Source organism: Oryzias latipes, chromosome 7 (genome assembly GCF_002234675.1).
Source record: "Oryzias latipes chromosome 7, ASM223467v1".
In the NCBI taxonomy this organism is placed as follows: domain Eukaryota; kingdom Metazoa; phylum Chordata; class Actinopteri; order Beloniformes; family Adrianichthyidae; genus Oryzias; species Oryzias latipes.
The window spans coordinates 28,802,007-28,923,902 of NC_019865.2; the positions used below are offsets into that span (position 1 = coordinate 28,802,007).

Here is a 121,896-nt window from a genome sequence, read left to right on the forward strand (position 1 = left end):
AGAGAGAGAAGATTGACCCGCCCGTGGCCTGCCTTCTAACGGGGGGTTCGGGAGTTTAAACGAAGCTTACACTGATGAACGAGATGACCGGCTTGGCCACAGTAGAAACAGGCCCCCTCCTCTCTTCGCCTCTGCCGCTCCTCAGGGGTAAGCTTAGAATGGCCGATCTGCATAGGCTCTTCAGCAGAGCGTCCAGCTGAATCGTGGGAGACGACATGAACGAGTTTAGCGGCTGGAGAGGAAGAGGGAGAATTAGAATTAGTCTCTTTGTTTTGGCGGGAGCGTTCCGCCTGGCGTTCCCGTAGGCGAACGTCGGAACGTAAGGCTGCTGTCACGAGTTCCTCAAATGAGTTGGCTTCTGGCTGAGAGCATAAATGATCCTTGATAGAGTCACTGAGGGATTGATAGAACACCCCTTTAAGGGCTACATCCGGCCAGCCCGCCTCAACCGCTAGAATCCGAAAGTCAATCAGATGGTCACTCACGGATCTGTGGCGTTGTTTTAGGTTTAGCAGTCGACGGGTAGCCTCCTCCTCCTTGCGGGGTTGGTCGAAAACCAGTCGAAATTCCCCTAGAAAGCGTTCGAAAGAGGTTTGATAAATGGGATTTGCAGTCAGATAAGCTTGCGCCCATTGAAGCGCCTTGCCTCGAAGAGCGTTCACAATAAGTGTGATCTTGCTGTGGTCTGCCTGGTAATGACGAGGAGCCTGTTGAAAAATCAAATGACATTGGAGGAGGAAACCTCCGCAAGCTCCTACGTCACCCAGGAAGCACTCGGGGAGGAGCCGGATGCTTTCGTTAGCATTGTTATCCGTAGCAGGGACCGGACTAGCGGCGGCGGCCGACGTGTTGCCGGCAGTGACTGTCGGGGGTCTGTGGCTGGTTAGCTCCATCAGAGTCTGAGCAATACTGTCCAAACGACGAGAAAGGTCCTGCTGGGCGACCGCCATCTGATTTAAGGATTCCGCTTGTCGCCCTAGAGCGACGCCTTGGTGGGTGACGGCCAGACGGAGTCCTTCCGGGTCAGCTGGGTCTGGGTATGGGCCAGTCCGTTCTGTCATGATCGAACCCTATGGAGACCCAGATGCTGGAACCCGGAAGAAACTCAGGAGACGAGGCAGAGTCAGAAGTTTTAATCTGAGAGGGGATGAGAGTCGTGGACGAAGAGGAGCGCCGAGGACGGCGTACACAGCCTGTGACAAGGTGTAGTGCAGAGGACGGCAAGCACAGTCTGGAGCGAGTGGTGGAGCCCAGGACGGAGTAGACAGCCTGTGACGAGGTGAAGCGCCGAGGACGGCGAGCACAGCTTGGAGTGAGAGGCGGAGCCGAGGACGGCTTAGAAAGCCTGTGATGAGGTGGATCGCCGAGGACGGCGAGCACAGCTTGGAGCGTGAGGTGGAGCCGAGGACGGTGAAACAGGAACAAGACGGGGAACCAGCGTGACCAGTGGTGAGAAGACCTGAAGGCATGAGACAAGGGTAAGTACAAGGCTTCGAATTTGCTAGAGCGAAGTTACTAGACCTGAGGCCAGACGTAAGCACCGGAGTGAGTATAACGGACTGGCGTAGTATGCTGGGATGGATCTCCTTAAGAAGGTCTGCCAGGTGATGAGATGATGCAGGTCAGCTGGTTCCAATGAAGGAGCAGGGAGGGGAGGGGTAGCAGCCGGAGGCACCGTGACATGTCATTTCCATTGAGTATTTAGAAAAACCCTGAAAAAATATAATTTGCATAAGAATTTGGAACTGAGTGCAGCTTGGCAGTTGAGACTGCAGGAATCTTCCAGCTAACAACTTTTTAACCTCTTCTTCCACTTTCGGCTTCTCCCATCAGGGGTCGCCACAGCGAACAAGTCGCATGGTAAATTTGGCAATGTTTTACGCCGGATGCCCTTCCTGACGCAACCTTCTCTAACCGGGCTTGGAACCGGCAGAGGTAGAGAAGGGAACAGGGAGCAGCCTGGAGTCGAACCCGGGTTTCACGGACGGAAGGCGCTGCAAACCAGCACGAGCTAAACTGGCTCCCCCTTAACAACTTTTTAACCTGCAGCTGATTATTCATAGATGGAAGAATAAGCTGAACCCACAGAATGTTTATGATAAGCTCACACTTGCCAGACTCTCAAATTCTTGAAATAAAGTGAAATAAAAACAAAACTACTTACGAAAATATTGATTTTCAAATCCAAGTTTCTTAAAAAAGCCATAGAATTATAATAATATTCAACATGATTAAATATGAATATTTTGAAATGCTGTTTCAAAATAATGAACAGATTTTTAGACCAAAATGAAATATATTTAATACTATAATGGCTCATTTAAAATCTGTGTGCAGGTTTTTTTTTCACAATTTCATGATCTTTTCATATCTCTGAGAGATTTATTGGTTGATTGTGTGATTGCACAAGGTCAGAATACCGTTTTTGACGTGTGGTTGTGGGGCGGGTTTATGAAAAAGGACTTTATGTGACTGAGTGAGCGCAGCTTAAATATCATTGGTCTTGAAGAGGGAAGTGGCAACGAGTGAGAAAGGTGGGACTAGTTGAAGGGGCAAACCGCAGAACAAAAATCTCTCCACCCAGATCCTGCAGAGATAGAGAGGAGAAAAAACAAAAGGAAACGCCACGGAGAACAAGGATACCAAAAAGAGACCATTTTATGAACTTTCTTGAGGGCAATTCAAATTACGTTATATCTAATATTGTATTTAGTCCTACAAATAAAATACTTTTTTCTTGAACTTATATATGGTTGTATACTTTTTGATATGATTCCCATTTTATTTCCACGTCACCCAGTGGTGGCCTGTCAGGGCCTTCAAGGCCTTTTCTGAAGGCCTAAAAAATGTCAGAATCATGGGTTAATTATATTTTGTCAATGCAATAAATCATTCCAAATTGTCTGTCCATTCCACTTTATAGTGTTTATGATGGTTATGCTGCTTCCAGACAGACGTATTTTCATATTGGAACATTTAACCAATCACATTTCAGCTGTCCTTTGTTGCCAGGCAGGTGAAAGGCATGAATTGTGAAGGTCCTGTGATGCGAAACCAATGTCGGTCATTCATTTCCTTCAACCAATCAGATTTTGAGGTGGTGTCAGCAGGGCCCTCTGGCAGGCCTGGGCAAAATCAGGTGGTAACATGCAGCCTTGTCCAGTTTGACACAGAGCACTTGTGGATCCGTCTCAGATTAAAACAAAGCTGACTGTAATGTACGCCATGGAGAATTGTGCAGGATCTCCTTGACTTCCTTCATCAGAAAAATCTGAGTGAATCATGAAGCACCTGTACAGATTTGTGTGTTTGGTGCTGACCATCCCCGTGTTCACTGCGTCTGTCCAGCAGACATTTTACTGTTTTGTTTATTCAGTTTATTTATTCCTTCATTTTCTATTCCGTTTAGTCCCTTTCGGGGTCACGGGGAGCCCATTTGTGGGCGAAGGCCGCGCCGAAGACAGTTTTCTCAAATGCTAAAGCACATTTCACAAACGTGTCCTCCTTGTTCCCCAATGTCTAAACACAACACCCTTTTCTAAAGCTACATAAACACAACCACACCTTCTCACTTCAAACTCAAACTTTCACAGCAAAAGAGCAGCTGGAAGCTTTCAAAAATGTAAACACTATACACATCATTACACACTATAGCAAAACAATTGAAAACACAATGTTCAATTTGTAAGAAGGTTCTTTGTTTCACAACTGCCAATGCATGTTTTTAGAAACTTTACAGGAATGGAGTTTCATATGAAGAGTATAAATCGATGGATTTATAAAGATGGAAAATAAAGACATTTAATAAAAATGTCTGCATTAGTTAATAAAGAATGACATTATTGGCGCCATAGAGGCTGCGCTGCGTGCGACGATTCACCTCGTTGCCTGAGCCCACTACCCCTCCTCTTTTTCCTTCACACACATATGCGGCTCCTTCCCAAAGATGGGAGCAGCTGAGGGGCGCCAATTCACAGTTTCAAGCTGGTAAAAACTCTGGGATATGACAGATAATAGAAAACCAATGGTGGCCCAAATTCTTTTTCCAAGCACTGAGCCACCACCGCCCCCAACCCCCCCTCGTTACATTTGCGCCACAAGCAATACGGGCAATTGCCTGTGCCTAAAACCGCTACTGCTGTCCTGGCATCGCATCGCCCTGAGAAAGGACTGATTTTACGGTATGGGTGTCTGTCATAAACCTTCCATCTCCACAATGAGAAGAACTCCTAGGGTTCAGGAAAGCAGTCAGACGTTTAAAAAGTGGTTACTGTTGGTGGTGAACCACTCTCTTATTTGGTTTGTTCTGTGGAAGCTTACTTTGTCCCAAATGATCACATAAATGTGATGTGGGGGCCCAGGATGGTGTTGTTGTTGGTCCAGGAGGATGTCTTTTGGCTCCTCTGGAAGGGTGAGGAGACGTTGGTTGGGTGTTGTAAGACCCAAGGACAGCATGCCGGTGGACAAGCCCCTAATGATGGTGCGAGGTTGTCTTGCTTTCCCTCCTGGACCTTATCCTCTTCCTCCTCTGAGTCCAACTCCTCTTCCCCTGACTCTGCCTTCAACCATTGTGTTTGTTTACAATCTTCATCAAACTGTGCACTCTGAACTTGCTTTTAACATGTGGTCACAGAATTAGCGACAAGTGTCTTCAATTTTGAGTCGTTGTGTGTAATGAATGAAGCCAGGTGTGTTCATTGTGTTCAAATATTGCTGACTGTGGCAAGCATTTTGCAACACACAAGCTTTCATTTGAGAATATGAGCAGAGTTCTTTTGCAACTTGTGTTTTAGCAAAGAAAAATGTGTTAAGACTAATGAGAACCCCAGCAAAGGTGAGATAGCACCTTTGCTGGGGTTCTCATTAGTCTTAACACAAATAGTTTGCGTGACTGAATGAAATGATTCACGTGTGTTAGTCTGAATGCACAAGTATGCATGTGTGAACATTACTTGTTTCATGTCCATGTTTAGCTGTTTGTATGTGAACATTATTGGAGCCAACAGGTATGTAACATTTGAGTGTGTGTGTGTGGACAGGCCACGCCTTTTAGACTACATTACATCTGAACCTGACCGTAATGATCATAAACATCCAGCAAGTTGTTGCTTTATGATGCTTTATGATTTTACCACCCCTTCTATAATCACCCCCCCCTCTAAAATCCCTCTCTCTTGTTCCCTCCTTTTCTTTTCCATCCAAAAAAAACGTTACAAATATAATTAATATAAATTTTTTTTAGTATAAATTCCAAAAAGGGTTTATTCAAATATATCTCTGGCTTGTCATAAGACTCATAACCCCTGTTGTAAAAGTAAAATATGTCTAATACAAGAGGCCTTCAGCTCTAATCTGTTTGCTCAGCCATTGGACAGGACAAGTAAAAAATAGGACAGTTGAACATTTTTCTGCTTTAATATGCAAAGATTCTCCAGCAAATGCTGCAAAAACCAATCAGATATGATGAACGTAGTCGGGCTGGTTCCTGGAAAAAAACAAGATCAAGTTATACAAAAAAAGGGAGTTACTAAAAGCCATGAAGAACGTTGTTCATCTTGACTCAAAAGACACTGGGGGTGTCAGTTAGGCCTAATGGCAGAACCAAGATATCAAATGTTGAAAGCCATCTTAATTCTCTTCTCTGATCCTCAGTAGGACATAAGCATTGATCCAGCTTTATGGTTGCAATGCTCATCTTTTCATGTATGAAAGTCCAAATATTTTGCAGAGCACCGTAGGGAATCAAACCCTAACCTGCTAAAGCAGGCATACCATTATCAGTCTCTTTTTTTTTTGACCAAACATGAAAGGAACCTAGGATAGCTTTGTGCTTGGACCACGTTTCAATTTACTGGACTGACTCCGGCCCCCTCCACTTCCTCTTCTGAGTTCAGACTGAAATGGTGAAAATTCAAACTGAACCGCATAGAAAGCTGCATAGCTCCTACTTTGTTTATTTCAGCTGTGAAAAGGACCCACTCTCCGAGCACCACTCACTCCTTAAAAGTTTAGGTGCCATTCTGAGGTTGCTGAAGTCAAACCTCTGTGTCTGGCTGCCCAAAGCAGTTCTGTCCATCAAAGTTACAAACAGAATCAAAGGTGAAGCTATGGAGCTCATCTTGCATGAGCCCAAAAGAAAACATGGTGGAAGTGACAGCCATTACAAACTAGTCAGTCCTCCAGTTCTGGCTCCAGGTTGAGGCCCAGGTAAATCAGGAATAATTGTATCCTGTAATCAAAGGATTTTTTTGGGTTGAATCGCTCTTAGTCTGGCCCGTCCCTCAGGAGCAGTTCACCATGAAACAGCCTAACAGGGCAAATGCTTTTAGCAACACAACTCCCGGGGTCATTCGGGCACGCAAACCCCTCCACCACGATAAGGTGGCGATTCAGGGAGGGGAATTCATCAGTCACTGGCCAATTACTAACAATTACTGTGGGGAAACCGAAGTGCTCGGAGAAAAACCACAGGACTGCCAGGATTTGTTTGACTTATTTCCCTATAAATTTGGTGACTGATCATTTATTTTATTGGATCAATTTGAATGATTTGATTTTTATGATTTATTTAGTCTTGTTATAAATGTAACTAAATATTTACTAATAAATTTGTAAAAGTGGGGGGTAACCGAAGCGCTCGGAGGAAACCCACGCAGACGCGGTTCTGCCAGCCAACGATGTTAACCAACAGACCAACGTGCTGCCCCTGTTTTTGAAGCTCATTTTGGGGATTTTTCCACAGAGTGTAGATAAACTTTTAGGGAGGAGGAGTTTCTTCTTGGGTTTGGAGGCCCAGACCTGGCAGTCAGTGGCCAAATTGGTAAAGAAACTTTGGATTATTAAATCCGTAGGCTTGCCCGTCACCTTTGTTTCTTATTTTGGGGAGTGGGGGTGAAGGAATGCAGCTGAAAACTGTCAGAGGCTTGTTTTAACTGCTGGGCTGCAATAAAACAAAGTCTTGGACCAAAGCTGAGCTGAAACCTTTTTCAGAAAATCATTTCTAACATGTCTCATTTTTAGTATTAATATTTCTAACATATTTTTAATGATAACATCTTTTTTTAATTAGATTAGTTTAGATTATTAGATTAGATGACTTTATTAATCCCATGATGGGGAAATTCATTTATCTGTGGCAGCAACGACATTCAGTAATAACATCAAAAAAGGACATCAAAAATGACATTCATATTAAATAAATAAATAAATATAAAATAAAATACACCATGTGATCCACTGCAAACATGTGATCAACTATAAAAACATGTAAAACTTTGTTTGTTTTACATGTTTAAATTTAAATTTGTTACATCATTCACAAATTTACTATAACTATTATTAAATAAATATAAATGAAGTAACTAAAAACATTTAAATTAGCTATAATAACAAAAACATATAAGTAGAAAAACTACATTAAAATAGGAAACAATCTTTAAACTACCTAAACTATTTTAATAACTAATTAAACGTAGAAGGTTTTTGTTTTGGCCTTTGCTCTTATCCAGAGTCCTTCTTTTAGGCACCTCTACTGGCTGGATTCTTGTTCTTTTTGGATTTTCTCAGACCCAGAAAATGTCTTGCCCTTTTCCAAAAAGATGGAGACTTTTTATTGGCTTCAGAAAGTTCTTTAGAGTCCTTTTTGATGACCTGCAGACCTCCATCCTCCAAGTGCTGGCTGGTCTCCTGGACTGGGTGGGCGTCCTGAGTGTCCTCTGGGGTCTGGATCACAGTGACCACAGGGACTGGACGCTGTTGCTGGACACTTTTTTCTTTCAGCAGTTGTTGGATTTGGCTGTCTTTGTCTTGAAGCTGAACTTTCAGACTCTGCAGCTCTGCCTGAAACTTCAGCTCTGTTTTGCAGGTCGCGACGGTCATGGTGGCGATCTGTTGGGCCGTGGTTTGGAATGAAATGTCCTGCTCCGCTTTGAGGCTGTTGATGATCTGCTGCTTCATCAAAAGTTCTTGTGAGAAAACAGATCTCTCATGTTCCAGCTCTTGATGCAGGACTTCCACTTCCTTTCTGGTAGTTGACATCTGGGCGTCATGGTCTTGGTGAGCTGCCTTCAGATGTTCAATCTCTTCCTTCAGGAGAGTCTCAGTTCTGGATTGTTGACTTTTGGAATCCAGCTGCTGTCTAAGACTTTCCAGTTCTTGCTGAAGGATCATATTTTTCTCACGTTCTGCCTCCAGGTCTTTGGAAAACTTTTTCTCATTTGTTAAGAAAGCCACTTTTAATTCCTCGTAATCTCTCTGGAGGTCCTTCTTCTTTCTCTGCTTGATGTCGCTTCTAACTTGGTTGGAGACTTTGGCGGCGCTCAAGACGTCTGGATGGGCGTATTTTTGAAGCCTCTCCAGTTCCCGCTTGATCTCTTTTCCATCATTAATGAATTTCTCTTTTAGTTGTTTTTGTTTGGCCAGTTGTAGCTTTGTTTCCTCCAGTTCTTGATGTAACTGGGCAATGAAATAATCTGCATGGAAATGAGATTCTGCATGTCTGGGCAGAACCTGGGTTCCATAATGACCCTGGTGGGGGTTGATGGGCATGGCACTTGGGTGGGGCTCCTGGTAGTTGTTTCTCCTGGAGAAATGTTGTTGTCCATAAAGAGCCATTGCTTGTTTGGAAAATATGTGTAAAATAATCCCAAAAGAAAATGAACAGTAGAATGAAACTACTCTCAGCGGTTGTTTAAACTGCGGTTAGGTGAAGGAATGCAGCTGAAAGCTATCAGGGGCTTGTTTTAACAGCTGAGCTTCAGTAAAACACAGTCTTGGACCAACGCTGAGCTGGAAGGTTCTTCAGAAAATCTACTCCTATTTAGGGATTTTTTTGGGGGGGTTATGATGATGTCATAGGACATCAAATGACATCATATGACATCAATGATATGTCATATGATATCATTTGACATCATCTGACAGCGATGATGTCATAAGCTCAAAAATGTCTTTGTGACATCAGAGTAGATTTTAGCATGCATGTCCTAACAAAGGGGTGTCAAACTCAAATTCACAGTGGGCCAAAATGAAGCAGTGAGATAAAGTCACGGGCCAAATTCAATATATATTGAAAAAACAACAACTTCAATTTATATGTAATGTTTAACCTTCTCATATGGAAAGAAACTTTACTTTTGCTTAAACACAGAATGTGGAACAACCAAAGCTTGATATTACAAACACATGAGAAATGAAATTTGAATAAAAAGACACATCCGTGGAATTCTTTTCATATTTAAATAAAAAAATAAAAAAATATGTCTCTCCCCAAATCCTTTCAAGTTCCTTTTTAGAGGACCGGTAAATCTTTTTTCAAAGACAACAACAAAAGAACCAAAAATAATGTCATTCAATAAAATCCAAAATTTCAACAATTCTGAGGTCACACTCTGAGCTGAGGAAAACCTCAGGACAGAGTGAAGGTGTTAATGTTGGGAACTGGTGGGGTTTTGAAGAATCCAAGCGCGGACACGAAAAATAGAGTGGCGATCTGTCCTGCAACGTCTGATTAGTCTGGCAGGCTGTGGCTTCTCCTGGAGGCCTCCTCCTTTCCTGAGGTCTCCTGTGAGAGCTGCAGCTGTATTCAATCCTCATTAGGTTCCTATTTAAGGCAGTGGTTCTCAAACTTTTTCTATTGTTCAGCCTTTTGGAGGAGGAGAAATGATCATTCCCCCCGCCCCCCATACCGTGAAAAACCGTGACAAAATAAGCCAAAAACATTTATGTTTAATAGCATATCAAAATCTTAAAGATTACTTCTGCTAGAAACTAGAAAAATTGAATAACGGATCATTCACTTTGCAAGAACAATAAGATTGAACCTATATGCAAAAAGAAACACAAACCTGTGTTGATGGCTTCAATGTGCCTGCTTTGTGTTACACACCTGTTCAAAAATAGGTTGCAGGTTTGTTACTGCAACTCTCAAATCCTGCCCAGTATTCAGCATAGCTCTGTTTTTTGTTTTCAAAGTGGGAACAGAAGAAAATCTTTGTATGTTCTTAAACTATGGGGTGCTCCTCCTTGGGGGGTATGTTCTCCCTTTTTTTAAACTTGTCCTGTCCAACAGTTGAGCAGACAGATGAGAGCTGAAGGCAAGGCCTCTTGTGTTGGACATATTTAACTGTTACAATAGAGGTTATGAATATCGAGATGGAAACGCCCCCCCCCCCCTTATTTTAATTGCACCTTAGACATGTAGGACCCTTGGACATCACTGCCAGCAAGCAGCAGATGTCCTCTTAACACCCCAACAGCCAATATTTACTGCATCCCCCTAGTACACACACCCTTTACCCCACAAAAATATACTCTCCAACACAAACACACACACGAACACACATGCTCAAAAACACATGCATTATACAAGGGAGGTGGGACCTTGGACAATCTGTCCCCTACCCCGTCCCTGGAGGGGGTACCAGGCCCTCGGCAATGGCGGCCTTGTCCCTTTGGTGCTGGCTTCCTGGGCCCGGCGGCCCTCTCTCCAGAGGGATCCCTGAGTCCTCTGGCAAGACCATGGGCCGGGGTTCACATCACATCCAAGCCACTGACGCTGACTCAGACCAACTCAGACCAATCACTGTCATCTGGCTCCAACTTCACTCCAAAAAAGGAAATTACCAGCCATTTAACCCAAAAAAATGTAACTCCTCAATTCAACAAGAAAATATGTTTGTAAATCATACGTAAATTAGTCATGTCAGATGTATATAAAATTCATGAACTTGTCTCTGGCAGCTGCTCCCATGTTCCTCCGTGTAGCCGATAGCTGCAGTTTAAACTGTGCTTCAGTGATGTTGTTGTGTTGTTCACACCCACACTTCCCTCCCCGTTTGCATGCCGTTCTCTTTAGGCGCACCGCCTCATAGGGCGCCCCCAACATTTTGGAGAAAATTTCATTTAAGTCCGCATTATGGCCATGAAAATACGGTAATGTGTATTACAATGGTGGTTATATCTAAATTAACAAACTTCTTATAAAGGGCAGGATATTCTAGTAACTTATTTATTTTATTTATTTTACACTAATCATAAGGCAAGTCCATGTCTTTAGCATTTGCCGTACACTGTTCCAACCACAAGTTCACAAGTTCTTGAGGGCTCTGTCGAATATTTGGTTTTGCATACATATACTGTTAGATCTTGGTTATTCTTTTAGAAAAGTATCATTTAAATGAACCAAAAGTAACAGCTTTCTTTCTTTTTTAGAAAACACCAGTCTGACATCCAACTCACTGATAAAGAGGGTCATTGGTCATCATCAAGTTAGTAAGTTAGTGTTTTAAGTTTGTGTATTCCTTTTACTTTTGTTTTTTTTCCTTTTTTTTATTTGCTCGGACCTTTTTGATTTTATATATATATTTTTAAGTTAAACTGGGATATGTGGAGCTGTAAGGTGTGCACTGTCTCTCTCCCCAGTAGATATGAGCTACTAAAACACTGTAGGCTTCAGCACAGAAATGTGCAACGTTATTCCTGCCCACACACAAGTTGCCCATGTAATTTTAAAACGTGGAATTCTTTGCACAATCATTTAAGTAGAGTCCATCCTAAGCAAAGTACCCAAGACCAGCAGCAACTTTTAACTTACAGTTGCAATTTGTGTCCTTGTAGTGATCTTCCTACAGAGAGGGATTATTTTTTACATATAGGTACTCATTTGAAGAGTAATGAAACTGTTACTTGTATGTTTGAGGGTTGCCATTTTAAAACAAATGTATATGGAACATTTCACTCTCACAAGAACAGGAAGCACAACCCACACACAGTCAAAGATTTCAAGCTAGGTGTAGTTACCACCTCTGCATCTTCCCTAGGATCATCAGAAGACTGTGAACCATCAGTCAGACAAAAAGTTGAATCAGGCAGTGCCTTTTCAAGTAGGGAAGAAGATGTAAGGAGGACCTTTCCTGAAGTGATTGAGAGAAACTTTGCTGCCGTGTTGCTCAAGCTGGAGCATTTTGCACATGTGCCAGGTGCAAAAATTGATGAGTTCTTAGAGGAACTTCACTACTTGTTAAGCTCAACAGCCTTGCCCCTTTCCCTTGAAATTTTTGAAGGGGTACTTCAGAAACATATCCCTTTGATTGATAGGTCAGTGTTAACAGAAGTAACTGCTGTTCTTTGCAAATCTAACCCATTGTTGAAAGCCATAAAGAAAGATGGCTCGCTAAGCTCAACATACCTTCGTAACCAGTATTATAAAGAGAGCTTTGGCACAGTGGAACCTGTTGAATACATTCTTTATGTCAAGGGACACAGAAGCTTTCAATATGTGCCAATACTGAAGACTTTACACCAGCTTTTTGCTAAGAAAGATCTTGTGGAAAGGGTAGTTGAAAGGGTAGTTGAAAACCACCAAGCACAACAAAGTAAAATATCCGCTGAACATTGTATTTACAGATCTTATCAGGATGGGTCACACTTCCAACAGAATAGTTTTTTGTCAGGGGATGAGATGAGGATTTTATTGCGGTTATACATAGACGAGTTTGAGATTTGCAATCCTCTAGGTACTTCGCGCAGAACACATAAGCTTTGTGGAATCTACTGGACTTTAAGTAACTTGCCTTCGGGCTCACATTCGTCACTGCCATCAATTTACCTGGCAGTGTTGTGCAAAGCTGTTGATGTTAGTAAGTGTGGTTATGACCATGTCTTGCGTCCCCTTCTTCATGATGTCAAAATTTTGGAAAAAGATGGAATTTTCATTCCATTACTAGGAAAGTCTCTAAAAGGTAAAATACAGGTTGTTGCCGCAGACAATTTAGGTGCTCACAGTACAGCTGGTTTTAATGAAACCTTTTCCAGTGGCTATATCTGACGTGTTTGTACTGCAACAAGAACAGAGATCCAAACGAAAGAGGTAAAATCTGGTTTGTTCACTGTCAGGACCACAGAACTTCATGACAGTCATGTGAAATTGGCAAAGAAAAATTGTAGCGGTCATTTTGGTATGAAAAGACAGTGCTTTAACACTGAAATGTTAGCCCACTTCAGTGTACACGCAGGCTATCCCCCAGATATTATGCATGATATTTTTGAGGGCATTGTGCCTGTGGAGCTTGCACGGTGCCTGGCAATTCTGATATCAAAGAGAAATTTCAATCTTGAAATCCTCAACAACTCTATCCTGCATTTTCCATACAAGTGGACAGATAAGACCAACAGGCCCCATGTGATACCATCTACATTTTCAACCGGAGGAACAATTGGGGGAAATGCTACTGAAAATTGGGCTCTCTGAAGATTACTCCCATTCATAATTGGGCATCTGGTGCCAGAAGGGGAGATTGCATGGGAAATACTGTTAGACTTAAAAGATACTGCTGAGCTTGTGGTTGCTTCAGAACACACAGATGAGTCCATTGCTTATCTTGAAAGCAAAATTACTGAACAAAAGTATCAGGAACTCTTCCCAGATGTTCAACTTCTCCCAAAACATCATTATTTAGAGCACTATCCTGAGCTAATAAGGAAGTTTGGTCCCCTTGTGGCCCTCTGGACAATGCGCTTTGAGGCCAAACACAGTTTTTTTAAGCACGTTGCACGTCACACCAATTGCTTCAAAAACATACCCCTCACACTTGCTGCTAAGCACCAACTTGTGATTTCATATCATTTAGGTTCATCCACTTATGAAAAACCTTCCCTTGAAGTCACCAACATCTCAACAGTTCCTGTGGATGTTTTGAAACATGAAATAGCTAGGTTTATTGAACAGACTTGCCCTTGTACAACTGAGATCCACTTTTCCAAATATGTGACAAGGAAAGGTCTTACCTTCAGAAAAGGGATGATAGTTGCTCATGGATCTATTAGCGAGCTGCCTGACTTTTCAGAGATTCTTCAGATTTGTATTGTTCAGGACAGATTGTTTTTTTTGGTAAAAGACTTTCTGGGTGGTACAGGGAACATTTCAGAGCCTTTGAATTGAGTGCAAGTCCAGCAAGGGAAAATGTTTTGGTTGAACTTGGTGACTTGACCGAGTAGGTCTGTTACGATTTTTGTCTCTTTCTTCATTCAGGCCATTGTGAAATGGCTACTCCAGAGATGCTACGAATCATTTTTGGAGAAATCGTAGAGATTGGTCCTTTCCAATGGGATGCCAGAATCTGTCAGTGAACTTGTGCAAGAAATTCAGAGACAATGTGCAGTAAATGGGGACTTCAGCCTTCAATTCATGGATCCTGAGTTTGAAAATGAATTTACCAATTTGGTATCAACATCAGACATCCAGCAAAAAAGTTCTATCAAAGTCATCTTTAATTCTGTTGCGACTGCCACGCCTAATGATTCCTCAGTTTGTCCATTCTTATCGACTGCCACCACCTCCTCACAAGATGAATCCTCATCCCTTTCATCACCTGGGAGCTCATGAGATACAGACATATTGTCTTCTCCTGGGTCCACCTCCTCAAGGTCCACTGCTTGGCCTGTTGTATTTTCCATCCCACGGTTTTCTTATGATGCTCAGCTCCAACTGGACAGGGCGAACATAGCTGTTAAAGAAACTGGTGCGTTACTAAATCCTAGTAGTGCACTCAAATCTGCTATTCTTGATGGGTTAACTGAAGCAATTGTCCAACACAAAGTGTACCTCTCAGACGGGGGGTTTGACGAAGTAGCCGAAGCTCTTTTAACTACACACCCATGTTTGAAGGAACCAGGTTCTACCACTGGCTATGGTGGATGGAAGACGAGCCTGAAATATAAACTTGCTAACTATCGAACCAAACGCAGACGAATTGGGTGTCCTGAAGTTACCATGAATTTTTTAAAGCATAAACCTGATGGGAAGTGCAGCCCTGCATATGGTGTAAAAAGACCTAAAAAAGCTGAAGTGAATTACTGTCCAACTTATCCAGTTGGGGAAACGGCAGAAACAGTAGAACAGATGCGAGTGGCGCTCCTGTCAGAAGTCAAGAAAAGAAACAATGAGCAAAAGGTAGCACAAATGATGGAGATGACCTTTGCACTTAGAAGGCAAGAGGTAGTTCAAGAAGCACCCATGATTCCGGAGTTCAAAACTAGGTGGCCAGCTGTCTTTCTTGTGCGAGAGGCAAGTACAAGAGTCTAAGAACATCCTCATTTTACAGAAGACTGACATATCTACACAACTGTAACATCAACTACAACTAACTTGACTTTTGTGTCACTGTTTTTGTAGGTGAGTGAAGAATTTAAGAGAATCACAACAGTTCCTTTGCTGCCAAAGTTCTTCTCTGCGCTGGATAATCACTTGGCAAACCTGATGAAGGCCTTTTCCAAGAAAGGTGGAGAACAAGGGAGAAAAATCAGGACCATCATAGCAGCTATAACCAAGGGATGATACCCAATGAAATAAATCTTAGGAGCTTGTCTTTTTAGGCTATATTATATACATTTATCTGAAAAAGTTGAATTGCAAACAAAATTTGTATTTAAGTAAGTCTTTCACACCTAAAATTTTATATTGTAATTTGCTGTGCAAAAACGTAGCTGTCTCACTTTGTGAAACTCATTGCTGTTTTGATATTTTTATAATGCTGAATTTTTTTGTGATCTGTGTACTTAGGCTGACAATATCCAGGTTAAAAGAGAGTGCATCCTCAAAGCTCTCTGCGTCTACCTGAATGAAGATCCAGAGAAGCTTGTCAAGGAATACTTGGTGTGTCAATTTTTTTAATATTCATTTTATTTATTTTTTTCTTAAATAAGAAATTTTAAACCTTAAATTTAATTTTTTTTTCAAACTGGACACTAGCTGTGGTTCCATGTGCAAAATATCTTTGATCGGATCAAAGATCGAATTAGAATTGAACAGTCTACATGGGCCCAGAAGAACTATCAATTTATATCAAACGTTTGCATAAGCCACGCTTTCGATTAGAATGTCATTTTGACATGAGCAGAATTTTCTAAAATACCAGAAATGACAGAAGAAGAAGAAATGATGAGTTCCATTGTAACAAACAAATCTGCGGCGTAGAGCGAGATTATTTTCTAAACGTGCTTTTATTATTGTGTTTATTATTAAGGACCTCTTTGCCCATAATTTTCTAAATCCAGCCGGCCAGTGTTTTTTTTTTATTGGCCGAACGGACCCGGAAGTAGGGTTGGGTTTGGGTTAATACTTGCCAACAACATTAAACTATTGATGAACTTAAAAAAAATAGTCCAGGCAATGCTGCAATGTGCATCTTGGCTACTTGTAGATATGTGGTAATAACATCCGCCTTTATTTTCTCTAGATAGGATTGGCAACACAAATTCATATGAATATTTACACGGTTTTTCAGGACTGTGTGGAGCTGCATTTATCCATTTAATAGCCCCCTCTGCCAGATCACACACCGTTCCAAAGCTTCTGCTTTTTCCTATCTGGATCGGAAAGAAATTTTGATCTAAATGTGCCTGATCAGGGCAGAGTACTGCGAACCGTGTGTTTACATGTAAGATTGGATCAAAATTTCTTTCCGATCAAGATAGGTGGGTTATGCCGATTGTTGATCGTGTATGTAAACACTTTGTTCTGATCGTGGGTCACTACTGCGGTGGCTTTGCGTCATTCGTAGACAGAGTGGTGCTCCAGGGAAGGCTTTGAGCGCAGAAAGGACCAGACGGATGCTCTGCGAGAGAGAACCGTGTCTCTGATCAGTGCAGACGGACTCGATTTTTGTTTGCGTGTCGGAGGGTTCTCTGTTACAGTTTGGCTCCACAGGAGGCTTAGGAACTAGGGATGGGTATCGTTAAGGTTTTAACGATACTACTACTCTTATCGATACTGCTTATCGATCCGGTACTCTTATCGGTACTCTTATCGATACTTTTTGAGGACGAAAAAAAATAAATAAATAACAAATTAAGAACATAAAGTGCTTTATTTCCTCACTATGCAACAACATTGTTTTTTTTAACAAAACATTTTACTTTATACATGAAAATGTTCCAGACAGGATATTTATTTAATTATTTAATCTAATTGTTTTTATTATTTATGAGTGTGATGTTTCATTTGATCTTTTGTCCATTTTCCACAACCTTGAATAGACTTTTCTGTCTGTCAAACACCAGAGTTAAGTTAAGTTAAATGATGGAAACAAATTCACTTTGATGCAGACTCCTTTCTATTTTGCCAACTCCATTTATTTTTCTTTAAATCCAGTAAACCCAATAAATGATATTAATTTTACGGATGACAACTATCATTATTTATTAATTATTATTAAGTATTAGGAAGCAGCTGATAGTTTGTCGCGGGTCTGGAATCATAAGCGGTGAGTCTAAGCCCCGCCTCTCTACCTGTTTGTTGTATGCTCCGCGTGCAACGCCCCACCCCCCCTCCCGCTGCCCCAGCCTGTTCTGCACAAACAGCGCAACATACGGTCATCGTAGTAACAAGGTGACAGCATGGTAGGCAAACGTAATAATTTTTACGCAGAAACGTTAGTTCTTAGTCTAGGGCGCTCACGTATCCCCTACAAGATCGCCACTGACTGTGTGTGCGCTGCCTTGTCTTGTGTGTATGCGCGCGCAGCGCGTGCTGTCTGAACAACAGCCCCGCCCCCCGTGCACACAAATAGACAGACAGAGCTCTCCGCTTCAACGAGAATACCGAAATTAATATAATCATTAATTAACGGAAAATTGACTGACTTGGTGAGTTAAATATGGCAAATAACGCTTATATTTTGTGGGACACAAAAAAAAAAAAAGGAAAAAGTAACTTCTCCAGTACCGATAGCAGAACCGTTCAGGTCAGATCTTAACGATACTGCGGTCTTGAAGAATGCGGCTGGTTCAATACCGGGGCACGGTACCCATCCCTATTAGGAACACAGTCCGTTGGGCTGCTCTGCGTGAATGAGCTGCCGGAGAACCGTGTCTCTAAGCAGAGCAGCAGCTTTTCAATTCAGAAATGTCGCTTCGGGCAGTCCAAACCTTGTAAACAATTATATGAATTTGTTTTATCAGTTGTGTCCAGCGAAAATTTTATCCACACATATTTATGTTCAACAAAGATGCACATTGCGGCACAGATCACACAGATTTTTTTATTAGAATGTTGTTGGCACGCATTAGCCTAACCCTAACCCCTCTTCCGGTTCCATTCGGCAAAGTATAAATCACTTGCCGCACGGATTTAGAAAATTATGAGCGAACAGGCACCTTATAATATTTGTAACAATAACAAAAGCACATTTAGATCATCTCGCCCTGTGCTGCAGCTTTGTTTACAACAAAAGTCACTGTTCTTGTTCTTTGGCTGTTTCCAGTATTTTAGAGACTTCTGCGCATGTCAAAATGATTTATTCAGACCAAAAGTTTGTCGTTTGTACACATTTTTGTATAATTGGATCAGGTTTTTCTGGGCCCATTTACACAGTTCAGATCCAATCCGATCCAAGACATTTTGCACACGGAAGCGGAGCTAGTGTTTGTAACATGTAATCTGGAAATCAGTTGAAATGAGGTTCTGTATTCTCCAGTTTGGGCAGAAGTTGGGTCTGGGTGGCGCTATTAAATTAAGGCTTGCCTTTTCTGAAAATGTGATTCAGCTTATGTGTGATTTATTTTTTCATATAGGGTCAGGCTGGGTAAAAAAACAACAATTGCTCTTTACATTTGCTCAAATTATTTTTGTCTGACATGACATTTTCTTGTGAGAAACTGGAACTAAAAGAGCACAACTACTTTATCATAGGACTAAACCTATCTTCTAATTAACTATGATGAACTCATAATTTCAACCGACCAGTTATAATATTTAAGTGAGTTTACAACATTTGCATTGTGTGGATACTGTTTTATGTTCATATTGCTCAATACAAAGGTGATTTTTTTTTTTTTAATAAAATGCCTTTTGTTTGTGAAAATTGTATTGTATGCACTTTAGTAAAATGTCATTATTTGTCTTGTAACAGGATACTGAAGACTTCCAAATGTCCTCTGCGGAGACTGTCATTGGAATCTTTGTTATTCTACACGAAGTTGCAGAGCCCGGTGACAATGTGGAGAATGTTAGCATCGTTTTGGAAGGGATTGAAGTGATGAATGAGTTGGACAATGTACCTTTTGCAGTGGCAATGCTACTTGGCCTTGTATATGCAATGAACCTCAACTACCCCCAGGAGCTGATGCTTCCCAGCCCAGCTGTGTGCAGACTACTGCTTCATCATCTATGTCCCAGAGGTCATCACAGACCGTTCCCCTGATGATCCCCAGATATCCAATCTGCCTTCACAACCACCTAGACCGTATGGGCGGATCCGGGCATCAACTGCAGAAGAAGCACATTTTATACATAATACAATCAGAAAAATCTAAGTGAATCATAAAGCACCTGTACAGATTTGTGTGTTTGGTGCTGACCATCCCCGTGTTCACTGCGTCTGTCCAGCAGACATTTTACTGTTTTGTTTATTCAGTTTATTTAGAGGCATAAAAATGCTTAATGAGGGGTTGAGTGATTCAGACGTAGTCCTACTGAAGACCCAGGTGTGTAATGGACAGTTCACCACTTTCAAAATCACCCAACACACCGAAACTCATCTATCTCCTTTTTAAATGGTAACCTCTATGGTAAAACCATCATGGCAAGTAAGTCACAGGTGTCCAAAATCTCAAAGAAGGCTCTTTGTATTTTGTTTGTTAGCACCTCCATGCTGTCTAAAAACATGCTTCATAGGTTAATTGGTCACTCCAAATTGTCAACAGGTGTGAGCGTGAGAGTGCATGGGTGTGTGATATGTGTGACCCTGTGACAGACTGGCTACCTGTCCAGGGTGTCCCCTGCCTTTGCCCATAAGTGGCTGGGATAGGCTCCGGCAGCCCCATGACCCCGAAAGGGATAAAACGGAAGAAGATGAATGAATGAATGATGAAATGAAAAAACCTCCATGTCTTTGGATTAGTAAGATTAAGAGGATTTTGTGACTAGTTTTTTTGCAATCAGCAATGTCTCATAGTACCTACCGTTTCCACTTTCCTTAAAAAACAACAAGAAACCAGAAAAGGAATGTACTTTGGGACCTTGATACAGGCACAGGGGGGGGGGCATACTTGGGCCCTCTTGTGGCTGTATAGTTAGGCAGTAGTGTGAAGGGTCTGACTTAAGGACTCACACGGAATGAAGTTTATTGCCCCGCGGTAAAACTAACCCTGGTTCCCCATGCTAGACTCCTACACCCAGCCAGTTTGTCCATCATGTCAACTGAAAGTTATCTGACATGAAGCGATACTGAACACCATCATTCAATTAGCAATGTGCCACAGTCCCTACTTTTTCCAGTTTCTCATTGTGTTTCGATGTCTAACATTTCATTTTGTATTTTGAAAATTACTTTAGTTTCACAAAATGTAAAGGAAGTAGAGACAGTAGATTCTCCTAAAAAATGCCTCACCCTCTCAGCTGGAGTAGGCTGAGTGGAACTAAGCTGCATAGGCTCTCGGTTGGAACCGGAGGACACAGGAGGAGACGGCGAGATGTGCGTGGCAATCACTGAGGCCGGTAACGAGGCTGCCAGGTCAGGAACAGGTCTCATTGCATGAGGAAACCGATGCATTGCCCGGGATCCCCATTAAACTTATCCTGGATCGCCATCCTCTGTACTGGTGCGAGAGCTTGAGATCGGCTAGGTACACCGTCTGATAGGTCATCTTGCAGGCCCGCCATGATGGCTTCGGTTACAGCAGTCAGATGTTGGAGCTTACGACCTTGCTCCAGTAACATGGAGACAAACCTGGAAAGGTTGACTGGGCTGGGTATTCCTGCTGCTGGGTCCATAAGTGGTGAAGTGTTCTGTTACAAACAGGCAGACGGCTGGTGCAGCAGGTTTGTGAAGAGAAGGAATAACAGGAGTCAAGCTCAGCTGAAGCTTAGGTAGGGCTGGCCAGGCGGAGGTCAAACCCGAGCATGGAAATAGCAGAGATAATATGTTGGATATCACCGGTCAGAATGACTCAGACTCAACATTGGACAGCAGAAGAATAGTTTTCACCACGAACCCTGCATTAAATGTGTTCAGCTCTGTGCGAATTACATGTGGCTGTTCTGAAAAAATCCAGTTTAGCAAGTGTTAAAGGTGTTGCTTTGTCACCTGAGCACACACCAACAACAGCGATTTTGGAGCTTGTGCTTTAAAAAAAAAGAAATCTTTGGGGGCTCGATGTATGGAGCTTGAGATGGACTTCGATAATGTCTTTGTATTGGGAAACAACATGCATTTGACATATTTTTCTTTTGTTTCAGATGAAGTAAAATGGTGTTGATATTTCCAGCCCATAACGCTACATTTGTCACCAGATTCACTTTTACTGCCACTTCTTCTTGTTTTGAGCCAGGTTGCTAAACAGCGTGGAGGTGGCTTGAGCATGCACCTGCCCACTTCACTCCTCAACCAATCATAATCTTGAAAGCGACAATTTGTGCCCTTGCATAACACGGAAATATCGGACCACAATTTATACTATGTAACTATAACAGCTTTGTATAGAGAAGATAAAAATAGTTGCTGCTATTTCTCTGTATTTCTATTTCTATTACTCTGTCTTCTCAACACCCGCTCCCTCAACAAAAAGGCTGTCATCTTAAATGAACTTATCATGGACAAAAAACTTGATTTTCTCTGTTTAACTGAAACCTGGCATAAACCTCTGGATTACTTCTGCCTCAACCAAGCCACTCCTTCAGGATACACCTACATTGAAAATGCCCAAACGGATGGCCGTGGTGGGGGTACCGCTGTCATTTATAAAAAGGACATTAAAATCACTGCCATCTCCTTGCCAACAACAGACTCCTTTGAACATACAGTCTTTTAACTACCTGGCCCCACCCCCCTTGTCACTGCTGTAATCTATCGACCTCCCAAACCAAACGCTACTTTCCTCTCTGATCTGACTTTTTTTCTGACCCAACTCTCTGCCGTATCACCATCCATCCTCCTTATTGGTGACTTCAATTTTCATATTGATGACTCACAATCTAAACCTGCTTCAGATTTCTCGGATTTACTGCAGTGTTTTAACATCATTCAACATGTCGATTTCCCCACTCACATTCATGGTCACATTTTGGATCTCATCTGCACAACTGGCATCTCGGTTTTCCATCTTTCCAGTCAAAATCTTCATATATCCGATCAGCTAGCCATAAGTCTGGACATTGAATTTTCTCTCCCTGCACCTATAATCCAAGCGTAAAATAACCTTTCGTAACCTCAAATCTGTCTCTCCTGATGCACTGTCAGCCTCCCTTGCTGCTAAATTGTCCATCTCTCCTCCTCCCCCGTCTAACAATCCTACCAAACATGTAAACTTCTACAATAGCCCCCTCTCCTCCTGTCTTGACCAGTTGGCTCCCACTAAAACAAAAAATGTTTCCTTCACCCACACAACACCCTGGTTAACCACTGAACTCTGCACCATGAAATCCCGCAAACGACAGCTTGAGAGACTTCATCACAAAACTGGAATAACTGTACATCTCCAGATGTACATGGATTTCACTCACCAGTACAAGAATGCCCTCAATACTGCCCAGTCATCCTATTTTTCCAACATCATTCATACCAACTCCAATAATCCAAAAACTTTGTTTTACACCATAAACAAAATCCTGAAGCCTAATGATAACTCCTCTTCATCTTTCACCGTGGCAAAGTGCAACTCCTTCCTGTCCCATTTTCAATCCAAAATCGACACAATCTACAGTTCCCTCACTCCTAAGACCCCCCTCCAGATACTTCGGCCCCTTCCTCCAGTCTGCAGCTCTCTGAATTCTCTCCAGTCTCCTTTGTGGAAATACGCAAGCAGCTGATAGCTATCAAAGCCTCCACCTGCACTCTGGACCCCATTCCCTCCACCCTTGTTAAAGGTTGCTGTCCTATCATCTCTCCACTCATCACAACAATAATCAACTCTTCACTGTCCTCTGGTACCATGCCCCAGTCTCTCAAGCTGGCAGCTATAACCCCCATCCTGAAAAAACCTGGTCTTGACCCCGACAATATTGCAAATTTCCGTCCCATCTCCAACCTGCCATTTCTGTCCAAAATACTTGAACGAGTGGTTGCCTCACAGCTCAAATCGCATCTAAACTCAAATAATCTGTTTGAACCCTTTCAATCTGGTTTTCGGCAATAACACAGCACTAAAACAGCTCTGCTCAAAGTCTCCAATGACATCCTTCTCTCCTCCGACTCTGGACAGCTCTCCATCCTCATTCTCCTGGACCTCACTGCAGCATTTGACACCATCAGTCACTCCATCCTGCTCTCCCGTCTCAAGAACTGTCTCAACATCACTGGCACTGCTCTATCCTGGCTTCAGTCTTACCTCACCAACCATCAACAGTTTATCAAGGGAAACAATTGCTCATCCACCCACAGCTCCTCTGCTGCAAGGTGTTCCCCAAGGTTCTGTGCTTGGCCCACTCCTGTTCATCCTTTCCCAAAAACATGGCTTGAGCACAATATTCTCAAACTCAACTGTGATAAGACAGACATAATCATAATTGGCCCCAAAACCATCACAAAATCCACACCAGATTTTCAGTTAAATTTCAATAACACCACGCTTTCTTCGTCACCAGTCATCCGTAACCTTGGGTTTCTCTTTGACACTAATCACTTGAACAACATGTTAACCAAATCACTCGGTCTGCCTGTTTCCACCTGAAATACATTGCCCGCCTCCGTTCATCCCTCTCCTTGCTGCTGCTGAAACCCTCCTTCATGCTTTTATTACCTCCCGGTTAGATTATTGCAACAGCATACTCCATGGCACACCCTCCAGAATAATAAATAAACTGCAATACATTCAGAACTCTGCTCCCGCTCCCGTGAACACATCACCCCCGTCCTTCAGAACCTTCACTGGCTACTGGTTACGACAACGAACTGGAGTGAGGTCGAGACCCACTCGAGGACGATGAGCATGCAGATGAGCTTCCCTGAGACGGTTTCTGACAGTTTGTGCAGAAATTCTGTGGTCATGCAAACCGATTGTTTCAGCAGCTGTGGTCTGTGGTTGTGAGGCCGGTTGAATGTGCTGCCAAATTCTCGGAAACGCCTTTGGAGACAGCTTATGATGGAGAAATGGACATTCAATTCCCTAGCAACAGCTCTGGTGGACATTCCTGCTATCAGCATGCCAACTGCTCCCAACGCTCCCTCAAAACTTGCGACATCTGTGGCATTGTGCTGTGTGATACAACTGAAGATTTCAGAGTGGCCTTTTCTTGTGGCCAGTCTAAGGCACACCTGTGCAATAATCATGCTGTCTAATCAGCATCTTGATATGGCCCACCTGTTAGGTGGGATGGATTGTCTTGGCAAAGGAGAAGTGCTCGCTATCACAGATTTAGACAGATTTTTGAACAACATTTCTGAGAACTGGTTACTTTGTGTCTGTGGAAAATGTTTCACATCTTTGAGTTCATATCATAAAAAATGGGAGCAATAACAAAAGTGTTGCGTTTATATTTTTGGTCAGTGCACAATAGTTATGTGTATTGTAAGTGTATTGGGAAGTATTAATATAGATAATGTAAGATACACGCATTTATGACGTAAGCGTGATAGTGTGGTTTGGTGCCCTTACGCCATACTCCAGTTGTTGATAAGTTGGGCATACTGGCTCCTAACTGATCACACAAAACTACTGCAAACATGGAGTGTACGGGTTATACATGAGTGCCCATTAGATGCAACAAAAACTATGCTCTGATTGTGGAATTCCCTCATTTCTGAAAGCCAGGCTGAACAAGGAGTGCACACTTATTAATTAAACAGTACAAACGGCACTGTAGGCAAACCATCGTGAAATAACATGAAATATCAAAGTCATAGACCACTCGGTGCCCGCAGTGCCAAAATTATTCAAGCTAATTTTTTTCTACGGGTATGACCAATGCACACAAACACTCGCACCACGACCACCACACTCCACCACACGTGCACCACACACACAAAAACACCCACATACACGACTCCGTGTTGAGTTAAGTCTGTGGGATTCCATTTATATTTCATTTCTATATATTCAAAACGACACAAACTACAAGAACTACACATTAAGAGTACACAAATCTTTATGAGGAGATACTTTTGTATTAACGGATGAGGCGTTTTATTACAAAAACAGAAAGCAGTGACTATCGTATTTCATGCTCTGCTGTAAACCGTGATATGGGTGCATGGCATTTCTACAGTCCTACTGGCTACGTGGGCAGTGCTCGAGAAGCGCGTGCTTCAGGAAAACACTGCTGCCTTAGTGGCCTCGGTTCCATTGGGCTGGTACTGCGGAGGGGGCAGCAGGCGCTGTGGCAGGACAGCTGAGTCAGAAGGGGAGACTCCAGATCGAGGAGGCAAGCATGGCGATCCTGGCCTATATAAACACTCCAGTGGGCTGGAGTGGTCTTCTGTTGGGGACTTGACGGGCTGCGGGTCAAGTAGCGACTTTCTGATAACAGACAGAATTTGCGCTCAGTGTATTTAAACACGCATGTGCAGTGACGTATGTATCAGAGGATGTTGGATTGGCCCTTCTGCATATCAATCAAGTTTATCTATTTAAGTTTATTTATTTATTAATCTTTGCTGGCCTTCGATCTAACCTCTTTCTTGTTACCTATGACTGCTCGATTCAGGCATTACTGAGAAAAGGGACGGGCTGAGACGTGCAATGCAAAACAGAAAGCCAACAACTCCACCCTGGAAAAAGACATGTAAAAAACTAAACTCCCAGAGAAGTACACATTACACATCACTACATTACTAATGCAGACAAAAGATCTTGTTGTAATTTTAGATTGATCATTTACAAAAAGTAAAAAAATAAAAATGAAGGAAAAAAAGTAGAATTCAAATTTGCCAGGAATAGAAAAGAGTGTAGTCCAGGCTGAGACTTACAAATGAGACAGACGTGGTTGGAGATGAGGGACTCATCAAAACAAACAGAAAGAAACAGAGAAACAAAAACACCACCTGGCTTCCTCGCCTGTTTGGAAAGGACAGGGTACCACACCTGAAGAACACGGCACACAAAGAAAAAGAGTGACACTTGAAATAGATTAGCTCCTGTAATGTGTACATTTTTGAACATTGTAAAACCTAAATTAATTCAGTAATTTAATTTTAATTCATAAAAAATAATATATATATTTAAAAAAGATCAGCTTCTGGTAGCATTTCCCAAAATTCTTTAATACTATCTAAGCCAATTCAGCAGCGGATAACTCCATGATGACATGTCATCGTAGAGTTATTATCGTGGAGTTATTATTATTATTGTCATTACAGACAATTAAAATCTCAACAAGGCATGATAAAATAAAAGCTACACGGCTTAGAGTCTTTCTCTTTGTTTGATCAATTTTATTTTTTACAGACTATGTTGGCAACTGGTAAAGAGGAGAACTGAGAACATTTTAGTCTGAGGATTTGCCTACTCCTGCTGCTAATGCAGCCAAATCAACAGTTATCAGCTTGTCTGTGTTAATAACGGTTAATGTCATGCCGGCTCAGACATCCCCCGGCCTGCAACAGGTGCAGGGCAACCAGAGCACCCTGATGGAAAGTGGGCTACAGGAACCAGATGGAAATTGACTACATGTGAGAATGAAGTTCTGTTGGGATGCTACTACTCAAGTAATCCTACTCAGAGAGGTTACATGCAGAAAATGAGGAGTGAATGGATTATTCGAAACCCACAATAAAGGCTAACTGCCAAGCAACTAGTAGCTCAATGTTCCAACATTCATAAACAGTGACTCCTATCACAAGTTGAAATTGAAGCGGTACAACACAGATGCAATACCCCGGGAGAGCCAGAACACCAGGTCAGAGAGGAGACTATAGCTCACTCTCGACCTAAGCTTGGGAACACGGCCCCAGTAACTTCAGATACGCTGAGAGAGGCAGGGCCCCCCCGGTGCGGCGGGGGGCTGCCCTCCTGGCTGGGCTGGGGCGGCACTCCCTTTCCCTCCGCGCCTCCCTGCTCTCTGGCTCTGGGGGCCTCGCGGCGGTCCTGTTGGCCCTGGCTTGGGTGGCGGGCTGGGTCGCCCGGGGGGCGGTTGTTCCCTGCCTGCTGCCGTGTGGCGTTGGGGGTTCTGGCTGCCGCTGCTGATGCGGCGGGGGTCTTGGTGCGGGGATGGCTGGGCACTCTCCTTCCTTCTTTTCACATTCCACCGTCCATTTTAGAAAAACAGAAACACTCACTTGAGCACAGGTGTTAGCTTACCTTTGCACTAACACTTTGCATGATGGAATGACTAAAATATTTCACACTAGTTGGTTTAAAGGCATAAGTATGCGTGTGTGAACACTATCTGTTTTGTGTACACGTTGACATGTGGACTTTTTTTTTTCAGCCAGCAGGTGTGTTGATAACATTTGAGTGTGTGTGTGGACAGGCCCCGCCCCTTTTTGTACTACATTTGAACCTTACCGTAATGATAAACAACCAGTAAACTTGTTGCTTTATGCTGCTTCATGGTCTTATCCCCCCCTCCTATTATCACCCTCTTACCCCCCCCCCCCTCTCTCTAACATCCCTCTCTCTTCTTCCTTTCTTTCCTTTTCTGTCCGGTCCAACAGTGAAGATTTTCAAACATGATTGAAATTAATAAAGTTTGGCCTTAATTACAAAAGGGGTTTATTCAGACATACCTTTGGTTTGTCTGAAGATTATTAACCCCTCTTGTTAAAGTAAAATATGTCCAACACAAGAGGTCGTCAGCTCTCATCTGCCTGCCCAGCTGTTGGACAGGACAAGTAAAAAAAAAAAAAAAAAAAAAGAGATGGCTAACGGAAGGGCGCACAATCCTGAGCCAGAAGGATCCCTCAAAGGGTGCAATACCATCTAACTACTGGGCAATAACCCATCTCTACAACATGGAAGCTCACGTCATGCATTGCTGCGACCAAGATAAAAAGGCACATGGATCAATACATGAGCTACACACAGAAGGGCATTGGTAGAGACTCCAGGAGAGCCAAACACCAACTCATGGTTGACACTCGCTTAAGACTGCAAGTCACGACACAACAACCTTGATTACAAGAAAGCTTATGCCTCAATGCCACAAGTGGATCACTGAATGCTTGGAGCTGTACAACATCAACAGGACTCTAAGAGCCTTCACAGGAAACTCAATGAAGCTGTGGAAAACCACCCTTGAAGCCAATGGGAAGCCACTTGCTCAAGTGTCCATCAAATGTGGGATATACCAACGTGATGCTCTGTCCCCACTGCTGTTCTGCATAGGTCTGAACCCCTCAGCCAAATAATCACCAAGACTGGCTATGGATACCAACTCAGAAATGGGGCCAACATCAGTCACCTCCTCTACATGGATGACATCAAGCTATATGCTAAGAGCGAGCGTGACATTGACTCCCTGATCCACACCACCAGGATCTACAGTTGGGGCTCGACAAATGAAGTCGGATTGTTACAAGGAGAGGCAAAGTAGTCCACACAGGAGGGGTCTCACTTTCAGGAAATAGGAAATAGCACAATTACTCAGAGTGCAGTCAGGGGAGACTGTATCATTCCTTTAGAAAAAGTGTTCTTGGTCAGACTGCTTTTTTGGTCAGAGCTGCTACTGGGTGGAACAGACTGAATTGTTTTATCGCTAATTTACTTTTAGGTTAACTGCTAATTTTACTGAATGTATTGTTTAATATATGTACGTAATGTTTTGTCAATATGTAATCTTATTTTGAGCTCTCAGGGTGATTTTAAGATCCACCAAGGGACTACAGATGAAAAATAGCCCTTTGGCTAACTCTGGGATATTGACAGGAGTGTTTGTTAATATGCGCCGTCCCTGTATCAAATACAAATAAAAAAATTAATATTTATTTAAGGTTTAAAACATTTAAAACACTTTTTTCTTATTTAATTTAATTTGTAACATACTTCCATCAAATTTATACGGAGCACGTGTCCTGTCTCAATGAATATAAGAAAAATATCATAAGATTTATGATACCTAGGTTTGCTGCTTTGCCATAAAATTAAATTCACCAGACATAGCTCCTTGCTCCGCCGCACAGCTCTTTTGCTTGTCATGCCGGCATTCAGGCAGCTGGCTGGCCGGTAGACAGACAGCCAGCTGATATTGTAGTTTAGGGTGGAATAGGAATAATAATATTCAGGGCTTGTCTTTTATTAACATATGCTTTAGCAGTCGCTTTACATTCGAAGGCTAGTTGGCTACATACTAACTAACTAGCCGATCATTTATCCTGTTATTCACGTAATAGATTTACTGATATCTTCCCATTTCTGTCTGTCTGTGTCTCATTACATTGCATTAAAGACAAAGAGGATGTTTAGAGATCAGATTTATTTAATTTAAAAAGCACAAAAGCATCGGTAATCATGTTCATTCACATCCTGGACGTAGGCTCTCCGTCCTTCTTGCTGCAAAAGCCACTTTCTGTCGCTACTTCCGTGTCTCTGTGAGCATTCAATAGGGGTTAAAATTGTATGATCGATCTATTATTGTCTCCATGAAAATCAGAACAATATTTAAAGATTAGGCTGGCTGCTTCGCCTACCGGACTTGGCTCCTAGCATTACAAACATGGCTGTGAGCAATATTACGTCATGCATGCTTGTTTTTCTTTTTCCTTTGTTGAACGAATGTGGGTCACAGAGACATGGAAGTTACCGCTGAGAGCGGCTTTTGCAGCCAGAAGGAGACCAAATCCGTGTTTATGAATGACTTTTGACGTCAATAATTATTGCGCTCCCACAAATTAATTATTACAAATTAATCATTTCGAGGGAACGAAATAGTATTTCGAGGGAACGCAATATTATCTTGTGGGAACGGAATAGTATGTCGTGCGAACAAGATATTAATTTGTGGGAACAAGACATACTTTAATTTTTTAATGTCAGGACACGGGCTCTGTACATTTACGATGTGTACTTACAAGTTTTAAACAGTTTTCAAACGTTCAATTCTTTCATTCATTAATCTTCTTAACGTGGTCAGGGAAAATTATTACCGTAATTTCCGGACTACAAGCCGCTACTTTTTTCCTGCGCTTACAGCCGTGCGGCTTATTCAGTGACGCGGCTAATTATTGGATTTTATTGGCGGCCGCCGTGTACGTAATTTTGGACACAGTGAATGGTTTGAATTTTCTAACATCAAACACAAGTCATTTATTTTTCAACACACCTCTAAGCAGCCAAACAGCATGGACCTCACTTCAGGTCTTAGACACTTCAGTCATGGTTCAACAAAACGAAACACGCATGCCCGGCCGCATCCCAGAATCCTTTGGTGACATTAGACCCAACGTGCACGTGATGGCCGCTACAATATGATGAAGCTTTCAAGTTAAAAGCAATAGTTAAAAGCAGCGTGAAAAAATCACCAACGGGTTTGGAAAAGCCGGTCAGCTGCGTGACGGAGAGAACAGCGCATGCTCAGGAGTGCATTTACCTCTGAGTCATAGTGACTCGGCTGGCTGCACGTAAATATGTGGCAATAATATCAGCCTTTATTTTGTCGGGACACGACTGGAAACACAAATTGACGTGGTCGTTTTAACGGTTTCTAAGGACTGAGCAGAGATTTGCATTGAAACGCTAACAGCCTCCGTGTGAGCTGGAGACTGCGTGTCGTGTGAGCTGTGGGGCCGATGGCAGTCTGAAGGCTCCCACACGTAACAACGCATCCGCCCCTCATATACAAAACGTACAGTATTAAGTCCGATTGCTCTGCACAGACACGATTTGCTCCGTCCACAGGCGCAATGGGGACGAAGCGCTCCTCCTTGAAGCCGCGCTGGCCAGAGCTGTCGGAGTAGATAGGAAGGGGAGACAAGGAGCGCGCGGGAGCGCGGAGGCGTCGAGACATTCTGCAGGCTGCAGCCAGGGCTTACTCGAGGCGTCCGCGGAGCAAGTGTTTGTTGTGGAAGGAAACTTCTGACCCACGCGCCGCGAGGAGGCGCGCGTATCGCGCTGAGGCGCGCGCTTTTCAGTCGCCGCTGCTGTATTTTACCGGTGTGTTTTTTAACCAGTCCTGTTACTCCCATAACGCTGCCGCGACACAAGCGGAAGGAGAGCTTTACCCGTTCACCCCTCCATGCACTGCTGATACTTGCTCATTCTTAAACACGTACAACAGAATGGCGAGCCGGGCGTTGGCCCCGCCTTTAGCCCCTAAGACTCATGGGAAATGGGGGATCGGGGATGTAAATTTCCTCATCATAACTGAGGGATGTAATGTTGATTATATGGTTACTGTTTGTAATTTTATGTGTGAAACCTAGATTGTCAATAAGTTAAAAAAAATAAAATAAAATAAAAACCATAACTGAGGAACTTGTGAACAGAATAGAGGTCCATACTGTTTGGCAGATGCAGATAGACTCAAAGACATGAGCCTGAGGCAAAACTGACTCCACCCACTGTGTGCTAATGAATCACACTTACACTCTGAGTCAGGAAGTGATCCGCTAATTCATGCGGCGCGGCTTGTGTATGTATAAAATTAGTCAAACACGTGAAACTGGGTGGGTGCGGCTAATAATCGGGTGCACTTTGTAGTCCGGAATTTACGGTAATTTTTTTATTTTCAAATTTACAATGTCTGTTTTTTAAATTTACTATTTGGTTTTTCATTCACTTTAAGCTGATCCATACTCTACTTTGGCTCACAGGGAAAACTTACACGAGGATGAAGGTGGCTGTCAGGTGATCTACCCTGACAGTCAAATCAGTCATTTGGGCATTTAAAGGCGCATTGAGGTTTTTTGTTTTTATTGAACGTGTCAGAATAAACATCTGCTGTCATAGATGCAAATGGTTTACATCCAATATTTGCATGTTTCAACTAAAAGCCTGAGATGTTAAATATCTGCAGTCACAACCTCAGGGAGCAGAATAGAGAACAAACAATGGAGAAAGTTCTTCTGTTGATCATCTCTGCATCAGGCAAGTGTTACTTTCATTCTTATCTTTGTTTTAAATCTGATTCCAATTTTTGTACAAGTTCAAACTTTGCTGTTTTAACCCATCAGCTAAGGGCATACCTGTTGTTGTTATATATTGGAATCTTAAATATCTCTCCATTTGTATTTTACATAGGGTAGTCTCAAAGGACCAATTAACTATGAGGTGCCTATCGTCAAAGTCACGCAAATAAACAATTATCTGACTTTTTATTTATTTAGGCATCTTTTCTTATTTTTAATGTGTCTTGTTACCTTAATAAACTAAACGTAAATGTTGAATCTAAATGATAATATAAATCTAAATTGATACATCCTAATGTTAAATATAAATGCTAAATCTCTAAATGTTAAAATTTAAATGTTGAAGATAAATGTTACACCTAAATCTAAATGCTAAATATAAAAGCAAAATTTATGTTCATTTATTCATTCATCTTCTTCCATTTATTCCCTTTCGGGGTCACGAGGCTGCCGGAGCCTATCCCCGCCACTTGTGGGCGAAGGCAAGGGGCACCCTGGATAGGTCGCCAGTCTGTCACAGGGTCGAAACTTATATGTAAATGTAGATCTTTCTATTAAATCAAAACATTTAACATCAATCCCCTTCAAGGTCATGGGGTTGCTGGAGCCAAATCTACTATTGAGCAGATGAGGGATACACCCTGGACAGGTTGCCAGTCCATCACAGGACACCCACACAAACTCACATTTACACCTATAATAATTAATGAACATTGGAAGCATGTTTTGGACTGTGGGAGAAAACTGGAGAGTCAGTTTTACAGACAGACGTCATCCCATTTTACAGATGGAATTTTTCTGGACTTTTGCCTTGACATTTCCTGATACAGCTGCTAAACCACAAAATTACCTGTTTATTCCTGGGGTTGTTAAAATCTCAACCATCACCCTAATACCTGAGGCTCTGACAGACAAACCTCTTTGGACCCAAACGGCTTAACGTGTTATGCGCTCACAAGCCTTCCAAAAGGATCGGTTCATTCAGATTTCCCCATGGACCTCGGTGGAGTCGCCTCCTGCTCAAGCTCGCCAGTGGTCAAACTTGTTAGCCTTAGACTGTTTGGGTCCATCAGACACTTGCACTCCATTATCCAGCCACGAATGCAGGCCTGACTCTGTTCATTAAGTCAAGTTGTTGAGGAACAACTAAACTCGTAGAAAATGCTGCAAGGTGAACTCGGTTTTCTTGATTTATTGTCTAACCAGCAGCTCTAGGACTTTCTGTATGCATGTGGCCTGTGTGGTAAAAAAGTGCCAAGGAAAAAGCAGAGCAGAGTACATTTATGCAGTGATTTTACATTCAGTCATCATTTCAGAATACCCAACCATAAGTCCAAACAAATATCTATCACTGTGTTTTCAAACATAATAACCAAAACATTACAAGGAAATAGATGACAGTACATGCAAAACCCAACTGGAATATGTACATTATATGCAAAACACTATTAAAATAGACAAAGGTGTATTATTATGAGAACTACGGGGCGGCACTGTGGTGCAACAGTAGAGCAGTGGACCTCTGATCGGAAAATTGCATTCAGTTTCTGCTCTGTACATAATGGGTTGCAGTTTCCTTGGGTGAGACACTGAACAACACGTTGCTCCTGGTGGTCATAGGTTGGCGCCAGTGTTAGGCAGTGGGCCGTCATCAGTGTGTGAATGTGTGTGTGCGTGGCTCAAGGAAGGTAAAAAAGCGCTATACAAGTATACGCCGTTTACACCATTTACAATTTCTATGCAGCAGAACAGTTCTTTTGCAAGGATAACTCATGAACACCTGGCCAGCAATTAAGTAATTTCCTACTACAAAATAAAATAAACAAATCAGATGAATCTTGCTTCTAATCCTGTCTTGGTTTTTGCCTTTAGCTCTGTGGGCTGCTGATCCACTCCCTAAAATTACATACCACCTAATTTATGACATGAAAACATGGAGTGAAGCTCAGAGCTTCTGCAGAGCAAACTTTACTGACCTGATGATGGTGGACAGCCTCGATGATGTCAAGATCCTGATGGACACGGCCGACACCAACAAACTACTGAACTTGACCAACAGCTCTGTAAGTTCATTTTGACCTTTTTCATCATTTATCAATGAGGTATAAACCAGTAGCAGAGTCAGATTATTTTATGTGGGGTGGTGGGATGGGGGCAGAAGTCTTTGGAAGGGTGGCAAATAAGAACAGCAGATTGGAAGACCATTACAAATGAAAGGATCAAAAACGTGTATTTCAAACTGTTTTATTATTGTTATTAATAAAAAAACATCAGTTCTTTTACCTGAGGTGCTATTTAAAACAGAATTACTAAACCACTACTATGAAATTAAAAAAAACATAATAAAACAAATAAACAAATAAATAAACACAAAGCTTAGTGTCATTGTTTGTTCATTGAAGAAAGTGCATTTTGCTTTAGTCCGGCTGTGAAATGCAGTTGCTGTTTTTGTGTGGGCACAAACAAGCTAAAAGTCTGCAGAACATGATGTTGTAATTTTTCTGCTGGTCCAGGAGGGGATTCTTCATCACTCTTACCACAGTCACGAGACATCTGTCCTCGCTTTGCTCTGCGCCATGGTCCATGCACTGCTTTCTATGGAATGAAGCCTTGTTTATTTTTAGTACAGATCTAAAGAAAAATAATAGACAGAAATCACATTAATTCCACCACAATATTTCTAAAATACATATAAATACTTTAGAATAGTTTCTGAAGAAAATACGTGTGAGTATCGAGGGCCATTAAAATGCAGCGGCATATTTATGGCAGAGCATTTTCTTTGTAGCATGCAGCAGCGCCAAACCCAAATTGTAAAATATTTTAAAAAAAATGTGAATCATCAGTACTTTACTGCTTCGTGGTAGTAAGACAAGTGATCAATAAGTATTTGCATATTTGTATCTTTGCAAAACTTACCATAGATTGGGACATTTTTCCCAGAAATTACAAAATTACCAAAATTGGCCAAAAATTACACTACTTCTTGTGGTTTAAATGGCGGGAGGCTCTAATGACAGGGTGCAATACCGCCACCTACTGTGCTAGATCCTTAGGATTAATCAATACAGACATCTCATGTCAGACCCTATTAGTTTAGAGCAGTGACGTGCGGTGAGGTCGGTGACTGGTGAGGCACTGAATCCTCTGGAGTCAGATTTACAATGAAAGAACTAAATATTTCACCATTCATCCAACAGCAGCTAAAAGCTTATAAAATACACACAAGAACATATTTGTCCTACAGAGAATATTTATTTTATAGATGGATAAAACACTCCTCTTGTGTAAATTATTCATAAATACTGTAAACCAATGAAAGTATACAGATGTGTTCAGCACATATCTGACCCTCAGTAATTATTTCTGGTAATTTTCCAACTTCAAATTCTAATCAGTTATCAAATGTTGTCTGAGAATGATCATAAAAAGAAAATAAATGATTTTTCTTAAATTTTTTCCACTTGCTCCCAAGTTATTTTAAAAAAACAAACATTGAAAAACATGTTTGGCCCTCCTTTTTGAGTCCATGTGTTGATCCTTCTCCACAAAAAGCTCTATGATCTGTTTCCAAGCATTCGTTATTTTCTTTTAGTTTATATGAGTTTCTCCCTCTCAATGGAGAAAGACGTTCCTAGTCTTTTTGTACGGCATCAGTGTAGCCACAAAGCAGCTGTCAGCTCATGTCTGGCCCCTAGTGAGGTATGCCTCACCTGAAGCCTATTATGCAGGCCTATAGCAGTTTTTTTCAGCGCACGTCTCTGTTAACATTGAGCCCTATTGTCAGAAGTGAGGCACAGCGCTCCCGAGCCTCACCCGGAGACTCAGCCTCGTCTGTGATCGCGCAACACTCAAATTCTGCGATTTTAACCTCAGAAACTGTGGAAAATGTGTTGAGTTGACTGAAAAAGTATATTTAACACAGATCAGTGGAAAATAATATTTACTAAATTTACCTTTTTCTATTTTATCATGATTGTGACAGGCTCTGCCTCACCTGACCGCACGTCACTGGTTCAGAGATAATGTCTGCTTCCTCCGCATATAATCTGTCAGTTTCAGACTATCCCTGGTCCCAGCTGATCAGTCACTTCATCTCGTAGGGGCGGGGTGGTGATGGGTTGAGCCTGGTCCTGGCTGGTCCGGTGGGCTGAGGCGGGTTGGGGGGTCTGGGGTCTGTCGGCCCTGGTGTTCTCCCGGTTCGGGAACTCTGGTTTCCTCGGGGGGTGGGGGGGCACTTGGATAGCATTGAGGCAAGGGTCCCTGGGTTGGCGCCTTCTGGGCGCGGAGCAGGCGGTGGCTGCCAGCCAGGAATGGCAGCCAGGGGTTGTGTTGGGTGGTTGGCTGCTGTGGCATGGGTTGTGGCTTGGGGGCTCATGGTCCTGAGGGCCGGCTGCCCTTGGCTTGAAATACCGTCGTTAAGTAATACTCCCAGTCCAACTGGTTTCACACTGTAGTGAGCCACACCAGAGTTCACTTTCAGTTCAAACAGAGCTCTGCCCTCCCAAAGGAACCAGGATTTGGATGATTGGTCTTATCTGAAATTCAGATCAACTTTATGCAGAAAAAAAAAACAATTCAGGGTTATTAAATCAGATGTGGATCAAAGAAAGTTTAAACATAAACATATTGCAAACATGATATTGTGGCGACTGCTCTGTCACGTAGATCAGGATGGAGCAGAACACAACTATTCTGACCAGTGAGGTGCTAGCGCCTGTCGCCAAATCCATGTCTCATACACCACATGACCCCAGGCAACTGGAGGTTAAGGAGGCACAATATGGTGGCAGAGTTCAATGTCCTCATTTAATGGGCCTTTCCAGAATTCAACAGAACAGAATAACATCGCAAATGTCTTCCCTGGAAATAACCAACTCACTCAGGGTTTAACAACACAATCAAAAATAATCCTAGCTCCCACAATGCATTCCTGCCATGGAGCAGAATCACTACACAGGAAGGACCACAACAATTTTAAGACTTTTTTTAGGGTTTTTATTTTTTCAAATTAATTATAAAAGTATCTAAGTTTTGCTAATATCTAGTATTTCCTGATTTACATTCCAAATAGGAAATACTCGCTGGCTCCAAAAAGCCAAAGTAAACTTCTTTGGAGCAATAAACAGCTATTTCTCAATGATTTTATCTAGCCAGTCTCATGACCTTAATCCAATAGTCTTTGGAGGAAGTCTGTGTTGCCCAGCAACAACCTCACAACATCACGGCTCTTGAGAAATTGAAAGATCAGGCACTAACTTGTATTAATTCAGTTTCAAGTTATTGTAAAGAAAAGGTTTTTCTTCCATTAAAAGCCAATTCGTCCACAAGTAAAAGTGCAGTAAATTTAAAAAAAAATGCTGGTATGCATGCTTCTCCTAACTGCTAAATTAAACAGAGGTTGGAACTGGTCACTGTGGAGCAGTAGGGATGATAGGTGTATGTCTCTGTTTCTGCCTCACAACATATTTGGTTTATAAATGTTTTTATGGTCTCGGGCCTTCATATTAATATGACATGATTTCAAAGTCTGAGCCCTCGCGGACCCTGAGGTCCTCTGATACCGGCCTTTTGGTTATTCCAAAAGTTAGAACAAAAAAATACGGCGAGGCCTCATTCAGTTTTTACGGACCTCTCCTGTGGAACAGCCTCCCAGAGAGCCTCAGGGCCGCAGAAACTGTTCATGTTTTGAAAGGAAGGCTCAAGACCTACCTTTTTAATTTAGCTTTTAGTTGAATTTTAGGAATTTATTTGATATTTAAATTATTTATTTTCTCTTTTTACTAGTATTATGTGTGTATGTACATTTATTTATTTGTATTTATTTTAAATTTTTTAGTCACACTTACCATTGCACATGTCTATTAAGGTTTATGTAATTATTCGATTCTTGTTCATGTTTTAAATATATTTTGATTTTATTTCTTTTACATTTTATTTATCAGTGTTTTCCTCTGAGGGATCCTCCACATCGGTGACTGACCTTCTCAGTGAACGGGGTCGCTGCAATGGGATCTCACGGGTCTGACTCTTTTGATCGGATCTTGGGGGTCCTGTGGTAGTGTTCTCCGCGAACTTGGGTGGGGGGGTCGGTCACTGATGTGGACATGTCCCCAAAATATCGTTTCCCCACTTCAGGAGGAAGCCAGGTATCTACATTCCATCATTCTATCACTTTTTTATCATGGTGTGTGTCTGTGTGTGTGTGTGTGTGTGGGTGGGTGGGGGGGGGGGGGGGGGGGGGTTGTCGGCACTGTTTGTCTTGTCATCTTGTTTTTAAATTTTATTGTATTTTATGCACAGCACTTTGAGTGACATGTGTTGTTGTAAAAGTGCTATGTAAATAAAGGTTGATTTGATTTGATATTAAACACTGGTTAAAAAGTAACTAATAAAATGAGGAGTAAACAACATTTTATGCGGTTAAAAAAGGATTGATGGTTTCAGGTTGCCTGGATTGGTATGTACAACGACTGGAGCAGCTGGAGTTGGTCGCTGCAGGACACAAATTTCTACCAACAAGGAGAAGCTGACTACAAAAACTGGTCTCCGGCAGAACCAAACTTTTATCTGGGCAAAGTGCAGTGTGTTGAAATGTACGATTCTGGACAGTGGAATGATGTACCTTGTGAGTGGACCCGCAAACCAATCTGCGCCAAAGTCACAGGTGAGGCAGATTTAACACGAACAAGGCAATTTTCAGATCCATATATCAGCTTCCCTGCATGCAGTAAACATTTTGATTGTTTTTGTACATGGAAAATTTGCGTCTTAGGTCTGGATGATTGCCAATTTTTTTTTTTGTGGCTTGGTTTGCATTCTCATAGCAGTTTTTCTAAGTGGACACAGTTTGTAAATAGAAGCAGGTGTGTGATGATCAAAGTGCTCATTGGTTATGAGGGCTGTGTAACAGGTTTAGAAAAATAACCATGAAGATTTTACAAATCTCAATAATATCAATAAAATAATTTGATTAAAATCTTTCCAATCACACCTGCAGCAGAGTAAATTTAAGCCTTTTGTTACAACTGCGCTCACCGGTGCAAACAATGGCTGTCTGTGTGTGAAAAATGAGTAAACCTGAGGCGCACAGGCGGCCCACACAAAATATCTAAGTCATTAACCGCTCAGTAAACCCGTAGAGCAAAAATGTCCATGCCACTTTTTTGGGCTTGCTGTGGATGTCAGGTCACATTGAACAATGAAGCAACACGCGAGGGTAGGTAAGGGTGAACTACTCCTACATTACCTACAACTAAAATGTGCATAAGGGCACTGCACAACAGCATCACCCACACATCATAAGTGCGTACCGGTAATTTAAATTAGCCTTAGAATACTTCACAATATATTTACCATAGGCACCATAGGCCATTTTATTATGTTTATGATGGTTATGATGCTTCTAGACAGATGTATTTTCACATTGGAGTATTTAATCAATCGCATCCTTTGTTGCCAGGCAGGTTCAGAGCTTAAGAGGCCTTCAATATTAGTCCGACATTCATTTCCTTCAACCAATCAGATTTTGAGTTGGTGTCAGCAGGGCCTTCCAGCAGGCTTTGGCAACGCCACAATTTTCCAACCTTGTGATTGGACAGAAGTTTCAGGAAGTCTCATGCAGCCCTGTCCAGTTTGACACAGAGCACTTTGTTGATCTGTTTCAGTTCAAAACAGAGCTGACTGCCATGTAGGCCATGGAGGATTTTGCAGGAAAATCTCCCACTGATATCTTTGATTTCCTTCATGAGAAAAATCTGAGTGAATCATGAAGCAGCTGTACAGATTTGTGTGTCCAATGCATCTGTCAAGCTGACATTTTTGGCTCTAAAGCAAATTAAACCTACGCAGAAACACAACTGGACAGACTCGGCAATTTCCAGAGCTCTAGTTCCAAAACAAGATTTGTTTTACTGTTTTGTTTATTCAGTTTATTTAGAGCATTTATTGTGGCTACAAGAATTTTCAATATGCAATGAAAAGCTCATTTCTGCATCGTAAAATGTTTAATGAGTGGTTGAGTGATTCAGACGTATAGCCCAGGTGTGTAATGCGCGCTCCGCCACTGACTCTCTACCACCCCCCATGGGCCCGGACAACCAAAATCCTTCACCACGTGGACAGGTCAACCCCTGTATGGGAGCATGTGACAAAAGCTTTTAGAAAGGGCATGAAACACTTTATATTTGACGATAAAATTCACCCAAACAATATGTTCAAATTTGGTTTAGAAGGCTCTGCATAACTGCAACTAGGCAATGATACATCAGATGAAATTTGTCAGACACAATAGGTTTTCTTTAATTACCGTATTGAAAAAAGCTTTGGTTTGCCATTCCAAATACCGGTCACTAAATTCAGGTCTTAGAATTGGCAGACTGCCTCTAAAAACAATGAGCAGCTCTCTGGAACTTGGTGAATTTCATGATTGGAATCCACCTTTGCAACAATACAAACAGCAATCCCAGCCTGCTTTGTTGGTTTTTATTTCTCCACTGCACAGAAAACAGAAATACAGAACTTATTTTGGTGCCAATTTCTGGGTAATTGTTCTACTATGTAAAATGTAATTGGGAATAAAATAAATGTTCATTTTTACAAATTTACTTTTGGCATTCAAACTAAGAAATATCCTGATTATGACTGATGCCAGGGGATATCTGCTGGCTATAAGATTAAGTATGCTTTTTTGCTTGTTTTAGTTTCAAATATACTTTTTTTATGTTTTTTTTGTTTAAACACAGCTAAAAGAAAATTGTACTTTGACAAGAGGTGTCAGTTTATTAAGTTAAAAAGAAAAATTTTACATTTGTAAAAATTTTGCTTCAAAGTTTTCCAAAATAGGTTTGCAACGAAAATACTGAACCAGCTATTTTAATGAGCAGTTTCAGAAACACTTTCTTTTCTTTTGTTTTCAGGAACAAGTGCAACATTTCACTACATTAACACTAACATGTCCTGGCCTGCCGCTCAGTCCTACTGCAGAAATCATTACACAGATCTAGCTAGTATCAGAAACGAGGCAGAGAACCTGCAGATAAGGGACATGAAAGCTTTAGCAGAAAACATCTGGATCGGCCTTTACAGAGGAGCTTGGAGATTGATAAATGGGAGCCTGCCCACATTAAGGTACTGGAAAGATGGACAACCCAGTAGCAACGATGAAGACTGTGCAGTGGCAAACTTTGAAGACCAAGGAAAATGGGAGGACTGGAACTGTACTGACAGAAGGGCATCCGTTTGCTTCCACAGTAAGAAAAGTTTTGCTCTAAGTCTGAGTTTTTAAAATGTTAGATTCTAACATTTTAACGTGATTTTCTGCAGGTGAGACCTTTGTAAAGAGAGCACGAAAAAGAAATTAATTGGACTGCTCTTGTGTTTTAAAAGGGCCTGTATCATGCTTTTCTTAAGATCTTTAGAGTAAACTATATCCAAATACATAATAACCAGCTTTGGCAAACTAAAGAACCTTTTATTAATTAAATGAGTTATTTTTGAAGCTCATTTCCTACCCAGAAGGCACCGCCTTTTTGCTCCTTGTGGGTGCCGCCCATTTCATGACGTCATCCTGGAGCCGGCCTCAGCAGTGTGTCTGCGTTTCACCCACAAAAACAAACATCTGAACTTTTACAATGATGGATGTGCACATTGTGGAGTCTTTATAAAAGCATTTAGACAATCAGCACAAAAAAAAAGCTGTTCGCTTTACTTAAACATGTTATGTATGTCAAGTGTTTCCACGTAAGTCTGTCAAGTAGGTTTTACTGCAATCGTTTACTTTCGATTTACTCATTTCAGTTAAGTACGTTGTAAAGCGCTTTCTTAAGTTGGTGCTACTTAGATGGATTTATTTGTGTTTATGTTCAACATTCACAATAAACTTATGTTACATGGTTAAGTTCAGCCAATATAATGAGTAATATAATGATATATTGTATTTAATATAATATAATATATTATATTTATATATTATATTATAATATAATATAATATAATGAGAAACTCCTGGTTTTGTCTGTAAACAGCAGCTTTATCCCTTGTGCTATCCTAGGCACTTTAACATTGGGAGTTGGGTCATCTAGACCCACTAGACAGAGCTCTGAACCTTTTTTCTTCAATGATTTGTGATCTTCACTGGTGTCCATGGATTACATGAAATCTTTCCACCTTTATCCACCTTTGTCATGATAGGAATAACACGTCAATGCAAGGGGGGGTCATCTAAGATAGCACAAGGGTTATTGTCATGCACGAGGCAAAAGAGCAGTGCATGAGCACTGGCAATCTTTGAGTTCATGAAGGATGGTAACACCTTCAACGTTGATCCCAATGTCTTCTGGTTACTGAGCAGCATCTCCACCTGGATGTTTGATCACATAGATTCCCATCATGCTGTTCCAGTTCTGCACTTGTTTCGTCAGGGTTCTCGCTCTAAAAAACATACAAACAGAGAAAAGGGTGCTTCAATTAAATGTTTTTAAAACAACAAATCGTATAAGGAAGTTTTTTATTCCATCGGATTCTGAATTTTTTCAATCTTTTAATATTCTTTCTGAATTTTTAAATCTTTGAATTTTCTTTCGGATTTTTTTTAAACCTTTTAATTCAAAAACAAAAAAATGTTACTCCCTGAAATTTTATTTTTCCTCTTTAATATTTTAGTGTTTTTAATTTTGAGACTCAAAATTTCGATGGGCCACAAATGTGATGAAAAAAAATCGGAGGTTAAAAATGTGCTTGACTGTAAGTTGCATGACTCATGATTTTCTTTGTTTTTTTCCTAAAGTTGTACGAAATACCCATCAAGTCGTCCAACTGAAACTGCAAAGAAACGCCTCTGTGAACCTGAATGACCCTGTGGTGCTGGAGCAGCTGGTGACTGAGGTAAAGTGAGTCTTCGTGAATCGGTTCAAGTAGCTTTATTCCTCAATTATGAGCACAAAGGTTTCAGCTGCTTACACTGAACGCCTAGCAGACGGACATCCAGTGTCCCTTGTTGTCAAATACATTTTCTTTAGCATAAAGAGCTCAACACAACAATCTGACACACAGAACAACAATCCCTCTAATTCCAAAAAAAAGCCTCCAAAAAGGCCTGCTTGGCTTGATGTTTTCTTCAATAATTCATTGTGGGTTTATTTTTTAACACTTTTTAAAGAGCCAGACCACACGCACACACACACGCATGCACATATCTATATACCGGTATCTATATAAAAGCTTTATTATGAATCCCATAATAGACGTGGTAAATTTAAACTTCCCACAGTGAGGTGATGTTATTTGAAGTACTTATTGCTACCCGATCAGTCCCAGCATGCACAAATTTTACATCACTTCCTTTCTATCGCCTACATTGTGACAGTTAAGTTATTCAAATTAGATTTGCTGCTGTAAATTTAACCTTTTTTTGTAGGTTTGTTGTTCCAAGAAACAGGAAACTAAAACATGTAATGCTTTAATAAATAATTAAAATTGAAGAAGAAAAAAATCTGCTCCCGGTAACAGTACCCCCACCCACACCCTCCTCGGACTGAAGTACAGCTCTGTAAAAAAAATAATGTCGCCTAAGAGCAACCCTCCAAATTAACCACCAAGGAGGGATCTGTGTTAACCGAGTTAATAAGTGGCGGTATCCTTGTACAATCACCATCAAAGAAAACAGGAGAAGAAGAAAACATTTGCACGTTTAGTATGTTAGACCCAGTCGTGCGGTTCAATTTTGCACATGCACAGTAAGTAATGCGCAGACCTGATCCTTTACATTTCCTTTTCTGTCATTTTGGTAAACATTAAAAGAAACTTTTCATTACTATAAGCATTTTAAGAGGTTATGATTGTTATTGATATCTGGAGACATACTCTGACCATAAAACGCTTTTTTCCTTTCACAAACTTCAGCACAAAGATACCAGGCTTATAATGTCCTGAATGCTGTAAATGTATTTGTGGAGTTTTCACAGCACCAGTCATCCAGGCACACAAAACAGACATATACTATATTACCAAAAAGTATAGGCTCACCTGGCTTGACTAACATATTAACTGAGATAGGTCAGGACTGTGTTCTGGAGAGGCAAGTGTATCCACACCAGACTCTGTCATCCATGTCTTTATGGACCTTGCTTTGTGCACAGTCATGTTGGAAGGGGTCCACAAACTGTCCAATTTTGGAATTGTCCAAAATGTTTTGCTATCCTGAAGCATTCAAAGTTCTTTTTACTAGGCACAATGCAATCTGAAACATACCGTTCTCCTGGCAACTATGAAAGTAAAAATGTGTCTAAATGGACAAGCTTGTAGATTTGATGTGAGAACTTGTAATATCGAATGTGAAAACTTGTGCATCAAAAATCTGCACCTGTCTGAATGACACCTTTTCAGCGTTGTGTGTAGAGCTGACGAACCATCCAATCACAGTGGAGTATATGACTCTTGGGGGCGTGGCATTGACCGGGCTTGAAAGCAGGAGAACATTTAAGACGGGACCACATTAAGGAGTTCTTTACTTTCCTTTTTAGAACGTGTTTATTCGCTTGTAATTTTCTAAATACATGCAGCCGGTGCTGAACTTTTCTCTGGGCCGCACAGACCCTGAGGAGGGTTAAGGTTATGGTTACAGTTAGGCGCGTGGCGGCGTATCAACCCCGACCAAACGGTTCTCGTCCGCGGCTGTTACTGCAGCACACCGCTCCCGCAGGAGATGAGTCGCTGCGGAGAATAAATGTCCCTCACCTACATGTGTGACAACTAACGGGCTTGAACTTTAAACACGTGCGAGCAAAAACTAGATTTAATCTAAGACACACTCAAAACATGTGAGAAAAATGCATCAATAGACGTGTTTGAGATGAACCAGCGCCGCGCCTGGATCGTTAGCGAGACCAGGCCGGGGGTGTGTGTGTGTTAAGGGGGGGGGGGGGGGGGGGGGTGTAGGCGAAGCTGCAGCCAGACTGAAGGAGAACAGGAAGTTGTCCTTAATATTCAGTTTAGTTTTAATATGCCTCTCCCCCTTAGTATGATCTGTGTTTATATATCTTTTATATTTATTTGATTTTTTTGTAACCTATGTAGCCCATTTTTAATCAATAGGTATTTTAATTTATTTGAATTGATCATTACCTACAAAAACCGTCAGGACCCATTTCCCATAATGCAATGTTTTGTTGTCATTTGGTGGCTTGCAGTCAGTGCAGTACTTAATTTCCAGCTGTGTTTGCTCAGGTAGGGGTCATTGCTCCGCCCCTTTCTGGTGATACTTTTTTGATGATTGACAGGTGAGCAAAAAAGTTGCAGCGTTTCGTCCACCTGGGTGATCTCAAACACGCTTATTGTGCATCTTGGCTGCACTTATTTGGTGTCGCCAACATGAATGTCCATCCTTTTTTGAACTTTTCTCTGATCTCAGGTATCAGTAATGATTGTTCTGATCTCCAATGAACAGCACCCATTTTTTTACAAACCCCGGTTTGAATCCAACTATGAAAATATAGGAGTTGATGACCGGCTGCTCTACAATAACTGGTGATTGGGGTTTAAATGTGCAAAAAGTCATAAGATAGAAAATCCAAATGGTTTCTGAATTTTGTTTCTCCTTTACTGATTTGTGGTTTAAAAAGTAAACTTAAAAAAATATATATGTATTCAACATTGACTCAAAATTTGGAGCACATCCTCTCTGACCTTTCCACCTTAAATTTCAATTAGTTCAAGTCCAGTCCAGATTTACTGTCAATCATCTTCATCCACACTGAGGGTCTCAGCTGTTTGGGAGGAAGTGCTGCCAAGTGTCCATCAGTGAGAAGTAGACAAGAGAAACCGTGTTCTGAAGAACCATTGGTAGAAGTTACAGAGTTTAAGTCTTCTTTAGTGTTTAATAGTTATAATTCAACAGTGTTAACTGAACTGTGTTAATAGGGGCGTTTAAATTGGAAAACAGTAGATATAGAAGACTGAACAAACATTAATGTATTATTGATTTATTTACTTATTGATTTCTTTATTTACGTATTTAATTTTATTTCAATGAGAGTTTTATAAGTAAACTTTGTACAGAAAACAGTTAATAATAGAGTATAGTTAATTGAATAGTATATGTTCCATACAAATTTATTGGCTCTCAGACACTCACAAGTTGCGTGTGTGTGTGTGCGTGTGTGTGTGTTGAAGTTGCGGCCCTCCCTCAGCTAGACCCTGCCTTCAGTGGCCCCCAGGTAAGCTGAGTTTGAGACCCCTGATTTAGAGTTACAACTTCAAATCTGTGATTACAACTGCTCAAATGTGCTTCTGCGTGTGCTCCAAAAGTGCACTACAACTGCGCTCTGAATTCTGACACATTCCTTGCGGGAAACTTGTGTCAAAACTGATCTGTGTCCGAAAATGGAACTAGGGGGGAGGGAGGGTTAGAGGAGGCGGAGTCAGCCAATCAGAGTGCAGGACTCGGAGAACTTGGTAAAGTTAGAAAGATCTTCACAGATTCGGACTTCCTGCTTCAATAACTCTTCTGATAATCGTTAAAATGTGACAAAGTATCTCAGTCATTTTGTTTTAACACAGAGAGTGAACTACAGATGCATTTCTATTTCTATTTGAAAAAATAGATTAGATCAACGCGTTCCCCGCGGACCCAGGCTCTGGGCGATGGCTAGGACTGCGCGAAAGCCGTGCTCTGCCGTCGGTCAATGGGATTCTCGCCTCTCCTTCTTCGAGCGACGGCGGAGCGCGGTGTCACTGGGTCCGCGGCAGCCGCGGGGAATGCATTGATCTAATCTAATACATTTCTTTTCAAATGTTAATACACATGATTTATAATAAAGATGCTCAATAGCCCTGGCCCTGGCCCAAGACACTTCTCCAGTGTGGCTCCACTGGTGTGTGAATGTGCATGAATGATCCCGGTGATGGTCAGAGGGGCCGTAGGCGCGAACTGGCAGCCACACCTCTGTCAGTCTGCCCCAGGAGAGCTGTGGCTACAACCATAGCTTACTATCACCAAGTATGAATGAGGAGTGAATGAATAATGGACAAAATGTAAGCACTTTGAGCGTCTGGAAAAGCACAGATAAATCCAATCCATTATTATTATTATCAATACAAAATGACTGAGATACTTTGTCACATTTGAACGTTTATCAGAAGAGTTATTGAAGCAGGAAGTCCGAATCTGTGAAGATCTTTCTAACTTTATCAAGTTCTCCGAGTCCTGCACTCTGATTGGCTGACTCCGCCTCCTCTAACCCTCCCTCCCCCCTAGTTCCATTTTCGGACACAGATCAGTTTTGACACAAATTTCTCGCAAGGAATGTGTCAGAATTCAGAGCGCAGTTGTAGCGCACTTGTGATTTGCGCCAACAGATTCGAGCACACGCAGAAGCACATTTGAGCAGTTGTGTTCACAGATTTGAAGTTGTAACTCTAAATGAACACATGCAAATGAGAATTTGTCAGTTCACAGCGGAAGATTTTTACACACAGATGCAGATTTTTGATGCACAAGTTTTCACATTCTATTTTAGAAGTTCTCACATCAAATCTACAAGTGCGTTCTTTTTGGAGCATTTTAACCTTCATAGGCAACCTCCAAACCCAAACTCGTCCATCAGATTACCAGATGGAAAGGCGTGATTCATCACTCCAGAGAGGGAATTTCCACTGTTCTAGAGCCCATTGGCGGTGTGCTCTAGACCACTGCATCCAACGCTTTGCATTGCACTTGGTGATGTGTGGCTTTGATGCAGCTGCTCGGCCATAGAAACCCATTCCATGAAGCTCTCTCTGTGTTGTTCTTGGGATAATCTGAAGGTCACTTGACCTCTTTGCACTATGAGCTTCAGCATCCTCTGAACCGTCCCCATTAGTTTACATGGCGTAACACTTTCTGGCTGAGTTGCTGTTGTTTACAAACTCTTCCATTTTGTCCTGATAGAGCTGACAGTTGACTGTGGAAGATTTAGGACAGAGGAAACTTCACCACTGGATTTGTTGCGCAGCTGGCATCCAAAGATAGTTCCACGCTAGAAGTCACTGAGCTCCTGAGAGCGGCAAATTCTTTCACAAATGTTTGTAAAAACAGTGTTTGCCTGAGTGATGACTTTACACCTGTGACCAGACCAAGTGATTAGAACACCTGATTGTGACCATTTGGATGAGTGAGCCAATACTTTTGGTAATATAGCTTAAATCTCTTTTATTTGAACAAAATCCCGATTGTAACCTCAATTTTTAGTTTTAATTTGAGTTTGTTTGAAACATATTTGCCTAACTGTTGTATTTTGTTCAGCTCACGGTGAGTAATATGAGGAACAAAAAAGCATCTGAACATTTTTTTACATGTCTACAGTAGTGCTTTTGGTGCAGATGCACTCGTTAAATACGTATAAAACAAATTTAATGACATCCATTATCTTCTCTACTTCTCTTTGCAGCTAATCTTTTTTTAGCTGGCTGTAAATGTTAGAAACCAATTATGTCTGAAAAATGAGCTACCTGCTGTCTGCAGTCTCAGCAGGATATGAGTTAGGTGGAGGTTTTTCTCTGAGAGATCTTAAGGACTCTTAATATTTTGTTGTGTTTCAGTTAAAACAGAAGCTGAGAGAAAACGGACAAAAAGGAGGAATCAATCTGAACTGGAGACGAAACTCAGACGGACTCATCTTCCACGAGATCAAGAAGGAAACTGGAGAAAAAGCAGGCTAAAAACACCAAATGTCAGCAAAAAACTGTTTTTCTGCCAAAAACAACTTTTTTCTGTAATTCTATTACCTTTTTTTTAATAGTTAACTTCTTGTTAAAGATATACATAGAACACTAGCAGCTAAACTAATATTAACCTAAGTGCAGGGTAAAGAAGAAGATGAAAGCCAAAAAGGAAGAGTTATATGTGGAAAAACAAACAAACAAAACCAACTTTGGCTAAATGTCATTCCACACTACGGACTTTTATTTCATGTTTAATTTGATAAACTTTCAGCCTTAAAATCTAATAGAGCTTGATTATATATATTTATTTATAAATTTTAAATACAGTAAGAAAGCTTAGTTTTATCCTAATTTACTTGTCTTTTTAGATTTTTAGCTGTAGCTTGATAGCATTCATAGATGAATGTTTCTTTTCTTTTTAAGTCTTCCACAGATATAAGTGCACACCGTTAACCTGTGTTCACACCGAACCCGAAGTCAGTTTCAATGTTAAGTTAATAGCACAGACGTGATTTGAGGTCCTGCGGTTTGATTTGAGTGCGACTTTTTGAGTGCGATTTGGGTGGCGCGGCACAGCCAGGGTTCAAAAACTTGAACTTTGGCAAGGTCGCGTCGTCACATCAACCAATCAGGGTCTCAGCTTTGGGGATGTGACATTTTCAGTGACTTGGTCAGCAAGTAGAATACACATCCAATACGTTGGCTTATAGTTCTCCTCCTAAACGTCCATCCATTTTCTTAACCTGCTGTATCCCTTTCGGGGCAACAGTGTTGCCAAAGCCCGTCCAGGCTACTGTTGGGTGACGCTTTTGCAGCGCCTATGAGGCTGAAGCTAGAACACTCACCATGCCGGATACCTGGGAGGCGAGTTGGCGGGCAGACAGGACAGCCACTGCAGCAAGGGGACAGTGCTGGGAGAGTATCTGAATGATCACAGACATGGAAAAGTGAATATTAATGACTTTGTGGAGCTTTTTCAATAAATAAAACTGATCTCTATACATCATCCATGTCTTTCATGCATAGTAAATAAGATATGTGGATAGACACCGGTCCATGTAGTGATCAGGCTACAAACATCTGGTTGTAGCTCCTCCCACAACACCCGGGTGTCAAGCTTATAAACATATTTTTGGACAGACATCCAGCAGCAAATTCACTGCCCAGTAAAGGAGGGGCGGCCGATTTGAATTTGCCATCCGAATCGCGTTCAGTGTGAATGGAGCTTTAGTGACCTTTTTTCCTTTCATGAAAATATTTGAAACTGCTGTTCTATGTAATTCTGGATAGCCTTTTTAATTATTTTTTTTTGATTTTCTGTGACTTATTAGAAAACTGGTTCGAGGAATTTTTTAAAAATGCATGCATATGTCTTTTGGTTTTATTTCCATACCAAACATTTTATTTTTTGGTCACATGGCAGTGACAAACAAGTCTATGAAATTTTTAGAAAAATCTGCAAAAACAAACTTAGATTGCCTTGGTAACTGAGGTCTTCTGTTAACCACGCCCACATTGCTAATATGTTGAATATCAAATGTCATATCGTTTTGTTCAGATCGAGCCAACAATTCATGTATCAAATTTTCACAATATTGTGGTAAAGAATATGCAAGCAACAGGTTAACAGCAGTTAACAACAGTTAACTAAAATCAACTTTCGTTTCCTGTAAAATTCCTTTGTATTTATCAATGTCTTTTTAACAGAATAAATCCTATTGCTCCCCCACTGTTGCCTTTACTTTTGTATGAGTTGTGTGGATTTTTTAATATCTTGATTTCAACATCAGTAGCTTTAATTTCTTGCTTTGAGATAACTGACTACATAACCTCCTCAAATGTGTGAGACACCACATAAACAATAGACAAATGTGAAATACATTATAATACATTATTAATACAGAACAGAATAAAAATCATTCATTCATTCATTCATCTTCTTAACCGTTTATTCCCTTTCGCGGTCACGGGGTTGCTGGAGCCTATCCCGGCCACTTGGGCATAGGCAAGGTATACCCTGGACTGGTTGCCAGTCTGTCGCAGGGTAAGAAGATGAATGAATGAATGAATGAATGAATGAATGAATGAATGAATGAATGAATGAATGAATGACTGAATGAATGAGTGAATAAAAATCATGTTTGTTTTTTCCCATGATGGAGAACATAGTTAAAAAAACAAGATTAAGCCAGCATTTCTGAGTATTATTTTAATCTAAATAGTTGTGAATCAGAAGCAGGTGGAAAAATATCGTTTTAAAAAGCCTGTACTTGTTATGTAGGACCTGCAATTTTGGAAATCAAAACAATATTCCGGTCACTAAAATACAATTTAAAAAAAAGATGAAACTAAATAAAAATTAAATGGTTCAGAAAACAAAAGTAATTTCCAGAAATCCGAATGAAATGTTAAAAAAATGCAACACAATAAGAAACTGGAAAAAGTAGATACTATTGGACATCACTGATTGAATGATGACGTGTATGTTTTTCAAACGTTTTGGATGTCTGCATACTAATACATGTCTTGTGTTTCTTACGCAGTATAGTTAGTTTTTCTTCATGGCAAAAAAAAACAACTTTTGGTTAAAATGATGGACAAATTTCATAATCCAATCAGCAATGTTCCATAAATACCTACCTTTTCTTTTGTTAAATTCTTTATAATTTGATTTTAGTTCAGTAAATAAGTTTTGTCCGAAATGTTTCATTTTTATTTCAATTATTTGTTAACTTATTTTTGGATTGTGTTTTAGTTTTAGAAAAAATTGTTTTGATTTCTGAAATGTAAATAATAAGAAATAATTAACTTATTGCTTGCTTCACTTTTTTAAATTTCTGTTGTGATCTTTATCATGTTTTTGTCTTGAGTGATCTGTAGTTTTGAATTGCACTTTACGGCCACCGTAGAAAAGTGCCATATCTATAAAGATTCATCTGATACTTAATTTGTTTTTAAACGTTTTTTCTGGATTTTTTTCTTTAATTTCTTTTTTCAACTTATCATTTTGTACATTCGCCCTAAATATGGCATCTACACAAAATAATAACACGAATCATTCTACATTAAGATAAAAAAAAAATCCATACATCTTTTGAGCCCTTTCGTGACGTCAGAGATTTTAGTCACGTGTTTTATAACAACCAATGAAATTAGTCGCGCAGACAAACGGCATCGCGGCGATGTGCGCATGCGCTGTTTGCATATGTAACTTCCTGATACCTTCACAGGCGCAGATACTCAATGATTATTGGGTTTTTTTTTGTTTTAATTTTTACATTTGCTAGGTTTAACTGCCCTCTGTCTCCATGCGGGCTCCGGTCTGCGCTGTGCTGTTAGTTTACTTATTGAACGATGCTGCGGCTCATCAGTTCACCGAGCAGGAGATGTCTACCGTCAGGTAAACAAACAGCTGTCAGTGTCACGTTCTCTCATTATTCAGATGATGCGGTATCGATGCTTGGTGCCCGATCGCTCTCTTGCATAACCAGTGCGGTGGTTATAAACAGCTTAGATTTATTGTTGTCATGTTAATCTTTATTTTAAGGTGGTTAGAGAAGACGACCACTTAGCTGCACCTTACTTGTTAGTAGTACTACTAGTAGTAGTACCAGGTTGGACCTCCTTTTGTCTTCAGAACTGTCTTATAGATTTAACAAGGTTCTGGAAATATTCCTCAGAGAGTTTGGTCCACATTGACATGACAGCATCACACAGTAGCTGCAGATTTGTTGGCTTTACATCCATGATGCTGATCTCCTGTTCCACTACATCCCAAAGGTTCTCTAATGGGTTGAGATCTGGTGACTGTGGAGACCATTTGAGTCCAGTGAACTCATTGTCATGTTCAAGAAACCAGTCTGAGATGATTCCAGCTTTATGAAATGGCGCCTTATCCTGCTGGAAGTAGACATCAGAAGATGGTCCACTGTGGTCATTAAGGGATGGACATGGTCAGCAACAATACTCTGTGTTGTTGGAACCATGCTCAGTTGGTACTAAGTGTGCCAAGAAAATATCCCCCACACCATGACACCACCACCACCAGTCTGAACTGTTGATAAAAGGCAGGATGAATCCATGAAGGTTGGACATGTGTGTTCAGAGATGCTCTTCTGCAGACCTTGGTTGGAACCAGTGGTTCCTTGACTTCCTGTAGTCTTTCTATCAGCTGGAACCATTCTGACCATTCTCCTCTGACCTCTGGCATCAACAAGGCATTTCTGCCCACAGAACTGCTACTCACTGGATATTTTCTCTTTTTCTGACCATTTTCTGTAAAATTTAGAGATGTTTGTGGGTGAAAATCCCAGCAGATCAGCAGTTTCTGAAATGCTCAGACCAGCCTGTCTGGCACCAACAACCACGTTCAGAGTTACTTCAATCACCTTTCTCCTCCATTCTGATGCTCAGTTTGAACTGCAGCAGATCGTCTTGACCATGTCTACACGCCTAAATGCATCGAGTTGCTGTCATGTGATTTGCTGATTAGAAGTTTACGTAAACGAGTAGTTGAAGAAGTTTTCCTACTAAAGTGACCAGTGAGTGTATTTGCATATGCAATATCTTGCTACTATCCCCCCCCCCCCCCCCCCCCCCCCGAAAAAAAGATAAGTAGCAACAAACAAAATAGCACATAAATAAGAAACTTTATCTTTCTTGTTGATTTTGCTTAGAATCCGTTTTTTTTGTCACTGCAGGTAAGCGTGTGACGTCAGTAACTCCATGACAAACCAGCTGGAGGGGTTTTTAACGCATCATTGTTTTTCAAAGGCCAGTGTTATTTGCATGACCAAGCAAAACAACTGATGGAAATTCACATGTAATCTGTGCGGCCACGGTGCACATTGCTCCATTGCCCGCATGTACTCTAAGCGTGTCCAAGGCTCGATGTTGTTGGTCGCACATATTAACATAACCCTTACCCTTCCTCCGGGTCCATGTGGTCTAATGTGGTATTTAGAAAATCACGTGCAAATTGTCACTTCCTTTTTCAAAACAGAGCTCTATGTTAGACATTTTCAGAGCCAAGTGTTTGTGTTTTTTGTTGGTTGGAGTCACAGCGGTTGGAGGTGCATGATTCAAATGTCAGAGCAGGTTTGTTTGGGGTTCACCTGTGAATGCTAACACACACCACCCTGACGTCTGTCTTCACCGGCCCTGTGTCTCAGGGAGCGCATCAAATCCATGTTCTACCACGCATACAACAGTTACCTAGACAACGCTTTCCCCTACGATGAGCTCCGCCCCCTCACCTGTGATGGACAAGACACCTGGGGCAGGTGAGGAGATTTGAGCGATTGTTGGTAAATGTTTAAAATGCCTTTTTAGATAAGATTTATTTAATCACAAAACAGTTCATGGACTTAGCTTGGTATAGTCACAAGATCATGTTTTGTTGTTTTGTCGTTCCATTAAGGTTATTTATGTTATTAGATTTTAAAAGATGATTTTGAACGTTTGTTTCTTCTGTTGATGTTTACCTTTTTAAATCTGTCAATAATCAATACGTCTTTTGGTTTTGTCCCCACAGCTTCTCGCTGACCTTGATCGACGCCCTCGACACGCTGCTGGTGAGATTTAGAGTAGACTCACTCAAACCACCAACCGTCCACACACTGAAGCTCTGCAGTTGTCTTCGATGGCAGCAGATTGTTGGCAGGAACCGTCCTCTGTGTGTTTCATCAACCCTTCAGCAGAAAACCCACATCCATGTTTTCTCCTCTGAAGGTTTTAGGAAATCACACCGAGTTTCAGCGAGTGGCTTCCATCCTCCAGGACACCGTGGACTTTGACATTGATGTCAATGCATCCGTTTTTGAAACCAACATCAGAGGTCTGTCTGAACCTTTCAAAAAGAAGAATCCAAACAGAACCCTGGACTATGTGTCTGCTCTGCTAAAGCAGTTTTGTTTCAACAAGTTAAAAAGGAAAAAAAGTCTGAATGTCCGTTAGCAGAGGGGACACCAGATAGTCCACTCTGGGGGAGTGATAATGCAGTCCCACAGTTCTTTGTGTACACAACACTGAAAGCAAAGAATACAAAGGGAATGTTGATTGAACACAATTAAAGCCGTGAATCATCATGAACTTTGGCATCCATACCTGATATACCTGATTAAAGCGTTCAGACTCTTATTTCTTCCATTCTTTTTTTAAAGCCATTTTGCAGAACTGAAGGAGCTGACAGCATGTTTTATATATGTCATCTCTGCACGTGTGTAGTTTATTTATTTGCAGTGACAACGTTTCTGTCTCTGCTATTTTGTTGTTTCCAGGTTGAAATTATTCTAGAAAAGCTCAGATCTCCTTTTTCTGTTTCCGTTTAAACCTCTCTGCTTTGAAAGGAGGAAGGGGCAATTCTTCAGTGTGAGTCACACTCAGGTAGTTTGATCCTGTGTGTGTGTGTGTGTTTGTGTGCAGTGGTGGGGGGTCTGCTGTCGGCTCACCTGCTGGCGGGGAGGGCAGGGATGGAGCTGGAGCCCGGATGGCCCTGTTCAGGACCCCTTCTGAGGATGGCGGCGGAAGCTGCCAGGAGACTGATACCTGGTGAGAAAATGCTCACAGAAGCTGCATTCCCTTTTACCTGCATTATCTCAAAGGAAATGATTCGATCAAGAATATAATTTCTCAGACACATGAGCACAACCTCCAGGATACTTACAGTATGAGGCTAGAAAGAAAAAAAAGCGGTGGTTTTAAGAAAACTGGATCCTAGCATATGGGGTCAAATCAAGATCAACCTAAAATTTAAAATATATATATTGTTCAAACTTACAAATTTATTTTCCAAAGTTTCATTGTTTCCCTCACCTTTACAATGTGTACTTTCAAGTTTAAAATTCTTATCAAATGATGACATCTATTTTACGATCTGGTTTTTGCTTCACTTTAAGCTGATCCTGATTTGATCTCATCCTACAACTGGTCTCAAAACCAGTGAAAGTAACTCCTAATTATTAAGCGAAACAGCTGCACCCAGTGGCGGTTCTACACTGACTTACTCCCTGGGCGAGTAACCCCACCAGCGCCCCCCCCCCCCCCCCCCGCACACATGCAAAATTTGACAACAACATCCTGTTGTGTTCCTTATATTCTATTTAGCCATTTTACAAAAAAAATGCATGACTTTTCTAGCCTCGTATTACAGCGGGGGTCAAACTCAGTCACACAGGGGGCCTAAGTTAAAAACACGCTTAAGGTTTTGGGCCGAAGAAGATAAACATTTACTGAACACACTAAAGCTAAACTTTTAAACCTTTTAAACTGAACTTTTTGAACATAAATATGAATAAAAACAGGAACACAAGTTAAACCTTAAATAACTTGTAATATTTTGCTCTCCATAGAAATATATTCTGTCAAAATTATACAAATATGAACATGCTTCTGAACAAAACAAAGAAAGCCTGGAAATATTAATAAGAAATTACAAATCAAATAATTCCGTTTTTTTGTTGCTCTTTTATCATTTTTTTGAGCATTATTTTTAGAGCTGGACTCCTGCTTCATTTTTAGCAATAATTTCTTAATGTGTGACGTCCTGTGTGTGTCTTTGTGAAACATATCAGAGGGATTAGATCTAAAAAAAAAAACTTATTGTGATTGATATGTTTAGGTCTTATAAAACATTAAAGACTAAATCATAGAACTCATCAGTGGGATTATTCAAAAAATATTTGGCATTTCCCTAATTTTGTGCAACACCAACAGTAGAAATCCTCCAAAAAACCTCAATCCATAAAAAATGGTCTGCGCTCATCCCCCCTCCCCCTCCCCTTCCCTCTGACACACGCGGCTCCGTCTCTATGACGGGAGCCGCAGCTGCGGCTCAGAGTTGATTGTCAGATAGAAAAAGACTCCCCTCACACCTGTTAGTGTGATTCAGCCAGCCACCGGTGAGTTGCGCCCCCCTCTCGAGTTTTTTGACTTATGTTCCAAAGACTGCCGCAAAGAGGTGTGGCCGCAAATGTCTTGCAGCAGAAGGCGGTGGTCACGTGCGTGTCGGGTCTGCCGTGTCAGAGCAAGGAATTGTGGGAAATAATCCCCATTGCCTGCTTTTGTCGAAATTTGGTTGAGCATGGGTGTTTGTTCTGCCCAATTCCTTTTCATGTGCCTGTTTTACGTTGTTTCACTCTGAGTTATTTCATCTTTTTTTTTTTTGTTTTTTTTTTTTTTTTTTGCACCATAAGTGTGAAGAGCAAATAGGATGAAGACATTCTTAACAGTCTGATGTATCAAAATAAAAGTGTTGAGTGCCGGCAGCTGAAGCAATTTCAAATTAAAAGCTGCAAGCTTCCTCTTTGAATATCGTTGACATCAATCGTAGCACAACACTATATGTGCGATCGTAGCACAACACTATATGTGCGTAACGCACGCATCGGGCACGGCAAATGCCGCCCCCCACGAAGTGCCGCCCTGGGCGACCGCCCACATCGCCCATATCAAAAACCGCCACTGGCTGCACCTTAGTACTAAATGTTGAAATATATATGGATCCATTTGATTTACATGCTGCAAATATGGAATGGAACTAGAAATAAATCAAGAGTGTGAACAGCGGCTGGTTTGAGATTTTGCAGCTTTTTGACTGAGTTGCTGCTTTTTGCGAAATTCCCTTTACTTGTTTTTTTTTTTTTCAAACCAAACCAACTGACTGTATTCGGAGTTCAGAAAAAACACATTGATTGCATCAGTTGAAATGAAACACGTTTGGTTTGTGTTTTAGTTTTAAAACCTTTAAATGGCTGATTTGGGTTTTAAAGAGGACATGGTTCAGGACTGTGTGGACGCTTTCTCCCTTCAGGCATGATTCTGCTGAGTAAGCGGTTTAGATCGTGACGGCTCAGAGGTGTTTTTATTTAAAATGAACATCATTTGGGGCAGGAGTTTGTTCTTAAAATAACAAAATGTTTAAATCAAGAAAAATGTCTCTGTAATTTACTAGACATTTTAGTTTTGAAACTAAAATAGGTACAACAAGGGGCAAATGCTTAAGAAACAATACATGTTTATAAGATTCACCTTGTTGGAAAGTCTTGAAAACCAGCAAAAGGTTGTAGAGAGGGGGGCTGACTCTTATAAAGGAGCACAGGTGTGTCTCGCAGTCCACCCAACGGCCGTGCAGCTAACTTGAGGGACGTCATGAAAATGGAACGTACCATTGTCGTGTTTAGCGACTTCAAAAACAAAAAAGTCGCTGAGAGGCTGATGCTGGCTGCGGTTATTGAATGGCGCTCAAGAAACCATGAAGCAAAACCAAGTTTGTATTTTTAACTTTTCAATAAGCGAAAGGGTCATTAAATCCACTTATTGTAAGGTGATCAAAAAAAGCAAAGAATCAAGAAAAAGGCACTAAAGCGAAAAAGCGGTAACCCAGCTCACCCCCCATTCCATCTTACACGGGGACAAACCACAGGTGAGCCAAAACCACCCAATGTCTCCGCCCACAAACATGTGACCCACCCGCTGATTACCGCCAATAATACTTATAATCAAAACACAAACAATATTCATTCACCCTAATAAAAACCACACTCAATTCATGGCACCTACATCATATGTGTGGTAAATGTATGGTAATGTATTTGTAAGAACAATATCAATTGCATGCACTGATGTCCTATGGGTGAATGCATCATGAGGTGCCCTTTACTCAGATCTCTAGTCGTCAGGAAGGTGCGTGTTCTGGCTGCTTTCTGGCCGCATGCTAAGGCTATAAGCACGAGGTGTGAGTGCTCGTTGGATGGCCACAACAACTACGCACTGATTGTTTCATTTCCTTATTTCTAAAAGTTAGACTGCAGTCAAGGAACTCTCGCATCTTACCTGAACAGCACTAACTGGCCTCTTGCGCCACGCACAGGGTTTGGGGCACAACGGGGGCATTAAAAGAATGAAACGTTCTTCCGTCATGGCTGCACCTCACATACCAGTCAGAGATCACTGTAGGGATCTTTCCAGCTTTTCAGACCCCCACTGGGATGCCGTACGGGACGGTGAACCTGCTGCATGGTGTCAGTCCCACTGAAACGCCAGTCACCTGCACCGCCGGCGTCGGAACCTTCATCCTGGAGTTCGCCACGTTGAGTCGCCTCACCGGAGACCCCACGTTCGAGGATGTGGCCCGGCGGGCTCTGACAGCTCTGTGGAAGACCAGATCTGACATCGGACTGGTATCTCTGCCTGTTTTCGGTTTCAGGGAGCATCATTCCTGTAAAAACACACAAAGGTTTGAACCCTTCTCCCCTCTCTGCATCTGCTCAGGTGGGAAACCACATCGATGTCCTGTCCAAGAAGTGGGTGGCTCAGGACGCCGGCATCGGAGCTGGAGTGGACTCCTACTTTGAGTATTTGGTGAAAGGAGCCATCCTGCTGCAGGACGAAGAGCTGCTGAACATGTTCCACGGTAAAACCCTGCAGCTACCCCCCTCCCTCCGCCGTGTCGATGACACATTTAATTGTGGCGTGATCTTCCTCAGCTTATGATGCCGCCATTCAGAACTACACCCGCTTTGATGACTGGTACCTTTGGGTGCAGATGCATAAAGGAACCGTCTCCATGCCCATTTTTCAGAGTCTGGAGGCCTTCTGGCCTGGCCTGCAGGTAAACAAAACGACAACCCCCCCTTCATCCAAGGAGCTTCTGTCGGCTCTCTGATTAACCTTTTGGGGGGCGGTTGTGTGTCCAGTCTCTGCTCGGGAACCTGGACAGCGCAGTAAGAACCTTTCAGAACTATTACTCGGTGTGGAGGCAATTTGGTGGTCTGCCGGAGTTTTACAGCATCCCACAGGGTTACACTGTGGATAAGAGGGAGGGATACCCCCTAAGACCAGGTGAGGTGGCGCTCTCAGGAACCAGTTATCTGGTCCAATGTTTCGCCACGTTTCCTTTGAAGCCGTCGGTGTCTTTCAGTGTGGGTGTCTTCAGCCGATACTAAAAATGAATGTAAACTTGTGTGTTTTAGAGCTGATTGAGAGCGCCATGTACCTGTTCAGAGCCACAGGTGACCACACCTACCTGCAGCTGGGCCTGGACGCTTTGGAGTCCATAGAGAAGGTCTCCAGAACCCCCTGTGGATACGCCAGCGTAAGTCTGCCCACCAGCCGAGCTTCTGCTCACCAGTGAGGTCACTGCCTTTGACAAACACAACTAAAGTCGTGTTTGATTAAGAAAAAGTGTTACTGGGAGAATCTCCTTTCTACTAAATACAATAAAAACCAAAAGCTGAAGGGAGAGACGGGTACAGAGATAGCCCCAGCTTCCTCCGGAGTGTGAGGCCGGTGTAGGCACCAAAAGTATTCAGCCTGCAATAAGTGTTTGTGGTCCTGCCACCAATGATAACGTCACACAACGGTAACACGGCTTGGACAAACTACTATAGCCACATAGCGTCGAGCTAGGGCTCTATATTTTCATTTCACGTTTCATTTTGTAACCTAAAGTTCTTTTCCCCTCATAACTAATAACGCCATTTTAAATTTTTAAGGAGTAATTGTTTGTTACACCAAATGTATAATAGGGAGACACATTGGCAATATAACGTATTTTTCCAACATGAGTAAATGAATGACTGTATGAGAAACAATATTTATTTAAGGTGTGCAGTCTGGTTTAATTGGCCCAAATGTCAGTTTCTAACAGTTATGATTGCATAGTTTATATTTATTTTTTAAAACATGTTGAAAGCATTCATGTACTAATTTCCAACAAAAAAAACAGCACACACACCTTTTTGTTGTGTGTTAATTTTGTGTCTATTATTCAAGTCATTGAAACAAACAACCAACCAAAAAACTAAAGAATTAGCACTAAACCAAATGCTGAATGTCTTGAAAGCAATTTTCTGCTCGTCTCCACAGCTGGCCACAGATGATATGCTGGAAGGGAAGTTAAAATAAATCCCTTGTGACATAAAGTGGGAAATTTCGAAGTACAAGTCATCCATGTTTCTCACGAAGAGCTGTATTCGCTCTCAAGAAGAACGGTGTTACCGTGTAAACTTACGGACCAATCACTAACATCATCAGACCAAAATATAGCCAATCAAATAATATGATGTCATCATTAGTCGCAGGACCCTGATGGACCCTGAACAGTTATTGCAGGCCGAATACTCTTGGTACCTACACCGCCTTGTACAGGTTCAGAGTTTTCCCTTGTGGTTTTGCTTCATCCAAACGTGTCCATGGACGGACATCTGTAATGCCAGGCTCTCTGTTGTTTTAGCTCCAAATTGTCAACCTGAATGATTAAACAGTCTCACAGCCGCCCCCCTCCCTCACAGGTTAAAGATCTTCGTGATCACCAGCTCGACAACAGGATGGAGTCGTTTTTCCTCGCTGAAACCATCAAGTACCTCTACCTGCTCTTTGACCCCACCCATTTCCTCCATGGTGGGGGTATGGAGGGAGACGGGTCCTGGGAGGAGGGCGGTGAGGGGGGGCAGTGTGTGTTGGGAGCAGGAGGGTTCATCTTCAACACGGAGGCTCATCCTCTGGACCCGGCGGCTCTCTACTGCTGCAGCCGGCACTCCAAGGAGAGGCAGGAGCTGCGGGACGCCCTGCTCAGCCTATCCCACCCCAAAAAGAAGGCAGGCAGCCAATCAAAACCAGCCGATGAACGGACAGAGGAGCCCCCCCAGAGCCAATCAGAGAGCATCGCTCTGAAGCCCGGAGAGAAGAAGACACTGCCGACGCTGTCCTGCCCCGTTCAGCCGTTCAGCGCTCGGCTCTCGGTTCTGGGTCAGGTCTTCTCTGACAACTCGTGATCCTGAAAGAACGAGGCCACAGGGTCACCCTCTCAAACAGGGCAGTCGCTGCATTGGACTGGATTTTTTCATTACCTCATGAAGAAAGTAATGTCCCACTGTTTTTCTAAAACATTGATTAATGAAAGGTGATGGAAAATCAACTTGGTTTTTGAGACCAAAGAGCCAGAACTCACAGCTTCTGTTTTCTGCTTTAACTGGAACTAAACTTGAAATATATTTTTTATTCATGAAACATTTTCTGACTATTTGTGCTTGCTCTGTTTCCTGTTTTTTTCAGCCATATTATTTTGTTAAAGAAACTTTGAAGGAAAGTAAGCATTACTTAAGGGGAGTCTGTTTCCAGGATAAATGCTGACGGGCCTCATAAACATCATGAGCTCTGCCTCTGCGTCTGCGGGACCATATCTTTTATTTTCATCCCTGGTTTTACCATCAATTTACATTTCAGTTTGACTAATTCTGACAAAAATAGTTGAACCTCAGATCCAGGAACGGTTTCCTTCCTGGTCGTGGAACAGTAGACCAGCTCTACACCCTATTTAGGGTGCTGGACGGTTCGTGGCAGTTCGCTCATCCAGACAAAATGTGTTTAAGTGATATGAAGTAAGGCGTTCAACTACGTCCCCCGTGGTGTCCTATGGAGGGTGCTCTGGGAGTATGGGGTCCAGTCTCACTGAGGGCTGTCCGATCTCTGTATGACCAGTGCATTTTGGACTCTGGCTGGGCTGCCCTCTACCACCGGTTCTGTTTTTATTTTTATGGACAGATTTTCTCCAACTAGGAACAGGAAGGGGTCTGGTTTGAAGACCACAGGATTTCCTCTCTGCTCTTTGCAGATGATGTCCTGTTGACTTCAACGAGCTGGGACCTCCATAATGCATTGGGGCGGTTTGCGGCCAAGTGTGAAGCGGCTGGGATGAGGATCAGAACCGCCAACTCTGAGGCCATGGTTCTTGACTGGAGAAAGGTTTTCCCTCTCTTGGTGGGTGGAGTCCTCCTGCTCCAACTGGAGGACTTTAGGCGTCTTTGGGTCTTGTTCACAAGTGACAGAAGATTGAGACTGACAGGCGGATCGGAGCGGCGTTTGAGTTATGCGGTCGCTGTTCCGGTCCGTTATGGTGAAGAGAGAGCTGAGCCAAAAAGCAAAGCTCTCAATTACTGGTCGATCTTTGTTACAATTCTCACTTATGGTGTTGAGCTCTGGGTCATGACCGAAAGAACTAGGTCCCAAAAACAAGCGGCTGCGATTTTCCTCTGTAGGGTGGCATTCCGCTCCCTTAGAGATAGGGTGAGAGGCCTCGGAGTAGAACCGCTGCTCCTCCTCATCAAGAGGAGCAGGTTGAGGTGGCTCGGGCATCTGGTCCATATGCCTCCTGGACGCCACCCTGGGGAGGTGTTCCAGGCATTTCCCACTGGAGAGAGGTCCCGGGGAAGACCCAGGACACACTGGAGAGACTACGTCTCTCAGCTGGCCTGGGAACGCCTGTTGGTCCCCCTGGAGGAGCTGGAGGAAGTGGGCGGGAGAGGGAAGTCTGGGCATCTTTACTTAAACTGCTGCCCCACGTCCCAGCCCTGGGTAACGGAACCAAATAGATGGATGAATAGTTGATGCATGAATCTTAAGAAAATTATTAATCAAGTACTGAATAATTAAAAATACATCTAGTTTTAAGATTAGTTGAGAACCAAAAACCCTCAGATCTCTCTATTTTGTTTTGTTTTTCTGCAGTTTTTACTCTTTTTTTGTGTGCTTTTCTTTTGTTAATGTAGAGAAAGAGGTTTTTCACACCAGTAGGTGGCAGTGCTGTGCTGAAAAGGTTTGCAGTCAACTTGTGAAGCAGCAGAATTTGGGTTTTTGAAGAAAAGGGAAATCTCAACAAAAAGTGTTGTGACTGAAACCAGCTCCATCTCTGGTTCTGCTCTAAAGAAATCCCCCTGTTGGTCATTTAGGCCGCGCCTCTCCCTCCTCTTTTCTGCTGTTTCCTCCTCATCCCCTCTTTGTGTTTGCATCACCCTTCTCCCTCCCCTCCCTGTAAGGGTGGGGTGCCTCACTTTGGCTGCCATGTCTCCTCCATCACTCCCTCCTTTGGTTGTTGTGTTTCTAGTTTTTCTCCTTTTCACATCCTGTTGGATTTTTCCTCCTGCTGTTTTTCCTCTTTGACGAATTTTTCTCTTCTTCTTCCCCAACTTTCTATTTATTCTTTTCAAATCCTTGTCTTTTCTGTGACAGTGGTTTCCTGTTTTCTCTGTCACTCTTCAATCACTACCCTCCCCATCCTCCCTTGACTCAGGGTGTGGTTCTGGATCTGTCGGTATACATGACTCATCAGCAACAACTTTCTTGAGTTTGGCCCAACACATGTCTCCTCCATTCGGGACATTTTTACTGTTTTGCTTTTTCCTAGATGTTAGATCAGAGTCATGTCACTCTGTCCATATTCTGTACAGACAGCATCAGACATGTTCAAACTAAGAATAATACTTCTTATTGTCTTTCTTGAATCAAGTGTGCAGACATTAGGAGGTTGCTGGCAGCAGAGGTCGCCTCTCTCAGCAGTGGGACCAGAATGGGTCGTCTGCCATTAGTTCTTGTCTCATAAAAAGTGGATTGTTATGCCAACAGCAACAGTTTGTTTCAGAAAATACCAAGTGGATTCCATTTTTATGAATATCAAAAATAAGTAAACCTCATCCATCATGCTGTTGGCGGTTCTTGTCTTTGCTCTTTGGTGCTGTTCCGCCTGAGCCAAACCCACTGACATCAAGAAGGGTTTTCTAGCAGCTGGGATCATGTTCTGGAATGTCCATGGAGAGTCACGCTGCCTCTGAAGTTCCTTCAATTACCCCAAAGACTCAGGCTGATATTCAGGAAAGATCATAAAACCTTTGACTCTCATGAATGGAGGATCCAAAAATGCATGGGCCTGGGCTTGTGGCAAGAACTCGGCTCTAATGAATGAACATTAACTTCACACAAACTCAAACATGACAAAACCAAACCATGAAGCAAGGTTGGAGGGGCCAAAGACATCATCTGTTAAAGATGAGCTGAAACCAGACTGGGGGATGTTTAGCAGACAGAAAACAGTTGTGCATGACGACTAAAGGTAAATAAAAATGTGCAAGGAAAATTCAATTGACTAGCACTGATCCACATGGAGTCACAAAGTACCTTAGAAAGCATCTCAAATGTTTAAAAATGTTCTGTTTGTGTCCTTAAGTTCCGGACACACTAAGTAAGTGCAGGAGAGAAACAAAATCTATGATTGTTTTCCTGTTTTATGTTTGCCAGCTTAAAATAAATTGACAGACTATTATCCTAATGATAGGTTCATGTAAAACAATGATATATACACAGACACATACACACCCACACACAGATTTGCTTTCTTTTGAACTTGAAAAGAAAGGAGGAGGTTGCTAATTGTGCAGGTAAATTGGAGATAAGATCTTATTTTCCCAAAGTAATAGTGACAAAACCAAAGTGTTGAGGAAGAGTATGAAGAGCTGAATACCCAAAATCCTGCAACAAATCTAAAAGCACAACCCTTCTTGGTTAAAAGCATAGACACATAATGAAATGACTAATGAAACTAACACAACTCTAGTGGTCATTTGAGGAACTGCAACATTTATCACAAGTTTCCTTCAAATCCAGGAAAAAAAAGTAAGGACTTAGCTTAAACCTGCTATTAATGTTATATTGTGAGAAAACATTGATTGATATATACTGACTTTTTTTGTATCGGTAAAATCCAATAAAGTGTTAAAAAAAAATAAGCTTGTGCTTCCAATAATTCTGAGAATCTAGCACAAGCTTCTGGCACCATTAGAGGTGTCGTATGTAGTTTGTTGTTCAGGCAATGTTTGATCACATTATTTAATCACAAATAACACAATCTGATATTATTTTATTCTTTTTCTTTTTAGAAATTCTCGACTTTTTTTTCTAAGTAAGTGGTGGGGGAACTAAGGTCCAGGGGCCATATGTGGCCCGTCAAACTGGAATAAATGATATTAATAATCCTTGACTATTATTTCTTTTCTCAGTGACTCTGGTGTCTCCCCATACATGCTGCTCTGTAACCCTTGTGCTATCCTAGGCACTTTAACGTTGGGAGTTGGGTCATCTAGACCCACTAGACAGTGCTCTGAACCTTTTTTCTTTAATGATTTGTGATCTTCACTGGTGTCCATGGATTACATTACCCAATGTAAGGGTGGGGTCATCTAAGATAGCACGAGGGATAAATAAATTGACCTCTGTGTAGGTGCAGAAAGTTAAGCTGCATTCATGTGGTATTGGAGGATTTGTTGTCTTTCTGACGTTCATGAGTGTTTTCTGAGTCGGACAGTCATTTTTCTGAGCATTCCAACATCACATAAGCGCTGCATTCCTCTAATTTGCGTTTTTCCCTTAGGGACATCAACTCATTGGTGCAGTTAGCACTAAAATGAGAACAAAAGCTGCAGTTTTGAAATAAACCCCCCAAAATGTTATGTTCTAATATACAAATATCAAGTTTAAATCAAAATTGAAGCATGTTTTTGTCTAGATTCCATGTTATTTCTTATGAGTTGAGCTACCAAAACACTCCACATATCTGGCCCTGGTCCGGCTCTCTTGTCAAATTTTAGAACCCTTTGTGGCCCACGAGACTAAAAGTTTGTTCACTCCTGAGCTAAGTACACCAAACTAATCTATGAAAGCTCTCAAAACCATGACTCCATGTTGTAAATCAGAGCATTTGGTTTCTGGGTGAGGTCTGGCGTTCAGACCAGTGAACTTCAGAGTTTGACATTGTATCTAAGGAGTGGTCAACCTCCTGTGACAACACTACTGTGCATGTGCAAAGCAGACAGCTCCATGAACAGATGATGGTGGCGATGATGGCATTCATGTAAAAGTTCACATATTGCATGCATGGGATTTGGCTCAGATTTCTCGAAGTAATCATAAGCATATGGAATATGCAGGCCCACACCCACCGCTAACACACACACACATCCACACCCACCCAAAGACACACCATGGTCTGTTAGCCATTAGCAGCCAGTCAGTGACGGAGGGTCACATGGGCTGGGTTCTGTACAAATACTATTCACATGGTGTATGGATCTGTGTCTGTCTGTCTGTGTGAGAACAGCCTACGATCCAGTTGTTGGAAATGAGAGATTTCTGTCTAGTTTTGTAGATCTTTTTAGATCAAGTGTTGTCACAATTATTGAAGATTCAAACTTTCAGAGAAAGAGTCAAGGATCTGTCATGGAAGACCTGAGGTAGACTTAGCAAAACAAACAAACAAACAAACAAACAAACAAACACTAATGTACTAAACAATTTGGTATACATATTACAAAATACTGAAAGGTAAAATTTAAATTTTACAAAAGAAAAAGGCAACAAGCCAGAAGTCTGACCTGGAACAGCTTAGTGGAGGTGGAGAAAGCACAAAAACTGCAGCAGCTGGGCCAAAGGGACTTTTTCTGGTCAACCCTTTCAACAATCTCAGTGAAATGTACACAGTTGAACTCTGGTCTTGGTTAATGTACAGACGAGCTTTTTTTTGTTTCAAAGAGTACATACCCAAAGGACCAAGAAATCTCAAAGTGTTTAAATCATGGAAAAATATTGTAAATTCCATATTTACATGTGGTGATTTTATTTTTATGAACAATATTGGAGCTTAAAAATGAAATGTAAAAACAGAGAAATCTGTCAGTGATGAGGATAATGAATCCGGTGGAATGCATATTAAGTTTCAAAACCTTAAAGAATTTGTGCCAGTTTTGACATAACTCTAACTTTTTGCCAGTGTCTTTAGCTGTGAAACACAAAACTATTGGCCTATCAGGTTTTTTATGTTTGGGAACACAATTTTTAGAAATAAAATATGTTTCTATGTTACTTCTATTTATTTTGGATTTAAAAAACTGCAGCAATTATCCCTCTGTTCTAATTAAAAGAATTTGGTGAAAAATATTTGTACCTAAAGTACATTTAGTTAGCTTTTTAACACCAGAGCTGTTGATGGTGACACCTCAATAATACACGCTCTTTGACATAGCGTCAATTTCCAACTGTTAACACAGTCAACGTGAATCCGGTAATTCTGACGCAGAGAAAAGCAACTTTTCATATCAGCTTTAGACCTTTATGCATATAGAATTTTCTTCTCCTGCGCAATATGGCTAAGATCAGAATTGTACTATCTAAAAGTGATGTCGAAAAACTCCTCCATGCGTTTGTTACGTCTAGGTTGGATTACTGTAACTCTTTGTTAGCAGCGTGTCTTAAAGGTTCCTTAAGAAGTCTCCAGCTTGTTCAGAACACAGCAGCTAGATTGTTAGCAGGAACTAACAGAAGAGATCACATCACTCCTGTGTTAGTTTCACTTCAATGGCTCCCAGTTGATTCTAGAATTACGTTAAAATCCTCCTTCCCAGAATTTCTAAAAGTACAGTTGGAAGTAGAGCCTTTAGTCATCAAGACCCACTTTTATGGAATAAGCTCCCAGCTCATGTAAGACAGGCCGACACAGTTTCTACATTCAAAGTTAGGCTTAAAACAGACAGACTTATTGCCAGACTAGCTACAAATCAGAGAATATTTAACCTACCGGTACTATTAACATCTTTGAATTAAACCTAATAACAATAACTATGACAATAATTTGCTAGTAGGCTGCTCCAGATCCTGTCTGCATCCCAACCCATGTATGACCCGACCCGAGCTGACCCTTGCACTACACACACTTCAAGGGATGATCATACAAATATTTTCAAGGGACCTCCAGATCCCGCCTGCACTACAATCCATCTATGGCCATACCCACAGACTACGACGGAGTTTTAGGGCCACCAAAAAAAAAAGAAGTAAAATTACGAGATTTTAAGTCGTAAATTTACGAGAAAAAATCTTGTAAATTTATGAGATTAAGGTGGAAGTGAGCATACAGAGCAGCAGCAAGTGAACGCCGCGCAGCAGCAGAGCAGACCGACCAAACTTAGTGCAACAGGTGAACTGAATGTTCATTGATAATGTTCCAAATGTTTGGACCCTCATTTTTTTGATTTACGATTTATTAATGTTTTATTCATTGATGGGTGGTTTGCAGAAATCTCTGCAGTGCCTTGATGAAGAAATCAGTCCCTGCAGCTGTCCACTTGAATCCTTTCTTCCTCCACCAGATCTTTACGTTTGTGTGACGCTTCCGTCTGAGTAGCAGCACTTTTTGGGATTATTAACGTTCTAATGCTAATATAACAGACTATTTTCATTCCTCTTTATTGTTTTATGTTGAAATGGGACATTTCATCTGCAGGAGGGGGCGTATGTAACACTGTTTAATTCCGCAATGGTGATCCGATGACAGGTTCATGTCGTAAGGTGACAAATGAACTTCAGGATGTGTGAATGAAAAGGAGAATAAAGGCCACACCCAAAACGTGTATCTGAACTCCTTATTTTACAAATGAAACTCAGCTTTACTGACACTGAACCCCAGAAAGGCGACTACACTGACAATAGTTTGATTTTGAATCGCAAAAAGGTTCAGAATCTCTTTGTTTTTTAAACCTATCCAGAAATAAAGCTTCACAAAAGGCTCCACATATTTCATCTTCAAACTAGGCTCAGATTAACTGAAAACTTTGCTGTTTTTTCCTCGTTAATCTATGACTTTTAGTGAAAGTCTTAGATTAAATTTATCGTAAATTATCGTAAATTTACGAGATTTTAAGTAAAATTTACGACTTAAAATCTCGTAATTTAACAGTAATGACTTTCTTTCTCGTAAAGTTACGACGTAAAAGTCGTACTCTTCCTACACTTGGCTGTGGATCGTCTCGGGACCCCAGCCGTCCCCCAACTTCATCTGGATGAAGCTCCTCTGCTGGACTTCAAACATGTAGTTGTAGTGTTTGATAGGGTAATTCTTCTCTAAGAGTTCTGGTACATTGCCTGTCTGTCCTGGGGGAGGATCCCTCCTTCATGTGGGCACCCCTGAGGTTTCTTCTTTTTTCCGGAATCATTTTTTTATAGGAGTTTTTCCTTACAGCGAAGGAGGGTCTGAGGCACATGTGTCAAAGTCAAGGCCCAGGGGCCAAATGTGGCCCGCCATGTCATTTTATGTGGCCCGCGAGAGCATAAAAGTTTTTAATTTCTTAAAATAAAAATTTTCTTTAGTTGATTACATTTTATTTATGTGTAGCTGTAATTATTCAATGTTTGCAGGTCTTATGTGTGTATACAGAGATATTGTTGTCATCAAACCACTAGTTGGATGCAATGCTGTGTCCAGCCTTTTTTGGTAAAATGTTACACGTTACACATGTTCTTTCTCGCTCAGTTTTATGTTATTTTTCTTTATCCACTTGGACAGTTTGAACCTTCATTAATGGCGTTATGCTAGAATAACAATCAAACATATGTTTTCTATGCAACTGCAGTTGTCACTTAAAAAAGTTATAATACATAAATAATGAGTTATTTAACATTAGGGAGTAGTTACATTTATTTTTTATTACATTTAGTTACACGTATAAGTTATATCTGGGCCTTTGAGGACAGCCACTTTGCTGAAGTGGCCTTGGTGAAAATGAGTTTGACACCCCTGGTCTAAGGGCAGAGATGCCCAGTTTAGTTTAGCCTGTTTAGTTAAAGTTTAGTATTCTTCTATTGAATTCTATGAATTTATGTTCTTTATGATTCATGTTTATTACACAACTACCAGTTTAAAGCCCATTGAGACGACTATTGATGTAATATCGGACTATATACACTGACCAAAAATATAAACGCAACACTTTTGTTATTGCTCCCATTTTTTATGGTATGAACTCGAAGATGTGAAACATTTTCCACATACACAAAATAACCATTTCTCTGAAATATTGTTCACAAATCTGTCTAAATCTGTGATGGTGAGCACTTCTCGTTTGCCAAGAAAATCCATCCCACCTCGCAGGTGTGCCATATCAAGATGCTGATTAGACAGCATGATTATTGCACAGGTGTGCCTTAGACTGGCCACAAGAAAAGGCCACTCTGAAATCTTCAGTTTTGTTTTATTGAGGGGGTCAGGGGACTCAGACAACCAGTCAGTATCTGGTGTGACCACCATTTGCCTCATGAAGTGCGACACATCTCCTTCGCATAGAGTTGATCAGGTTGGGTTGTCTATTGTGGCCTGTGGAATGTTGGTCCACTCTTATTCAATGGCTGTGCGAAGTTGCTGGAAATTGGCAGGAACTGGAAGACGCTGTCGTATACGCCGATCCAGAGCATCCCAAACATGCTCAATGGGTGACATGTCCCGTGAGTATGCTGGCCATGCAAGAACTGGGATGTTTTCAGCTTCCAAGAATTGTGTACAGATCCTTGCAACATGGGGCTGTGCATTATCATGCTGCAACATGAGGTGATGTTGTTGGATGTACCGCACAATAATTGGCCCCAGGATCTTGTCACGGTATCTCTGTGCATTCAAAATGCCATCAATGAAATGTACCTGTGTTCTTCGCCCATAACATATGCCTGCCCATACCATAACCATGGGCTACTCGATCAACAACATTGACATCAGAAAACCGCTCACCCACACGACGCCACACACGCTGTCTGCCATCTGCCCTGAACAGTGTAAACCGGAATTCATCCGTGAAGAGAACACCTCTCCAACGTGCCAAACGCCATCGCATGCGAGCATTTGCCCACTCAAGTCGGTTACGGCGACGAACTGGAGTGAGGTCGAGACCTCGATGAGGACGACGAGCATGCAGATGAGCTTCCCTGAGGCGGTTTCTGACAATTTGTGCAGAAATTCTGTGGTCTCAGATGATCTTGAAAGTGGACATGCTGGATGTGGAGGTCTTGGTCTGCGGTTGTGAGGCCAGTTGGATGTGCTGCCAAATTCTCGGAAACGCCTTTGGAGACGGCTTATGGTGGAGAAATGGACATTCAATTCCCTAGCAACAGCTCTGGTGGACATCAGCATGCCAATTGCACGCTCTCTCAAAACTTGCGACATCTGTGGCATTGTGCTGGGTGATACAACTGAAGATTTCAGAGGGGCCTTTTCTTGTGGCCAGTCTAAGGCACACCTGTGCAATAATCATGCTGTCTAATCAGCATCTTGATATGGCACACCTGCGAGGTGGGATGGATTGTCTTGGCAAAGAAGAAGTGCTCACTATCATAGATTTAGACAGATTTGTGAACAATATTTCAGAGAACTGGTTATTTTGTGTATGTGGAAAAGGTTTCACATCTTTGAGTTCATACCATAAAAAATGGGAGCAATAACAAAAGTGTTGCGTTTATATTTTTGGTCAGGTTAAATAAAATTGAATTGAATTGAAGGGAATTGAATTGAATTGGATATACGTATACAATTGCGTAAATGGTTGAAGAGTTATGATAGTTGAGTGAATGTTAACACCCGAGCTTAGCTTAAGCTAAAGGGTTAATAAATGCAACTGTTGTTCAGGGCTAAGAAACAACAAACAGCAGAGTGAACTGAAAACTGAAATCTGCTGTCAGACACAGCTGGAGACACAGCAGAAAGCCAAGCAACTAACCATAAATCTGAATGTAACTTTATTAGCAAAGAAAACACACATACACACAGCAAGCACACATACTTGAATACTTTATTAAAGTTATCCAGCTGTTTTCTTACATTACGTCATCAGGGTTTCTCCCCCAGATTGTGTAGCAAAATGTGTATAAGGTTCTCATTCATCAGCTGAAGTTGCCTGTAAGTTGGGTCATGGCATCTAGTTTTCTTTCTTGGAATGTTTCTTCACTCATCCAAGTGGTTCTGTTAGTCATATTTATGAAACTAACTCTAATTCTTCTTTGCCAGTAGCTGTGCTCTCACATGGGCAGTGACCAGCATGTTCAAAGGAGTCACTCTGTCCAAAAGCAGATGCAACGCATGGAGGCTTTACCACCAGTCCAGTTCAATGATGGGAGGGAAGGAATTCCAGAGAAACCCCTGCTGAATTATCTCACCTGCTTATATGTAATTCCTTTAAAATGTGTCTTCCACACTCCCACAAAGAAGAACTCCCCAACACTTTAGGTTCCAGCTGCAGACTGTGCTGTCTCGGAAACAGGAGAGGATTGATGGCAGGAAGACTCATACTGAATATACTCCAACCCCCATCAGGAACACGTGTTGTTTCTGTGTCCATAGCGTGTCAGTGAAAAGAACACGTATATAAGAACTCTGTTGCACTGTCGATAACAGATCATGAAACCCAATCTCTGTGGACATGCACCTGGCTGAAAATTGTGAAAATTGCTCACACCCCACATAGTGCACTAAGTGGAAAGCAGGGAAGTCCTGCATGTGGACGCACTTCAGAACCAGCAGTGTGATCCTACACCTTGTTAAAGTATTTTGTCTCCAAAGCAAATTCTCCTTTCTTTGATTTTGTCCAGTGACTTCTTACTATTATAGGGGAATGTAGCGGTTAAGATCCAAGCAGTGCAGTGCAGGGGTACTCATTACATTGGTCGCGATCGACCGGTCGATCTTCGAGGACATGACGGTAGATCACAGGCCAGCAAAGATAAATAACCAAAAAAATAAGAATGTGCATCTTAAAAATCCGTCGTACATACACAAACACACAATTAACCCTTGTGCTATCCTAGGCACTTTACCATTGGGAGTTGGGTCATCAAGACCCACTAGACAGTGCTCTGAACCTTTTTTCTTCAATGATTTGTGATCTTCACTGGTGTCCATGGATTACGTGAAATCTATCCACCTTTATCCACTTTTGTCATGGTAGGGAGAACACGTCAATGCAAGGGCGGGGTCATCTAAGATAGCACAAGGGTTAATGACCCTTACACCAACAAATAGGCAAGGCAGGCAAGGCAAGTTTATTTGTATAGCACAATTCGTACACAAAGTAATTCAAGGTGCTTCACAAAACAGAAAAATGCATTAAAATCACAATACATCATAGAAATAATCAACGTAAAATTTACTTTAAAAGAAAAGAAAAGAAAAAAATAATGATAATTGAAAATTGATTTAAAAATAAAGGAAGGAAAGGAAAGAAAAGTGCAGATAGGACCTTTCAGTCATATACACGGCTAAACAGAAATGTTTTAAGTCTAGATTTGAACATGAACACAGAAGAGGCCTGTCTTACGACTTCAGGGAGGCTGTTCCAGATTTTAGCTGCAGAATATTGAAATGCTGATTCCCCTTGTTTAGTTCTGACTCTGGGAATCAACAGGAGGCTGGCCCCTGTGGTCCTCAGAGTACGAGATGGTTCATATGGCACTAACATGTCAGAGATGTATTTTGGTGCTCGGCCATGGAGAGACTTGTACACAAGCAGAGCTGCTTTGAAGTCTATTCTTTGCAGAGACCTGAGCACAGGACTAATGTGATCATACTTCCTGGTTCTGGTCAGGACTCGAGCAGCAGCATTCTGGATGTACTGAAGCTGTTTTACAGCTCGTTTGGAGAGGCCGGTGAGCAGGCCGTTACAGTAGTCTAACCTACTGGAGACAAATGCATGAATAAGTATCTCCAGGTCTGGCTTTGACACTATGTTTTTGATTTTGGCAATGTTTTTCAGATGGTAAAATGCCGCTGATGTTACTGACTTGATATGGCTGTTAAAGTTCAGGTCAGAGTCCATGATTACCCCTAGATTTCTGACTTTATTTGAGGGTTTTAGAGACAGAGAATGAAGGTAGCTGCTGACACTTTCTCTTTGTTTCTGTGGGCCAAAAATAATAACTTCGGTCTTGTTTGAGTTTAGCTGGAGAAAGTTGTTCTGCATCCACGCACTGTTGGAGGCAGTGGCTGAGTGAATCCACCGGCCCATATTCACCTGTTGTCAGTGACACATAGATCTGAGTATCATCTGCATAGTTGTGATAAGATATGTTATTACTGCGTATTAACTGCCCTAGTGGCAGCATGTAGAGGTTGAACAGAAGGGGTCCCAGGATCGATCCCTGGGGCACACCACAAGTCAAGGCCATGTAGTCTGAGACACAACTCCCAATTTCAACAAAATATTTCCTGTCTTCCAGATAAGACTTGAGCCAACTTAGGGCAGATCCAGAGATGCCAACCCAGTCTTGGAGTCTGTGCAAAAGGATCCCATGATCAACAGTATCAAAGGCAGCACTCAGGTCTAGTAGGATTAAGACAGTGACTTTGCCATCATCAGTGTTCAGGCGGATGTCGTTGGTTACCTTGATAAGAGCAGTTTCTGTGCTATGATGGGGTCTAAAACCTGACTGGAAAACATCAAATGAATTGTTTAATAAGAGAAAATCAGTGAGCTGTTGGTAGACAACTTTTCAAGGACTTTTCCTAAAAATGGCAGATTAGAGATAGGTCTGTAATTATTCAGTACACTGGGATCAAGACCGCTTTTCTTCAGGAGAGGTTTAATGACTGCAGTTTTTAAGGCCTCTGGAAATATTCCAGATTGAAGAGACATGTTAACTATTTGAGTAATTGATGGCAACACACTGTTCAGGACAGACTTTAGAAATCTAGTGGGTAACACATCAAGGCAGCATGTAGACGAGCTCAGACGGGTGATGGTCTCTTGGACAGTTTGGTCAGTGACAGGTACAAAGTGAGTCAGCTTAGAGTGAGTAGGTGGCTGTTCGATAGTTATATGTGTTGTGGAGTTGATAGCTTTTTTAATGCCCTGAACCTTGTCATTAAAAAATACAGCAAACTCATTACATTTAGGTGTGCAAACCAGTTCTATTGGTAGCTGGGTTGGAGGGTTAGTTAATCTGTTTACTGTTGTGAACAGGACACGAGAGTTGCTGCTGCAACTCAGTAGCGGTTTTAGGCACGGGCCATACGGGCGATCGCCCGGGGCGGAAAAATGACGGAGGGGCGGCGCCAGCGGCTCAGCTCTTGTAAAATACTTTATGCATCACTATTGGTTTACTTATATCAGGTTTACTTATATCACAGAGTTTGTAACAGCCTGAAACCTGGCGGCGCCCCCGCCCCGCAGCTGCGCTCCCTGCTGTCTTTGAGAAGTAGACGCAAATGTGTGTGAGAAGGAGAAGGGAGGGGGCGCGGGGTGAAGAAGGAGAAGGGAGGGGGCGCGGGGTGAAGGGTGCAGGCTGAGGTGAGCACGGAGCACAAAACGCATGCGCAAACCTGGCTGGATCTTCTTCCAGGGGGGCAACGGTCGCGGGCCGCGGCTCAGTGCTTGATGAAAAAATAAAAATAAAAATTGCGCCGCCATGTAGCGAATTGGCGCCCCTGGGTGCAGCTGCACGCGCTCCTGCTGGAAATGTTTGACGAACGGGAGGGGGGGGGGGCTGCGGGTATAAAAAAGGTATAAAAAAATCATGCTTTTTGGGTTATTTCAAATAAAAAATGGGAAAACAAAAAAAAATTCTTCACTTAGATGACAGTTGGTTTAGTCGACAGACTTGATACCTATGTCAGGACATTTATGCTAAATGCAAAAACATCTGAAATATGGAGAAAAAAGGTCAAAGCTGGTGCCCAATTTAGAAAGAAAAGAGAAGAAGAGGAGAAAAGAGACAAAGAAAAGGGTATTATCGCATAGCTAGATGCACGTTTTCTAAATTCGAATGCTACCTGCCCAACAACAACAACGTTGCAGAGGAAAAATCTCTTGTTTGGTCTATCATGACCAAAACTGAAGTAGGCCCAAATATTGCAAATAACGTCATTTTTAAGATATTTATTCTTAAATGTTTGCTCTGCCTTAACTTGTAACATTAGTTATGATTCGTGTGTCTGTCTGCTCTGCTGTAACACAAAGTTTTTGTTGTGTTTTATTGTTGTATATTAGTTCATAATGTTAAATAAGCTGTGATGGTAGCATGCTGCTGCTGCTGCTGCTGCTGCTGCTGTTAGCTTTTCAAAACTCAAGTTGATCAAGTCATACCTGAGATCACCAATGTCTCAGGAGCAACTCACTAACCTGCTGTTGTTAGTATCAATCATTCAGGGGGGGAGCAGAATTCATATGATGACGTTATTGACAAGCTTGCATCAGGAAGGCCACAAAGGTTAGGTTTTAGTTAGTGTTTTCTCTTCTTAGTGCTGCAGTTACATTTATTCTAATAATAATAATAATGGATTGGATTTATCTGCGCTTTTCAAGACACCCAAAGTGCTTACATTATGTCCATTATTCATTCACTCCTCATTGATACTTGGTGATGGTAAGCTACGGTTGTAGCCACAGCTGCCCTGGGGCAGACTGACAGAGGCGTGGCTGCCATTTCGCGCCTACGGCCCCTCTGACCATCACCGGGACCATTCATGCACATTCACACACCAGTGGAGCCACACTGGAGGCAAGGAGGGTGAAGTGTCTTGACCAAGGACACAACGACATTTTGGCTGGTGGGGGCGGGGATCGAACCGCCAACCCTTCGATCATTGGACGACCCGCTCAACCACCTGAGCCACTGTCGCCCAATTCTAGTGTATTATTAGTGTGATTTGTAGTTTATAATATTTATTTCAGATTGTTTGTGTTTATTAAATATTTCCTAACTGTATTTTCTGTTACAATAAATGGACAAAGTGACTCTATGGGGGGGGGGGGCTAGAGGAGGGCCTCGCCCGGGGAGTAATTCAGGGTAGAACCGCCACTGCTGCAACTTCCAATGATTTCAGAGAAGTACCTTTCCCTTGTTCTGCATAAGATCTGGTTGTAAGCGTACAACTCCCCCTTATACATTTCATAATGAACCTGGAGTTTTGACTTGCGCCAGTTTCGCTCAGCTCTGCGGCACTGTTGTTTCTGTGCCCTGACTAGATCATCGTTCCTCCAGGGAGCTTTCTGTCTATGTTTTCTAAATTTAAACTTCATAGGGGCAATGGCATCCAGAACATTCAAGATGCTAGAAGTAACAGAATTCAGCATTTCATCAACATTGGCACCAGCGGCGTTTTCAGGGTTAATCATTTCTACAAACTGTGCCCTAGTGCTCTCATTTATTTGTCTCCTTTGGACAACTGCAGGGCCAGGCGGTGGTTTGGGAGCAACAGACAGGTCAAAGAATACACAGAAATGATCAGAGAGGGCGACATCAACCACACTGACATTGTAAATATTAACCCCCTTTGTGATGAGCAGGTCCAGAGTGTGCCCTCTGCTGTGGGTGGGGCAACTTACATGCTGAATTAGATCAAAGGTTTCAAGGACAGCATTGAGCTCTTTTGCATTTCTGTCATTGACATTATCAACATGAACATTAAAATCACCTGTAATGACTAGACCATCAAAGTCTGTGCACACAACTGAGAGCATTTCAGTGAAATCATCAATGAAACTTTGGCTGTGCTGAGGAAGTTTGTACATGACTATGCAGAGTGAGGAGTTTGTTTTAACTCAATCTTAAAGGACACATACTCAAATGATGAAAACACACCAAATGATAGTCTGCGGGTTGCAATATTATCTCTAAACAGTGCAGAAACACCTCCACCCTTTTTATTTTCTCGTATTTCCGATTCATGTTTGTAGTTGGGGGGAGTTGATTCGACTAGAACTATGTTTCCTGTGTTTTTGTCAAGCCATGTTTCAGTTAAAAACATAAAATCAAGATTAAAAGAAGAGATAAGATTATTGATTAAAAATGATTTGTTGCATAAAGATCTGACATTGAGTGCAGCAAGTTTGAGATTAGTTTCCTTGGGAATGGTCAAAACCTTCTTGCAAGGGATATCAACTAGATTTCTTTGATTGGACAGTCTAACTGCCCTTTTTTGCATTCTACGTGGTGCAACTACAGGTATAGCACCAGAAGGAAGCTGTTCATCACAGGGCCCCAGTTTGACATAACCTTTCCTAGGACACTGGGGGCCCGTTTCATCCTAGCTCTGGGGGATAGCACGTCTGGACAGAGCATCCTTCAGGGGGGTATTCCAGAAAGCAGGTTATGCTAGCTCCCACGGTAAGTTTGAGGCTAAGGAAGTTGATAACCTCAGCTTTCAGTTCCAGAAATGGAGGTATGTTTCAGGGTAGGTCAAGTTGCAATGGCAACTCATGCTCTGAACATAACCTGGTCTGGAGCAGGTTTAGTTGAAGGTTAGTTTGTTTTCAGAGAGGTGAAGCAGCATGCCGTGTCCATTTGAAGATGATTTAGTGGATGAAGAAGCTCAGATAATACTTTTTCCACCGTGAGAGGGTGATAAGACCACGTATGGATGTTGGAAAGATAAACGTTTTTACTTTGATCTAACTTTATTATTTGCTTCAGTTAAGATAATTAAAAATATTTTTTTTGTTAAATCAGTTTAAAATAACACGTAGTTTTCAGACAGTTACTTTGCTTTCATTCAAATTATTTCAATTAAGTAGGTGTAATTTTGGTGCCGCTGTTAGATCGGCACCGCAAAGGATTGTGGAATATCATTCCCTTTGCCTGTCTGGACGGATTTGGGTTTAAGTGTGGGTTTTTGACCAAATGTGTTTAGTTGTTTAGCTGTTTTACTGTGTTTTACCGTGTTTTGCGAGTTATTTTGTCCTACTTTGCACAAGTCTGCACCATGAGGGAGAGGGAGGGAGAGGATGATGAGTTTATATTGCACCCCTACAGTCACATGATATATTGACAATGTTGGAAAATTCCTAAATGAATGAATACTGTAAACACACACTCTTTTGTTCTTTTTATTGTTACAAAAATGAGGATCTGCCGGCTCAAACTTAAACATATGATAGTTCAAGAATTTTGATTCATTACGATGGAAAAAAGATTACTTGAATTGGAGTAATATGACATTTAGTTAAATAAATATGTAAATTTGAGTTGTACAAACAATTATTGAGTTTTATAGACGTAAGAAATTAGGTTGAATACATTTAACTCAATTACTTGCTACCAATAGAAGTAATTCATTTAAGTTGGCAAAATTGTATAAGTTATATATATATATATATATATATATAAATATATATATATATATATATATATATATATATATATGCGTCACATGAAAATGGAAATAATATTAGAAACTCGTGCGTTTACTTTGTCTGTTCTTCTACCACAAGCAGAAACTCTTTCTTTTTCTGATGCAGCCGTGTTACTTTTTTTGATGGACGTATGATCTTCATACGCCGTCATTAGAATCTCAGACTCCGTCTCACTGAAGTATAGCGCTTTCTTTTTTTCTCCACGCGTTTCCATGGTGACTCCGGAAATCGGCGATCCATTGAGAATGTCTTCATGTACCTGCTGTGGATGAGCATTAACCCAGGGTTACCAAGTCAAGCGTAATTACACCAACTCATACCCGGTCTTTTGGAACCGACATACCCAGAGTAAGCAAGTTCAGGAGGATTTCAGCCAGAGTTAAGGCTTAAAGTCAGGCTAGTTTAAACATGCTTCCTGGAATACCCCCCTGGTGTCTAAGTAATTCATATTCACAATAGACACATTAAATACATTACATTTCAGATGTGTGTAACATAAATTGAATTTCAACCGTCAGTAAAAATGTTTTACTTTTATAACTTATCTTTTCTTCTCTGCAAAGAAGGAAAGTGGGATGATGGCCGTATTGAATGTGCACTTTGAAAAGCTTCAACTTGTTAATAACGGCGACAGTTTGTGTCAGATCAGGAAGTGACTTGCCATTCCATTCAGTGAAAAAGTAAGAATCTTCCCGTTCTCCCAGAAACGTCCTGTGTTCATCTTTATACTCTGAATTTCTCCATTTTGACCATGAGGGTAACAGTCTGCACGCATATAAATCTTTACTTATTTTTTCATGCATTGAGCGTAACCCCCACAAATGATGATGACACTTATGTGTCGGAAGCAGCATCAAAACTCACACACTGCCAAATTACTTTTATTATTATTTATTATTTATTTTTAACAACCTCTGATGGATTTGAGTGTGTTGCATATGAAGTGAAACACAATATAGAAAACATAATAACTACCCGACTGGTTTTTCACTGGCGGGAGACGAAAGCCGAGCTGCTAACATATTGGCTGCGTCACAGAGCTGTCCGTGCCCACGGGTAGTACGACTGCGAGTAGTGGCAGAGAGGGAGAAGTAAGCAGAGGAGCACATAGTATAGTTTCCTCACCAGAATCAACACCCATGTACTTGTACACATCTTCAACAGCCAAACAGCACGGACGTCACTTCTGCTCACAATCCCCTCACTCATGGTGAGGAACTTTACACCCAAGATTCCCCACTTCCCATGAGTCTTAGGTGCTGAAGGCGGGGCTAACCCCCAGGTCACCACAATGTAATGAGACGCAAAGAGCCCGCGTTTATTGGCCGAGAGCCGCATCCAGCTCGAGAGCCACGTGTTCGCCACCCCTGCTCTATCACATTGTCAGAAGTCAGAACTCTGTCTCCCCCTCTGGTCACCAGCGGGAACCATCTCCAGAGTTCTAACCCCACTTCCTGGATGGTGCACACCTGACTGTCATTCACTCAATTAATCACAACATACTTAAACTCTGCACTGAGCTGAGCTCAGTGTGAGGTATTGTTTGTGCCGAGTATTATAGTTGGAGCTGATTTTCTGTTTCTGACTATGTTTCCCTGCCCTGACCCTTGCCTGGATTCTGATGCTTTCATGACAGTTATCAACTCCTGCCTGCCTGACCCTGATTTAGCTTTGTGGACTTTTAGCTGAGCTAAGAAACCTCCTGCAGTTGGATCTGTCTGCCTGTTCTTGTGACACAAATGTTTGCGGCTGGTTTTAACCTAAATTTTGTGATGAAGATGAAAAAAGTCAAAGTGGATTTTGACAACCAGATCCTGCAAACAGACTTTTAAGGTGTGACTTATAAATGAAGCAAAATAAAGTTACACAACCGTTGTAAAACTGGTATTTTCTAAACATAAAAATAAACTTGAATTCACTGTGTCCTCAACTTTGTTATCTGCATGTCTAAAACGTTCAAGAATCAGTCGCCCCATATTATACCGAGCAGCTTCTTGTTCCTTGAGAACAACTGTATCAATAAATCCATATTTGGAGGAAACACCTGGTTTTGTCTGTAAACAGCAGCTTTATCCCTTGTGCTATCCTAGGCACTTTAACATTGGGAGTTGGGTCATCTAGACCCACTAGACAGAGCTCTGAACCTTTGTTCTTCAATGATTTGTGATCTTCACTGGTGTCCATGGATTACATCAAATCTTTCCACCTTTATCCACCTTTGTCATGGTAGGGAGAACACGTCAATGTAAGGGGGGGGGTCATCTAAGATAGCACAAGGTTTAAATACCTTTCAAGTTGAAGGCTTTTGTTCGTTTTCCTCTCTGGTTCTTTTCTTCCTAAAGGAAACTTCGGCTCGGGGTTTGGGGATCACTGCTGTACTTGACTGAACATCGGCAAAGAGTGGGGAGGAAAGACTCCCTATGAATGCTGTGCTGTACACGGAATTCGTTTCAGCTTTGGACAATGAAATATTGCATGGTCTGATAGGTCTCATTTCCAGCAGTGTTTACTTGGCACATTTTGGACCCTGAAGTGTGTCTGAACACCACGGTTTACCTTGATCCTATCCACCTCATTAAGACCAGGGTTCTCAGCTTTGGACGGATACTCAGTAATGAAGAAAACAAATTTTAATTCAACAAGTTGATGGACTACGGCCTCTACCCTCTACCAACAGCCTGTTTCCCAACAGAAAAGAGTCAAAAGGCATAATGAACATTCAGGGACTCATTCAGCAGGTAATAAAAATAACAAATAGAAGTTTATTTTACACTGAGCACTACGACTCAAAATTGCTTTTTTTTGTTGAGGGAAAACTGGAGACTTGGACCAGATTTTGAATCAGTTCTGACTCTCTGGAGCAGGCAGAGGAATGAACAAATGCTTTGGCACCACCCTGCAGCTTTCAAATCTGCAAATAGTATTGTAGACGAACTTATTTCTGACTGTGCATCTGAGGCTGTAAAATCCAATTCAGCTGAAAGCTCAGAGAACCCATCATATCCTACAATTCCTCCATAACCTTCAGACCCAGACCCATGAATCTCAAACCACGTACCACAGACTCCACGAATCAGAAGGGAGGAATCTTGGTGAACTTCTGAAATGAGGGCTCATTTATCAAAGCTGTCATGTAGGGGTCAGTCCACACATGTGCAGTGTCTCCCTGTAGACGTCCAGTATAGAGGGTTGTGTTGGGTTGCACATGGTGACCCCACAGGGCTCTGTGACACCACCACCTTTTTTTTTCTTTGGCCCGCTCTCACTCACACACTGAGGATTGTGATAAGCTGTACAGTGAAATGTGAGCCTGTGGGTCCAGCTGGGCGTGTTATGATGTGATGTACTTGGCTGAGAAAATGAAAACAGCTTTAGCGAGCATTCACCCTCCAGCAGTTGCAGAACTGGAGTAGACCAGCAGTGAGTTGGCATCCCTTCAGAGGACTCATTTTATTTAACCTTAAACTCTAATCTGATCTCAGCATCAGTCTTTAGTCCAGACTTAAAGACTTAAGAATGTCTCACCTGCAGTCCAAGCTCTTTCCTCAGAAGTCACGGTGTGTTTGCAGCTTGGCCAGGGCCCACCTCTGCTGACTACAAACCTGCAGATGGGCAGATAGGACCCCTCCCTCTCTGTGAGGTGATTTTGTTTCTCCCCACAGATCTCAGAGTTTCAAACTGCAGTTTTTAATACCGCTGATACTTATCTGTCAAAGTAACCTGGTAACGAAACCCAAAAACAACAAAACGTGCTTTTGAGATCAGCTGTCTTTGTTTGGATGATGTACTTAGAGATTGAGGATGAAGCAGTTAATTGTCCAACAAAATACAGAATGCAAATAGGTACAACATTCTCCAACAGATGAAATAACAATGGCTGCTTCATCTGTTTTTTTTATGTACTAATGCATGAATTTTACAGAGAGATTGTTGCACATGGAGATGTAAATAAAACTAAAAGTTGCTGCCAATATTAATATTTAATTTTTGAAAAACATTTTTATCAGGAAAAGGTTTAGATTGCCAAAGGCAGAGAAGGAGGTGAAACCAGGGGCTTGTTCTCACCCTTAGTAATGTTTCTGTCTTTGCTGAGTCAGCAAGACCCAACAGATATCAGGGAGTGAAGGCAGCCAAAATCTTTTCCAGCTGCCTTTGTTGTCATCCTCAGTGCAGCTTGAATGTCCCCCTGTGCGTCCAGACGTTGGCTGGCTCTCAGTAGTAACTTTTCAAATTCAGTCCAATGCAGATTACATTTTGTAGAAATTCTTCAATACCAGTCATTGATACAGATTACTGGTAATTTCTTATTTGTTTTTTCTTTCAAGCATATTATTTGTCATCCTTAAAAACAAATACCATCCAAAAAAACTGGCCAGGCAACTTTAATGTGCAAGTTTAGAAATATAAACCCATTCTTTCTGAAATCCTCTACTCGTGCCGTGCTGTGTTGCCAAGGGTAACACGCACAACTTGAGGCTCCTCTGGTCACGTGACCAAAGGAGCAGTTAGATTAAATTAAATTGAGTTGGATAGACACAACAATTAAGTTGAATAAACTTAATTCAATTACGTGTTACCAATTGAAGTGATTCAATTAAGTTTCTTTTTAGAGTGTGAGGGCAGGGATGCCCAGTTTAGTTAAGTTTTGCCATTAGCTATTGGGTTTTATGACTGACTTCATGTTCTTATACATGCACAATTACCGGTGTGAAGCCTGTTAAGAAAAGTATGTTGTAATATTGGGCTATATAAAGAAAACTACACTGAATTGAATTGATGTCAGCAAAAACGGATCCGTCCATCATTCCAGTCCAATGTGTGGAAACACTTTGACTTTAGCAAAGTCATGTGACCATCCAGTTTGCTAGAATGTTCTAAGAATGTTCCCTTTGGAATCTTTGGATGTGGAAAAACAACAGTGGGCTGAACTTTAGGAAACTAAAATGTGAATGGATTTGACATTCATTCTTGTTTACAGAAAGTATTTCATGGAAAAAGTCAGTAAAGGGTTTGAGAAATTAGACTTGTTGTATGTGTTACATCCCAGTGTGAAACCTTATAACAAAACATGAGCTGACAGATTTTTGTTTTGATTGAGTCATAGAGCAAAAGAGCTAAGCATGGGTTCCAGCGTAGAGAGAAGTACACATCAGGAATAGCTGAGGTCCTTGTTTCATATTGAAGCATTACCTGTTAGGTTTTGGAAATGAGAATAATCTACTTTGTTGTATTTTGAGTTTTTGAGATGTATCAGGGTAAAACAGTGGCTTTCACATCCAGAAGGTGTAAATGTTTAATAATAAAATTAGGTCTTATCAACTGATCAATGACTCTGGCTGATGCTTCAGGGAAGATATCAAACAGAGCTTTTATTGTTGCTGAAGAACAGAGTGTTAGAAAGGAAGGTGGGGTGAGAAGAGCAGTGGAGGTGAGGCTGATGCACAAAATAAATAACATGTTACATTTTTCACTTAATTTCTTTGAAAACCAATTTCGCCCGTTGGTGAAAATTGTGTAAAGTTCAGAACATATTGTTTAAATTCAAATAATTCTCACATTTTGACATTATAATGCCAACCAACCTGCTTCATGTGTCCAAAAACACAAAGGTAATTATGCTTTTTCCATTTTCGGCTATCATTTATGGAGTATTACTGCAGAACTGTGCATGATATCTGACCTTCACAGTTTTAAATATCAACTAAAAACTCACCTTTTTAGAATGTCTGTTAATACTTAGTAGTTGGTGGCATTTAACTTTTTTCTACTTGTTTTATTGAATTCTTATCTTTTATGTGACTTTTTTTTTCATTTAGTAAATTTATGCCGGTGCTTTAAACATTTTCTGTGTCAATTTTAAATAGTATTGTTATCTGTATTTTTATTGTAAAGCACTTTGGTACCCTGATGGCGTTGTAAAGTGCATTAGAAATAAAGTTTCATTCATTCATCACATGTTTTATCAAGTCTTAGCTAGATTGAAAAAGACAATATTTAAAACATATATATATGCACAAATATAAGATTTGAGGTTTTTATGGAAAATGTAAAATATAAAAATAAAAATATTTTGATAATTGGAATTCTCAGGTAGTCATTTTTTGTCAGAAAGATCCAATGAGGAAGCGCTGATCATGACTTCACAGAGTGAAGTTGTAAAAAAACATTTTGTGATGTGGGTTTTTCTAAAGCCAAAAGAAGCTAGAGAGACAGAAAAACAGAGGAAAGCAGAAAAGAAAAGGCTGCATTGACCAAAGAGTTTGAGGATCAGGCTGTGTTTGTTGTGCGTACCAGTCGGTGCACTGATTGTAATGGAAAATATCTGTCTGATGTTGTGTCTGCATTTGTGTTGTTTTGGGATTTTGTGGGTTCTTGCTGAAGAACCCCCTAAAAGGATGGGTTGATCTTTTTATTTAAGAGGTTTAATGAGCAGATGAGACCAATGTACAAAACCTCCTATCTGCTCAGTTTAGGAGTTGGACTTTTTACAATAAATTGTGAGAACTCCACATTTTAAGTGAATCTGCAATAAAATCCTGCTAGTTTTTTATATGACAATACAATCACTAGACACAAACCTCCAATCATCATTAATCAGAATATTTGAAACACTTTTGTTTCCTTAAAAAACGTATCTCTTCAGATAGGAGGTTTTGTATTTTGGAATCAAAACAGAGGCAGAGATGATGTGAGTACGTACTGTGTGTTTGTGAGAGGGTGTTATGAAGTGTGTGTGTGTGTGTGTGTGTGTGTGTAGGGGCGGTCCTCCCCTGCCTAAAGCCGGCTTGGAATCAGAAAATTCGGCAGAGCAGAGTGAGAGGCAGAGAGAAGAGAAGACACACTCACACACCAGCAAAGTTACCTTCTGATCAGTCTGACGCACAAAAACTTCACTGGACACGTCCCAGAGGACTTAATTTCCCATCATGCACCAGGAGAATCTCTCACATCTCAAGGGAACTTGGACCCCATGGAGTAAGCTGGTTGGAGTCTCTGGCATGCCGAGCATGGGACCGATCCAACCACAGAGAACAGCTCCGCTCTGGGCCCGGCTGCTTCTGGTGGCTCTCCTGGTTCCTGGAACCTGGAGCCTTCTCACCGACCAGCAGGAGGAGATGTTGGTGGAGCTTCATAACCACTACAGAGGACAAGTTTCGCCCTCTGCTGCAGCCATGCTGCCTCTGGTAAGATGCTTCAGGTCTTTCTAATCATCTCAAACCAGCGAGTATTGAACTTACACTGATTCCTCCTTACCAGCAGCTGTAGGCATCAAGAGTCCAGAGTCCACACTCAAACAACTCAATGATTTATGTGACTAACTTTAATACCATAAGCCTTCCAAAAAAAGCTTACAATTGCCGTCTTCAATCAAAATTTACTTGATTAGTCTTCTGCCAACAAATCACAAATTCCCATTTTAATTCTGTTCAATTGTGCTTTTGTGAGGAATATCAGGACAATTGTTTCAGTCCTTAAATTAGCAAAATATAATAATAATTTCACTTTTAAATAAAAATTTAGTAGATCTTAAAAATGGCTAAAAATCCATCTGTCGTAGAGCTTTTTCACTAAAACTTAATTTAATCATTTGTGCAACAGAAAGCAATAGGAGAGACGCTATGAGAGGTCTGTAATTTACAGATGGACATTTACAGGTTAAATCAACTGGAGAAAACCGTCAGATCTAAAGGCTGTCTGGTAAATGGGTGAGATGGCATACATACTACACAGTCTAAACCCAAACATGCTCAGTGTTTTTTGGTTCCCATTGTTCTCTTTGGCCAGCTCCCATTACTTCCCTTTTATACCATGGTCTGGGGGAATTCTGGATTCTCATTAGCTGCTGGGTGGGCATTAAAAAGTGATTTACCACAGTGATAAATAACGTATGCCTAAAAAAGTAGTTCCGGTGACATACCTTAAAAGGTTCTATATCACTGCGCTGGCTTCTTTAAAACAAACTTTAGCTTCAGTATCTGGACAAAAACAAGCGGTAGGAGGTGAACTTTCTCTTTGAATTGAAACCGATCAAATAACAAGAATAAAGTACTAAAAACTAATTAAACTGAATGTTTCTATCTTTTGTAAGTGATCATGGCATAAGAGGGATTATGGCCATCGAGGTGTGCATTATCAGAATTAACGCATTTCGCTGTAGCAACCATCCTCTGCTTCACATCAACGGTTCAGGCTTCCACAGCGCGCGTCTGAAAATGCAAACTTCGTTGGAAATTAACCCTCACATAACAATCCCCCGGTTAGCACTTTGACATACTCCCATGTTGGTGGTGTGCGATACATGTATGGTATTACCATCCACCAAGAAAAAAACAGAAGGAAAAAGTATGAAATAAAGATGAAACTATTTTACATTTTCTATCCAGGTCTGTTTAATTTAGCACAAGGCTAAAAATCCAATAACAAGCAAATTATGGAAAACATTAGAATATCACAAGAAATGGGACATTTTTGTTAGTCAAATCAAATGTAAAACTTGTACTTTAAATACACAAGAATTAATGGATAGATTTGAAAACTTTCCTAGTACTTTTGTTGATTGTGACTTAAAGGTTAAAAAAAAAAACTAAATTAATTTTTCCAAAATTTTAAAGATTATTGACAGAAAATATCTATTTTTTTAAATGATATTATTCTTTTCAAGATGCCCACTACTACAAACGTTTGACTCCATGGAAAAAGACATTTTGCACACAGGTCCCCCTTCATGTGGTGACCTGAGCTCACCTTTCCTGGTTAGCCTGTTGAGCCACATGAAAATTCTGAAGGACTGTTGAGGCCACACAACAATTATCACTCACTGTTTGACTGTAAAGGAAGCTCAATAACTGATAAACATCTGTTGTTAAGATGAAAACGTATGGCCTTTAGGGGGGAATATTTTAAAAGCAGACTGGAGAGTTAAGAAGGTGCCATACCTGACAGGGACTTAAAAGTCAGGAACAGAATTTTGATAAAAAGGAATACTTGCTTTTTATCAAAATTCTGGTCCTGACTTTTAAGTCCCTGCCAGGTATGGCACCTTCTTACCTCTCCAGTCTGCTTTTAAAATATTCCCCCCTAAAGTCTCCTTACGTTCTGCCAACCAGTTTGTGTTAATGGTACCCCTAACCAAACGTAAGTCTGGTTAGGGGTACCATTAGGGGTAACAGTTGCCACCAATTAGAGCAATTAGAGACGTCACGCTCTCTGTTTTTTTTAACCCTTGTGCTATCTTAGATGACCCCACCCTCACATTGACGTGTTCTCCCTACCATGACAAAGGTGGATAAAGGTGGAAAGATTTCATGTAATCCATGGACACCAGTGAAGATCACAAATCATTGAACAAAAAAAGTTCAGAGCACTGTCTAGTGGGTCTAGATGACCCAACTCCCAACGTTAAAGTGCCTAGAATAGCACAAGGGTTACAAAAGACTTGTTCCTCCATTTCAGCGCTTTAACATCAGCCTTGTCCTGTTGTTATGCCGGTTTGAATCTCTTTTCATTTGGTTTTGTGCTTTTTATTTTTTTTTTTGTTTTATGACTGTAGAATGTTCTGTGTTAGTTTGTTTTTTCCCTGTGTACAGCAGTTTGGGCCTCCTTGGGCGGTGGTGGAAGGTGTTTGATAAATAAATGAATGAATGAATGAATGAATGAATGAATGAATGAATGAATGAATGAATGAATGAATGAATGAATGAATGAATGAATGAATGAATGAATGAATGAATCCATACAATGATGCCTAACAGGAAGAAATACTCTGATAAAGTCATTACATTGAATTTAACCTTATCAAGAAAATAGCAATGGGAAGCCAAGTTATGTTTTTTACAAATTCAACTGTTGTGGCTCGTCTCTCGTCATGGATGTGTGAGTTTTCTCCAGTAACTCCAGCTTCCTCCTTAAGTCCAGAATAGACTGACGACCTGTCAAGAGTGTACCCTGACCCAAAAAGGGATTCTGTGGGCTCAGAAAGTGGTTAGATGGCTCAGCTCCCTTAAAAGAATCCGCTTCTGCAGTTCCAAAGCAGCTTTTCCATTGTTCTCACTCCGTGTCTTATATTTTAACTTGGTTTAGTAAATATAAGTTGTTTCTAAAAGATAGGAAAGCCTTATTTTTATTTAGTTTTCTAGTACTAAGACTTCAATCAGACCTTTAAATTGAACACAGATTCACACCAAACTGGTGGTACGATGAAAGACCAAAGATTGAAACTTTCTAACGCTTTGGTGACGGTTGGCATTTAGAAAGCCACCGCTGCATGTATGGGTGGTTCAAAGATATCTGTGCAAGTTTATTATTGTCTGTGCTCTGATGGATATATCTATGTCTGTACTCAGAGTTGCCATTCATTCAAAAGTATCAAGAAGCTGCTTCTTTGTCAGTTGTCATTTCTTCATTTTTTTCCCAACACACTTAATTTCAAATCTGACTCCCTGTGGTCGACAAGCTGATGATACTGGGTTTTCCTTTTCCTTGATAGCAGTCCCAGAAGTTTTAGTGTTTTCTCCAACGTTCAGATGTGTCCATTATAACTTATGAGAGGATTTCTTTTTTGGTTTGAGTATTGTATCAACTTGAAATTACCATCAGTATTTTTCTTAGCATCTGCTTGACTTCTCCATTGGGCTTGCCCAGAATTGGTGTTATTTTAGGACATGCAAATGTGTCTGCACTGAGCTTCCCTTTGCTCGTACTTGCTTCCATCTCTTTAAAATAGGCAATCGAGGTGACACCCTGGATCCTCATTGAATCACTTTTTTTGGGGCTGTTAGTGTTTTCTGACAATGTGGGTCTCTGTCTAACCATGTGGCCTCAGAATGTTCCAAATTCCATTGACGCGTTCCGGTCTTCTGTTGAACGTTCTCCTCTTAGAGGATCAGGATCTGTTTTCAGCTATCACCTCCAGCAGATCAGCTGATCAGAGATTTACCTTCCAGTGCAGGCAGACAGGGAACTGTGTGGCTTTTCTTGGGTAACCTGCTGACCTCCAGATGACAGAGCCGTCATTGTTTGGGCAAAGAGATGCGGCTGTTGTGTTTTATTGAGCTGATTAAGCATCAGCAGCAGCAACGTACTGAGCTTCATTGTGTCAGTGTGAGCTGCTGTGAGTCTCCAGGAGGACCCAGTGTCCTTAAAGCTGAGGGCCACTGAGTAGCAGAATGTGGTCAGAATGAAAGAGAGAAAGATGAGAAAAACAACAGTAAAGGAGCTTATTTGTATTGATAAAACAGTTATACATATGTTTGAACAGAAAAATTTTATCTCACATAGTTTCCATTTCCTAAAACATGCTTCATAAGTTAATTGGTTACTCTAAATTGTCCCTAGGTGTGAATGTGAGTGTGATTTGTGACCCTGCGACAGAATGGTGACTTGTCCAGAATGTCCCCTGCCTTCGTCCACAAGTGGCCGGCAGCCCCGTGACCCAGAAAGGGACAAAATGGAAGAAGATAGATGAATGAATGAATGAATGAATGAATGAATGAATGAATGAATGAATGAATGAATAAATGAATGAATGAATAAATGAAAAGTTTCCATTTCCTTTAGTAAATGTGTGAGACTTTCAATAAAAATAAAACAGAAAAAATATTAGCTACAGTTTCCCAGACTACCTGTTTTCTTGAAAGCTGTCATGCTTTAAAAAAAAGGAATAATCATAAAAAAGGCTCATGTTTTCTCAGGATTTTAAGTTTAGGATTACAGGTTTCATGGTTAAACTGTGTTCACACCAAACGCGATTCTCGCCAAGTTTCAATCTTAAGTCAATGGTACAGATGTAATCTGAGGTCCTGTGGCATGATATGGTACCCGCCTGAACCAACAGTACCCATCCCGGCTACTGTTGGGTGAAGGCGGGTACACTCTGGACTGTCGGTTACTGGCCGGAGGCAAGCCGGGGCCAGACAGAGACCCACTGCGGGATGGGGAGCCTGTCTGCTAAGGCCCTCCTGAACGTTGTGATATTTTTCTTTTTTTCATCGAGGCAATAATAAAAAAGGTCCACTGATTTTTTTCTTGTTTTTATTTTTGCTCTCTCTGGTAAATGCGGGACAGCAAACTTTTAAACTCGGTCAGAGAGAGAACACAAATGCAGATATGACAGCCATTTAAAAGGAGAAACATCAGAAATGCAAAAATGAGATTATTTTTATTATATTTGTTTCTTTGATAAGAAAAATGCCACACGTACATGTCAGAAACTCAGAAAACACGATTTAACCCTTGTGCTGTCTTGCGGGGTCCAGATGACCCCACCCTTACATTGACGTGTTCTCCCTACCATGACAAAGGTGGATAAAGGTGGAAAGATTTCATGTAATCCATGGACACCAGTGAAGATCACAAATCATTGAAGAAAAAAGGTTCAGCGCACTGTCTTGTGGGTCTAAATGACCCAACTCCCAACGTTAAAGTGCCTAGGATAGCACAAGGGTTACACTATCCATATTTGTGATAATACATTACATTTTTCACAATAAAGAACATATTTTTTAATGAAATATGAATTATTTTTTAAGCTTATTTTCTAACCTGAGGCACCGGCAAATGCCGCCCATTTCATGACATCATCCTAGAGTCGGCCTCGACAGCGTGTCTGCGTTTCGCCCACAAAAACAAACTTCTGAACTTTTGCAAAGATGAACATACATATTGTCCATATAAAATGAAAGCGTTTATCTGATCCTCACTAGCTTCATGAGAAAAATGGGCGTGTGTTAGCCTGGGGGTGGGGCCTGGCAGCACAGACTCTTCCTGGAAGGGGTGGTTCTCACTGGTCTACGTGACAATGTAAGAAAAAGTGGATTTTGCATGATATAGGCCAGGGGTGCCTATGTTGTCAAACACGGCGTAATGAGGAATGCCCCTGCACTTTGCAGATAGGGGCATTGAGAAGATCTCTAGCTTCATTCCACCCATAGAGCTGGAACAGTCATAATCAGACGTTCCTACACCGAGTGCAATGGACTCACAGGAATTTAAAAGTTAAAAAACACAAGATATATAACCTCTCATGCTCAGCAGAGACTGGTTATTGCTCTTTGAGTAAGGAATGTACAAGATCACACCTCTGAACAGATAGACGGTTAAAGCTTGTCTATGGGTCAGTAAGGTTAGGATTAAATAGTTCTGAAGGGGGGTGTTGATGTGGTCTCCTTCATTTTGAATGATCAGAAATGTTGTTTGGTGACTCCAAATCCTTAGTTGAGATGTTTCTTTACTGTTCATATTATAAAGTGTTGATGATTTACAGAAGCAGTTCAATGTCAGAGGAGCAGAGCTGTTTTTGCACATGTTTTTGAACATCTATACCTCCTTAAATGCTTGAAAAGGTTTGTTAAAGACCCACTCAGATAAAAATTGTGTTTTTGGTATTCTTTTAGCATTTTTCTCAAGATGAAGGACATCTATTCATAAAATTTATACTTACGTGAACATTATACTTAAAACTCCATTTCTAAGTATTCATTTATTTAAATTTTTGTGAATCAGGAGTAGACAAAAAAAAATGATCTTATTTGTAACATAGAAAATACACTGGGCAAGTCAGAATCTCCCTGCTCTGCTCCATTCTGATGCTGACAAATAGATCCATGAATGTCTTTGTTTTTCTCATCTGGGCTGGTATCTGGATCTAAACTGTACGCCTGGATAGCTGCAATATTGCTCACCATTTTTGTTGCCCCACTAATGTCAGGGAGGGGTTGTGAGGGGCTGGAAGTTGGCAGGAGAGAGTGTAAACAGAGAGCTCTCAGTTTTGGGTGAGGGGAAACGGGGGCAGGGTTCACAGCTGAATTTCTAGTTTTTGGGGGTTTTGGCTAAAAACAGCATGATCACAATTAAAAGACCTCTGGGAACTGAAAATAAATCAAAAAATGGATATGTGTAAAACTAAAACAAAAGGACCACACACAACAGAGATTAACTGAAAGCTCTTTGTGTTCAGTGGCTCTAATACAAGTTCATATTATCCGCCCTCCACCGTTATGGTTAACAGCTGAAATACTATGTTTCTGTTGGTATTCAATTGGTATTCATGATTCTCCAAACATTTCCTTTTAGACAACCTGAACTTATTTGGAATTTCTCAAATCACGTACAATGAGGCAAATAAGTACTTAAGCGCGCTGTGATTTTGCAAGTTCTCCCACTTAGAAATCATGGATGAGTCTGACATTTCAGGTGCTAACTCTGGAAATGCCATTGCATGATTTTTTAAATAATTTGTATGCCACTGCTGCAAATAAGTATTTAAACACCTGAAAAAAATCAACATTAATGTTTGGTACAGTAGCCTTTGATTGCGGTTGCAAAGGTTAAAGTTTCCTGTAGTTTTTCACCAGGTTTGCACACACTGCAGGAAGGATTTTGGCCCACTCCTCCACACAGATCTCCTCTAGATCAGTCGTGTTTCTGGCTGTTGCTGATAAACACAGACTTTCAGCTCCCTCCAAAGACTATTGGGTTGAGGTCTGGAGACTGGCTAAACCCCTCCAGAACCTTGATGTGTTTCTTATGGAGCCACTCCTTTGGTTCTCCTGGCTGTGTGCTTTTGGTCATTGTCATGTTGAAAGACACAGCCATGACTCATCCACAATGCTCTAACTGAGTTTCTCAGTTCTGCAATCTCGCAATACATGGCCCCAGTCATCCTGTTCTCAATACAGTGCAGTCGTCCTGTCCCATGTGCAGGAAAACACCCCCATGGCATGATGCTACCACCCCCATGCTTCAGAGTTGGGATGGTACTTATCATTCTACTTTCTCCAAATATGGCAAGTGGAATTAAGACCAAAAAGTTTTATTTTGGTCTCATCTGACCACATGACTTTCACCCATGATCCTCTGGATCATCCAAACGGTCATTGGCAAATTTTAGAACGTCCTGGACATGTGCTGGTTTGATCATGCACGGAACTGTTCGTGTGATGCTTGACTTTAAACCATGACACCTTAGTGGATTACCAACAGTAACCATGGAAAGAGTGGTCCCAGCTCTTTTCAGGTTATTGCTCTTGGCCGTGTTAGTAGTTGGAGTCTTACTGACTGTATGGGGTGGACAGGGTTTCTTGTGCAGCTAACCATCTCAAACAGGTGCTCCTAATTTAGGATGATGACTAGAGTGGAGGTGGACTATTTAAAGGTGGACTAACCGGTCTTTGAGGGTCCGAATTCTAGCTGGTATTCAGGTGTTCAAATACTGATTTGCAGCAGTAGCATACAAATAAATGATTTTAAAAATCATGTGTGATTTCCAGATTATTTTAGACCATGTCTCTCACAGCTAAAACAGATTTGTTAACAAGAGCTCTAAGAAATATACCTAAATAAATATAAGCATCACTGCCTTTAGGACAGGCGTCCTACAGCACCTTATTAGCAGCTAGAGTGTGGTGTGAGGACACTGTAGGACAGCACCACCGGTACATCAAAAGTGTGTGAAACTAACATCATCCATGTAAATACTTCATGACAATTTACCAAACACACTACAATGGTGTGTTCCGTTTTCATGACATCGCTTGAGGTGGCCACAAGAGCCTCAAGAAAACTGCAAGACACATCTGTGCTCTGTGGGCCTGGAAAACCCAAAACTCTGTAACAATCGTATGGGTCAACCCCGGTATGGGTGCATGTGACTGAGGCCTAAGGCTAAAGAAAGCAGATGCAAAAGGACAGTCAGGATCCCTCTGTTGCCTCTTACGAGCAGTAAAAGCTGCATCCAGGAAACTTAAGAATTCTCGATAGAGAGAGAGAGAGAGAGAGAGACCATTGCAAAGAAGACACTCTACACCACGTGCGTGAAAGTTCGACATATGCAGTCATTGAAAGACATGGCTGCTGTTGGGTTCAAACAACCTACAACATCAGAATAACAACATAGTGGAATCCAAGTGGACTAAGGTTTTTGGAACAGGCTACACTCCAAAAAGGACCCTGGTGGTCTCTGTACAAGTTGCCTGTTAAAAAACGTGCAGCTGATCCCCAATGGAGAATTGTACATGGTGCCATAGCTACAAACAGATTCAAAGCCTTCTTTGTTCCAACTCAATCTGAGACTCTGGCACATTTGGTGATACAGTGTAAAAGGCTAAAGGGTCTCAGGGTCGGAAAGGTGTTTTCCTTCTCATTGTTCATTTTTGGTCCCAAGTACACAGTCGAAGGAAACATGTACACTGAGTAAAACTGTTAGGTTCACACTGAACTGCCAGTCCATCAAAGGGGTTTTGGAAGTTACTTCAAATTTGATGTATTCTATTTATTTATGCTAACATTAAAGTGATGGTGAATAATTTGATCTTTTTCATAGAGGGAATGAAGTCATTATTGGGGTATTCAGGGTCATTGTTTAAAGCTGTGATCTTGGTACAGCAAGAAATCTGAACTACTGTGAAATGTAGTTATTATCGCAAATATATTTTTATTTAAGCAACAAGAATTTATTGAGAGAACATTTTAATTTTCAAAGAATTATTATACTATTATATTATTATATACTATTGAACCTAATTTTTCAACAAAAGTTAAATGAATGCCACGTCCTCCTCCACGTGTACTGTTCTTCTGAAAATCCTTTTGTGCAGTTAGGCAAAATTACGCCACGCATGGTTTTGTCGATCCACATCATTGCATTTTTCTAAAGAAAAGGGCTCTAGAGAAAATGTAGCCTCCGTTTCCAGGAACCCATGGCGTTTCCCCGTAGGGGTCCCTCAAGTTTCAACAAGAGAAGGAATGCAGCATGAAAATTAGTCAACGGCCAGAGATGCAACTGATGGGAAAGAGCAGTGAGGAAACAGTTTTGACAAGAACAAGTAGAAATGAGATAGAAACTAAGCGAGAGCTCAATAAATGAAGCAGGGGAGAGAAAATAACATGTCTGTTGTTCATTTACATAATAATTATCTGACTGTGGGAATGGCTGGAGACCAAAAAAAAGGAAAGCGAATTCTTTAGCAAATTGGAAAAAACTGTTTACCTAATCCCTCCTGCATGCAGGCGGACAGTCACTCTGAAAGGAATTACAATAAAAACAAACAGGCTGCAGGTCACTGATGAGATGAAGGGTTTAAAACAATAACAGAAAGACGACAGACTAATTTGTGGGTAAACCTTTTTACTGCGCCAGTATTTATTATGACCATATGAATATTACCATATTCAAACATCATCGTCTCTGCCTCCTGTCTCAATCAGAATCTCTAAACCAGCTCTAAACATGTGGTTCTTTTACCTCTCATGGTTGAAGAAAACCAAAAATGTGCCTAATTTTAAAAAACAGTGTATTTTTGAACTGCAAGACGCATCGAGCGAAACAAAACTGATATGTCCAACTTTGAACTCATTCACAAACAGTTGAACGGGATGCATCACTTCACCATCCTTCTGACTTCGGTACCCATAATGCTCCAACAATCTATCGAGCAGTATTTAGTTTGCCTGTGTTGAACTAAAACATTTTGACAGAATTTTGAGCAACGTGTACCACAGAAAAATCAATCTTTTAGATGGAAAACTCTGATGACATCAGTCGGTGCTGAAAAAGCAGCCAATCGGTATCCATGTGTGCTGGAGCACAATTATCCACAAATAGTAGGTGATAACATGCACTTTTTGACCATTCAGATATAAATAAAAAGAAGGAATTGCATTGACAGAATAATGTTCATGTCTTAAAATCTCCCACTACAGTCTATCTTGTAGATTACAGCATTGTCACAGAACAGGCAGACGGCTGGATGCAAATACATCTGTTTTATTAGCACTGCTAAAAGTCCACAAAGTTAGATCATTGTCAGGCAGGCAGGGGTCAATAATGAAATGACCATGGGAGCATCAGAGAAACAAGAATAATCAAGATCCAGGTGAGATTCGTGTCAGGCAGCAAACTGAGTCAGAGACATAACAGGGTCAGGAAACACACGATCGGGTCAGGATACACCGCTCAGTAGTGCAGGCAGAGTGGCACAAACAATATGTTGCACTGAGTGAGGCTCAGTGCAAAGTAGACTGTGAATGATTGCAAATAAGAGTCTCGTGTGTTGCATCCAGAAACTGTGGATTAATGGGAGATGAACTCTGGAGACGGTGTGGGTACCGGATGTTCTCGGGTTGCCGTATGTTCTCGGGGTCCTTCGGGGTCCTTCGACCAATGATGACGTCACACTATTTGATTGGCTGTAAGTTGCCACGACCAATGAGTTAACGTCGCTACGTTTTTTTAAAAAACTTTATTGATAATTGCGGTATCATACATTAACAACGACATTAACGTTAACAACGAACAATAACAATGTAATCAATATTGCCTCGAAGATCAGTCACCATTGCCAAACATAACATATTAACATAGAAAATAAAGAATAGAGGGGAAAAAAAGAAACAATGAACATAAAACACAAATAAATAAAAACATAAGTAAAATAAAATAAAGGAACATAGAAAAATCTAAATAGTCTAATACTAGTTAAGTTATGGGTACTCGTGAAGTTTGTATTTCTGAACAAAACTAAGCAATTTCAAGCCATTCTTCTTTTTCATATAATGAAGTGATTGAAAGTAAAAACAGAGCTCTTTATTAAATGTTATAAAAAGTGGTTTGGTCTTCAAAACTTGACCTCACCAACATGGCGGTGCTCTCCTCGTGATGTCTCCTCTAGTGATATAACTCATTGGAAGGACCCCGAAGGACCCGAGAACATACGACAACCCGAGAACATCCGGTACCCATAACGGTTCCTACAGGTGACTAGAGGGGGAGACAGAGCTCTGATTTCTAGCTATCATAGTTAAGTTTGTATCATAGTTTTAGCCATTCATCGGAAGCAACTTAAGCATCCCATGAAACGAGATAATGTGCAGTATCTCCTGTCATAGCTTTGCGTACTCAGCCTCCTGCACCTTCAATACTCATATCAACTGGGTTCCTCTGTGGTCACAGTTACAAACCAACCATGGCACAGTCTGCCTTGGTGTCCCCTCACACAAGAGGGAGTGATCACAGCAGCCAAACAACTTTTACATTTGCCTCAATCGCTCTTGGAATCAGTTTTTAATTATACACCTTAACTACCGTAACGCGCACCCGATTACAAGCCGCACCCACCCATTTTCACGTGTTTATTTACTTTAATACATAAATAAGCCGCGTCAGAGTACAAGCTGCACATGTGTTAGGTGACATTGTCATCCTGACAGATCACGTCCTGAATTCCAGAGCAGTGCAATTCATCAGCTCACTGTGGGTGGAATCGGCTTTGCCTCAGGCTCATGTAGTTGAGTATGTCAACATCTGTCAAATAGCACGGACCTCTATTCTGTTCACAAGTTCCTCAGTTATGGTGTTTTTATTTCATTTTTTTTTTTTTTTTTTTTACTTATTGACAATCTAAGTATCATACATAAAATTACAAACAGTAACCATATAATCAACATTACATCCCTCAGTTATGATGAAGAAGTTTACATCCGCGATTCCCCATTTCCCATGAGTCTTAGGGGCTAAAGGCGGGGCCAACACCGGGCTCGCCACACTGCTGTACGTGTTTAAGAATGAGCAAGTATCAGCAGTGCATGGAGGGGTGAACGGGAAAAGCTCTCCTTCCGCTTGTGTCGCGGCAGCGTTATGGGAGTAACAGGGCTGGTTAAAAAACACACCGGTAAAATACAGCAGCGGCGACTGAAAAGCGCGCGCCTCAGCGCGATACGTGCGCCTCAGTGCGGCGCGTGCGTCAGAAGTCAGAAGCCTCTGCGCTCCGCGCTCCCGCGCGCTCCTTGTCTCCCCTTCCTATCTACTCCGACACCTTTGGCCAGGGCGGCTTCAGGGAGGAGCAGTTCGTCCCCATTGCGCCGGTGGAAGGAGCAAATCGTGTCTGTGCAAAGCAATCGGACTTAATACTGAACGTTTTGTGTTTGAGGGATGGATGCGTTGTAACCTGTGGGAGCCATCAGACTGCCATCGGCCCCGCAGCTCTATAAGAGCAGCAGGAGAAGATGTCTCCAGCTCACACGGAGGCTGTGAGATTTTCAAAGCAAAATTCCGCTCAGTCCTTAGGAACCGTAAAAACGATCACGTGGATTTGTGTTTCCAGTCGTGTCCCGACAAAATAAAGGCTGATGTTATTCCCACATATTTACGTGCAGCCAGTCGAGTCACTATGACTCAGAGGTCAATTCACTCCTGAGCTTGCACTGTTCTCTCCGTCACGCAGCTGACCGGCTTTTCCAAACCCGTTGGTGATGGTGGATTTTTTCACACTGCTTTTAACGATTGCTTTTAACTTGAAAGTTGCATCATACTGTAATGGCAATCACGTGCACGTTGGGTCTAATGGCACCAAAGGATTCTGGGATGCGGCCGGGCATGCGTGTTTCGTTTTGTTGAACCATGACTGAAGTGTCTAAGACCTGAAGTGAGGTCCATGCTGTTTGTCTGTTTAGAAGTGTGTTGAAAAATAAATGCCTTGTGCTTGGTGTCAGATAGAGATTTCAAACCATTCACTGCGATCGAAAGTACGTACATGGTGGCCGCCAATTAAATCCATAAATTAGCCGCGTCACTGAATAAGCCGCAGGGCTGTAAGCGCAGGAAAAAAGTAGCTGCTTTTAGTCCGGAAATTGCAGTACTCAGACTCCAGCTACACTCTTCTAAATATGAATAAGCTGTTATAGAAATTAAATGCAATTCTCCCACCTGTCAAATGTAAAATATACCTTTACTTTTACTGCTAAACCTTAAGCTTTGTGCACCTCCCTTGGAAATGCACATTCAAGCAACCAATTTCATTGAAAGGTCTATGTAAACGTGTGTGTGTGTGCAGTTTGCTGGCTTCTACGTTCAAAACTCTCGTCTTCTCGTGTCGCTACCCAACTTTCCACGACCGTTTTGAGTTTTTCAAATAAACGTACGGCCATTGAACCACGCTGAAAGTTAAATCGGTTCAACTTTGACCAGTCAGGGAGTCGAATTTGGTGGTGACATGGATCGCATCCCTTTTACTTAACGGAAGCGCAAACCTTTGGAAATTAATCATGTAGGACAAAATAATTATTGTTGTTTGTGCACGGTCACACCGAGTCGTTCCTATATCGGAATAGAGGTGTAAAAGAAAAAGTCTTTAGCAAAGATTTGTTAAATTTGCACCACTTTACCATTTCACACTAGGTTGTTTCCAACTGTAAATGGCGGGCATGTCCTAGTAAACAGTAGAAAAGGAAAAAGATGCCCCTCTGTGCTCGTTCGGTGTGAACACCATATGCTGAAAGCACGTTCAAGAATGTGCAATTACTCACTCACAACTGCCCTAGGGGTCACACCTGTGTGGGGCATGCAGGTGGCCCACACGAAATATCAAGGTTTAGAGAACCCGTAAAAGGAAAATTCTTGTGCACGTTCTTCTATGGCATAATGTGAGTGACAGGTTAAACACTTACCCTGAATTTTCACTGGTCTGTCTGCGGTGCATCTCTGTTGCATTGTGTGAGGAGTCCATCTCAAGAAAACTGCAATGAAAGTTTTTATTTTGAAGCCTGCACCTGTTTCCTGTTTCTGATAGTGACTTGTCAGCAGACTGGAAAATAAAACTCCTGCGTAAAGCTTACGTTGCGGAGGAACGGATGTGATACTCAGCAGTGACGGAGGCGGCGTAAATATTCCGACTGATTAATGAAACTTTGTGCTTTTGAGGCAACAGAATAGAAACACACCCCAAACGGACCAGTGGAAATCTGCCTTTAGAATGAAGTAGGTGAGACGCATGTGTACAGACTTTTTAAAACCTGTGCACTGCACAAGGAGCCCGGTGGCGCTTTTCATGTAATAAATGTGCACTCCTTGCTGGCAGAAACGATGCAGTTAGATAAAAATTAGACAAAGTGTAGTTAGTGCGGGCATCCATAGACTACTTATTTAACACAAGCACACCTTGTGTGTGCAGCATTCGTGTGGGGTCAAAATACCGCTTTGAGGTTTGTTTTCGTGGGGAATTAACATTAAATTACACTTTAAAGCTCAATGCTGATTTTTATATTATGGAGTTAATTCAGTCTCAATAATCAGAAATGCATACAACCTGTTTTGCATGATAGGCCCTTTCATGTGCAGCAAAGCAAAAAAAGGTATTTGTTTAAGGTATTGATTTTCAGCTTTCTTGTCTTTTGAGGTTTTTAAAATATTGAACATTTCTTTTTAACCTCCTTACTTAGCATTTATTTATAAGGCAGGTAAGCTTTCATTGCATTGGTGTAATTCTTTTCCAAAAATCCAAGTATACAGATTTGTGTGTTACACAAATGATCAATCTTAATTTTAAGCACATTTAATAGTTTAGATGTACCTTTAACACTGTTGTGGGACTGTAATTCCGTTAACAAAGCAGGGGAAATTGGTAAAAGAGAAATGCAGAGAGATGCAACAACTGACAAAAGGAAGTGAGGTCAATGTTTAACTCAACTCAACTCAACTCAACTTTATTTATATAGCACTTTCATACAACAGTAGTTGAGACAAAGTGCTGAACACAACAGTAAAAAACATTAAAACATGTTACGGGGGGGAAAACACAGAGAAATCAGAGAAAGATGGACGTGGAGTTAGATGTGTAATCCTGGGGACAGATGGATGCAGATTTAGGGGGAAATTACACAGGATGCAAGAAAAACAAATATTTATAAGTGCAACAGTTTCAGAAAGAGTTCAGACAAAAGAAGCAAAAGCTGCAAAACTTAACAAAAGCCTCAAATCTGGAGAAACAAATGTGACCGCTTTTGGCAAAACCAATAATCTGTCAAAAACCAGAGAGGTAGAACCGCATTTGAAACTAAACTGTGCCGTTACAGTATACGACTCCTCCTCAGATGATCCAGCTGTGGTTCAGACTGACGCAAACAGACATTGTGATCATAGAGCAGAGGCTGAATTTGAACCAGACCTGCAGGAAACAAAGTAAATCCCCTCTGTGAGAGACGCTGTGATCACCAAACCCTGCTGAAATACCCCAGCAGCCTTTGCTGCGGATTATGTGCTGAGGGAGGAAAATACAAACCTGACAGGATTACAGTTCCTTCACAAATAGCAGACTAAACAAATCTTATAACCCAACTATTGCACAAAACCAACCAGGAATTTCCAGTTTTTCAGGCTGATTTAGCTGCAAAAAGCAAAATTATTCCAAAGAAACCTAGTTAGAAAAGAATGAAGCCTGAACAGGTACAGAGTAGGCTTCATCACAGATATATGTACAGAAACAATCACACACTACCAGAAATGGATGGTGGAGGATGGAAACAGAGAAGACAGACCTGTGTTTGTTTAGAAATTCAAAGTACAACATGGTCAAACCAGCTATTTCAACAAATGTCCCAAGTACAACACAATGAACACAGAATAGGGGACAGCAAAAAAGTAACACAATATTTGCAGTGACTATCGTTGAACCATAAACTTCAAAACAAGAAGCATGACAAACCGATACAGCTGCTTCCTTGTGTTTATAACTGATGGTGTCTAAAGAGGAAAGAGAAACCTGGAAACAAAACATGATATGCACAGATTAAAACATGACATAATCAAATCGAGAAATGCACAAATCCTCACACATTCACTTTCAAGGGCAGTTTATCCAGAACTTCCCAACCTGGAGACCTATCCCCCCGGTTTGTTTTTCCAGCTCTAGATGCACTGATTGCTGCCAGTCGATTGGATCAGGTGTGTCCAGTTAGAATGTGGAACCACCACAGTCAGGTAAACAGAAGCAACAGCATAAGGGAGAGCTGGAAAACACATGGCCAGGGTTGGGCAGCCCTAAATCATTGTATACAATGACATGCGTTTAGGGTCCCTTTGATTGACAGATTCTCACACGCCACCTTTCAAGTGGTAAGGGTGTGGACTTCCATCAAGCTTACACTTGATTGGCCAGAGTGGTTGCCATAGAAACGTCGACCCAGACCCACTTGGACCAATTACTGCTCACTGATGTCGTCTAGCTCTGACATGGCGGCGCTTGCAATTTTCAATGACCATTTCCTTAGACTGTCCCACACAGTAAACACATGTCTGAAGAGAGAAGCAGCTGTTATCAGACTCACAGTCACTCTATGGATTCAGAAACCAACATTTAAAATTCTGAAAGTTGTTGAGATGGAGACCAAAAGGATTCATGAGTACAATGTTAATGCATTCTTTGACAAAAGAAAGTTCCTTATTATTATTTTACATCCCAACTTCTAACTCAGACTTTTTAGGTTGCTCAGTTTGTTACGGTAGATTTGATTTCTTTAAAGTAACACTCCGATCGTCTTTTGGTCTATTTTCAAAGTGTTCCTAATGGTTCTTTTAATAATGATTACGATTTGAGCTAAAACCTTAAAAAAAAAAAACGTTGTTGATTTCTAAGCCATAGTTTCTGCAGAGGGGCAGTAGTTAATTAAAAAATTCACCTCTGAGTTGTGGGCAGGATTGTTGGTGAGGAGCAACCCTGCCCCCACTTCCCTTCACCCATCTGTTTACAGCTTCTCCCACTGGCTTACACCACCTCATACCCCCAATCTAACATACCCAGTGCAACAAAAATTGCAATCAATATCAGAGCCGTACAGCAGTGCAGTTTACATATCAGATCAGACGAGGAGAACAAAGACGTACATGAATCTAGTCGTCTACAAGGTGGATGTATCAGAATGGAGCGGATCAGGGAGCTCGTAAACCGTCGAGCGTATTTTCTATGTTACAAATGCAATCTATTTCCAACAGCGTTTTCTCGTCTGTTTCTGATTGACAATTTAAACGAAGAAATGTTCAGAAATGCAACTTTAGGCTTATTTTTCTTAAAATTTGTCCTCCATCATGAGAAAAATGCTACAGGAACGTGTTAAAAACAGCATTTTCATCAGACTGGGTCTAAAAACAGCTGTGTCAGAGTGAATAAAAAGGCCTTCTTTTTGTTTCTTTTCTATAAATAAATAGTTTAGTGTCTTAAACATCCTTTTAATCAACATAAAGAAGGTGAACGACTCCTTCTGATTTCATCTGGATTGGTTCCTCTGCACTTTCTTCTCCTGCAGTGGTGCACTTGCTGCTGAAGATGAAAGGATCTCCATTAGGATGTCTTTGTTTGGAGGTTATGTTGGGACATTTTTACAGTCAGCCGGCCATTTGCAGAGCATCTCAACAAACTAGCTTTTGTTTCTCCTGTACTGTCTGTCATGTTGTAACACGCTTTCCAAAAACCTTCACAGGCCAGTGAGATCAGAACAATCCAAGAGCTCCATGTTCACATGCAAACATGCAATCAACTAACGAATGAGCTCTGCCCTTCACTGTGATACTTTGAGTGCACCTATGTAATAATTACTGACATCTAGTGGTTTTCAATGGAGGTGCATGTTAGGACTGCATGTGTGTTCGTAAGTGAAATGACCACAAAGAAAAATGAAACAGCTTCACTGTTGTTTTAAAGCCTGTTTTCTATCACAGATTCCTGCCAGATAAAAACATTTATTTTCCTAAAGTCTTCTTATTCTGTAATGAAGAGGATTTGTGCATGTTTGTGTACTTTTTTCTTTACCACCCACTCAAAGACATAAATCTTAATCATGTCTGTGTCACAAACACACTTCACTAAGTGACGGAATTGTATGTTTTAAGAGTTTTTTTTCTAACTCCAGTGGGGAAAAGTGATTTTTAGAAGGTCTTTTTCAGAATAAATGATGATTCAGTATAAAGTACAAATGAGAGCTTGTCAGCTGTTGCGATGCAGCTCATGTTGAGCTTCTGAGTATTAACACAAACCAGATGTGCAGCGGGGAATGTGAAGGGGAGTCCTGACTGTGCGTGTGTGTCATCAATGAATAAAGTACTCCTTCCACACACACACATATGCACATTGTTTCTTCATACAGATTAGATGGAGGCATGAGGGGGAGCTGTCTCGTCCAGCTGAGGAGGCAAACTATGGCTGCTGATGGTAGAATGAGATGCTCTAACAAATCTTTTCATGTTTATATAGAACTTCATAGGAGTCATGATCTTGAACACATCAGTCTACAGGTTCAAAATGAAAAAAGAACTGGGTTCGTTAATGGGATGAAAGTTTCACCTTTAAAATGTGGTTTCACCTAAAAACTCTAGTGAACAGGGTTTAAACTGCATGCCAAAAGCAAAGCTTGCTGTCAAAAAGAAAGGAGGAACAATGTATAAGTTAGGTTGATAAAGGAAAGGGTGGATTTAATACAAAGTGATAATAGGAAAAACAACTAAAATGTTTTACATTTGTCAACTATTGTTAACAGAGTAAACGTCAAATGCTAATCAAGTGGTTAGAAATAAAATCAAAGACATTTATGGAAATATTTGCAAACTAAAACATTGAAAACTAGTTCATCATCATATCATCTGCTGTTGTAGAATGGAGGAGTCTGTGTCGCCCCGTCCACCAATTTTAACTGCACACGCACGTACACAGACAACGAGAGGGGGATGCTCACGTTGCTCCCTGTCCCCTACCCCCCAGGCTGAGTAGGATGGGCCAGCGTCTGCCGGGGTGTTGGTGGCGCTGTGGGGGCCCCTGCGCCCGGCTCTTTTCCATGCAGGGAGGGAGTCTACAACATCTGAGCAAGCTGGACGGCATCCCCTGGGGCTGGGTGGGGCCCCTCTCTTGGGTATACCGGGAAACCCAAATCTTTTCTATCATTGGTCACAGCAACTAGAGGCTGGTTCTCAGGCCCTGTCTGGGGCCTCCGCTTGTCGCCTGCATCCGCCTTCCCACTCGGGTGGTCAGTTTCTGCCGCTTCCCCCCACTTGCCCTCGGTGGGGCTGGCAGGCAGGTTGCACGGGTGTGCAGTGGGGGCTGACCATGGGCTGTGCCGGCCTCCCTCTGGCGTTGGGGTCTCAGGACTCCCAGGCGGTGGCGTGCCTCTTGTCTGGGCCTCATCGTAGGTCTCGAGCGGTCGGGGAATTGGGTTATAGGCCTGGTGCGCCTTGGGGTGGGGCAGGTCCCTGCCGGGGCTCCGGCTCTGTGTGTTCTCTGTTACTCCTACTCCTCGGCCGGGGGGATGCTGGGTCCTGACCTCCGTCTCCGTTTCTGTGGTGGGGCTCAGTGCATGGGAGGGTGGTTGCTCCTGGATCTTTGTCTGACTGTGAGGCTCTTGGATGCCTGGATCGGCCGGGTTGCTGCTCTGTCTGCCCCTAGCTCTGGGGTGTGGGGTGCCGGGCCTCCTGCCTCTGCTGGAGCATTCAGTGTGATCAAGGTACACTCTAAGAGGCACACATTCATTCAACCCACCCGCTGACTTACCTTTGCACAAATACGGGCATGGATATTGTTTTTTTCTCTATTTCCACACCTCTTTTCATGATTATAGGTAATGTGAATATTGTATGTACCTGTCTATGTGTAGAAATCTTGGGAGATAAATCTTTAATCATTGATGCATGATTATACTTCTAACCTGTAAATAGTTGTGTGCAGACTATTTTTTATTGTTTTGTTTTTGTTTTGTTGCTGTGTGAACTAAGTTATGTAATCTAATTTACTTACGACACTTTTATGTTTTAAATTTTTAATATGAACTACCCCCCACTCTAACCCCTTATCCCCCATCTCTGACATCCCACTCTGTTTCTTTCTCTCCTCTTTTGTTTCTTTTTTTCCGTCTGGTCCAACAGGGAATGCACACAAATATAATTTTCATAAATAAAGCTTAGCCTCAAATACAAAAGGGGTTTATAAAAATATACACTCAGTCTGTCTGTAGATCCATAAAAACCAATTGTAACAATAAAATATGTCCAATACAAGAGGCACTCATCTCTGATCTGCTTATTCAGCTGTCGGACAGGTCAAGTTAAAAAAAAAAAAAGTTTATCATTAACCCTTGTGCTATCCTAGGCACTTTAACATTGGGAGTTGGGTCATCTAGACCCACTATACAGTGCGCTGAACCTTTTTTCTTCAATGATTTGTGATCTTCACTGGTGTCTATGGATTACATGAAATTTTTCCACCTTTATCCACCTTTGTCATGGTAGGAAGAACACGTCAATGTAAGGGTGGGGTCATCTAAGACAGCAAAAGGGATAAAACTGAAATTACTTAGTGATTAATCTGCTTATTCAATTATTTCTGTGATGACATAAAGTACTGATGTGCCATGAACACATTACTTCATGGCACATCATCAGGTCAGGTCAGTTTCCCGTATAATCACTAGTTGGTCAGTTACATAACTGAATTTACTTTCCCTCCAATGTAAAGAAACGTTAAACAGAACAAACAAAAAATATGTCTGCAGCAACACCTGCCTCACCTCTGCAGTCAGACATTTGGAGGTGAATTTTTAGTATTTGCAGTGCTGCTGAGCAGAAGGACTGCTTTAAATAGACCAAATAAAAACTCAATACTGATGTTACTATGTGCATTTGAAAATACACAAATATCAAGATAATAAAAACCTTTAGAGCTTCCTTTATCATTTGGTTTTATAATCTCATTGTTTTTTTCAATTAATTTTATTGGATTTCTATGAACACGCAGCAGATGCCCGTTGTTACAGTGTAGGGGAATAAAAAGCTTTGTTTGATTCCACATGTGGTTTGTTTATTAGAGCTTCGATTTCAGAGTTTTTATGGAATGCAGCAGAGATCCCTCACAGGAAATTTCACTGGAACACACCCTAAAGCTAGATCCCAGGCCATATCCATACACCTTGTTTTTCTTTTCCACATTCATGACAGAACGCTATAGACAAGCAGTTAACTCGACAAAATTTCAAAGTAACCCTTTCCTTCCTTGCTAAAAAGTATACATTTTGGTTTGATATACAGTGCACATGAAAAATTGAAGACTTCAAAGACCAAGCTACCTATGGATGCAGTTAATATGTTACTAAATGTTACATTGAAACTGAAAAAGTAAAAGAAGGACGAACACAATGATGGAAAAAGTCAATAAACATTTAGAACAAACAAATGTTTTGGGGTGCTTAGCTAGTGATTTTCCTTCTACTTGATCCCGTCTGGTTTGGAAATTCTCCCAGAAGCCACACAGTTTCCATGATATTTTCTTTGGGCTGTAGCTCCACCCCATTCTGTTCCTGCTCAGCTCTGAATGTGCGTACACACCTTGACCTCCACCTCATGTCAAGATAACTGTTTGAGAAGCATAGGCCTCTGGTTGATCACTTTGGAGAGTGTAAAGCAGTGGACTGACCCATCACTGAATTAGAAAGAAAAAGACTAATTATATTTCAGAAAGTACAAATGTATACATTTTAAAACACAGCCAATCATTTGTTTTGAAATGGTTTGGCTCACCCTTCAGCACATCCCACACAGGTGGTGTGGCAGAGAGTTCTTGACACAACCCTGTATTTTATCCGGGCTGGGGACCGGCACATGGAGACTCAGACTTGGGCCCCCCTGTGGCTACATAGTTAGGCGTAATGGGTGTTGCCCAAGGACCCACACTGGATGAAGTTCAATACACTGCGAACCAAACCCTGGCTTCCCATGTGTCGGTCCTGTGCTTAACCAACTTAATAGCGTGCTATGAAATGTTTCACACACACAAAAAATGTGTGCTTTAATTTACTGCTATATCTTTTTTAGGGAATGCATGTACTTTAAAAAAAAATACATGGACTAAAATGATACTTTATGTGTGTTGTTTCCACTCTTGTTTTAAAGCCTTGTTCAGGTACGAGCCCTTCCATCAGTTAAAAAAAAACATTTTGTAAAAAATCCAATAAGAGATGAAGCTTGTTTTGTTTCCGACGGACTATCTCTTTTGCTTGTGGAAAACTCGGGCAGATGCTTGTGCAGCACAAGCTCTCCATTTCCGAGGATCAGTTACAAAGGAGGAAATGCATGATTGAAAGGAAATTTGTACATCAGGCAAGAAGGCCTGGGAGGGGGGTCACAACATGGTCAGGGTCTGGTCTAGAACGAGGGATGATCTTTCAGAACAGCTGGCAGCCTGTGGTGTTATCTGCATGTAAAGGAAACAGGACAGAAAGCCAGAAGAATTTGATATGGATCACTGTGAGGTGATGATGGGCGGATCTGCATGCCATACAGTGTTTTACCCGTCGTGAGGTTCAAGGACCAAGTTTGTAATTTTCCCTGATAGGAAATTAGATGTTGATAGGATGTCATAATAGTTTTTAAATAAGTCCAGCCTACCCCCGCTGTGTTTGGGCTACAGCGTGATGTACCATGGAAACAAAAGCAGGGGTCCCCATCCCCCCCGGTACCGAGCTGTAGAGAAAAAAAAATACCACTTACATTTTCTTTGTTTATTCATAATCTGATTCCTCTGATAAACTACTGGATTCTCATCGCCACATCCAACTCATTCCTGACGCATGTCAATTTTTAAAATACTTTGCTAAAGCGGCTGACCCGACCACTAAATTTGAACCCCCAAGCTAGCAAAGTCAATTAAAAACAAACATTTGGAAAGTTTATTTTGGCAAAAAGATCCAATGAGGAAACAGGACAAGAAATCTGCATTTAACAGACTAAAATCAAGGGCCTTTACTCCTAAAATGGATTTTTGTGACAGTCGTTTCCACAGACCATAATGATAATGCAGAATATTCATCAACTGGCTTTCTAACGTTGATGCTTTAAATAAAGTTGTTCAAATGTTTGATACTTTTTTGTATTATATTTAGAAATTATTAATTTTGTTTTTGTTTTATGTATCCACCGCACCTCAAAGACGGGCGAGGCTGAAATTAGCGTCTGATTTTCTTAGCTTCCACTTCAACAGTTACAGGTTTGGGGGAAATTTGAATAGCTCCTTCTTGAAATAAAGTTTAAAGCAGCTGCAGATAAACTACCCTCTTAACCCTTGTGCTATCTTAGATGACCCCACCCTTCCGTTGACGTGTTCTCCCAACCATGACAAAGGTGGATAAAGGTGGAAAGATTTCATGTAATCCATGGACACCAGTGAAGATCACAAATCATTGAAGAAAAAAGGTTCAGAGCACTGTCTAGTGGGTCTAGTTGACCCAACTCCCAATGTTAAAGTGCCTAGGATAGCACAAGGGTTAAGGAAAACTTAAAAAGATGAAAACTAAAGCAAGAGTGGAGGCCTACAGGCTACATTTCTGCTTGTTTTCCAACACATTCTGCTCTGGCACATTCTAATTGGCTGGACACACCCGATCCAGGTAATCAGCCGTGAATAAGGCAATGACATCTGGGAAACATGCAGACACTTGTCTGCATGGGAAACATGCAGACAAGTGTCTGCATGTTTCCCATGCAGATCCCCAACATGCAGACACTTTCCCAGATGGACTTGAAAGAAAAAAAAAGGACGTCTGTTAGATACGGCGACAGAAATCCAGAAGACGGCAAAGAAAGTCGTCTCATCGTCAGAGTGGCTAAAAGACTGGATCGATATGCCGTTTCCACGGAAACCGAGGTGACAGGAGGAAGAAGGAAAAAAAACACTTCTTAATATACTCTTTGAAAAATATTTAACTCTTCATTTAAATTGTACAGGTGAAAACAATTACAAGCAATTGTAATAAAAATAAATAAAACTCTGCAGCCTGTGGGCCAAGACTCAAAAAAAGACTGGAATGTGAAGGTGTTCTGTGGTCAGACAAGCCCAACCGGACCTTTGTTGTTTTATACAGACTGTTTCTTCTGGTCTAAGAAGGAAGGAGAGTGTTTTGACAGCATTCAGACTAAAGGCCATTATATCTGATGGTATGGGAATGCGTAGTTTCATCAAGTTTGTTCATCTTGCATTCTTTGGACAGAACAATCGATGATAACTGTTACGTTCTCCACCGGGTAGATGATACAAATAACTAAAGGCAAAGAACCCAAATTTAAACCTGTGAGGACTTACGAGAGGACAAAAAGTGTGCAGGGTACTACACAGAGACAAAGAGAATCTACACAAAAAGCCTTGTACACAGTTCTCTAACACAGATACAATTTATCAGAGGATAAGAAGTTGGAATATCATCCCACTGAGGGCGGGGAAACCACTAAATTTGGTGTAACTGTTTTTGCAGGGCGATGACAGTTCTTTTATACGATCATGCGTCCGTCATTATTGTGCCGCATGGACATCATGAGCGTCCCGTTGGGAGGCGGGTTCACATACAGCTGCGGTTCCCATCTGAAGCACCTACAGATGTTTTTACATTTGAAGCACCAAAGCATTCTTTCTGTCATAGAAACATTAACTAATACGCACACATACAAGAAAACTGACTGACATACAACAGCCATAAAAAGGACATACATCAGTGTATATGAACTTTTTGGAGAAACATAAATCCCCTGAAAATGTATTTCAGATAAGGTCTAGTTCTTTTCAGCAGAGCAAAGAAAAATCTCACACCAGAGCTTTGCAACTGCATGTCTTCTTCCCAAAAAAATTACCTGGCCACATTCCTGATCATTCATCTATTCTCTAAACATGCTTCTTCCTGAGGAGGTCACTGGGTTGCTGAAGCCTATCTCAGCTTTACACCTGGATGGTCAACAAGTTGATCACAAGACCCTTATTATATTCATTATTATGTTGTATCATTGATCTAGCATGTGCTTGGAAAGGAGAAAAGACTAAGCCATCAGGTTCTAAGACTTTGTGTGTCTCCTTCTTATAGACCTCCTCCCCACAGGAAGGTTCATGAGGGGATGGTGCAGTGGGATTTTTAGTGCTGGTCAAAGGCAGGTGCCCCAATAGACCAATGCATGAACACAGAACCTTGCCAAAGAAGCATGAAAATTAATCCTGTAAATGAGCCTAAACCTATCTGAAATGTTGAGAGGTGTTATCTACAGATAGATGCACTTTTTGGGTTCTGAAACCCATCTTCTCAAAAGAGACTTTCTTCAACCACTTTGAAGTTGGTGACGAAGAGGTTTTGGTTGGTGCTGTCTTACTTATAGCCTCAGTCACCATGTGTTGTGTTGATCCCAGGTCTTGCATCTGGACTTACAGGGACAGATAGGCTCAGAACAAATAGCAGTTAAGAGCAGCATAGACCACCAAGCTGGCCCAGATTTTTCCAGCCTGATTATGAGGTGCAGGTGGAGGTCGGGGGGTGGGGGGGGGGGTGCTGGGAGTGCTGACAGTGCCTAGATATCAGGTTTCATATCCCTGCGAAACCCTAAAATGCATAGAAAACCATTCTACTATATCATCATCTGCCCATGTGTCTTCTCCTTTGGTAGCTTTGCTCCTTTGGTAGAATAACTGTACCCTCTGCATTTACCGGGCTTGGGACTGGCACACACAGAACACTGGTTTGTGGCCACCTATGTCTGTCTGTCTATTTGTCTGGTTTTTCTTGTCTTTTACTTCATTTTTTGCTTGTTTTTTCTGTTTGTTTATTTTTTGTTTGTCTGGTTTAGTTTTTTGTGTTTTTTGTTTTGGTTGATTTTAAGTGTTGAGTTAACTGTAGATTTTTGTGGAACATCATAAGGGGGAGGGGGCAGTCAAGCATTTAGGCAGTTTAATTTCAGACAATATTTTCACAGACGGATCTGAACGGGACAGAAATTTGCTCTTAATATTTTTTAAGCTTCTGGTTTTTAATGAAACAAATTGTTTTAATTAAAATGCTACTACACTACATTTAATTTTAAAAAATCTGAAAACATTTGTTTTAAAGATTACAAAGATTGAATGAAACAAAGTTGTTTCTGATTTGGAAACAATTCAATAAAAGCAAAATTACAGGTTTTGTCATAGAATAACACTGGGAACTTAACCCAGTCTCAGGTAATCTCTCAGTGCAAATAGATTTATCATAATTTGTTTTTACAGAAATCCAGATTCATTACACTTTTTTTTAACACAGAGGAACATTTTCTGTGCTAAAGTTTCTTAACAGCGTCCTGCCTAATTCAGCCTTGCTGCAAAAAATACATCAATTTCCCTTTTACACAAATCAGCAACTTTATTGTGTTACATCTTCAATCTCTGTCAAAAGTTCACAACTGGTTTGAACTCAAACTTTGTGATGAAGATTTTCCCTATTTGCTGTTTAAAAAAACAGAAGTAGTGAACATGGTGTCTGAATTGCTTTTAAAATCCAGGTGACTAAATAGTCCCACACTGTATAGTTTTTAGTAGTAACAGAGTAGGGAAGCTCAAGTTAGCGTGTGCATTTTTTTTTTTTTTTGTCTGCGGACCGGTATACAAAGTGGTCGGGGGTTGAGACCACTAACCGTCACAGCAAGGTGGTGGAGTGGTTAGCGCTCTCGGCTTACAGTGAGAAGATCCTAGTTCAAATCCTTGCTGAGTCCTTTCTTTGTGGGGTTTGCATGTTCTCCCTGTGCATGCATGGGTTTCCACCAGTTCTATTCTATTCACAGTCCAAAAACACCTTCGTTAGGTTATTGATGACTATATTTTCCCCTAGGTGTGCACATGAGGGTGTGTGGCCCTGCAACAGACTGGCAACCTGTTCAGGGTGTACCATGTCTTTGCCCAACAGTTGTTTGGTTGGCTCAAGCAACTCAGTGACCCAAAAGAAATTCAGCAAGATTTTAAGATGGATGGATGGAAGTCTTCTGTTAGCCAACACTCAACAACATACGATTTATCATGGATAAACAAATTTAAGAAAATGATGGATTTAAAAATGACTAACTATTCAGTGATGATCTCAATCTGTATATGTAGTCACTCTGTTGTGATCATTCTCAATTGGAACGTCTACCTGTCTTTAGAAATGGGACGGAAATCTGAAGTTGGTTGCCGAGGGCTACGCTGCTAAGTGTATCTGGGAACACAACACTGAGTTGGAGGACACTGGAGAGAATCTGTTTGCTGGCACAGGCAAACTTGATCTCAGCGAGGCTGTGGAGAAATGGTTTCTTGGTAAGTAATCTCATAATTTCTCATTTTTCCATGTCAAAACCTCCCAAAACAGCAGTTGAACATCTTTTACAAATCCATTGCTGTAGATTATGTGCTGCATTTTTTAAGTTTTCTGTTGTGCTCAGAACGCTTGGATTACAGTTATGAGAACAACAGCTGTGACGAGGATAAGATGTGTGGACACTACACGCAGGTGAGACAAACATACATTGCATTTGTTCCCATATTCATGCATCCGTGACATGAATGGGCTCAGCATGTATGACCTCTGGTGCAGATGGTGTGGGCGGACACACACAGAGTTGGCTGTGCCGTCCATTTTTGTAACACCATAGAGAATCTGGACTGGAACAACGTCTCTTACCTCGTCTGCAACTACTTCCCAGCGTAAGTACACACGTGCAGTCTGTGAACAATCACAGATCCAATGTTTATTTAAATCAAATAAGTCGTACAGATGACTCTAAATGGATTTACACTCCAGAGTGGAGATCAAACTAATGAATAAATATATATATATGTAAGCTTGTTTCACACCAAAACTAAAACAAGATGCAGATCCAGAAAATCCAGACATATTAACAGCCAAACAGAAGCAAAGGAAGATATTTATGTAAAACGGAAAAAAAGTAATTAAGCCAGAATTTATCAGACAGAAATGATCCTGTCCTTGGCTGCAAATTCAAGGATAAAGCACAAATGTCTATTTTGGACATGTATGCTGGGTACGCTGAAGAAGAAGATTAACTTAAGGTAAATTAAAGATACACAGAGATTGTGTGAGATTGACATAAGGTCAGAGCAAAGTAGCCTACAGGACGGTCAATCTCATATATACATCAAGATGGCTGACAGTCCACCAGGTTCTTGCACCTCTGTGTGTGAGAACTGCAACCAAGGACACCACCAATTTCAGGACACTGTCCAGAAGCTCAGAGTGGAACTCAGAGAAAAACGTAGCAAAAATCCATCTATTTCTGTATTTCAATCTAAGTATATTCAACACCTGCAGTAGTCGTTTACTGTCTTGGATATTTGCATAATTTGGTGAACTGTCCGCTGATCCCATTCCACTGGCATACAAAATAGCACAGTGCAAATAAGTTGCCGTGATTTTGGTGGATGGAGTGGCTGGACAGGGCTCCAAGCACCACTAATGCCAGCTCTGCAGTAGAGGCCAAGTTTTCACAGGACCTCCACCAGTCATTAAACCCATGTCATTCTCATAGATGCCAAATAAGTATTTTATCATAAATGATCTGATTTGAGAGAATGATGTACAGTAACCTGTCTGTTTTAAACTGAAACCTGGCTTGGCACTGATGCACCAGATTGTCTTATTTTTTGTTCTCTATCAGGGGAGGAAGGAAATGTGGTGGAACAGCACTGATTGCTCACAAAACAATAACTCACAATATTGCATTTTGTAAATATTCTTCCTTTTGAGCATCGTGCTTCTCTTTTTGGTGACCCGCCTGTTTTGACTGTCACAGTCTACAGACCACCAAACCAGTTTTTTAAAAAACCCAACCCCCATTTATATTTTTCTGTGAATGAATTGATAAAAGAGAAAATGTGTTAATAAAAGCAGTAAATAAACATTCACTTTTTACATTTCAACCATATAAGCTGAATGTTATTTTATGGAACAATTAAGGTAGAACAAGAGCAAGTCAACTTGACTTTTGAGGAAAATAAATCACTTTTGTTATCAGTCAAACTGGTGACGAAGGGGACCATAGAGCTCCTGCACTTTGATTCATTTTTATCTGTGATTGTAATATTTTTATTAATAAGCATGGAATCTCTCCTTTTTATCTCCAATAATACTGAATTCAGGACATGAAAAACTCTACTTCAATAGTTTAACAAGCACTCCCCCTTGTGGATGGGAATATTTTTCCATAAAGTTGTCTGTCGCTACAGGTGTACAGGCAGGTGACTCAGGATCTAAACCATAATGAAGTATTTTATGTAAAATCTTGTCTGTGTTTGTGTTCAGAGGGAACTATGATGACGAACGGCCGTATGTGGAAGGAGACTGGTGCTCCAGATGTCCTGAAGATTTGGACGTCTGTCAAAACCACCTCTGTGGTACGGTCAGTCTCTCTGATCCATAAATTCACATTTCTGTGTTGACTGATTTTTAAACAGAAATGACAGGTGGATGAAGAAATTCAATTTGATCTCCAGCCTTCATGCCCTGAAGTGTGTGGTGAAAACAAACTATATTCCTTACATTTTCTTTGTCGCACTGTAAGACTATATTAAACTCTGAAGAATTACATAGGAACCCAGCTAATCAACATTAAAAAATGCCACATTGAAGATAAGATAAGCTAGGACTTTATTGATCCCCGGAAGGAAATTTAGTTGTCACAGCAGCCAAACAAGAAATTTAACAGTTAGGAAAACAAATAACAAGAGAAAAGACAAAAGTAGAAGTGAAAAATGGTGGTAAAAGTACACGTCATAAAAAAATAAGAAAATACAGTAAATACAGCAGCAATTTCAGCAGTCCTATACTGTGTTATTGTGAATTCTTACTGCTGTTGGGACACAGGCCCTCCTGTAGATGTTACAGAAGACCCAAATCCAGAGAAGCAAATAATGCAAACTCAATTATTAGGTGACGGGAACATGGCCAAACATGAACGTGATACAACTAAACCAAGCACAATCAAAAATGTGTTTACTGGAGAGGAACTATTGTTGTTTCAACCATTGACTGTATACAGTATGATAACTGGAGCGAGAGAGACTGACCCATAAAAATGACAGGCTTTCAGCTCCAGTGCTATTAAGTCAATTCAGTCGCCATTTTTTGGCAATACAGACGCCATGTTGGAACCAGACATCAGTAGGCAGTGATTGGTCTAAGTTGGTCTGAGCCAACATTTCTATTTAAAAAAAGGATTAACTTACCATCTTCCTCATATAATCACTAATTAGGGTGATTGGGGGGAGGGGGGTCAGCCTGCGATGCACCCTGGGGGGAGGAGCTACCTGGCAGTGGTCCCCCTCCCATGGTTGCTGTTTGGAAACCCCCCCCCCTCTCGGTTTTAATTGCACCTTTGACATGTAGGTGCCTTGGTAGGGGGGGTGCTAGGACATCACTGTGAGTAATCAGGAGATGTCCTCTCAGTGCCCTACCCGCCAATTTTAACTGCACCCCCTTAGTTCACACACCCTTTACCCCTCAAAAATACCCACACACATACATGCACACACACGCTCACAAACACACACACATACGTTTCACAAGGAAGGCAGGACCTCAGACCATCTCTCCCCTACCCCATCCCTGGAGGGGGGTACCAGGCCCTTGGCAACAGCGGCCGTGTCCCTTGGGTGCTGGCTTCCTGGGCCCGGGAGTCTCTCTCCACGCATTGAGAGGGATCCCTGAGTTCTCTGGCAAGACCAGGAGCCAGGGATAATATTACATCTGAGCCTGGGGGTGTCCGTGTCCCTTTGGTGTGGGTTCTGGTCCTTGCCCTTGAGCGCTGGGCCTCACCAAAATTCCAACTGTGGCTTTGCCTGGTTGAGCCCTGTTTACAACATTCCTTGTGGGACCCTCTTCTCTTGGGCGTCTTCCTCCTGGGCAGGGGTGACCCCCGTCTCGCTCTCTCCTGGACCAACTGTGGGCTGGGTGGCTGGCTGGCTGCCTGTAGCATGGGACAGGTCTTCCTTGGTGGGCCCTGGCCCGTGCCTGGGGTTGGGGTGGGGGGATCCTCAAAACTCCTGGGTTCTGGTGGGCTGCTTTTCTGGGACTGGGGGCTTCTGGGGCGGGACCCCGTGTTGGGCCCTCGCGGCGCGGCGGGGGCGGGCTGGTCTTCTGGTTGGGCTGGAGCTTGCACTCTCTGTCCCCCCATGCCTCCCTGCTCTCTCCTGCTGCTGCTGCTCCCAGTGAAGGTCTTGGTGTGGAGATGACTGGGAACTCTCCCTCCATTTTACATTCCATCATTCACTTTAGAAGAACAGAAACATTCACTCAAGCACAGGTGCTCTCTCACGTAAACTCACAAATAGTTTACGTGACTGAATTCACATGTGTTGGTCTGAAGGCATAAGTATGCGTGTGTTAACATTAGCTGTATTGTGTACATGTTACCATGTTTGTATGTGAACATTTTTGGAGCCAACAGGTATGTTTATAAGATTTGAATGTGTGTGTGGACAGACCCCGTCCCTTCTACATTTGTATTACATCTGAACCTGACTGGAATGATTATAAACGTCCAGCTTTATGCTGCCTCATGGTTTTACCCCCCCCTCTCTATAATCACCTTCCTACCCCTCTAATGTCCCTCTCTCTTCTTCCCTCCTTTTTTTCGTCTGGTCTAACAAAAAAATGTTACAGATATAAGTAAGATGGATAAAGTTTAGCCTGAATTACAAAAGGGGTTTATTCAAAGATACATCTGGTGTGTCAAAAGATTCATAACCACTATTGTAACAGAAAAATATGTCCAACGCAAGAGGCTTTCAGCTCTCATCTGTCTGCTCAGCTGTTGGACAGGTCAAGTTGAAAAAAAAGACAGGATTTTCAAGAACATGTTAAAAAATGTAAGAGAGCAAGAATGGTTCTTCTGACCAATAGATTAACTGAGTGACAGCTGTTTACTTCTCTATAGAAGTCTATGGGATTTTGGTTTCTTGGAACTAGCGGGTACTTCCTGTTTGGAATGCGAGGGGGAGGAGTCACTTAGTCCAGTTCTCATCTACAGTTAATGGTTTCAACCCTTTTTATATTAGTGGTTCATGTGTTGTAAACTTTTTGTAAATAAACATTAAATTTGTTTGTTTGTATTCAACAGTTAAGAAGGAGGTTGGAGACACCGATGAAGAGGAGATGACAACTGATTCACCCCTGATGACGGATATTGTAACAGCAGCAAGCAATCCCCCTTCAGTCCATGACAGCTTTGCTGATGTTACCCCCATCATCCTTGAAAAGGAATCAGATGACACTCCGTCCCCTTGGAGCGCTATGGAGACCGTCTCCTCACCCGGACTTCAACCAACCCCGCTAGGAGAGGAGGAGGAGAACTCAGAGCCAAACAATCTGGATGAGGAGAAGCAGAGGAAGGAAAGTGTACACCGACAGGAGGAAACGCAGAAAATTTTGGAACCAGCTAGAACCTCTGCAGCCTCAGTTTTAGCAGCTTCGTTCCTGTTAGCCTGCCTGACTGGACTCTTGAATCTGGATCTGTGAGGAGGTGGACATGGAGAAGCATTAGCTTTTCCTTTTCCTGCAATGACTGCACAGCTTTCTGTTAACCCACCCAGACTGTGTTGAACAAATTAGGTCAATTAATTCCCTCTCACAAGAAAACAGCAGCTGTTATCTCAACATCAGCATGAAGCTGCTCTAAAATCTGAGGCTTACGCGCTTCATTCCAGAGCGGCACTCTGACACACAGCTGATTTAACAGAAATCACTATTACACTGCAGACTGTATGGGTTTCTAAAAATAATTAACATTCACAAAGGTTTTTTCGCATTGACTCTTGCATTTTCATGAAATTTGATTAGGAACTTGTAAAGAATGTCTCAGAAAGTTATTAGCTATTTTTTTAGGAGTGGAAACATCCAGTTATGCAGATTTCCCCCGATAGATTATTCCTGTTTGTGTCTGTCTATTAAGGTTTGAGTTTAATGAACGACCTGTCATCTTATTTACAGCTGTTTTGAGAACAAACAATACAGACACTGCAGATGGATTAAAAAATGTGTTTTCTGTCAGTCTAGCCAATGAAAAACTGAGTAAAAGACCAAATAAATGTGTTTGTGTCAGTTATCTTTTACTTGATTTTACTTAGAATAAAACGTTTTTTAGTTACTTCTATTGTTACCACTTAAAGCAAAATAGTAAGAGGTGCTGTGTAGGACATTATTCAGAATTAGCATTCATAAACACATATGAAATCACTCACATGTGAAGATGCACTCACACACACTACCGAAACTGCTCTCACATACACATGTGAAACTGCTCTCACATACACTACTGAAACTGCTCTCACACACACTACTGCAAATGCTCTCACATCCACATGTGAAAATGCTCTCACACACACTACTGAAAATGCTCTCACACACACTACTGAAAATGCTCTCACACACACTACTGAAAATGCTCTCACACACACTACTGCAAATGCTCTCACATACACATGTGAAAATGCTCTCACACACACATGTGAAAATGCTCTCACACACACTACTGAAAATGCTCTCACACACACTACTGAAAATGCTCTCAAACACACTACTGAAAATGCTCTCACACACACTACTGAAAATGCTCTCACACACACTACTGAAAATGCTCTCACATACACATGTGAAAATGCTCTCACACACACTACTGAAAATGCTCTCACACACACTACTGAAAATGCTCTCACACACACTACTGAAAATGCTCTCACACACACTACTGAAAATGCTCTCACACACACTACTGAAAATGCTCTCACACACACTACTGTAAATGCTCTCAGACACACTACTGAAAATGCTCTCACACACACTACTGAAAATGCTCTCACACACACTACTGAAAATGCTCTCACACACACTACTGAAAATGATCTCACACACACTACTGAAAATGCTCTCACACACACTACTGAAAATGCTCTCACACACACTACTGAAAATGCTCTCACACACACTACTGAAAATGCTCTCACATACACATGTGAAAATGCTCTCACACACACTACTGAAAATGCTCTCACACACACTACTGAAAATGCTCTCACACACACAAGTGAAAATACTCTCACATACACATGTGAAAATGCTCTCACACACACTACTGAAAATGCTCTCACACACACTACTGAAAATGCTCTCACACACACTACTGAAAATGCTCTCACATACACATGTGAAAATGCTCTCACACACACTACTGAAAATGCTCTCACACACACTACTGAAAATGCTCTCACACACACTACTGCAAATGCTCTCACATACACATGTGAAAATGCTCTCACACACACATGTGAAAATGCTCTCACACACACTACTGAAAATGCTCTCACACACACTACTGAAAATGCTCTCACACACACTACTGAAAATGCTCTCACACACACTACTGCAAATGCTCTCACATACACATGTGAAAATGCTCTCACACACACATGTGAAAATGCTCTCACACACACTACTGAAAATGCTCTCACACACACTACTGAAAATGCTCTCACACACACTACTGAAAATGCTCTCACACACACTACTGATACTGAAAATGCTCTCACACACACTACTGAAAATGCTCTCACACACACTACTGAAAATGCTCTCACACACACTACTGAAAATGCTCTCACACACACTACTGAAAATGCTCTCACACACACTACTGAAAATGCTCTCAAACACACTACTGAAAATGCTCTCACACACACTACTGAAAATGCTCTCACATACACATGTGAAAATGCTCTCACACACACTACTGAAAATGCTCTCACACACACTACTGAAAATGCTCTCACACACACTACTGAAAATGCTCTCACATACACATGTGAAAATGCTCTCACACACACTAC

At 41.4% G+C, this 121,896-nt stretch overlaps 2 protein-coding genes and 1 long non-coding RNA gene across 3 annotated transcripts; all 3 read left to right on the top strand.

The window, feature by feature from the left end:
• Positions 1 to 42,759: 42,759 nt before the first annotated feature.
• On the top strand, positions 42,760 to 50,418 carry LOC111947629. The gene is made up of 2 exons (XR_002873488.1): positions 42,760 to 42,875; positions 48,567 to 50,418. It is a non-coding gene; the product is annotated as an uncharacterized LOC111947629 (long non-coding RNA).
• A 1,455-nt stretch (positions 50,419 to 51,873) lies between these two features.
• edem2 (ER degradation enhancing alpha-mannosidase like protein 2) lies at positions 51,874 to 61,699 on the top strand. Its single transcript, XM_004086300.4, has 11 exons — positions 51,874 to 52,089; positions 53,861 to 53,971; positions 54,223 to 54,262; positions 54,420 to 54,525; positions 55,113 to 55,238; positions 58,656 to 58,867; positions 58,959 to 59,100; positions 59,174 to 59,298; positions 59,384 to 59,528; positions 59,660 to 59,781; positions 60,980 to 61,699. Exons 1-11 carry the CDS (start codon positions 51,998 to 52,000, stop codon positions 61,460 to 61,462), a joined length of 1,704 nt encoding a protein of 567 aa, XP_004086348.1. The 5' UTR covers positions 51,874 to 51,997; the 3' UTR covers positions 61,463 to 61,699.
• A 24,541-nt stretch (positions 61,700 to 86,240) lies between these two features.
• Positions 86,241 to 120,119, top strand: LOC101164782 (peptidase inhibitor 16). Its single transcript, XM_004086309.4, has 6 exons — positions 86,241 to 86,634; positions 114,168 to 114,318; positions 114,444 to 114,511; positions 114,596 to 114,705; positions 116,321 to 116,412; positions 119,136 to 120,119. Exons 1-6 carry the CDS (start codon positions 86,377 to 86,379, stop codon positions 119,531 to 119,533), a joined length of 1,077 nt encoding a protein of 358 aa, XP_004086357.1. The 5' UTR covers positions 86,241 to 86,376; the 3' UTR covers positions 119,534 to 120,119.
• Positions 120,120 to 121,896: the final 1,777 nt, after the last annotated feature.

Bases quoted from the DNA above. Each gene is read 5' to 3' on its own strand.
- edem2 (XM_004086300.4), top strand. From the start codon at position 51,998: ATGCGGGCTCCGGTCTGCGCTGTGCTGTTAGTTTACTTATTGAACGAT. The intron at 55,239-58,655 runs GTGAGAAAATGC...GGATCTTTCCAG, and splicing joins TGCCAGGAGACTGATACCTG to CTTTTCAGACCCCCACTGGG. The intron at 59,782-60,979 runs GTAAGTCTGCCC...CCTCCCTCACAG, and splicing joins CCCCCTGTGGATACGCCAGC to GTTAAAGATCTTCGTGATCA.
- LOC101164782 (XM_004086309.4), top strand. From the start codon at position 86,377: ATGCACCAGGAGAATCTCTCACATCTCAAGGGAACTTGGACCCCATGG. The intron at 114,319-114,443 runs GTAAGTAATCTC...TGTTGTGCTCAG, and splicing joins TGTGGAGAAATGGTTTCTTG to AACGCTTGGATTACAGTTAT. The intron at 116,413-119,135 runs GTACGGTCAGTC...TGTATTCAACAG, and splicing joins CTGTCAAAACCACCTCTGTG to TTAAGAAGGAGGTTGGAGAC.